The sequence below is a fragment of the Apodemus sylvaticus genome, chromosome 8, assembly GCF_947179515.1.
Source record: "Apodemus sylvaticus chromosome 8, mApoSyl1.1, whole genome shotgun sequence".
NCBI classification, from domain to species: domain Eukaryota; kingdom Metazoa; phylum Chordata; class Mammalia; order Rodentia; family Muridae; genus Apodemus; species Apodemus sylvaticus.
Window position 1 is genome coordinate 60467161 of NC_067479.1, and position 144179 is coordinate 60611339.

The 144179-nt window shown below is 46.3% G+C and overlaps 2 protein-coding genes and 1 pseudogene across 3 annotated transcripts; 1 reads left to right on the forward strand and 2 right to left on the reverse strand.

Annotated features, from left to right (window-relative positions):
• Nucleotides 1-1365: 1365 nt before the first annotated feature.
• Nucleotides 1366-2441, reverse strand: Pnma2 (PNMA family member 2). The gene is given in 2 exon segments (XM_052191130.1): nucleotides 1366-1886; nucleotides 1889-2441. Coding segments are annotated over 2 exon segments (1074 nt in total).
• A 5711-nt stretch (nucleotides 2442-8152) lies between these two features.
• On the forward strand, nucleotides 8153-115314 carry Dpysl2 (dihydropyrimidinase like 2). 2 transcript variants are annotated; one of them, XM_052191125.1, is made up of 14 exons: nucleotides 8153-8494; nucleotides 55283-55371; nucleotides 57788-57972; nucleotides 83876-84040; nucleotides 88273-88334; nucleotides 88811-88891; nucleotides 89406-89474; nucleotides 93823-93943; nucleotides 103000-103156; nucleotides 103449-103590; nucleotides 105043-105213; nucleotides 109817-109996; nucleotides 111163-111328; nucleotides 112845-115314. In XM_052191125.1, the coding sequence occupies exons 1-14, from the start codon at nucleotides 8153-8155 to the stop codon at nucleotides 112934-112936; spliced, it is 2022 nt and encodes a 673-aa protein (XP_052047085.1). In that variant the 3' UTR covers nucleotides 112937-115314. The 2 variants fall into 2 exon arrangements, with proteins under 2 accessions (XP_052047085.1, XP_052047087.1); XM_052191127.1 differs by lacking the exon at nucleotides 8153-8494 and adding an exon at nucleotides 51831-52179.
• LOC127691376 (protein S100-A11-like) lies at nucleotides 35534-35830 on the reverse strand (annotated as a pseudogene).
• Nucleotides 115315-144179: the final 28865 nt, after the last annotated feature.

The following is a 144179-nucleotide window of genomic DNA, read 5'->3' on the forward strand; positions in this document are numbered from 1 at the left end:
AAAAAGAAAGGCGTGCTTCCTTTGAGTAGGTAGAGGGTTAGCATGCAGTCACATGGAGAGAGTGAAACAGTCCAAAGTACTAGGGAGCGCATACTTAGGCCTGGGCCAGTAAAAAGAAAAAGAAAAAATTACATTTCATGGTGGTTCTGTAGTGACTGTATAGATAGCAGGGATTCTGGGAAGGAGAAGAATGACCTCATTAAAGGGATAATTATTCATCCCATCTCATTAGCATAGAGTTAGGTGAATCTGCCTTCCTGATGGGCAGTCCATTAGCCAGGGGATGGACCTGCCCAACTTGATTAACCCCTATGTTTTGGTTATGGTAGGCCTCTGCCTAGGCAAGAGGTAGATTTCATTCTTCTGACCAGAAGGCAATAGTTTTCTCTTAATGAGACTCAGAAAAGCCCTGATCTAGGCTACTGTAAACTCCCCCTATGATGAGGTAACCCTAAAATCATTTAGGAGATGGGCTAAAACTGGGGGACAGATATAAGCCATTTTATCCTGAAAAAATCTATGGACCTAATTCTAAAGCTATCCACAAAAGGATCAGTGTCTAGCTGATGGTCCCACCCTCAAGTATAACCTTCAGGAAGGGGACAATGGGAGATCAGAGCTCCTTGTGGCACTCATGGACCAGAGAACCAGGGACAACTTTTGGAATGCCTGGAAACTGCCTAGCCAGGCTTTTTCTAAAGATTTGTTTTTATTTTACATGTATGGTCTGCATGTATGCATGCGTGCCACATGTGTGAAGTGCCCAAAACGACCAGAAGAAGGTGTTGGATCCCCTGAAACAAGAGTTATAGAGAGTTGTGAACCACTGCATGGGTGCTGGGATCTGAAGTCCTCTGAAAGAATAGTAAGTGTGTTTAACGGACGAGCATCTCTCCAGCCCCTGCCTGGCCAATTTCTATCTCCTGTTCACATTATTAGTCCCTCAGAAGAGATTGGCAAGCAACTTGACCAACTGAGCTGTCTGGCCAACTCTCGTGTACTTAAAGGAAACTAAAGGTCAGGAGTTTAGGTATTGATATGTATTTAGAGTCCATCAAACACCAGGCTTCTTTTTCTCAGAAAGAAAACCATGATGAGGATCTAGTGGTGGTATATTTCTCTAATCCCAGAACTCTGAACTTGGGACACTGAGGCAGAAAGAATGTCAGCTCAAGGCTAACCTGGGCTATAAGGTGAGACCCTATCAAAACACAAAAAAAAAAAAAAAGAAAAAAGAAAAAAAAAATTGAGTCTTAATGTTTGACTTTAGTCCTCCACTTTAAAGAAGAGTCCACTGTAATGGGATTAGCCTTGTCAAGCATTATCCCTATACCCACCAGATCAGGAATGGAATGAGAATATCTGTCAGCTGTTTCTTGAATTATCCTAGCGGCCAGAGCCCTCCCTTTCCCCCTGCTCCTCCCTTCTCTCAGGTTCAAAGTAGGCTTCTTCTTCTTCTTCCTCACGTATCACCTTCATCAGCTGCAAAAAGGTGGGTAGTGGGCCCTGGTTCTTCAACTCCCGTAGCCTGCACCACAGAACATTGTTAAGATTGGCTCCAGCCATGACCTGCTCCAGGCTTACCTGGTCAGCAATGTTCTGGGGGATGGCCCTTTTTCCCACAGCTCTCCAGAGCAGAGTTTCCAGCCGGAGCATGTAGGCTGAGATTTTCTCCCCTTCTTGCTTATAGGTTTTTAGGTATTTCACCTGTGAGGTGCTACGGCTCTCCATGCTCCCAAACACCTGCTTAAAGACCTCCAGACAATCTTCCGCACTGATGGAAGGGTTGTCTGCCTGTACTATGTGCTTGAGGTCCAGGGCAGGGCCACGGAGGCTCTCTGTCACCCACCTTTCCTTTTCTGCCTCAGGAATGGGTCACTGTTTTTGGCCTGTTCCAACCAGACCTCAAAAGGCTCCTCCTCTGGGGTATCTACTGTGCTCCCAGAGAATACTCTCAGCTTATAGTACCTCACAGGCAACAGAGGCCTTTAGGCGTGAACCATTGCCTGCCCCACCAAAAACTCAGGGGGTGTGCAGAGTGTGGTAGCTGGAGACATTCCCTGATGCTTAAGGGCTTCGAACATCCCTGCGACTGTCTGCCCTTCCTTTTCTAGAAAGAGGTTCAGTCTTTGGAGAAACTCAGTGTCCTGATTAGGAGTCTTGAAGATCACTTTCCAGACACCTCCCTTTCCCTGCACCTCTCTGGGGACCACAGACATATCTGTGTCCTCCATAAGGTCTAGTAAGACAACACTGGTGTGGGCTTGCTTCTGGAATATCTTGCCTAGTAGCTGGTAGCTGCTCACACACTTCAGCACCTCCTGGAGGACTGTCCGGATCTCAGGGTCACCACAGTCCACTGGAATGCCAATCACCAGCAGTGACTTCTGGACATCAACACCCATGATCTTACACCACTCCTCCAGCAGGGCCACTGCCATTGTCCCAGGATATGCTTCTGTACTTGGTCTCCAAGCAGCTCGAAGCCCGTGGACCAAATGCCTTGTCCCTTCACCCAGTAGCAAGAACCAGACACTCCCTGTCTGTCTTCAGACCCACAGCAAGGCTGACGGGTCCTGCAGCGTAGGGTAGGCTGTTGCTCTTCCATGGGTGTGCTGTTGTTTCTGAGGGCTGGTTGTAGCTATGCAGTGCTGGCTCTTGTCACCGGGAGGCACCTGGAACAACTGCTTTTCCCACCATCTCCTAGTTGATGTCACTTGGCCTCTCTCTAGTGTGGTGGGGTGGTGGCTTCCACTCTAGCACCCAACACAATGTGGGGAGTCACACAGCAAGATGGGGAGGACTCCTAGGGAAACAGGCTCATTTTGACCACACAGACCTTTACTTCCCAGGACACACCCATGCTCTAGTTTGGGGTGGAACTGGGGGTGGACCAAGGGCTCTGATTCCCCCTGCACCTGTGTCTACCTGACTCTGGTATCCCCTTCTTTGCCGACTATACTTTTCCCCTGTGAGGACCGGCTAAAATCCAGTCTTTCCACCCTGAAAGCCCCACTAGTGAGCAGGATTTGAGACCTTCACCATTCAAAAGATGAAATTAGGGGATGTAGTTAAATACCTGTTTGTGTGTTCCAGAATGTTTTTCAAGAATCAGGAGCCAAGTTTTCAGCTTCTAGATCAGGAAGATGTCACACACCTCTCTATACAATAGGGTGTATGTGTCTTAATTTCAGCCGAGTCAAGCTGTCCCGTTACACACAAACATGAATAACATGTTTTTAGGCCTAAAATCTAGCAGCAAAGATGAATGCACTTATTAAAGGTCTAACAGGGTAGTAAATGGCGAAAGAAATGACAGCCCTCAGAATTTAATGGAACATCCTAAACAGAACAGAGTCACTATAGTTCTTTGAAGAAAAAGCCCACATAGTTTGCGGGATGCTTCTCAGTTTGCAAAGTGCTTGCCTAGAAGAAGCCTTTAGAAAGCCTGGCATTCAATTTGCAGCAGCATACAAACTGGGCATGGTGGTGCAGCCCTGTAATCCCAGCACTTGAAAGCGGGAGACAGGAGTATCAGGAGTTTAAGATCATTCTTAGCCACATAGGGTGTGTGAGGTCAGCCTGGGCTACATGAGAACCATCTTTAAAAACAAATCCAACTGAATTGTGTTTGTTGGCACACGCAGCATTTGTGAAGTTGAGGCAGGAGGACTGCAAGTTTGAAGTCAATCTGGGCTACACAGAGAAATCATGTCTCCAAAGAAGACACAAACAAAACTAAACAGAATCATTCAAACACCTAAGAGTGTTTAGAAATGGGTGCAACAGAGAAAATTCAAATCTCAGGAAAAAAAAAGTACACTTTGGAGTTAGGAGTCAGTCCTCTTTGGTGGTGTCTGGCCAGGCTTTTCAAGGGCCACATGTGGTAAGTTACCGACCCAACTCTTCCTGTGGTGCTCTGAGTGAGAACCGGCCCCATAAGCTCGTGTATTCGAATGCTCGGTCCTTAGATGATGGAACTGTTTGAGAAGGATTTTGGAGGTGTGCCACTGGGGATGGGCTTTGAGATTTCAAAAGCCTGTACCATTCCCACTGTCAATCTCTGTGCCATGCTGTGGATCAGATATGAGCTCTCTTCTCCTGCCTGCTGCCACACTCCTGTTCACAATGGTTATGAACTCATCCTCCGAGACTGTAAGCCCCCGAGACTGTAAGACCCCACAAATGCTTTCTTCTATAAGTTGCCTTGGTCATGGTGCTTTGTCAAAGAAATAGAGAAGTAACTAAGACTTTTAAATTTGACATTGTCACCGGGCGGTGGTGGCGCACGCCTCTAATTCCAGCACTCTGGGAGGCAGAGGCAGGCAGATTTCTGAGTTCGAGGCCAGCCTGGTCTACAGAGTGAGTTCCAGGACATCCAGGGCTACACAGAGAAACCCTGTCTTGAAGAAAACAAATCCAAAAAAAACAAAAAACAAAAAAAATTGACATTGTCATTTAAATTTAACTGGGCCATCGAGAAAAGGGCAGAAGCAGAAAACATATTCATTGCCAAGGGATATGTGCACCAAACATGCTTGCTTTGCAGGGCTGGGGAGACCCGAGAATGTAAAAGGGAGTGCTCCTAGTGACAGTGTGGTCCCTTAGCCATGAGGATGCCTTGAGAGAAGCAGCTTCCTAATTGGCTGAGCGTCACAGAGTGCCATCACTAGACCGTGCATTCTTATAGGGTGGTATGCCAACTGAAATGTTGTAATTTGGTGCTTGACCACGCCTCTCAGAGCAGGTGTGTTAGGATGCTACATTGCTTCCCCCTTGGCCTGAACATTTCCTGTCTCTCTGAAGGAGGCCATATGCCACAGATGCTGGCCTTAACTATAGTGTCAACAGGAGCAGATCCAGTCTTCCTGGAAGGTTCTGAAGGCTGGTCCACTGTGCCAGAACCAGGAGAGCAAGATGCTGCCTCATCCTGTGCCTGGCAGCATGGGAGCCCAGAACTTCAGACCAATCCAGGCCTGGGATGTCCTTGTAAAATGCAGGAGTGAACTTCTTCTGCTTGGAGTTGTTTGGGGGAACAGAGATGTAATGGGCACGGAAAGGACTAAGACTGCAGCTCAGTTGGTAGAGTGCTTGTCACTCTGTACAAAGCCTTGAGTCAGAGCCCAGCACTGCCTAAGCCAGACATTGGGGCACATACCTATTACCCCAGCACGTAAATGGTGAAGGTTGATGAATCAGAAGTTAACTCCCTTGGCTACATAAGGAGTTTGAAGTCAGCCTGGGCTTCATGCAGGACTTTGTCTCAGAAAGAGCAAAAACAAACAATAGAGAGAGGCAGTGGTAGCACATGCCTTTAATCCTAGCACTTGGCAAGTAGAGGCAGGCAGAACTCTGTGAGTTCCAGGCCAGCCTGGTCTACAGCATGAATTCTAGGACAGCCAGAGCAGTTACACAGAGAAACCCTATCTTGAAAAATCAAAACAAACAGAAAATGAACAAACAAAAAAGAAAAACACACCCAACCAAACACAAGGTGCCAAATGTCTAGATCACAGAAAAATTGTTATGCTAAAATCCGCTAGCTTTTGAGACCTTTAACCCAATGGTAATCAGACCTACAAGGGATGCTCTTCAATTAAAAAAAAAAAACACAAAAAAAAAAACAAAAAAGAAAACACACACACACACACACACACACAAAACCCCCCCAAAACCCAAAAAAATCCAACCAACCAAATAAACAAACAACCAAACAAACAAACAAACAAAACAGGCCCCACACGTCTGGAGAGGGTTGCCCAGTGGTTAGAAGCACAGATTTGGTTCCTAGCACCCACAGGTTGGCTTACTCTGTAACTTCAATTCCAGGGGCCTGGCACTTTCCGTCTGGCCTCCAATGGCCCCACACATGAACTTGGTGCATGTACATACATTCAAGCAAAACACCCAGATACCTAAAATGAAAGTTAACCAATAAAGATTTTAAGACTGTAAGTGAAACACCCTTGATGTACAAAGGAGCCACCAGGAAAATGTTCCGGTACGGAAGGAAGACTGCAAGGATTTTGTACTTTTCTCACTAAAGGGGCTACAGGATAACCTGTTGGAGGAACCAGGATCTTGGGGTACAGGCCTGGAATTACTGGGTGCTTCAACTAGACACATGACCTTAGGCATAATGCCTCCTAAGCTGGTGTCCTAACTTGGAAAGCAGGGAGGGTGAAAGACCTCACCTCAGGGCTTTAGTGTAGCATTGACAATTCCAGTGGAAGGTTTATATTAAAATGCCAAGAACATCTGGTGCTAAGGTCCATAGGCGCTGCACACATGGAGACCTTTCTGATCCCACAGGATGGTGTGTGTGTGTGTGTGTGTGTGTGTGTGTGTGTGTGCACATACTGTGACTCCATCGATCAAGCTAGCTCCAGCAACTGGGGGCGTTGGTATCTGCATGCAATCGTTCCTCAAGCAAAGGCTGACAATGGGTCTGATTTCTTGGTCACAACGCCCTGTGAGAACACGCTGCAGTAAACTGCCTCTCCTAGACCAAACCCATCCATCTTAGTGAGCATGCTCAGATCTCCCTCCAGAACCCCTAAAGGATGGGCAACACTTCTGCAGGTCTCTATGCTGAGGCACAATCCGCAGCCTGCATTCTTTACTGTGCCCCCCTGCACCACCAGGTTTCAGCCACTCTGGAAAAACAGGAGGGGCTTAAATGCATCGCAGCCAGGACCAGGAGGTGGGACTAAGCAAGGAAAAGCCTCAAAACCTGGCCGCCGTGGCTGAACCGTGTGCACGCGAACACACTCCAAATCCCTACACTTTGACTGGCCACAATTCACAGCATGCAACCCTCCCCTGAACAGCAATCTACCTCTACCCTCCCTGCAAACTACTGCGACCCTAGAGAAGGAGCATCAGGCAAACTCGCCGGCCTCTGGCACAGCGAGCAACAGGGGCGGGGGAGGTGGGCGGGGCGACTTGAAAGCAAGAAGAGTCCGAGTGTGCTTCAGTCTGCTTAGCCCCCAACCATTATCATTATGGGTGGGAGTGAGGGTAACCAGGGTGTGTGTGTGTGTGTGTGTGTGTGTGTGTGTGTGTGTGTGGAGGTGGGAGATATCAAATCCAGGACTATCCTGAGCCTTTTCTGGAGCAATGGCCTATCTGCAGGGCACGGCCGTTTCAGATAATGTTGAGGGTCCCCAATCTCTATGCTGAGGCGCAATCCGCAGCCTGCATTCTTTCCTATGCCCCGCTGCACCACAGTCTTGCTGCTTTTTCTCGGTCATCGCTGCCATTTGCTACGCCCCTCTGCTTTTTCCGCCCCGGCCATGTTGTGAGCCCCACCTCCCAACAACAGGGGCTGCAAGCAGGGAGAACATTCTCCTTTCCGTCTGCTCCTTGCAGTGCACGCCCTGGCTCCCAGGTCGTGGGTAAACTGAAGCTTTGGTGCCGGATACTTGGATATTCCGGAGTAGATCTCGCTGTTTCCAGGGTAACCCCCCTCCCCGCCCTAGGTTTCCAAGAGTCTGAAGACTTGACCCTTGGCTCCCCCAACCCTCAGCCCTCACCCGCGGCCAGGGGAGCCCCAGGGCCACCTTAGCAATGCAGTGAGGCGCAGGTGGGGGAGAGGGGCTCTGGGTCAGGGTTTGTGCCTTCGGGTCCTTGCCAAGCTGTAGCTATCCGACACTCACCCTGGCGCAGAGAGCGGTCTGCCGCGCGTCCATTAGCCGGTGGAGTGGCCGCTTCACTTCCGGAGCGCGAGCTCCGGGCGCCCCCCACCCCCTCGTACCCTCCCTTCTCCGTCTCCTCCTTCTGGGTCCCCTCCCTCCTTGTCCCCTCCCTCCTGATCCGGCTCTCCGTCCGCCCCGCCCCGCCCCGCCCCACGCTGCCGGGAACTGGCATCCTCTGCAGCAGCGATCGCCCGCTCAGATCCAACTTTGCTCGGAGGTGGCGTGGCGGCGCCGGGGGGCGTGGGCAGGGAGGGAGAAAGCGGGGTCAGGAGGAGGGACCGCGAGGGGTGGGTCGCCGGTTCGCCAGCCCTCCATCCTTTCTGTGCACCTTGCGGTAGGCAGGGAGCGGCAGCCGCGGCTGCAGCAAGAGGCTAGTGCACACCCAACCAGGGAGACTTAGGGAACCACGGACGGTCGGACGAACAGACAGGATCTTCCCCAGAGCCCCCCGAGCCATGGCTGAGAGAAAGCAATCTGGGAAGGCGGCAGAGGACGAAGAGGTCCCTGCCTTTTTTAAAAACCTGGGCTCAGGCAGTCCTAAGCCGCGGCAGAAATTCTGCGGCATGTTCTGCCCTGTGGAAGGGTCCTCGGAGAACAAGACCATTGATTTCGACTCGCTTTCAGTGGGCCGGGGCTCGGGGCAGGTGGTGGCTCAGCAGCGGGATGTCGCCCACTTGGGCCCGGACCCGCACCGGCAGAGCCGGCGTGCCAGCGGGGAGCCATCTGTTGAATCGAGCCGGAAGGTGGAGATTCGGCGGGCCTCGGGCAAGGAAGCCCTGCAGAACATCTACGATCAGGTTGGTATTGGGGGGTGGGGGTGGGGGGGGACAGAGCGCAGGGCTGGCCCCTGGCTTGTCGCGGAGGATCGAGCATCCCCGCGTGGCAGCCAGCACGCGGCGCCAAGAGCTCTGCCTTCCGCATCTGCACGCGCACCGCGCCCTGCCCACCCCTTCACCGCGCAGGGTGCGGCGAGGCACGGGTTCGCCAGTGGGCGTTTGAGTTCCTACAAAGGCTGCCCTAGCCTTCTTGTGCCTGGGAGATGGGAAACCCGCGTCAGGGACCAGCTGATCCCTGGGCTGGAGGCGTCGAGTGGTGATTGGGGTGGACCACTGTGCTGTTCTTAAATCCTCCCGGGCGGCATCCGATTGCAGCTGCGGCTCAGAGCCCCACCCTTTTTTTTTTTTTTTGATGCAGCTCAAAGAGAGCGGTGGAAGGCTGCAGTGAAGGCTAGAAGACTCCCTTTGGATCTGTGGGGACAGGGGCTTACACGTCTACTCAATGTGGCAAGGTCCCCGCCTCGAGTGCGCTCAGCGCGATGGTCCTGAGCTTGGAGGTCAGGACCACGGCCAGCGCCCGGAGCCTCTTACTGTTGCCTGGATGAGTTCCGCTGCCAGTTAAGAGTCCGGGAGGTTGTGATGTCACCAAGGAAAGCTAGATAGCCCATGTGGAGAACAAAGTTCTGCTAAGTGTCTAGGCAAGGGCTTCCCAGAGCGCTTCCCCAGCGCCGTATAGGAGGCACTTTAGGAATGGGGAGAGACTATGTGGGTTATATATATCTAAAGAGCCAAAAGGGAAAGGAAAAATGAGGGTGGAAGGGAAGACTCACATTTGAAGACAAGACTCGCTGATTGTGTTAATAGTGAGACAAAGAAGGCTAGCGTGGTATCCTTCGTCAAGGCAAAGGTTTGGCATGGTCCAGTAATTTCCAGCAGTGCACGTTTCAAGTCCAGGGGTCTTTTCACACACATTTCCCTCCGTTTCAGGGTGACATTTATACTCGTATAATATTTTTTTCACAGCTTTAATGCCTCAACTGATCGTTTACAGTGCACAGTGCTTCATGCGTGGTTGCTGCTTCTCTCTCATGCTCGGGGTGGAGATAAGAAACCAATCTGTGAATGACTTTATATTGAATCCCCTGTGCCTTCCCTTCTAGGGCAAGAGGAAGGCTAGTCCCAAAGGCGCTCCCTTTCAGAAAGCCACTGGAGAAGTTGGGGATGGTCTGCACATGCTCACTGCGGGCTTGCCCAGCTTTCAGAGACCGCCTCAGAGAACAGCTCTGGGGGAAATGATCGGGGCATAGCCGCCTGCTTTCCTGACACATCAGAGCGATCTAGAGCTAGCTTTGGACTTTCCTAGGATCACTTCTCTCCAAAGGAGGTGGCAGGGGTGTCCTTTTATTTCTGAAAGCTGAAGCAAGTACTCATTTATTTTACACCCATCCAGCTTCTGATCTTTATATTTTTATTTCACTAAGAGGCAACTGGAATCTAAATCCAAAACGCTTGTTTTGTTCCAGCTGATTAATTAAAATAGACTTTCCTTCCTTCCTTCCTTCCTTCCTTCCTTCCTTCCTTCCTTCCTTCCTTCCTTCCTTCTTTCTTTCTTTCTTTCTTTCTTTCTTTCTTTCTTTCTTTCTTTCTTTCTTTCTTCTTTCTTTCCTTCTTTCTTTTGAGAAAGTATTGCTTTGTAGTCCAGGCTGGACTTGAATTTATGACAGTCTCAGTACCTCTTGGGTGGTGGCATTATAAATTTGAACCACCATGATTGCCAGCTTGCTCTGTCTTTCTGTCTGTTTGCCTGTCTGCCTGACTATCTATCTATCTATCTATCTATCTATCTATCTATCTATCTTCTTTTCTTTTGTGGTGCTGAGGCTTGAACCCAGGGACTATGTGTGCTAGACAAGTGTTGTACCCCTGAGCTACATCCTTAACCGAATGTTTCAATATTGTACTAAAAGCTGGGTAAGTATAAAATGAGTCTTTATGGAAACATGTTGGTGAAATCAAGATCACAAACCACTGAGGTTGAGTGAGCACTCTAAAGTAGGCAAGGTATGAGGGTCATCCAACAGCCTGGAGAGAACAGAACCACCCCTGGAGGATCTATCTATAAGAGAACATGTAACGGTGGCAAATGATGTGACCTCAGTACAACAAAGGCAGCATATTAATATTCTATGCTGAAAGGCAGCTTTCCTGGCTGGAGAACCAGGAACAGTTATTGGAACACACCCTAAATTTAACAGAAACTCTAAATTGCAAATCTGAGGCACATGAAAGGGAAGGGGCAATTGCAGACAAAAGCACCAGACCAGATCCCTAGGTAGTTTCAACCCTGGAAATCCATCTCTTCCTCAGCTTCCTGGTCATTAGTTCTAGACATTGACTCTGGCTCGGCCTTTGTGCAGCTCTCTCTGGTTCATTTATCACAAAAGGGGCATTCCTGGGCTTTTGTCATTCATAACTAGGGACACTTACCCAGCTTGGTGCTTACATGGTATGAATTTTTCATGTTTCACAAGAGGCTGTGCATATATGTATAATGATGGTGACTTCAGAAAGCTCAGTTGCTTGCTCTTGACAGAATTGGTGATTATTGCTTGTATAAAGCTTGTGAGCAGGGTGCCACCAAGCCTTTGGGGCATTCTTCTATAGGCCCTGGCATAGAGAAGAGTGGAAGGAATGGGACATGCTCCCTTCTCCTCTCTTGAATCTGTGTTTGTAAGGAATCTTAAGGATGGTCAGAGTTGCTGGGCATAATGGTGCACACCTTTAATCCAGCATGGTGGAGGCAGAGGCAGGTGGACCTTGATGAGTGCAAGGGCAGCCTGAGCTAGGCAGCGAGTTCTAGGTCAGCCACGGCTGCATGGCAAGATCTTGTCAAAAGAAAGAAAGAGAGAGAGAGAGAGAGAGAGAGAGAGAGAGAGAGAGAGAGAGAGAGAGAGAGAGAAAGAAAGAAAAAAAAGAACAATTTGCTCACTTACCACACCATGAATCCCACTGTTCTAGAAAGGCTAAGAAAGGGCCAGAACAGGTTCCTTAGCCACGTCACTTACAGGAGAAGAAAGGGGCTAGTGGATATCTTCCTAGGGACTATGAAGCGAGACTCACAGTGTGAACAGGCCACAACCAGAAAGCACTAGGAGTGGTTTGCCCTGACAGAGCCAGTGGAGGGGTTAAGAATAAGGAAAGCTTCTATCTTGTTGCTTCTCTTTCCCATGTATTTCCCAGAGGCCAGTTTGGGATGCAACGAAGTTATATTGATTCCCATCTATGAAGGACCTGAGCCTTTTTGGATAAAGAGCAAAACAACATGTGTTTTGGAGTATTTGTAACCCTCACATCACTATAACAAAAATCCGGACTGGGGGACTTATGAAGTAAAAAAATATAGATTCGTTCAGTCTCTTGGTTCTGGAAGTTCAGGTCCAAGATCAGGTTGCCTTATGGGTTTGGCAATGGGGGTAGACATTGAGAGAGAAGGAGAGGAAGAGGGAGAGGGAGAGAGAGAGGGGGAGAGACAGAGACAGAGACAGAGAGAGATATACACAGAGAGAGACAGAGAGACAGAGACACAGAGTGAGACAGAGTGAGACAGAGATACAGAGACAGACACACACAGAGAGACACAGAGAGACAGAGACACAGAGTGAGACAGTGAGACAGAGATACAGAGACAGACACACACAGAGAGACACAGAGAGACACAGAGAGACACAGAGACAGAGAGACACACACACACACAGGTACACACACACAGACACACACACACACACAGACACACACACAGTGCATAATCCTCCTTTGAGGGCACACCCACATTGACCAATGATGTTGGGACTTCTTATGAAACACTACATCTTAAAGACCTGTAGCACCTCCCCAGGGACCCAGATTTCATACACAAACCTTTGGAGGACATTTAGGGCTTTAACCACTGCAGTTGGCCTGCTCACCAGTGGGCATGGGTCTCTGAGCCCCACCCTTTCTCCTAGCATCCCTATCTTCTACTGAAGTTATGATTAGGTCAGAAAAATCCTCTCATCCTAGGATGCTGTATCCTGAGCCCTTTGCAAGGAACTTTGGGGCTCATTTAACCATGAACAGCCTGTGCAGACGACTACCAAGCCGGGGAAGTAACCATCGCCTGGTCCAGGGAAGGCGCCACCGAATGGGCTCTGTAGAGCTCTGCCGAGTTTGGCAGCATCATGGTGTGGCTCAGAAGTGTCCCATAAGATGTTTATAGGAAACTTAAATCCCAGTGTAGTGCCATCTTGAAAAGTAAGGCCAATGGGAGCACCCTACCCTTACGTTGTCAACACGAGTGATACAGGGGCCCGAGACGCTAGAGTTGTGTGGCGTTTCCTCTTTTGCCCATGTGATGCTTTCTACCATGTCATATGGCAATGATGAAGGCTCATGGTGTAATCTTAGACTTCCCAGCCTCTGGATCCAAGCACCAAGTGTGATTCTCACTTAGGACTGGGGAAATGGTTTAGTCGATAAGGCGCTTGCTGCACAAACATGAGGACCAAGGTGATCCTCAGTGAAGACAGAAAACAACAGGTGTGCGCTGAGCATCCCGCTCCACACCTTTCATCCCAGCACTTGGGAGGCAGAGGCAGAAGGTCATCTCTGTGAGTTCAAGACCAGCCTGATCTTTAAGATGTTCCAGAACAGTTTCAGCTATTCTCTCTCTCTCTTTTTCTAATTCGATATATTTTTTATTTACATTTCAAATGATTTCCCCTTTCCTGGCTCCCCACTCCCCAAAAGTCCCATAAGCCCTCTTCCCTCCCCCTGTTCCCCCATCCACCCCTTCCCACTTCCCTGTTCTGGTACTGCCCTATAGTGCTGCACTGAGTCTTTCCAAACCAGGGGCCACTCCTCCGTTTTTCTTGGACATCATTTGATATGTGGATTATGTCTTGGGTATTCCAAGTTTCTAGGCTAATATCCACTTATCAGTGAGTGCATACCATGATTGATCTTTTGAGACTGGGTTACCTCACTTAGTATGATGTTCCCCAGCTCCATTGTTTGTCTAAAAATTTCATGAATTCATTGTTTCTAATGGCTGAATAGTACTCCATTGTGTATATATACCACATTTTTTATATCCATTCCTCCATTGAGGGACATCTGGGTTCTTTCCAGCTTCTGGCTATTATAAATAGGGCTGCTATGAACATAGTGGAGCATGTGTCCTTATTACATGGTGGGGAATCCTCTGGGTATATGCCCAGGAGTGGTATAGCAGGATCCTCTGGAAGTGATGTGCCCAGTTCTCTGAGGAACCGCCAGACTGATTTCCTGAGTGGTTGTACCAATTTGCAACCCCACCAGCAGTGGAGGAGTGTTCCTCTTTTTCCACATCCTTGCCAGCACCTGTTTTCTCCTGTGTTTTTTGATCTTAGCCATTCTGACTGGTGTGAGGTGAAATCTCAGGGTTGTTTTATTTGCATTTCCCTAATGACTAATGATGTTGAACATTTTTAAAGATGCTTCTCAGCCATCCAAAGTTCTTCAGGTGAAAATTCTTTTTTAGCTCTGTACCCCATTTTTTAAATAGGGTCATTTGGTTTTCTGGGGTTCAGTTACTCTCTTAGTCAGGGCCTCTATTCCTCCACAAACATCATGGCCAAGAAACAAGTGGACAAGAAAGGGCTTATTCAGCTTACACTTCCACATTGCTGGAACTCAAGCAGATCAGGAAGCAGGAGCTGATGCAGAGGCCATGGAGGGGTGCTGCTTACTGGCTTGCTTCTGACTTGCTCAGCTTGCTTTCTTATAGAACCCAGGACTACCAGCCCAGGGATGGTGCCACCCACACTGTGCCACCCTTCATCCCTAGTTGAGAAAATGCCTTAGAGCTGGATCTCATGGAGGCATTTCCTCAAGGGAGGCTCCTTTCTCTGTGATAACTCCAGCTTGTGTCAAGTTGACACACAAAACCAGCCAGTACAGCTACATAGTGAGATGCTGTCTCAAAACAAAGCAATGGTTTATGGTGGTGGTGTGTGTGTTAATCTCAGAGCTGGAAGACACAGCTGGGAAGATGTGTCTCATGGGCAGCCACCCTAGTCAAAGTGGCAATCCCTAGGACTCATGAAGAGACTTTGTCTCAAAAACCAAGATGGATGCCCTCTGGAAGGATACCTGAGATCTACCTCTGGCTTTCACACACATGTACGTACATGTACAACCCCACATATATAATCATGCATGCATATCTGTACATATGCATATAAATAAATACATAATAGAATAAAATAAAGAACAAGGAAAACATCCTTGTCATAAGTTGCCCAACTTAGGTATTCTTTATAGCAGCATCCATTGGATTGCGAGAGTCACCACATCTATACAATGTTTTTTATACAATGTTATACAATGTTTTTTTAATATTCCCTTACATTCTGGGTCCACATTGCTTCTCCCCAAGTTGACTGTTCCTTAGGTCTGGGTCCCCAGTGTTCCATGACAACTCCCTATCCCATTTTCTCTACTCCCTTTTCCTTTGAAGGGCACCACGTTCTAAATTCCTTCTCTTTCCCTTTGTTCTTGACTCTTCCATTCAGCACCCCTAAATAATCATTACAGAGGAATCCTGGTGGTCCACCTCTGTGTCAATGGCTGATACCCAAGATGCCCTTGAGATTCTTGTGTGAGAACAGATGAGTGGTGGAGGTTTGGCTGGGAACCTAGATCCAGGCCAGTAACTTGAAACTTAGTAATCTTCCTTCCTCCCCAGTGCTGTCACTACTTTCAACTTTTTATGTGAGTTCTGGTGGATCTGCTCACAAGGTCAGCACTTAACCAACTGAACCATCTCCCAGTCTTTTTTATTTTTTAATGCTTAACTGCAGTTTTAGAATTTTAACAATTACAACAAATCGTTAGTAAAAGGCTTGTTCAGTCAGTAGATATGCAGTTAACTCATTAATTGTAGGAAGAAGACGTGTAAGATCAAGCTTAGGTGAGATAAGATTCCCTAACCTTGAGCCTGAGGTGAAGGACAGCCTGCTTGTTAAACGGCTGCAGCTATCTTTCCACAGCCACTCAAGAGGAAGGCAACGGCCATTGGCTTACTACCATCGAGACCAGCCCCCAACTGTTTGAAAGTTGCACAGTGTACAGATTCCGTGCCTTAGAAATTAAGGCTGGGCTGTGTCACCGTTGTAGCCCTGACAATGCCAAGGCAACTGCTTTCAGGTGTCCTTTGGCACAAGTTATCTTTCCCTTTCCTTGATAAGGGAAGAAGAGTCAGAACTGACCACCGTCTGAACACTATTGGTGTCTTTACCCTGAATGCCCAGCCCAAATGAGACTCTGTCATTTAAGCGTGAAGAAGGGACTTCACCCCTGGACCCTGGTTGGCAGTTCTGTGACGAGGGTGGAGGCTTCTTCTCTAGGTCACTGTCTAGCCCTAGCCTTGTTACTAGCCAGATGTTCTGGCACACACCTGCAGCCCCAGTACTTGGGAAGGAGGCAGGAGAATGAGGAGTTCAAGGTCTGCCTTGGCCACGTAGTAAGTGTGAGTCTAACATGGAATTTTTCAAGCCGGTGAGATGTCTCACTGGGTACATGCACTTGCCAGAGTTCAATCCCTAGACCCACACACATGGGGAGGAAAAAACCAACTCCTACACGTGGTCTTCTGACTTCCGTGTTGTTGTGGCTTACACACTTGCTCGTACAAAAAGGAAATAAATAAATAAGTGAATAAAGAAATAAGTGAATAAATAGATAAATAAATATGATTTAAAAGTTTTTAAGAGATCTAATCTTTAACAAACCCTAGCTCTATGACTTATGACATTAATATATTTCAAAACTAGGAATGTTCTCTGAATAGGGAAATGTATAAATTCGTATAAGAAAACAAATAAACAGCCTCCCTTGAAACCCACCCATTACTTACAAGTCACATCCCGACTCTCACCTGTGACTTTCCACGGATCTCCATGGATCTCCACTTCATGTTCAGACCTTGCCTTTGATAGATGTGTCCTCACCTTGTAGAAAATCAGGAAGGAGAGAGTCACTGTGTTTACCCATGTGACCTTGGAGACATGGTTAATCTGGGAAGTGCACAGACAAGGCTTGGGCTGGAGCTGTCCTAACCTGCCCTGGGTTTCTTCCAACTCTCTCTCAGAGAGTCCTTACATCCTGCTGAGCATCATAGCTTTATGGTGCAGGTCTTGGGGCAATGCTTTGTCTGTTCTGTTTTATTAATCTTACATTGACTTTATGAATGTCATCCTTGACCCTTGTTTTGCAATGAAAGTGTCTGAAGTTAAAAGCAACTTCCTAATGAAGTGTAAAGGGTAGGATTTGAATCCAGAACCAGACAACTGAGAACTTCGTAATCACTAGGATGTATTGAGTCCCATCTCTAGCTCTTTGAGACAGGTCTCATTATGTAGCCCTTGCTAGCCTGGACTGGGTAGACTAGATTACCCTTGGACTTCTGGTGATCCTCCCATCCCAGCATCCTAAGTGCTGGGGGTAAAGGTGTATACCATCACGCCAGGCTCTGAGCTACTGTTTGTATTCTTCATTTCCTACCCATCTCAAAAATAATAGTTATCGCAAAAATAGTCTGAGTGACTACATTTCTTTTACTAGTCACTCTTCAATGTCATTTATCAAATGGACTATTGATTTGTCTTTATGAATGTGCCCCTAATGGATGATATTCTGTCCATTTATTTTTAAACATAAGAAATATCTTCAACTACCACTGGGACACAGGCCAAGTCAGAACAGCATGAATGACACCCCTTTCTAAGATTAGAGCACTGTGATGACAGTCTGCCCTTCCTAGTTGCTGGCAATAATAGTCTAAGGCAGCTGGGACCGATGTAACAGATTACTAGAGACTAGGCTTCTAGAGCACCAGGCATTTGCTCTCACAGCTGTGCCCTCTTGAAGTCTAAGATTAAGATGCATGCAGACGCCCCACCAGGGGAGAACTGCCCCATATTCCTCATTGGTGGAGCAGGCTCTCTGTTATAAGGACGTTAATCTCACTGGGCAGTTCCACCTTTATGATCTTTCAGAAGTTTCACCTTGTGATGCAATCTTGGAGATTAGGGTTTAACATGGATTGTTGAGGGACACAAACATGTAATCCTCAGCAGTCATGACTGATATGTGAGTGTAGAGAAAATTGTTGCAAAAGTAGTGACAGGGGTGAGGGTGGGTGAGTGGGGATTACCAGGCACTTGAGTTTTTTTCTACCTATGAGAAGTTTGGTGGCATGGGCAGAAAGCCACACCCAGGTGGTTCAGTGGAAGGGCCAAAGCCCTGCAGTTGAGGGGGAGAACCTGAGGGGCCAGTGTGTGGCTTTGAGGGGAGAAAGCCTGGCTTTGAAGAGCCAAAGCCTGGCCTTGAGGAGAGAGAACCATGCCTTAAAGGTGCTTCTGGGTTTGATTTTGAACAGATATACATGAGACCTGTGAGCTTGGATTCCCAGAGACCTGCCCGGTAGTAAGAAGGTTGCACGAAGAGCCCACTGCTATCCTGGCTCTGCAGCCGCAGAGCTGTGTGGTCCACAGTCATGGTCTTGAGCTGCCATTGAGTGGGCCTGTATCTCCAAGGCTTCTTATCCACTAAAGGATCGGAAAGAAAGCTCTGCTGTTCCTATTTGCTTTTTATAGCATAAAAGTTACATTTTTACTGTTCAGTGGATGCCGCCCAAACTGCCTAATTCCAAATGCTTCATTGCCCTAAAATAAAACCTTGTGTCTAGTAAGTAGACACTTCTATTAGACCCTCTGACAATCATGGATTTGTTTGAACGTCTCTGCGTATTTGCCTATTCTGAACATTTTGTGTTCACAGAATCAGCATGTGGCCATTTTTTCTTCCTTCTCTTAATGAGTTCACTATTGGTAAGGTTCATGTTGTAGTGTGCAGAGGACTTTATTCCTTTTACTGGCTCAATAATATGCTTCATTTTGCATGCTTTTTCATTTGTCCCTTAATGGGCATTGGGGACAGTTCTGCCTTTTGGCAGTTCTGAATAAATTGGTGAGTCACATTCTTCTCAAAGTAAAACCATATCCTCGATTTTTGGGGGGATTCTACCTTGGAGCAGAACTCCTGGGCTTTGTGGCAATTCTAGGTGAGCTATTTTAGGAACATCCTCATTCCTTTACATTTTAGGTCTGCCCAAGTTGGAGAGCTCCCATGTCTGTGGAATATCTCCAACACCAGTGATTTCTCTCTTTCTGTGGAACCTTTTGGTGGTTTTATTCCCTTTCCCAGTTACACACTCTTGTGTTTGCTGGGTGTTCATTGCCTGTTTTTAAGTTTGAGTCCTTGTCTAGTTGTTGAGTAACACGAATTCCTTACATACCCCCAGGTCCTGCCTCTTTATTGGATAGAGTGTGGTTGTCGTTCAGTGTTAGTTCTGGCCAACAAACCTAGGACTTGCACATGACAACAAAGCTCTCCATCCCTCAGCTATCCCTTCAAGCCTGGCATATGGTTTCTGATAATATTTTCTTCCTTTTCCTGGGTTATTTTCCACCTTTTCAAAGGTTCATTTCATTTTAATTTATGTGCATGCATGTGCCGATGGGTTTGTGTATCATGTGTGCAGGTGACCTTGGAGGTCAGATCTCCTGGAACTGGGATTACAACTGGTGGTTGTGAGCTGCCCAACATGGTTGCTAGGAGCCAAACTTTGGTCCTCTGGAAGAACATCCGGGCTGTCTTAACTTCTGAGCCATCTCTCCAGCCCCACTTTATAACCTTTTTTTAATAATAGTGCTCTTGGAGGAACACACGTTTTAATTTTAACCAAATCCAACTTGACTCTCTCTTCTTGCTCCTGGTTTTGCTGCATTGTCCCTGGCTGTGTTTAGGTCTACAGATCTACCCTGGAGCTCCGGAAATCCCTCCTGCAATCATGTCAAATCACTAAGTCCTCAGGGAGCTTTGAAATTCATTTACAATAGCTGGATGCCCCAGTGTTGTGTGGTTTTGCTCAGAATAATGAACCTTTTACCTTCTGATCGGCTCATATAAAGAAGACTCCTTCATTATCCCTGCATATATGCACTTCTAATTATATAATATATGAAAATATTTAATACCTACCATAGATTAATAAAACTGAAAATTTAATGTGCGCACATAAGCTATACCCCTATTAATATGGGGGAAAATGCTTTCAAAACAAACAACATTGGGATGCCAGGGGTAGCATGAGGCATGTGGAGATCAACAAGAGGAATTTAAAACTATTAAATTCAGAAAACCGCATTCGTGATTTTTTTCTATTAGAGTAAAACATATATAACACAAAATCCATCATCGTGATGACTTAAGCTGATGGTGACATATACAAGCATACATTTCCTTATTCATCAGAACTCTTTGCAGTTTGCAGATCTAAAGCTTTATCCCTCCTGAGCATCCTCAGGCACAGCCCAGTTCTGGACTTGGCAGCCCTAGGGTACTGCTGGTCTCAGCATCAGGGTATGTCATAGCTGCACTGTCACATTTCTGTAACTGGCTGCTTCTACTCACCATGACAACCTGAGGGTACACTTGTGTTAGGGTATGGATAGAACTTTTGACTGAATACTACCTCACTGCTAAGACTTCATTCTTTTTCTCCTGGTGCTGGGATCCAAGCCAGGGTCTGGTCTGTGCTAGGTGAGCGCCCACCACCAAGCCACACCCCCACCCTCCAACCACATTTTGTTTATCCATTCACCACCTGTGGACATGATGAATAATTTTGTTTTGAATGTAGTATCAAAAATATCTCTTTGTGCTCCTGATTTTAGTTCTGCCTACCCAGACGTGGAATTGCTGGATCATTTGATAACACTGCTGTGTTTAATTTTTTAATTTTTTTTTAATAAGACAGGGTCTTGTGGGGGAGGAGGGATGGGATGGGGGTTTATGGAGGGGAAACTGGAAAGTGGGTAACGTTTGAAATGTAAGTAAATAAAATAACGCATTAAAAGAAAAAAAAAAAGGTCAGGGTCTCCTAAGTCCAAAATGAGCTTTGGACTCACTATGTAGCCAAAAATGGCCTTGAACTTTGGGACCTCCTGCCTTTACATCCTGAGTGCTGAAATTACAGGCACACACCATCACATCCAGTGTGTGCAGCTGGAGATTGAACCCAAGACTTAGTGTGTGCTGGGCAAACACAACTTTGTCATGTCTCTAGCTCTGTTTTCATTTTTAAAAGATTTATTATTATTAAACCTACTTGATCTGTACAGGTATTTTGTTTGTCCATAGGTCTGTGCACTATGTGCATGCCTCGAGCCCTCGGAGGCCAGAAGAGGGTGTCTGACCCTCTGGAATTGGAGTTATAGGTAGTTGTAAGTTACCGTTTGGGTACTGGGAGTTGAATCCAGGTTCCTTGGAAGAGCAGTCAATGCTCTTGATGTCTGAACCATTTCTCCAGGGCTTTCTTATTTTTCAGATATATATTTGTGTGTGTTTCTGTGTGTGGGTATGTTGACATTAATGCACTGCCCAAAGAGACCAGAAACAACAGATCTTTAGATCTAGAGCTTGGGTGGATCCACTCAATATTGGTGCTACGAATCGAATTTAGATCCTCTGCAAGAGGAACAGATGCTCCTAACTGTTGAACCATCTATGTGGCCCTTGTTTTTAGTTTTTTTAAAAGACCACCAAATGGTTTCAGCAGTAGGTATGCTGTTTTATCTTAGTAGCAGAGTAAAGGGTTCCTATTTCCCAACTTATGACTTTTAAAAAAATCTTCTGCCTCCCCTTTCTTCTTCTTTTTCCTCCTGTTCTTCCTTTTCCTCTTCCTCATTTGAAATGAAGTCTCACTGTGTTTTCAACTCTGGCTCCAAACTCTTGGGCTCAAGTGATCCTCCTGCCTCAGCTTCCTTAGGAGGTAAGAGTACAGGTGTGTACATTTATACCCAGCTGTTTTGGCTTTTATTCTGATAGTAGCTATCCCTGTGGGCATGAGGTGGCATCTCATTGTGGGTTTGATCTGCAGTCCCCTAATGATTTGAATGGGTGGGTGGTGTCATAATCTTTTCAACTGCTTCCTGACCATTCACATCTGTTCTCTAGAGAATTATCTGTTCACTCCCTTGACAGGTTTTGAGTTAGATTGAACAATTACTATGTTACAGAAGTGTGTTCACATACAAACTATTAGGGACCGTTTAACAGACACACAATTTGCAAACACCTTTTCTATGGCTTTCTTTCGCACTGTGTTGATTATGGACTTTGGTGAAAGGGAGTTTTAAAGACAACTTTGATTTTGGAAACCACATGACAAGAGGACCTTAGATGATGCTGATCAATGCGATGGTTGGGTTTGAATGCCAACTTTTCACAGCACAGAATCTTCTGGTAGGAGAGCCTTAATGAGGAATTATCTAGATGAGCTTGGCTTGTAAGCATGTCTTTAGGGGAGTGTCCGGATTGTTAATTGATGTTAGAGGACCCAGCCCATTTTAGGTGGGACCATATCCTTTGCAGAGTGGTTCCCTTCTTCTCTTACTCTCCCTCTCCCTCCAAGGTCTCAAGTAGCACAGGCTAGCCTTAAACTAGCTATGTAGTTGAAGATGACCCTCCACATCTGATCTGACTGCTTCCACTTCTCAGGTGCATCACTATGCCTGACGTACAGTTTCTGTCTCAACAGGGTGTTACAATCAGGAAGAACAATCTTTCGTCTTTCATTGTGAGTCATAGTCCATCCTTGCCCCCTTCCCCTTCATGCCCCATCTCCCTTCAAGGCCCACAGGAGACTTCCATGTAGGAAGTGCTTTACTTCCTGACCTTGAGCTTGTCCATCAGCAGAGAACTCCGCCATCACTGCGTGGTCTCCACCAGTGAGGATTCATTGCAGCACACCAGCAAAGATATCTTTACAATGACTTTTCTTTTCTTTTTTTTTTTTTGACTTTTCTTTTTTTAAACAATAACTTCTGTGGTATTTTTAGTATAATTGAGTATAGTTTGAAGTTTTCATGGAACATGTAGTAACTACTCCCTGAATGGAACTATCTAGGTTTAGAAGCTTCTGGAACCATTATAAAGCTTTTCAGGTTGTCTTAGGGTTTCTATTGCTGCAATAAAAAAACAAAAACAAAAACAAAAACAAAAACAAAGCACCATGATGGAAAAGCAAGTTAGAGAGGAAAGGGTTTATTGGGCTTATGTATCCACATTGTATACACTGAAGGAAGCCAGGGGAGGAATGTGGGGGTAGGAGCTGATGCAGAGACCATGGAGGAGTGCTGCTTACTGGCTTGCTCCACATGGCTTGCTCAGCCTGCTTTCTTATAGAACTGGGCCACCTTCCCAGAGGTGGCACCATGTACATGAGCTGGGTTCTCCCTCATTTATTACTAATTAAGAAAATGCTCAGTTGGGCAGTGGTGGTGCATACCTTTAATCCCAGCACTTGGGAGGCAGAGGCAGACAGATTTCTGAGTTCAAGGCCAGCCTGGTCTACAGAGTGAGTTCCAGGACAGCTAGGGCTACACAGAGAAACCCTGTACCAAAAAAGCAAAATAATAATAATAATAATAATAATAATAATAAATGCTCTAAGGGCTGGGCCACAACTGGATCTTATGGAGGCATTTTCTCAATTGAGATTTTTTCCCTCTCTGATGACTATAGTTTGTGTCAAGTTGACATAAATCTAGCCAGCACACAGGACAAATAAGTCTCTGGACACACCCCTCCAACCTTTTAAACTCAGTCTGAAAATAAATGGGTTTCACAATGACACTGTCATCTTGTGTACCATATTGCCTTGCTTATATTTATGTTCTCTCTCCCCTTTCTGGCTTCTGGATGTTTTTAGGATAGTGAAATGAAAAGGTCAGTGGTAAACCCCACAAAAGTACAATTCCCTTACATAATGATTTATGTGCATAGAACCTGCACACAGCATACCTGCTTCACACCAGCTGTAAATGACCTACAATGCTTGTTGCAATGTAAATTGCTGTAATGCACTATTTAGGGGGTCCTGAGAAGAAGGCCACTCCATAGGTGTTCTGTGATGACTTGGCCACCTTAGCTTTACCTACACGGTACACATCAGCAATAATATAACATTGTTTTTCATCTGACGTTGGTTGAATCCATGGGGTGGAGTCTGTAGAGTGAGAAAGCCGTGCTCTGGGTCCCAGGATAAAGACATTTTACATTATCATAGATAGTGTCAGGTGGCCTTCGTACGTGACTGTCCATTTCAAAATTTTAAAATTAGACTTTTGTTTATTTATTCTCTGTGTGTTCCCACATGTATGGTCATCTATACCAAGGCATGTGAGTGTGGGGGTCAGAGGCCAGAGAATTGGTTCTCTCTTTTCCACTATGTGGGTCCTGGGGAACTCAGGTGGTTAGGGTTGGTGGAAGTCATTTTTAACCTGCTGACCATCTGACAGAGCCTTGGACTGTTCATTTTAGATTCCCATGAGCCATTCCCGAGGAGATCCCATCTCCCATGACTTCATACCAATACTTGATAGCAAACTTTAAATACTTGCCAGTAGTTATGGAATAATGAACTCATAATTTTTTTCATAAACAGACTTATTTTAGTGTTTTATTTATGGGTGCATCTCTCTGTGTGTGTGTGCCCACAGAGACTAGCTCCCTCAGAGTTGGAGTTATACATGTTTGTGAGATGGGGTGCTGGGATCTGAATTTGCATCCTCTGATGGAGCAGCAAGCACTTTTAACTGCTGAGCCATCTCCCTGGCATCTCTTGGACATTTTGTTTGCCTTTTCCCTGGAGCCTGTGAGATGAGCATCTTTTCATATGGTGCCTGGTTATTCGTGGCCTTTCTATTGTGAACTGCATATTTATAGTCAGATTCCATTTTTCCATGGAGAAGATAGTTGTCTTTTTTAATGTTGGTTTGTAAGAGCTGCACATATATTTGGGTGCACTTACTCTCCAGCCCACTCCAATGTGGCTAGTGCCCTTCCCCAAACCTCCCAAGGTCACAGTACTCCAAGGTCACCAAGGGGTGAATTCAGCAGCCCTGACCTGCCATTATCTTATTGGATAGCCTAGTATAGTGTGACCATGCTGTAGTAGTTAATTTTCTCATTGCTGTGATGTAATCCCTGACAAAGCGGCACAAGGAAGGGAGGGCTTATTTTGACTCACAGTTTTGAGGGTACAGCCCATCACGGCAGGGCAGCCATGGCAGCAGGAGTTTGAAGTAACTGGTCACAGCACATCTACAGTGAGTAAGCAGAAAGAATCTCCCAGTGCATGGAAAATGGACCCTCTTCCCCACTTAAACCTTTGTGGAGATGCCCTCACAGACAGACCCTCCACCTCTGTCATGAATCTAGGAAACAAAGAATAACGAGCACAAATCAACAGAAACAATGGTGGGATTTATTGGGCGGCTGACATTTTGAGAACCATCCCGAAACAGGAAGTCCTTCACAGCGGGAGACCTGCCAGACAGAAAGGTGGGCTACAACCCCTCCATAAAGGACTGGGGACATCGTCTGGGGTGGGATGAGGACACATGTCCAAGTGAGTTCCTGAGACGGCAAGGTTTGGAAGGTGACAGCATCAGGGCCTTTATGGTGACTCGGCCTGGCTCACCACAGCTCTGGTCAACACTCGCTGGGTGTGGTTTTGTAGAGGGAGAAGCAGGAAGGATTGGAGTGGTTTAAGGTGTTTATTGACATGATGTTAGAAGATTGGAAGTGTGAAGTTTTGAGTTCGGGGTTGGCAAGCTTGGAGCCAGCAGTTCCAGTCAGTATGAAGAGAAGGACCCAGGGAGTAATGTGCAGGCTCACTTTCAGCCATTTTATATCTTCTAGAAACAAGTTCCTGACTTCCACCAAGCCACACAGTCCGCCTTCTGCCAGCTCTGTCTCTTCTGTTTCCCTGCCTGTTAGCCTCTCATACCTTCAGGTGTCAGGGTTCCTTTACATCTTTAAAAGTTATTGAGGGCTTTTGTCTTTGTGGCCTGCGTCCACATTTTACATTAGAAAGTAAGGCTCAGAACTAAGAAAGAGTATTTATTCATTCATTAAAAATAATTGGGGCTGGAGAGATGGCTCAGCTGGTAAGAGCACTGACTGCTCTTTCAAAGGTCCTTAGTTCAAATCCTGGCACCCACATGGTGGCTCACAACCATCTGTCATAGGATCTGATGCTTCTGGCTGCCCTTTTCTGAAGACAGCTATCATGTACTTACACATAATAAATAAATAAATCTTGGAAAAAAAATCCTATAGCCAAACAAGAAGGCCAAATAAGCCAAAGATGTATAAATTCATTAAAATAAGTAATCAATAATATATTGAATTATTTAAATAACAATCATGGAAACTATTTGAACCATTGTGTCGATTTTATCTTCTCTATCATCTCTGCATGCAGGCTTACAGCTGTTTAGAAACTAAGAGACAGATGTTATTGCCACCATGGGAAACAGATCGGAGGGGCCTCAAACATTACCAATAGAACTACCAGAGGGAATAGGGTGTGGCCCAGGAGGCTCCCTCACTGAGAAGGTCTGGGTTGTATGAAGACTTGAAGGAGTTGGCTAGGACACTCCAGAGAGGAGTTCTAGGCAGAAGGAAGATGGCCTCAAGGAAAGAGTCTGCAGAGCGATTAGGCTGCAGAGGGCTGTGTGCCTGCTACTGAGCCAAGGGGAGTGAGCTGTTGGGAATTGCTTGGGGCAGGAGAGCTGACAGAGTTTTGTTGGACATTCTAAAAACCCTGGCTTTGATGCTTCAGGAACTGGGGAGTTGGTGCAGGAGACTGGTGCAATAGACCTGAGGTTCTCAAAGGGCTTCTGTGGACAATGGTGGGAGCAGAAGTCTCTGTAACAGACCACCTAGGAGATGGTGGTGACCTGGGCCTGTGGGAAAGAAGGCATGGGCTCCAGATGCAGGGGATCTGGGAGAGGTGAGAAGGAGCTGGAGGGTGTGGTGGTCCCTCTGTTCCTCATTTGGATAAAGTAAGATTCAGAGCCACAGGATGCAGGGTAGGAGAGGGGTGACCCAAAGAGAGCATATTGACTTCAATATGGACATTTTGAGTGTGAGGTACCTGAGGGACATTTATGTGGGTGTCACATACTGGCTTTGAGTGAGTGAGGGAGCCAAGGATAGCTCCAGAATGAGAGCAGTTAGATATCAAATTTAATGTGTGCATAAAGAAATGAAGACAAAGAAATTTGCTTAGTACACAAATTTAAATGCAGGGCTGGCGAGATGGCTCAGTGTCAAGAGCACTGGCTGCTCTTCCAGAGGTCCTGAGTTCAAATTCCCAGCAACCACATGGTGGCTCACAACCATCGTAATAGGATCTGATGCCTTCTTCTGGTGTGTCTGAAGACAGTGTCAGTGTACTCACATATGTAAAATAAATAAGTTAATTAAAAAAGTTAAATGCCATGGCTCAGCTTAGATAAAGGGGGATGAATATCAGAACTATCTTCCAGGCCTGTCTCAGTCCATATAGTGCTATAGCCGAATAGTTGAAGCTATATAGTCTTTGTTTTATTTTGTCTCTTGAAATGGGGTTTCTCTGTGTACCCCTGGCTGTCCTAGAACCCACTCCATAGACCAGGCTGACCTTAAACTCAGATATCTGCCTGCCTCTGCTTTCTAAGCCTAGGATTAAAGTTGTTGCCAGCACCACTTGGCCTTATATAACATATTTTCAATTCATCTGTTTGCTGGCTTGTATTTTTTTGTTTTTTGTTTTTTTTGTTTTTTTTTTTAGCTATTTGCTTAGTTGGCCAAAGTTATCCTTGAATTTACTGTATACCAGAGGCCTGCCTCAAACGTCTGATCTGTTTCCTCATATCTTCCAAAGTGTTAGAATTACCACATCTGACTTGAGACGCTTATAAAAGAACACCTTCTTACTCTTAGATTTGGAACCTGGAAGTACACGTTCTTGTCAGTATCTGCTAAGGGCGCTCCTGCTGTGTCCTCACAGAAAGGCAAAGTGGCAATGACCTCTATGTAGTTAGCCTTGGTGAACAAAACAAATGACTGTCACCAAGACATCAATGCATTCATGAATGTGGAGTTCTCTCTTGTGGCCCAACTACCTCCCAGTACTGCTGCATTGGGGGCGGTTAACTCTCATCAACTTTGAGGACACATATTCAGGCCACAAGAGAGGGACAGCAAGCAAAAAGGGAAATGCAGGAGAAGTCATGGAAGCTGGCGATGAGGTCTTAGAGAGAACACAGGGCTGGTCCAGGGTAGCTTAGCCGAAGAGGAACTCAAGGGTTTCAAGATGCTTTTAGAGGGACTCCCTTAGGTAGTGCAGGGACTGTCTACTGATCTGCTACAACATGTAGGACATGATCCCAGGAGCCGTTTGGAGACGGAGACGTGGCATAGAAGGGCTGCCAGACGTCCCGGACAGAAAAGATCACCCAGAGATAGCACAGGGTGGATGCATAGAGTGAGGACTGTGGGAAATGTGCCATCCTTAGTCGGAGGGAGGGTCAGACAGTGCTGGAGAAGTGCCGGAGAGATGGAGGAGCATGGCCGTAAGACCCAAAGCAAATTGTTGAAAGCACAGAGTAAGGCAGCTGAGAGTATCTGAGGCAGAGCAGGATGAAGCAGGAGGTAGCCTCAAAAGGCCCCACTGGCTGGCTGCTCCATGTGGGACTTAGTTAGAACTGTCTCCGCAGAGCACCCTGGGCGGTGGCAGCTATCCAGTGCTGTGAGGTGGGATGGATCAGAATAGGAGCAGGCCGGGACTTACGTGGGCATTGGGGAAGGCAGGTAGGTTGTTAGGAAAGGTCCCATGCATTCATATATTCTGTTGCTTGGGGAAAATGGAATTCTTGGTCATGGTTTATAGTGAGGAGAGACTCTGGGCACATTGGATGGCAAGAGAGGTCCCAGCAGTGGTCAGGACATGGGGGATGAGGACGTGACTCCCTGACAAGGAGGAGTCTAGCTTCCAGTGCAGAGGCAGGCACAGCTCTGAGGAGGAGGAAGGCGTGGGGCTGGGGTGGAGGACAGAACACTCAAGGTGTATCTTTTTGGTGCCATCTATGTGTAGGGGAGGAGAGGAGGGTCTCCTTCAAGGGCAATTTAGGGCAGAATGACTTCTGGAGATAGCTAAGTTTTGGCAAAGAGCATATTTTAATTGAGATATAACCCACATACCTTAAAATTATCCTTGAGTGCTAGTTTTTAAAGATTATTTGTTTATTCCTTGAATAAATTTTTTCTCTTAAAATCTATCTATCTATCTATCTATCTATCTATCTATCTATCTATCTATCTATTTATCTACTTATCAAGATAGGGTCTCTTTATGCAGCCATGGCTGTCTGGGAATTCTCTATGTAGACCAGGCTGGCCTCAAACTTGCAGAGATCCACCTGTCCCTGCCTTTTGAGTGCTGGGATTAAACACATGCACCACCATGTCAGGTCTCCCTTTTAGAAATTTAAATTAGCACACAAGGCATGTGTTATTATTATGACATCTTCAAGCAAAGTAAGGCTTACTGATACTCCTTTCATGTCTCTAACCACCCCCCTGCACCCTGTCTGCCCTCATGTCCTCCCCACACTGTCTCTTTCATGTCCTGCATGGGTTTTTCCCACCCCTGACTCTTCTCTATTTTCATCCTCTCTTAGTTTCCTTCCTAGTTTCTTGGCTTTACCCACACTTAGACCTCTCTGTATATTATGGTCTTGGAACCAAATATGAGGGATAACATGTGGTTTTGGGGGTTGGGTCACATCACGTAATATTATGCTTTCAGGATCTATCCATTTTCCTTCAAATTTCAGAATTTTATTTTCTTTATAGAAATAAATATAACGTTATATTCTTTACAGCTGACTGCCATTTCACTGTGTAGATGAATTACAGTTTTAGTCTTCATTCATTAGTAGATAGTCATCAAGGTGGTTTCTAGTTCCTTGCTGTCACAGAGATGTACAAGCAAATATTACTGCAATAAGATATGGAGTCTTTGGTTATCAAACTATAAATTATATATAATTTATAGTACACACACACACACACATACTGTTTTGAGACACACACACACACACACACACACACTGTTTTGAGACAGGGTTTCTATGTGTACCCCTGACTGTCCTGGAGCTCTCAGTAGACCAAACTGGCTATCACAGAGATCCGCCTGTCTCTGCCTCCCCAGTGCTGAAATTAAAGACATACTACTGTCTTAGTTAGGGTTTTACTGCTATAAACAGACATCATGACCAAGGCAAATCTTATAAAGGATAACACTTAATTGGAGCTGGGTTATAGGTTCAGAGGTTCAGTCCATTATCATCAATCCATTATCATGCAGGAGCATGGCAGCATTTAGGCAGACATGGGACTGGAGGAGCCAAGAGTTTCACTTCTTTTTCTGAAAGCAGCTAGGAGAAGACTGGCTTTCAGGCAGCTAGGATGAGGGTCTTAAAGCCCACACCCACAGTGACACACCAACTCCATCAAGGCCACACTAACTCCAAGGCCATACCTACTCCACCAAGGCCACACCTACTCCAACAAGGTCACACCAACTCCAACAAGGCCACACCTATTCCACCAAGGCCACACCCACTCCAACAAAGCTACACCCACTCCAACAAGGATACACCTACTCCAACAAGGCCACACCTACTCCAAAAAGGCCACACCTATTCCAAAAGGCCACACCCACTCCAACAAGGCCACACCTCCTAAGAGTGTCACTCCCTGGATTAAGCATATACAAACCATCAAAACTACCAATACTGAGCCAGCTTTTACTATTTTCATAAGCTGTACACCACTATCAAATACTTACTAAGCATTTCCATCACCTCCCACCCCTACCAAGAGGTCTGTTTAACCCTCTTTCCTCTATTGGTGCCTCAGCCAGGGGCTTCTCTCTCTCTGAGCATAATGTTTCAAAGGCCACCCTGCTGGGGATTTGTTTTGTATTTTTATGGGAATTTGTATGTCTGCTGTGGGTCCCTGTCAACAGTTGTTTTTTTGATGGTCAATAAAGAGCCAGTGGCCAATGGCTGGGCAGGGGACAGAGGCAGGATTTCGAGGATTTCCAGAGAGGAAACACAGGACAGGGAGAAGGAGAATCACCAGGGCAGAAAGAAGGAAGAGGATAAAAACACGAGAGCTATAGAAGACAGAAAACCAACCATGTAAAAATCCTGGAAAAGTGGCCCCAGGGCTCCTCCTCCATTGGGTCTGGGGTATCAGAGATAAAGTATAGATTTTAGAAAGTAATAACTCAAGAATACTGGGGCAGCAGGGTTGGGGAGTGTGTTAGCCACATGGAGGTTCAAGGGTGGCCCAATGATTGAGCTAGCTAATGCATATTAAAAATAATGTTGTGCATTTACATCTTTCCTTTAGGGACTCCAGAGCATTGGGGTGGGTGGACTGTGCTGCCCCAGCTGGGAAGTGAAAAACAGATCAACAAATTACCACTTTACCACCTGTGCAATGTGTGTCAGTTGTCCATTACTTCCTTCAGGGCTGAACTACATTGTGTGAACATACATGGTTGTATTACTATGTGACAGAGTTCAGTCTGAGAACTATGTTGCCAAGTAAATGGTGTTGTGAATAAGAAAGCCCCCATAACCTCATTTATTTGAATTCTGGCACTGTTTGAAAGGATTAGAAGGATTAGGAGGTGTAGCCTTGGTTGGAGTAGGTGTGCTTTGTGGGAGGAAGTATGTCACTGGGGATGGGCTTTGAGGTTATAAAAGTGCACACAATGCCCAGTTAGTGCTTGAGCTCCCTCCCTGATTCTCTTTCTCCCTCCTCCCCTCCCCCATGGCTGTGGACCAGATCTAAGCTCTCAGCTAGTGCTCTAGTGCTGTGCTGGCCTGCCTGCTCCCAAGTTACCTACCATGATGATAAAGTACTGACCCTCTGAAACTCTAAGCAAACCCCCCATTAAATGCTTTTAAAGAAAATAAGAATTGGCTTGGTTGTAGTAGCTCTTCACAGCCATAGAACAATGGCTAAGATACCATGTGAACCTGTGATTTTGCTGTTGTAGGAATATTATAGAGTAGTATTTCTATGAGCAACTTTTCCTCATTACTCAGGATAAGAACAGTGTGAAAGATAGCCTGATTTGGGCTGGTAGAACTAGTTAGCATAGAATACTTAAAAGCTGAGTATTTATTTCTCATGGTTGTGCAGCCTGGATGTCTCAGACTATATACCATCATGACTGGGTTCTGGTGATGCCATTCTTCCTGGTTGCAGGCAGCCAGTTTCTTGTATCCTGACACAGCATTTAGAGTACATGCTAGCTCTGTATTCTCTTTTTAAAATGAGGGTGCTAACTCTGTTCCTGAGGGCTCAATCCTCATGAAATAATGACCTATCAAAGACCCTCCCTCTAAATACCATTTCATGAGAGTTGAATCTTAATAAAATAGGAATCTGAGGGACAAACATTAAGTTCATAATATTAGGGTTTTGGGGGGTATATAATAGTTGAAGCTTTTAGGTAAGGAGCTGAAATACAGTAAAAACTCCTACAATCCCAGTACTGAGGAAACTGAGGCAGGAGAATTATGAGTTTGAGGACAGCCTGGGTGACATTGTGAGACCCTGTGTCAAAAAAAGAAAGCAACAGTAAGGAAAAGTTAGCGTTTACACTTTATTTATTTATTTATTTATTTATTTATTTATTTATTTATTTATTTATTTATTTATTTGCTGTGTATGTGTATTGTATATGGGCACAGGCCTATCACTGTTGTGGAGGTCAGAAGACAACTTGTGGGAGTTAGTTCACTCCTTTTATCATGTGGATGCTGGAAATAAAACTAAGTCATCCAGCTTGGTGGTAAGTGTCTTTACCCACTGACCACAATACTGTGTTTTTGTTCTGTTTGTGCAAAACAGAATGTAAGATTTGGATTTTGGTTTCAGTGTAGAAACACATAGGTCATTTTATGAATTTGGATATGTCAGTTATTTATTTACATGAGCTAGTCAGATGATATTATTAACTTCTGGACATTGCTGTGAAGTGAGCATGCCAGCATCTGCTGCCAGTGCATTATGTCAACAGGAGGAATGTGGCTGGTGCCCGCACTGCATCCCGCAGCACTGGTGAAACATGTTCTCAGTGGTTTCTCCCTGTTTGAATTATACATGCTGTATGGGTTGTATGTTTTGAAAAGTAAATTTTAGGTGGGTTGGGAATGAACAATGGATTTATGGAAGGAAGCAAACTATGTTTGAACAAGGGGGAATTTGGAATTAAGTTTAACAAAAGCAGTAGAGACGCAAAATCTGGTTAACATATACTAGAGAAAAGTGGTAGCTGTCACTCTGAGTGTAGCCGCGTGAATGAAAGATGACAGCTAGAAGGATGTTGTTGCCTCTCGACCTGGGCCACGAATGGGCCTCTAGGGATTGGGGGAAAGTCTGGTAAATTTGATATCTTCCTAACTGAATATGTGAAGGCTGGGATCTGAGATCTGTAATGAATACACTTTTGGTTGGTTCTCTTTCTTTTTTCTTTTTCCTTTCTTTTGTTTGTCTGAGACAGGCTTTCTCTGTGTAGCCCCGGCTGTCCTGGAACTCCAGACTTATAGACCAGGCTGACCTTGAACTCAGAAATCCACCTGCCTCTGCCTCCTGAGTGCTGAGATTAAAGGCTCAGGCCACTACCCAGCTGGTTCTCTTTCTTTAGCCAAGGCAGGGTTTGAACTCACAATCTTCCTGTCACCTCTATCACCAACCTCAGTGTTGACATTACACATAATTACCGTCATACCTGAGATTACATGCATCTTAGTGCTTGCTTACAAAGATTTTGTGGGGCTGGATCTGTGATTCTACCTTAGCAGGTAAAGTTCTTGCTGTATAGGTGTGAGGACCTGAGTTTGATCCGCAGAATTCTTAGTTTTGATTTGTTTGTTTGTTTGTTTTAAAAAGCCAGGAGCGGTGGAGCATGCTTCTAATCCCACGAGGTAAATGAATCTCTGGCCAGGCAGATCATTAAGAGACCCTGTCTCAAGAAGTCAAGGTGGACAGATCCTGAAAAAATGACAGCGAAGGTTGTCTTTTGGCTGCTACACATACATGTACACACATGCACCTGTGCACACATGAACACACACATATAAATAGATAAAAGAGATTTTTTTGTGGGAATCTTTTAAAAAACAAAACAAAACAAGGAGTTTATTTAGGTTTACCGTTCCAGAAGGCAAGAGGTTGGAGTGGTGGAGTGGCAGGCTGGCAGTACCAGGGAGCTGGATGGTTATATTTTCTTTATATATAATTTAAAATACTTTTAAATGTAAGCATATTTTGTTCATATTCTTCCTCTCCTCCAAGCTCATCCAGATCCTCTCGTGCTCCCCACCCATCCATGTTTAAGTTCCTTATCAAAATTCAAACCACAATTCCAATATAACAACAAAATACCTCAAATCTAGAAAGCAAAATACATTATCACCCAAAAAGAACAAAACAAAACAAAACAGCAACAACAACAACAACAGCAGCAACAACAACAACAAACAGGTCAGTAAGAGATCCTATCTCAAAATTCAAAATGGATAGCTCCTGAAAAATGATAGCTAAAGTTGCTTGCTGGCCACTACACACATATGCACACACATGCACTTGTACCTACACACACCAGCACACACACACACACACACACACACACACACACACACACACAGTGGAGTCCATTATGTGCTGGTCAACTTCTTAACATGAGGTCTGCCCTGGACTAGTTGATATTACCCAGTGTCACTCCCGTTGGAGAAAATTGATTTTTCCCTCTCCAACAGGTATAAATGATAGTTTGGTTGTTAATTTTTACCCTAGTTGCTTGGTATGCATTCACTCACTCACTCACTCACTCACTCACTCACTCATTCATTCACTCATTCATTCATTCGCTCATTTTTAAATGTAATGATATAAAATATAAGAAAATAAGACAAAAACTAACAGATCATAATTGTACAAAACAAACCAACAGAAGGACAAGAGCCCAAGAGAAGGCCCAAGAATCAGAGACTCACTCAGGAATCCCATAGAAACACTAACTGGAAGCCGTAATATGAGCACAGAGGACCTGGTGCTGACCTGCACAGACCGTGTGCACACTGCTTCATCTCTGTGAGTTCATACGAACTTTACTCACATTTATTTATAGCGCCCATTTCTTAGTGCCCCCATCCTCTCGGACTCTTACACTCTCTCTGCCATCTCTTTCCCTGAGCGCTAATGGGAAGGATTTGATGGAGACATCTCATTAAGGGCTGCATGTTCTAAGGTATAGTTATGGGTCTCTGCATTTGTTAACATCTGCGGCAGAGGAAGCATCTCTGATGGCAGCTGAATAAAGCACTGATCTATGATTATAGCAGAATATATCATTAGGACTCATTTTATCCCTATATTCTTTTTCCTTCTCCCCCCTTTTTAGACCAGTGCTATTCGGTTTTACCCTAGGTCCTTGGGCCATCTAGTCTGAGGTCCTTGGTCACCCAAGCAGTATTGGGTCTGGGCTCCATCTCATGGAGTGGCCTCAAGTCAGAGCAGTTATTGATTGGTTACTCCGCACTTTGTGCCACTATTGCCCTAGCACATCTTACAGACAGGACATCATTGTACTTAGAGGGTTTGTAGCTGGTTTGGAGCTTACATTTCTCTTTTGACAGCCACGCAGAGTACCGTTCTGTGCCGGACACACTGGAAGACAGTGGTGAAGGTTCTGTGTAGACCCCAGCTTGACATCTCTCCATCTATGACTTGTGTAGGTACAGTCTTCAGTGTCATTTTCTGGAGAGCAACCTATAGTCTTCACAATAGCCTGGCATTTTTGCCGATTTCTATGGGATCTGTAGAAAGATTTTTCTAAGTTGATTTTTTTTTTACCTTTAAAAAAATATCATTGTTTTATTTTTGCTAGCAGGCATGGGTTGCATTTTGTGGTAGGTGTGCTGGGCTCAGTGCAGGTACAGATTGGGGGTGTGTGGAGAAGGTGATGACTTGGTGACTGGAAGAGAATGGAGAGGATTAGATACGCTTCTGGCAAGTTCAGAGGAAGGAGTCACGGCATGCTATAGCTAAGTCGTCAATAAGGTAGAGAAACTCTTAGAAATCTAGCTGTCCATCACTATTGAGGTCCAGCTTCTTCATCCTGTGGTCAAGGACACCGGGGTCCTTCTGGTTCTTCGTGAAGGCGGCCAGCTCTGTGTTCATGAAGGAAAGCAATTCGGTTTTGGAGAGCTGACAACTGTTTCCATCCTTCCCACTGCACTTTCGGAAAACAGCAATCAGGGATTCGATGCATCTCTCCATCTCTGTAGACATTTTTGTCAAGTTGAGGAGAGAGGTCCGGCTGCGATTGCAGCTGACAGTGGCCAGGACAGGAGGCCTAAGTTAATTTTCTAATGCATGACTTAAATTAATTTGGGGTGGGGGGTGAGGTAGGGTTTCTCTGTATAGCCCCTGCTGTCCTGGAACTTGCTCTGTAGACCAGGCAGACTTTGAATTCAGAGATCCATCTGCCTCTGCCTCCCAAGTGCTGGGATTAAGGGCATGTGCCACCACCTCCCGGCTACTTAAATAAATATGTTCATAATTAAATTAAGGGCTATAGAAATTGTAGGTAATTCTTGTTGATCTCATTATTGTTATATAAATATTTAGATAATTAGGGCATTATCTTTAATCTCTCGATCTTTGTCTATTCACTGCCCCACGTTGATGGGTCATCTACTTGGTCTGTTTGTACAAAAGGGAACGTGACATTTAGACTTTAGTCTGAGCATGGGGACACACGCGCACACCAGTTTTCTAAGATGTGGCCTTGGATCTCTGCTTTCCACTGAGGTAGAGCCAGTTCTGGGCCAGCTGCCCCAGAGGCTTCAAGGTCAAGGCAAGTTCAGGATGAGGCAGAAAGGGGCCTCACATGCTAGCATTTGTGAGATTTTTTTGGAGGCAGGGTGGAGATTTTTGGGTCACATTTGTGTGTAACTTTTAGTATTGTTAATGTAAAATTTTGTAAAAATGACTTTGGGCTTTAAAAGTGTTTTAAAGAAGTTTGCGTTTTGAAGACATTTAATGTTAAGAGAGTTTTGGCGGTCATGCTTGGTAACAGTGCACAGCTGAAGTATATGGAAGTGCTGGGGAGTAGAGGCAGAGGATTAAAATAAGTTCAAGGCTATCAGAATCTGCACAGTGAGTTCCGAATCATCTGGGAAACACAGTAAGAAAAAAAGAGAGAGGAAGAATTGTGGTCTGTGTGTTCTTCACTTAGCTTCCCTGATGGTTGACGTTGTAACTACCTCTCACTCTCTGTCCCTCTGCTTTGCCCAACTATATAGTTTTTCTGCATCACTTGAGAAGCTGCCGGTCTGTTGCTCCAGCCTCGTTTAACTCTCCAGTGTGCATTCCCCCAAACACAAGCACGTTCTTCTCATGACCAAACTAAACCATCAAAACTGGAAAGTCACGACTGAGAGGGTCCCACCTTCCACCCGGGGAGACTCTGTTAATAGCACACTGTTGTTTGCTGATGTCCTTTGGTGGATCCACTGGCCAAGACAACATTTGCATTCAGTTCTCATGTCTCCCTGGTATCTTCAAGCTGGAAAAATTCATCTTTGCCTGACCTTTTGACTCCAGTACCTAATGGAGATTACAGGTCACTTAATTTGTAGCCTGCCATTTAGGTGAAATGTATCTGGTGCCTCTTTGTAATCTATGTGCTTATCTTTAAAGCAATTCCAGGTCTCCTCCAAGATCTTCCCATATCATGGGGTACAAGATGTCAGTGTGTCCAATTACTAGCCAGCCTAATTGTGGGCACTGGCTGTAGTGGGGCTGCCAGATACAGCTGTAAAATTAATTAGTAAACATAAGCTTATTGGAAAAGTGTATCACCAGCAAGATACATGCTAGGATGTCCCAGTGATCCATGTCCCAACACGAAAACAATGAGCAGACAACTGAGTGTAGGAAATCTGGAAGAGTTCTGGGCACAGCAGAGGAAGAAGAAGCTGAAGGGCAGGCTGAGGAAGACCACAGAGAAAAGCGGGGCAAACGTGAGAACCTGTGCCACGCCCTCCTGACACACACTCTAGCTGTGTGGCTGCTCAGAACGTCCCTGTGCCCTGGAGATGGCAGTTCGTGTGGCTCGTAACTAAACCTAGAGTGGTCTTGTTGACCTAGACTTTGTCACACAGGCAGAAAGGCCTCTAATGTTTCTATGCCGTGGTGAACATCTTGACTCAAAGAGTTGAGGCCTTCTTAAGCTCTTCTCCAAACCAAAAAACAGGACACTTTGCAATTTATTTTGTGAATCTTGACAGTATGCCTTAATGTCAAAACCAGGCCGACACTTCTAGGAAAAAAATGTCACAGGCCAGCATTCCTGATGAACACAGATACTTACAAGCACCCTCAGCCAAATTCAACCTCGCTTGGTTGTACAGCGCAGCAAGGTGGGATTTGCTTGGGGAATACAGGGAGGTTTTAGCTTAGGCACACCAACCTACAACATGCAGACAAGGCAAAAAGAAAACCATACATAGCCATCTGAGGAAATGTGAAACAGTGTCCAACAGTTGTTCATTAATAAACCATCTCAATCAAGCAGGTATAGAATGTGTCTTAGAGCTGGGCAGCCATGGTACATACTTTTAATTCCAGCTCTCTGGAGGCATAGGCAGGAGGTTTCTGAGTTGGAGGCTAGCCTGGTCTACAGAACAAGTTCCAGGACAACCAGGGCAGGCAGAAAAACCCTATCTGGAAAAACAAACAAAGCAAAAAAGATGTCTTAGTTACTGTTCTACTGCTGTGAAGTGACACCATGGCCAAGGTAACTCTTTTTTTTCATGGTTTTAAAGCTTTATTGTAGAGAAGTAGAGGCCAGCCATGACCACTCAGAGGCCATGGTCACGTGGTGGAAGGGGGGGAAGTGAATGGGGAGAGAGGGGAAGCAAGGGGACAAAAGACAGAACAAGAGAGCAAGAGAGTAAGAGAGAGAGGAGGGGGAAGCAGCCCCTTTTATAGTGGGCCAGCCTACCTGGCTGTTGCCAGGTATCTGTGGGGAGGAACATACCTGGCTGTTGCCAGATGACTGTGGGGGCAGAGCTGACCAAGGCCCCTAGTTTTCTCATAAAAGAAAGCATTTAATTGGGGCTGGCTTATAGCACCCACTGAAACGCTTCCTCCAATGCAGTCATTCCTCCTAATCCTTCCCAAACAGTTCATCTAAATGGTGACTAAGCACTCAAATATATGAGCCTGTGGGGCCATTCTCATTGAAACCGGCACAGAGGATTCTGTTTCGCCACAGTGAAGGCTGTCCATGTTCACTCACATCTGGGGTAGGGACGAAGCTGAGTGATCACAGGACCCTCGCTATGAATGCTTGAGGACCTTAGTCTTAACTCCTAGAACCCATATTACAAAATCCACTCATGCATGGCGGTGTGTCTAATGCCAGCATCGTGGGGAGAGGGTTGGAGACAAGAGGTAAAGACAGTTAGACAAGGAAAAGAAGGAGGAGCTGCCAGTATTACTCTGGGTTTTCCAAAAGAACAGAGCCAATGGATAAATTGTCTCTGTCTGCCTGCCTGCCTTTCTATCTATCTATCTATCTATCTATCTATCTATCTATCTATCTATCTATCTATTATCTATCCATCCCTATATGTTTATCATCTATAGCTATATGACTTTACCCACTGAGCTATTTTATGGTCCATTTACCCTCAATCTCAATTTTTTTTTTAAAAAAAATAACTTCTTTTTTTTTTTAGACAAAGTTTTACTATGTAGTCTAAGTTAGTCTCAAACTTGTGACCCTTCTGCTCAGTCTCTCTAATACTGGACAAGCATGGATCACATGCCTGCCTTCAATCGTGTTCTGGTACACCATAAAGTATCCTTAAAAGGAAATTTAGAAAACAATTCCATTCATATGAGCCATGGAACAATACAATACGTCTGGATATGCATGACCAAAGAAGTGAAAGACACGTACGTTGTGGTGTATTGAAAATTACAAACTATTCCTAAAGGAATCAAGGAAGACAAAGATGGGCTGGAGAGATGACTCAGTGGTTAAGAGCACTGACTGCTCTTCCAGAGGTCCTGAGTTCAATTCCCAGCAACCACATGTTATGGGATCAGATGCCCTCTTCTGGTTTGTCTGAAGAGAGCAAAAATAAATAAATAAAATAAAAAAAAAAGAAGACAAAGATAAATGGAAAGGAATTCCATGCCCATTTTAAAAATTAGTATATTCTTGGCAGGGGAGATGACTTAGTGGTTAAAATGCTTGACCCCCAGGAGGATGAGGACTGGAGTTTAGATCCCCAGAAAACCAGATAAATGTTGAGTGGGTGTGGCTAGCCGAAAACCTCTGAAGGTGAGAATGGGATCTCTGGAAGAAGCTGGATAGGGAGAGTGGCCAGATCAGTGAGCTCTGGGCTTGATTGAGAGACCCTGCCTCAATACATAAGGGAAAGAGCAATGGAGGTGATTCCAATATCCTTGGGCCTTCATGTGCTTGTGCACAAATGTGCGCGTGCACACACACACACACACACACACACACACACACGCGCGCGCGCGCGCAAGAACACACACACACACACACACATGTAAGAACACACACACACACACACACACACACACACACACACACACACACACACACACTCAGGAAAACTTGAAAAAAGAAAAACAAGCTATCCACATCACCAATCTAGTAACAGCCTAGTGTTTCCTTCAGATCCTCTTGGTACTTTTTACAGAAATAGAAACTAATTTAACTAATATGGAACCACCAAAGAACATGACTAATCTAAGTGTTTTTGAGCATGAAGAACAGATCTGGAGGCATCAAAGCTCCTGACTTCAAAATATATCAACCGCTGTGGTGATAAGTACGGGTAGTAATGGCTTAAAGACAGAGGTGCAAACCAACTATATCCCGTGCCCAGAGGTCAAATTGCGTCTTATGGAGGTGAAGGCCAGGGGGTGGAGCACTTGCCCAGAAGCATGAAAGTCAGGGTTCAGTGCCAGCACTGTAAACAAATAAACAAAATCTCCCAAACCAACCACCAACACCAGTAACAACCTTTATTTAAAAAATGGAAAGAGAGCAGTGCAGTGGTGGTGCACGCCTTTAGTCCCAGCACTTGGGACGTAGAGGGAGGTAGATCTCTGATTTCGAGGCCAGCCTGGTTTATAAAGCCAGTTCCAGGACAGCTGGAAGGGAAATCATGTCTCCCAAATGAAAGAAACAACAACAGCAGCAACAAAACAAAACCAAAAGATGAAAAGAGCTAAGGCTCCCCACCCCACGTGTGCAGCTAATCCTTGTGGAAGGTGCTGAGAACTCACCCTGGAGGGAGGTCAGGGGCCAAGAGTATGGGGAACAGCAGCACCGCTCCTTTATTCTCTGGCAGGAATCAAAAGCAGAACAACCAAGTCGCAACCAGTTTAGGCAGGGCTTTTTTTTGTTTTGTTTTGTTTTTTGGTTTTTTTGTTTTTTTTGTTTTTTTACAAAACGTTATACACTCTTGCTAGGTGATCCAGTGAAGTGACCCTACCCCTTGATGGGATGAAACATATGTCCAGACAAATACTCTGAATGGAAATGTTTTCAGTAGCTTTGGTCATGATTGCAAAACCTTGGCAGCCACCAAAATGCCTTTCTTTTCTAAAGATTTGTTTTTTAAATTATCTTAATGTATACGAGTGTTTGCCTGCCTGAGTTTATGTGCATGCAGAGCTCTCAGAGTACAAGAGGCCATGGGATCCCCTGGGCCTGGAGTTACAGGTGGTGGCCAGCCATCGGGTGGATACTGGGAACTGAGCCTGGGCCCTCTTAACTGCTGAGTCCTCTCCAGTCCCAAGATGGATGTCTTTCAATAGAGAAGCAGATTAGCAGTTTATCCTCCCACTAGAATAATTAGTGATAAAAGTGCTATCAGGCTGCAAAAGGGCATGGAGAGCCCTGATCATGTATTGCTGAGTGGAAAAGGCCAACTTTGAAAGGCTACTTGGTGTATGACTCTGATGATATGATGTTCTTGAAGAAACAAAGCAATGGAGTTAGCAAGAGGATTGGCTACCAAGGGTGTGTGTGTGTGTGTGTGTGTGTGTGTGTGTGTGATAATCTGCAGAGTGCAGGGGACTTTTTAGGGTCATGAAACAATTCTATATGATACCAGAATGGTGGATAAATGTCACTGACCTTCATAACTCATAGACTGTAAATTCAGAGTAAACTTGCTGGGCATGGGAATGTATGCCTATAATCCCAGCACTTGAGAGGTGAAGGCAAAGGCTCAAGAGTTCAAATTCTCAGCCACATAGTAAGTTGGAGGCCAACCTATACCATCTACCATCCTGTTTCAAATCCCCGAACCATGGCAATGAGGAGTGAACTCTAATGTGAGCTATACTTTTTAATTAATAATGTGTCCAAGCTGGACATGGTGGCTCATGCCTGTAATTCCAGCACATGGGAGAGTGGAGATAGGAAGATCACCACTGGTTTGAGGCTAGCTTGAGAATAAATTCCAGGTCAGCCTGGTCTTAGAATGAGACCTTGCCTTAAATTATATCTATTTAGGCTCATTGGTGGTAACACGTTTATTACAGGACAGAAGATGCTAATGTGTTTTTTTTTTAAGATTTATTTATTGTTATATGTAAGTAGCTGTCTTCAGACACTCCAGAAGAGGGCATCAGATCTTGTTAGGATGGTTGTGAGCCACCATGTGGTTGCTGGGATTTGAACTCAGGACCTTCGGAAATCCAGTCACTGCTCTTATCCCTGAGCCATCTCACCAGCCCTGCTAATGTGTTAATAAGAAAAGAAACTGTGTATCTTGGGGGAGGACATATGGGACACTTGTTACTTTCTTCTCAGTTTTTCCTGTGAATTTAAATGCTCTTTGAGTTTTAAAACAGGGCATCATAATATATAATAGCACACTGTAACTTACCTTTGTTTATTTAGTGGTGTGCATGGACACTAAAAAGCTAATAGTTGCCAGGTGGTGGTGGTGGTGCATGCCTTTAATCCCAGCACTTGGGAGGCAGAGGCAGAAGGATCTCTGTGAGTTTGAGGCCAGCTGTTCTACAGAGTGAGTTTCAGGACAGCTAGGGCTATACAGGAAAACTCTTTCTTGAAAAAAATAAAAACAAAACCAACCAACCAAGCAAACAAAAAGTTAATTGTTGTTGAAAGAAAGTAGATAAAGTCAACATTTAATTGTCATGGCCATGTCCCTTAGGGTAAAGTCTACAAAGTAGTCCTGAGGTTGACCAGTTGATCACTCTATGTTTGATCTCTTTCAATGGAGCAGGGGAAAAAGCCAGTTGTCATGGCTTGAGAAACTAATAGGAATGGAAACCGAGGATGTGAGGACCGTGGGAATAGACTACACCTTACCAGAGTGGAGCCATGAACAAAGGGCAGTGACAGGGCATTAATAGCCAATGAAGACCCAGAGCCCAGGCTGCTGAGAGAGTGGGAGCATTTCCACAAGTTCAAGGAAATAAAAAGTAGAGAGGAAGAGGCCGAGATCCAGGAGAGAGAAGGAATGGGAACAGATACAAATTCTGGAACAAACCTTGGATGACCAACCTCTTCCTGTCTGACTGTAGGGAAGAAGAGAACTGTATTCTGGAATGGTACACACCTGTAATCCCAGCACTTGAGTGGCTAAGGCAGAAGGACCAAGAGTTCAGGCAAGCTAGCTATAATGGTGAAATCCTGTCTCAGATAGACCAAATGGGGCAAGGGAGGAAGGGTAGGTATGTGATTCCATCCCAGAGACTTGGTATTATCCAGTCCGTATCACTTTCTTGGTGAGCTCTGGCCTTGTTTGGTGGAAAGTGAATTCCCCAAGGCCAAGATTGAGCATGAGCCACAAAGATGGTCAAGTCCCTTTAGCTCCTGAGAGATGGGGGCAGGGTGACAGAATCAAGGACATCTATCAGGCCGAGTAACAAAAGGATGGTGTGCAGACATTAGGCCACGGGGTCCTCTTGGGAATGAAGAAGGGATTCTTTCACTCTTGATAACATAGAGAGGGAATGAGGGCTCAGACAGCTCTGAGAATTGCGAAGCAAAGTCACTGAGGTCATGAGAATGAGGGAGGGAGGGGACGGAGGAGAAGGCATTAAGGAAGAAGGGGAGGAGACAGAATGTGTATGTATGTATTCCATACAGATTTAAAATCTGGACATTGTGATTGTCCTAGGGTCTTACTGCTGTGAACAGACACCATGACCAAGGCAACTCTTCTAAGGACAACATTTAATTGGGGCTGGCTTACAGGTTCGAAGCTTCAGTCCATTATCATCAAGGTGGGAACATGGCAGCATCCAGGCAGGCATGATACAGGAGGAGCTGAGAGTTCTACATCTTTATCTGAAGGCTGCTAGTGGAATACTGGCTTCCAGGCAGCTAGGATGAGGGTCTTAAAGCTCAGCTCCACAGTGACACACCTATTCTAATAGGGCCACACCTTTTTTTAAAATTTTTTTTAAAAATTTATTCGATATATTTTTTATTTACATTTCAAATGATTTCCCCTTTTCTGGTCCCCCACTCCCGGAAAGTCACATAAGCCCCCTTCCCTCCCCCTATCCTCCCACCCACCCCTTCCCACTTCCCTGTTCTGGTTTTGCCTTATACTGCTACACTGAGTCTTTCCAGAACCAGGGGCCACTCCTCCGTTCTTCTTGTACCTCATTTGATGTGTGGATTATGTTTTGGGTATTCCAGTTTTCCAGGCTAATATCCACTTATTAGTGAGTGCATACCATGATTGATCTTTTGAGACTGGATTACCTCACTTAGTATGATGTTCTCCAGCTCCATCCATTTGCCTAAGAATTTCATGAATTGATTGTTTCTAATGGCTGAATAGTACTCCATTGTGTATATATACCACATTTTTTGCATCCATTCTTCTGTTGAGGTATACCTGGGTTCTTTCCAGCTTCTGGCTATTATAAATAGGGCTGCTATGAACATAGTGGAGCATATATCCTTATTACCTGCTGGGGAATCCTCTGGTATATGTCCAGGAGTGGTATATATATCAGGATCTTTCGGAAGTGATGTGCCCAGTTTTCGGAGGAACCATCAGACTGATTTCCAGAGTGGTTGTACCAATTTGCAACCCCACTAGCAGTGGAGGAGTGTTCCTCTTTCTCCACATCCTCGCCAACACTTGCTGTCTCCTGAGTTTTTAATCTTAGCCATTCTGACTGGTGTAAGGTGAAATCTCAGGGTTGTTTTGATTTGCATTTCCCTGATGACTAGTGAAGTTGAGCATTTTTAAAGATGTTTCTCCACCATCCGAAGTTCTTCAGGTGAGAATTCTTTGTTTAACTCTGTACCCCATTTTTTTAATAGGGTTATTTGGTTTTCTGGGGTCTAACTTCTTGAGTTCTTTGTATATATTGGATATTAGCCCTCTATCTGATGTAGGGTTGGTGAAGATCTTTTCCCAATTTGTTGGTTGCCGATTTGTCCTTTTGATGGTGTCCTTTGCTTTACAGAAACTTTGTAATTTTATGAGGTCCCATTTGTCAATTCTTGATCTTAGAGCATAAGCTATTGGTGTTCTGTTCAGGAACTTTCCCTCTGTACCGATGTCCTCAAGGGTCTTCCCCAGTTTCTTTTCTATTAGCTTCAGAGTGTCTGGCTTTATGTGGAGGTCCTTGATCCATTTGGAGTTGAGCTTAGTACAAGGAGACAAGGATGGATCAATTTGCATTCTCCTGCATGCTGACCTCCAGTTGAACCAGCACCATTTGTTGAAAAGGCTATCTTTTTTCCATTGGATGTTTTCAGCCCCTTTATCGAGGATCATGAGGGCCACACCTTCTAAGTGCCACTCCATGGGCTGAGCATATACAAACCATCACAGTGATAGCAGTCAGTGTAGCCAGAATTTTGCTGCTGTAACAAATAGACCTCAGGTTTTATGACTTTAGCATAGGTGTGATTGGTAAGTGCCTCAGGTGGGTACTTGCATGAAAATCAGTTTAATTTGGGTGAAAAAAGTCTAAAAAAATCCCTCTATCACTCTAGCTATGTCATAGGGCTCCCCAGACACATGGGGTGAGAGGTACCTTGGTTGGGCACAGCAAGCATAACATGTCTCCCGTGCTGCAAGATCTCTATTGGCAAAGCGTCACTCCCTGATTAGAAAGGGTGTGAGAGACAGACTGTCTTACTTCAGGAGAGGTTTGCTCTCAGACATAGACACACGCTGTCAGTGTTGCTTTATGAAATGTTGCTGTGGGTCAATCTGGTAAGACTCAAGGTCAGAGGGAACAAGCAGAGGGAACAGCAGAGGCTCTGCTGTCTTGCATGCAAAATGTGGGCCAGATTCTGGTAATTCTATAATTCAGGTGAATAGCGAAGATTGAAGAATGTTGGGGCCAGTGGGGGATTTCTCCATCTGATTTTGTGCATTGTGCCCTGAATGTACAGCTAGACACACCCACTGTGCATTTAGGTCTCCACATGCCTTTGAGGTGAATGTTATTCTTCCAGTGGGAAGAAACACTGAGCACGTTTCCATTTCAACTTTGGTGTCCATCTGTGCTGGTTCTCATGACAGGAAGTCCAGGGCTGCCTGGAGAAACTGGCTTCAGTTGGGGGTGTTTGGGGGAGAGATAAGGCAAGAAAGGGATGGATTTGGGGGATAAGGGAAAGTGTTTTGGAGTTGGGTCAAGGATAGAAATAAGTGAGACACAGATGGTAGGTAGATCAGCCACACCTTCCTCCCATACGAGGCACGGCCCGGGTTCTACAAACAAGTCCTTTATCATGAAGACAACAGGCCTGCTAAACTATGGGGTTCTTGGATTTGAATATTTCTCTTGCTTCAGCAGGAAGCTGTGCTTTACTGAAGGCCATTTTGTGCCTTACTTTCCCCATCTATGTGATAGGATGCAAAAATACACCTGGTAGGGCTTGGGGAAAGATGAAAGATTTGTGGGTTGGTTTTTTTGTTTTTGTTTTTTGTTTTGTTTTTGGTTAATCTGGGTTTTTTTTTAAAGGTATTGAATTTGAACTTTGCCAGTGCTGGGGATCAAATTCAGCTGGGAAAAAATTGCATTTCTTTTGGGCCAACTCCCCCACTAAGCCAGACCTGCACACGGAATATGAGTTCAAGCTCTCAGCACTGTCTATCAGTCTGTGCTCCATAGATGCATTTCCTGCCTCATTAGTTTCTCAGCAACTTTGCAGCGGATTGGATTGAGAGTGGAAATCTGATAAGCTGAAAGCCAACGCTAACACTTAGCCCTGTTTTGTAGAATGAAAGTGCAGGCCACATTGCACTTTGGGGAGAAGAGGGACGCTCTCAGTAGCGGTAAAAGCTTCCTGCTAGCTCATGTTTTCTTGGTTTCCTCCTTCAGAAATAGGTTTGGTTCTGTGACTCAGTGCAAAGAGGAGAATAATTGCTGCACCTGGCTGTGGAAGACTCGGGCCCTGAGGATGGAGGCAGGGTCAAATAATTTTGGTGGCAGACAGGCCCACATCCCTGAGACAAGTAACTTAAAAGGTCTCTTCCCAGTGCAAAGCCCACTCACTGCTACAGGATAAAGGAGTGAACTATATGCATACTCTTTGTTGGCCACCAGAGGGAAGACCTGAGACAGGAAGGTTTGTGTGTCTCCAGCAGGGACAGACACCTCAAGGACAATCTGTTATTTGCACATAACGGGGTACAGCGTGGGTCATTCAGGGACCTTTGGGTGGTATCTGTGCTACCTGGAGGCTGGTTCTGTGGAGTAGCCCAATTTCCTCTGTGCCTAATACCTGTCTGGCCTCATGTAGCTAGGGGATCTTCAGGACCCTTTCAGAGCCCAAAGGGGGCAGTTCATGTGGACACAGTTCTGGTAAAAACAGTGTATAACTGTCCTGAGGATCCTCACTGGGCACCACCCAAAAATGCACCCATGGAAAGTGGTATTCGGGACAGTCTCGTGTATGTCTGCTTCAATGTCCTTTGACAATCTGTGCCCTTTGGTTCCACAATCAAAAAAGCAACCATCGTGGCCGACACCCATCTGCAGCAGAACACCCTGGCCAGAGCTTTTTGATTTTGGCAATGCAGGATCCCTGCTCCTTCTCTTGGCTGCTGTGTCATCCTAACCTCTGCAGACCACATTGGAGTCTGCAGCTCTGGGCAACTGGCCGCAGTGGCGCAGGGGTTTGTGGTTTTTTTCTTGGCCACATCTAGGTTCCGATCTTCCCGTCAGCGTTTTCTTTCGGAGTGTCCCTTCCCTGCGACATTCTCAGTGTTGTGCTTCAAGCAGTGCCTCAGAAGCAGAAATGGTTACTTCAGCTTTCCACATGGGAGGGAGAATGAAACTAAGAACCTTGGGGCGCTGGGCCTGGACAGAAGTCGGACTGGGCAAACTCCTGAGGAACTGAGAGCTGCTGGTTACCCTGGAACATCAGAATCACAGCCTGCAGCGCACCACCCCACTTCCTGGTATAAGCATCTTATAAAGCCCCGGTGTGGTGTGCTTATCTCTACTGCATCCATCTCCACAGCCATCTTGAGTCCTCCTGTTGCACTCTTTATTAGGGTGAACAGTCAGCAAGACTTTGTCACAGGTTCTTAGTTCTGTGCACAAAGAAAGAAAGAAAAGAGAGTTTCTTTCCCCTCAGGCTTGGTGCTGAGTTGTACCACACAGTATAGGTAGCACATAGGACAAAGGTATGGGATAAGGGAGGGAGGACGAAGGATGATGGGGAGGAGGAACAGCTTCAGAGGCTGAGGGCAGGGTTACACAAGAGAGCACTTGCCCAGCAAGCCAAGGCCCTGGGTTACAGCCTTTATTCATCTGCTCTTCTCCAAAATATAATTTCAGAAACATATATTGATGGGAACCTTTTCCTAGGGGCTCCTGGTATGATTCTGATGTTCACTTAAAGATCAATGAGGCTACCCATCATATGGCATGGCAGTTTGCTAGGAAAAAAAAAGCATAAACAACACAGGCAGCTCCCCTGCCCCCATTCCCTCTTCCCACAAGAATAAGCATTTAGAGCAGAATTCCAATGAGGTTCCAAAGACCTGTGGAAAGGGAGCTGTGTGGCTGGCACCAAGGCCCAGCACAGTGACAGTGCCAAAAAAAAAAAAAAAAAAAAGACGGAGTGTGGTATGGGTTTTTTTTTTTTTTTTTTTTTTTTTTTTGGCATGGTGGTAATGTGGAAAAGCCTTTTGGTCTTACTTTAACAACGAAGTGGTAAAGCCTATTTATGTACCAATCATCAACATATCCTATGGGTCAGGCAGCGTGCTGCACGACATCTACTTTGTCTGAAAAAAAAAAAAAGCCCAACCAAACAAAAACCAGAAGTGAAAGAAAAGGAAGCACAATGTGCTTTCCTACCTCTTTTTTATTTTGGTAAGCTGGCCAGACCAGCAGTGACTCTGGGGTTTCTCCTGCCTCAGCTTCCTGAGTAGCTGCAGTTACAAGCCTGTGCCACCAAGCCCAACTGAAGGCCACTGGGCTCTGAGCACACAGGCATCACTGTACTATTGGGGTGTATCTTTTCCTTCTCTGCAAGGAGAGGTTTGCCTTGAAGCTCTGTGTCCCTGCTGAGTGTGCGGACTGTTCGGGAGTCCAGGGGGAGGGGCATGCAACTGCAGTGGAGGCTGCTTAGTCTCAACACACCCTTCAGCTTATCCCCCAAGACCTCACCAGATACCTGAGGTCACCAGGCAGGCACCATCTGGTGTTACCGTCATAAGGACTGTCTCCCAGAGACACCACTGCTGGTCCTCTCCGGGTGTTGGGTGAGGAACTATAGGGAGGTGGGATCTAGAAGAGACTGTGAATGCAGAATAGACAGATTTATCCTTGTTGTCAAACATTTAATTTTTAAACACCCAGAAGTCTGGCTGGAGACTGGCTTCAATATCCTATTCCCAGATAATGATTTCCTAGGAATTTTCCATTGAGTGTCTTCGTTCATCTTAACTGATCGGTCAGTATAGATGCTTCTTTCCCGCCCCTTTTATCTTTCTGCATTGAAATGAGCAGTGAGATTGCTAAGATATGCAAACTACAAGAATTTTCCTCCATTAATTAAAGTTGTGTTTTTTTTTTTTTTCCGGGGCCATCTATGTGCCAAATACTGTCTTAAGCTCCAGCCAGAGCAGATAAATCAGCTTTAACCTTCTGTGTCTGGACATTTATGGGCAGAAATGTCAATTATCATGGGTTAAAAACCTTGTGTGTATGGCTGTAGGAAGGAGCTTGACACTAATGAGATGGATAGATAGGACAAAACAAAATATTCTGTGGCAAATTGGTAAATAACAAGATGTATCTGAATCCATTAAGATCAAGAGCAGGAAAGTGCAGCAAAAACAAACAAAACATAACTAGAGGCTATTTTGTTTAAATTAATGTGAATCTCATTAACCTTGCCTGACAAGTAGTTATTTTCCCCTGTGATTTAATAGGGTCCTTCTTCTCCTTCTGACTTCTAGCTGAACCTTACAGTGGGCTTTCCTGGAAAAGTTTGCTTTATTTTCATCTATTCATCCATCCATCCACACATCCATCCATCCACCCACCCACCCACCCATCCATCCATCCTTCCATCCATCTATCCATCCACCCACCCACCCATCCATCCATCCTTCCTTCCATCCATCCTTCTATCCATCCACTCATCCATCCATCCACCCACCCACCCGCCCACCCATCCATGTATGAATGATACTGCCCAGGTAGATCTTGATCCTCCTTTCTCTGCATCCCGCGTGCTGGGATTATAGCGCCTACCTAGTGACTGACATCAGTACTTAGATATCAGCTTGCCTAGTTAGTGCCTATCATCCAGTTGGAACAGGACATGGGGACTGGCTTCTGTTTTCAAGATGCACAGCTTAAATCGGAACTCGAACTGGTTAAAAGTGAAGACTGCCTCATGATCCTCCCTCAGGGACTGTAGGTTTTTAAGGCAGGATTGAAGGGCGAATTTTACACCTCCTTTGAGACTAGAAAGGCAGAAGACTCCTACCTTGGCCAGGTGCTGAAAAGGCAACAAACAACAAACAGAAAAATCTGGGAAACACAGAGCCTCAGAATAATTCTGTCTTTATCCGGCTAATTCTTGCTTAGCAGGTGTGAGCCAGTTAAACAGATAACTCCCTTCCCAAAAGGGTGCCCGATGACCTAGATTAAGCAGTGTCCACATGCATTCTTTGATCTCAAGGTGAGAAGGTCAAAGCCATGCCTCAGAAGAAGTTCTGTAATCTGTCTGGAGAACCTTCCTCGTGTCTACCGAACCTGCTCTTCCCTTCCCTTTGCATTGTTAGGTTTTTAGCCTGGTTTGACACAGTCAAAGGCCCCCTGGTCTATTTTACCACTAGGGTCATTAAGGGAGGCCTGGAACACCCTTAGTGACTAGAGGTTATGTTTCTCCATGACTCAGTTTCCTCTTTCTGTGGGATGTAACCTCTTCTATCTCTTGGTATTGATCCTTCATAACCCATTTTATTGCTTCTGGCCTCAGGATATCCCAACAGCTTTTCTTCCCTAAATCTACAAGCCCTGTAACCACACAAAGAAGAGTCTTGGCGTGCTAGCCAGGAGGGCGGCCAGGGTGCTAGACTGGGCCCTTTTGCCCCATAGGCGCTGGCCTCCATCTCTTGTTCTTGGTAGCCAGCAGTCACAAAAACAGTTTGGGGGCGGGGCATCTGGTGCCCGGTAGCCCAAGACCTTCCCGGATGCTGCCCAGGTCCCTCCAGCCGGCAGTCTCCTGCCGCAGCAGCCGCTGCAGGGCGGAGGCCTCGCCTGGTGAGCAGGGCGGGGGAAGCCGCGGTGCAGTCGCGCGCTCGCCGCCAGCGAGGCCATTGGTTCTGCGCAGTCACCCCACGCGGGGCTGCAGCGGCGGCCTCCGCGGATTGGCGCGCGGGCAGGCGTGTGCATGCCGCCCGGGCTGTACAGAAACCCCTCCGTCGCGGGCTTGCGCCCCCTCCTCACCCTCCCGGGACGATCACCCCTCCATTGTGCCCTGCATTGCAGATGAAGCATCTGGGGCCGCTGCCAGCCTCACTCCCGGCTCACCCGCCCGGGCACACAGAAAGGGCGCGAAAGGCGCGTTCCCAGCTCGGGCGCACGCACCGCGCCCTGCGCGCACTGCAGCAGTTGCAGCCTGGGCTCTGCGCCCCGCCCCGTCAATCTCATTTGCATACCCCACGATTTTGGCCAATCAGTGAGCGTCTCTCGCGAAGCGGATGGCTTTTGCCTGGGAGGAAAGGGAGTGGCTGGCGGCGCATGCGCGGTGGAGGCCGACTGGAACCAAGGCTTTTATTGCTGTAGTTTATTTCCACCCCCTTCCCTCCTGTTCTCTCTCCCTCTCTTTCTTTTTTCCGCCCTAGCTGGATCTGTGTTGGAGGAGAGGAAAAGAGACAGAGGATTGCATCTGTCTCTTATAGTTTTGAAATCTCTTAATAGCAAGACCAGTTAAGGGATTGTATCTCTTTCCTGCAAATATAAATATAAATATATATTTTAAAACAAATCTTTTTTCCGGCTATTTTTGCTTGTAAGCTGTCCTCTTGAAATTACTTCCCCCGCCCCCCGGAGAGATGTCTTATCAGGGGAAGAAAAATATTCCACGCATCACGGTAAGTTTGGTACTTGGAAAAGGCAAGCAACCTTTTGTGACATAGAATATCTAAGAAATGTATTTTAAAGGAGGAGGAAAGAGACTCAACTTTTCCTTCTTGTTGCCAACGGAGGCGATGGTGGAGATGGTGGGGGTTGGGGTTGGAGATGTAATAACATTTATAAGGCACACAATTTGCAAGGCATTGAAATAGGCGCGAGAAATGCATGGAGGTAGCCTTGGATAGCGCGCCAGATCCGCTGTATCTTTCATTGTCAGCACGAGATGCTGCAGCGCTGCCCGCGGGGTGCAAGCAAATGGATGCCAGATTGAATATGCATGGTCGACTCTCTGATATTGTTCTCCGGCTGAGTCCGGCGAGCCTGGGATCCGGGAGCTTGGTGGTGGGGAGCTGGGAAAACAAATCCTCCCGTGTCTTCCGCCCCCTCCAGAAAGAGCTTTCTGGAGCCTTCCTCCTGCGAGAAAGAGCTAGTTCCAGCCCGGAGGCGTCATGACAGGGAGGGATGCTGGAAAGGGCTGGGTGAACCGGAATGATGCGGAGGGAAGGGAGGATCGGGACTCGATGATGAGCAGAGAAGGGCGGGAGCTTTTTGTGAACGCGGAGGATCCTAGGAACCTTCTGGTTTGAGGCTAGGGTCTTGGCAGGGTTTCCGGCTCGCTTTCTCGTCTTTTCTGCTCCTTCCGCCACCAGGGAGGCGGCCGTGGTGGCGCATACAAAGCGGGCTGGGCGGGTGGGCGCTGGGGACAGCAGCGAGCAAGCTCGCGAAGGTAATGGCGCTGGCTGCGACTCACGCAGATGGCCCGGCCGGTCCCAGACAATGATCGTGGTGGCAGAGGTGCGGTCCTCTTTCAGGGCCTCCATACCCGACAAGCACCTCTGTGAGGAATTCACGATGCTTCGGGGATGCAGAGGGTGGTGCCCTGCCCTCCTCCTCTCTTTGCATCTTTTACTGAAAAAAAAAAATCTCACCGGTCTAATTTTCTACATCCTTGGAGATTCCAGGCAGGGAGAAGCGCCAAGGAAATTCATTGTTATATAATGTTGTGCGATAGCACTGGCCAGTTTGGACCCAGGGATACGCAGATTCGAAGGCATCTCAAATAGGGAAAATGGATTTTAAGGCTGGATTTGAAGATGAGCTTTTGCTCTGCTTGTCTCTGGGACCCTGGGACCCCGGCCTCTTTTTCCTCAGTGCACAAGGACACACCCATCTGCAGGAGTAGGAATTGTTGCCCAGAGGAGGGGGCGTGTGCCTGGGGTTTCTAGCTTGGGCTGAGTTGTTCTTCGAGGGTGGGTGCTAGCCTTTTCTCAAGGTACCCCCAACCCCCAACCCTTGCGCGCAAATCCTCGGTACCAGATCCCAAAGGGCTGACACACCGGACGCAATGTTAAATGTTCATCGCGCTGGGTAGTGGGGGTGGGGAGATTTCCAGCAAACCTCACGATTTGCTGTTTTCGAGCATGATTAAGACAAAATCGTTTTGACAGTATGGAAGGGGGAAACTAGGCAACCAAACAAGACCACTTTTTAAACTAGCATTGCCTCCATCCTTTAAAGTTATCTAGTTCTGTGCCCAAGGACCTATTGGTTCTTCCTCTGTCACTGTGGCCAGCCTCTTATGTAAGAAGCCTTCTAGAAGGCTCTAGATTGAACAGACTATAATTCCGACCCCCTCCTCTGCCTGCTAGCTGGGGACTCTCAGTGATGTTTTTTGACAGGTATTGCTGTGAGGAAGGGAGGTAGTAAAAGGCAGGACTTCTTGCCTCCCACACTACAGACCATCCCCTCAGGGGAGAAAGGAGGAGTTCTTGCAGGCTTAAGCCCACGGTGCCTCTGTTTCCTCACAGTAATAGAATCTTGCTCCATTCACTTCAGAGAGGTTCCAAGGCTCTGGTCGCATGATATGAAGAATAGGTTTAATAAATTTTTGTTTACCCTCTTCATGTTGACTGTTTTCAAGGGCTTTTGCAGTGCCTTCACCTGAATAGATGATCCTACAGTGTAAAACTAAACTGATCTTGTTTTTCAATGTAACAGAAACAATAAATATTTTCCAAACCCAATAATGGCTACATTTATGCACAACTGTATCTTGTTTTCTTTGTTCTGTATATGAATCTTTTAAGGAAACTATAGTTTCCTTTTCTTGGTAGTTGCAAAATGCAAGTAGCCCTTGCTGAGATTGTATTTTGTAACAGAGTTCTGGGTTGACTCTTATCAAGATGAATGCTGCTTTGAAATGTGAATTGTAATAAATGGGCATGGGCTCTGCTTGCAAAGTTTATATCTATTCTGAAATAACAAACCTGTACATCCACCCAGCCCGAGATGGTGACACTGCAATACATCCCACCCACAATATTTTGGATAGCTGTGCATCAGAACAAAGCGCTTCTTTTATATGCTCTTGGCTTTCTCAGTTGGATTATCGTTTAATTTTTTTTTCATAAAAGTGGATCAACCTTCTGTAGTGGTATTAGACTTAAAATCCCCCATGTCTCTAATTTATCCTGAAGCTCTGCTTCTTACCTGTTAAATGGGTGTGTGTTTTTATCGTCCCTCCCTTGGCCACTGCACTGGCTGTGAATCACTGCACAGATAAATGAGCACGGAGTGGACAAGCAGAGCTGAAAGGTTGTTATGGCCAATGTTCCTGTGTTTGTGTAGCATATGCTATGACAACAGACTTTTTGGTCAGTTTTCCCTGACAAAAACTTTGCCAAGACATGACTTTCCTACATGTGGGTGGAATTTTCTTTAATTAATTAATTTTTTTTTTTCTAAAAGATGAGGTTTAGCCAAAAATAATTTCAGAAGCATTGTCTTCTTTTGCTGGAGTGTTTTGTATTGCCCCTTTTTGTTTTGGGGTCTAAGGTGTTCTTTAAAGGATGGTTGTTTAACAAGGGTGAGTGCTGCCAGTGTCTTCTGATGAATCAGGCAATGAAGGACTTGCCTAGCATATGTTCACCTTGGTTAAAGTGCCTTCCATAAATCTGGCTTTGAATGGTAAAAATCATGGCCTCTCCTTCCCTTTCCTCAGGACTGATGCTTCTCCTAGGACAGTTATGTGTCATGACTTTGTTCCCCTGTCTGTTACAGAGCGATCGTCTTCTGATCAAAGGTGGCAAGATTGTGAATGATGACCAGTCCTTCTATGCAGACATATACATGGAAGATGGGTTGATCAAGTAAGTACGATTGATTGCTACATACACACACACACACACACACACACATATGTGCAGGCACATTCATATACACCTACACCTACAGACACACACACACATACACACACACATACACACACACACACAGTGTTCCTAAACTTCCACTTCTTTTATGTAAATAGTCTCAAGCTTAAATAACTCCAAGAGTTACTGAGCTTGGACTGGGAATGTTGTAACATTGGTAGAATGTGCATTTGGAATCAGGCCCTGCCAAAAACCCAAAAGTGACCAATTTAGCATATTTTAAGCTTGTTTTTATTGGTGGTAATTAATAAATTTGGGGATTCAGATTTGGAGAACTCGAAGTCACAGCACACACAAACGCCTGTGTATTACGTAATTTACTATTTTTAACAGAGGTGACACATCCTCTTGTTGCCAGCTTGTATACTCGGTTTGTGATAGGCTACACTCTAGTTATTTGGGATGGAGTACTCAGGCATAGGACATAAATGTGGAATGCAGCCTGTCCTGTTAAGATATGTGTCTGCTTGCTTAATCAGGAAAGACCACAGGACACTGCATTAATTACTAGCAACTCAGAAAAATGATTGCCTAATCCCAGAAAGATTTTAGATTTCATTTCTTTTTAAAAAACTTTTCTTTTAGATTTACTTTATGTATATAAATGTTGCTTCTATGTATGTAAGTGTACCAGGTGTGTGCCTGTTGTGTCCTTGAAAGTCAGAAGAGGGCATTGGATCCTGTGAAACAGGATGGTTGTGAGCTACCTTGTGTGTGCTGGGAATTGAACCTGTGTCCTCTGGAAGAGAAGCAAGTGCTCTTAACCCTTGAGCCATCTCTCCAGTTCCAAGTTTCAATTCTTGAAGTGGTTCCTAATATATATATATAAGGCCACCCTATGTTGCTTGTGCCTTGGGTTCTGTCTGAGTTTGGGTATTCTGGGACTCTGGAGGGTTAACTGAACAGAGTGTACAACAATATCTTCATGTCTTTCCTCTGGGGACAACTCACAGGCTCTGGAGAGAGAGAGAGAGCACATCTGCTCAAAGACAAACATCACAGCGAGTGACATCTTTTCAATAAGCAGTGTTCATCAAACTCCAGCAGCAAGCGAGTCTGGAGAAGGGTGAGCTGGCGCTCTGATTGCTTGGAAGCTCACACCCTGACTTATGAAGCCAAGATGGGTCTGGACGGTTCCATAGCTAATGCGTTCTCCATGTGTGTTTGTCTGCAGCAGTCCCAGCTCTGAGCAGTCCCAGGCTATGACTTTCTTATTCCGTTGGCATCCCAACCATAAGAGAACGTGATGGGTCTGGGTGAAGGACACTGGCTTGGAACGGAGCAGCCTGATGCTATTTTTAGTATAGTTCATTTGTCTAAGAAATTCAGCTCCTCTTTTATTATTATTTTTTTAAATTGGTGGAAAGATGAGGTAAAATTTAAAAAAAATTTTTTTAGTTGGATGATGAGATCTTGTCTTAAAAAAAAAAAACCTATAGTTGGGTGTGGTGGCACACACTTTTAATCCCATGTCTTGGGAGGTTCTCTGTGAGTGTGAGGTTAACTTGGTCTACCTAGTGAGTTCCAGGACAGCCAGAGAGATACTGTCTCAAACACAACGCAACACAACACAGCGTAACACAAAGCAACACAAAAAATCCTCCCAAACAAAATAAGCTGCCACAATCCCCCTCCCCCAGTGGGTATGATGCCCCCAACATCATGGGTATTTGTTTTCCTACCTTTGTCTGAGTCCATGGCACCTGCTTCCACACTGCAGTTGCTGGAATTACAGTGTTTACTTTTTCCTCTTCTCTTTTTCCCTTGTTTTCTCCCACTCTCTCCACTTTTCCACCTCCGTTTTTCCCACATTGAAAAGGAAAATAGGGCGAACAGATGTTGGGGAGAGTCAGCTCTACAGCGAGCTGTTATTGGAAAACGAGGCAAATGGGGGATGTCGGGAGATGGTGGAGTGCATGTTATACAAGTGTTCTAGGGCTTTGTCATTACTCAATCTTAGAGGTTTCTGATAACTCACCATTGAATGGGGAATTTGCTGCCTCGTGTAATTTGGGCACGAATTACAGTTGGGCACAGGGACCTCATTCTTCAGTCTAGGTGGACTAGGAACTCACTCTGTAGCCAAGGCCGACCTTGAACTAGACATAATCCTCATGTTAGCCTTTCAAGCTCGGGGATTATAAGAACCCCTGGGCCTAGTTTCCTAGTTCATTCTGCATCTGCTCATGAGGATGAGGAGTGGGCGGGGCTCCCATGAAAGATTAGAGCGACGACCCAGAAAGCACTCATCGTGTAGGGAAGGTATGTTTCTAGCTTAATGGAAACAGATGTCAGATCCAGTTTGATACCACATTTCCCTGGTACCTCTCTCTTACCAACTCTGCTTTCTTAGGCAAATAGGAGAAAACCTGATTGTGCCAGGAGGGGTGAAGACCATCGAAGCTCACTCCAGAATGGTGATCCCCGGAGGGATTGACGTGCACACTCGCTTCCAGATGCCTGACCAGGGAATGACATCAGCCGATGACTTCTTCCAGGGAACCAAAGCAGCCCTGGCTGGGGGAACCACCATGATCAGTAAGGCCTGGGCATCATCACCTTTAACCTGGACTCGGGACAGTGTAAAAATGAGCCTGTGTCACTAGAGTCTTCCATTGAGTGAACTGAGCAGAGGTTTGATGCACCCAATAAGGGGACCACAGAGAGGGAACTGTCTTTATTTCCTTAGCTTTTATGTCTGCTATACTTTGCTCCTGCAGTTGGACTTGAGGATAAGCTTCTGGGGAATTGTAGAGGATGAGAGGAGGCCTGGTTGCTCGATTTGCCTTGACACTTTCCTCCTCCTTGACCTCAAAATGTGCCTGGGTTATGAAAATACAGCATTTGAAGTCATAAATATTAGATTATAAAAGTTCCAAGGATTCTTCTCAGAATGAAGATAAAATAAGAGAAGTGTTTTCTGTTTTTTTGTTTTTGTTTTTGTTTTTGTTTTTCAGACAAGATCTTAAGTAGCCCAGGCTGGCCTTAATTCCTCTGTACTATACCTGAGGTTAGTTTCTGATCTTCATGTCTCTGCCTCCCAAATACTGGGATGATTGGCATATGCTACCACAGTCACATGCAATGGAGTGTTCGCCTAAGACCTCAGTTTCATGACAGGATGCTCAGTCAAGGGAGCACTTTTCTAGTCTGCACTGGACATGGAATGAGTTGTGCTACTGTGCTTGGAACAAGACCCACTGATGTGCTTTGTCCGTGAGATAGGAAGGCTGTGGGCACCCACAGTGGCGTGCTTTTACGTCATCCCTCTCAGGGGGTTGTGTTCTTGGTTCAACCAAGCCTAAAGTGTGTTCAGCAGATGCAGCAGCTGTGTTCAGAGGTCGCTCATGAGTGGTTTGATTCCAGCACGCCTTTGGACTGTGGGTTGGGGGAGGGGAGGGACGCTGCACAGTGGTCTATCAGAGTCCTTTGTTAGAAGAGGGATTTTATCCAAAGGCAGAAGTCGGTGCTCTGTGTCATGGAGACACAGTTTAGTGGGATCAACACTGAAAGGCCCTCACAGTTGTGCTTTCTGAAGCCTGTCTTCCTGGGTGTTTTTCAGTGATGACTGTGGCTTTGGGGTCTTGTCATTTTCCTGAAACCAGAGAGCAATGCCCTGTGTCTTCTGCATTTTAAATTATACCCAGCTCCCTGGTGTTCCTGCTATCCTGGTTTTCAATGTGAAGTGTTGGGGACAGCCCTCTGTTCCCAGACAGACCCTCCAGTGTGGTCCTTGCTGCTCTGCCTTGCTTTATCTAGCTTTGGGGGTGACATTCTTGGGAGAGCCCTTCATGGACACCCCTGCCTTGGCTTGCTGGTCTTTTTGACTGCTTGGCACTCCACTGCCTCATTGGTTATTTCCTGACCCCTCCCCCCTTTTTTTCTGAGTATTGTGAACCAGAAGAAATCCAGACCATTCAGACATCAGCTAGAAAGGCCAAGTCAGGGTGGTAACCAGCCTCGAGTTTAGGTGGACACCAAGGAGGCCTGTGCTTTGGCCTCTGGGGATTAGCATTCCACAAACAACATTTCCTGAGGGAGTGGTTGGTTACACTAAGCATTGCCATGCCTCTGTGACAGAAAGTACCCCTCACTAGGAATCAGGAGTCTAGGGATCTGGTCTCTTCTCAGCATGCTTGCTGGGCATTAGATCTCATCTGTACCGTAAGCATTTACATAGCTAATGATAAGTTCTTCCCATTCCCACACTGGCAATGCCATATATATATATATAAAATGTGTGTATATGTATGTGTGTGTATTTATATGTATATAAACACACACATATAATTTATATGCAAATATATTTATATATGTTATATTTATATATAAGCTATATATAAATATATATAAACATAAACATAATTATATGTGTATTTCCCTGTAGCCACCTGTACTTCGCTCTGCAGGTGCAGAAGGGCTTGTTTCCGCTCAGATTTATCGGGAAGCCAGAGGAGAACCTGACGAGCACCATCTATCCCTTCCTCCTGTCTCTGCCATTGCTCCTTCACGCCTTGCACTTGACCTGAGCCTCAGTCTGCTGGAACTTGTCTCTTTCCAACCCTCCCCTGCTGCAGGCCATATCCCTTCTTGCTACCCTGACATCTCTTTGGTCTTCTCACTCCCTCACACAGTACTTGTGGGCTTCCTTCCTTCCCTGGGTGGAGGCATCTTCCCGCTCGCTAGGAGGGCAAAACGACTGTCTCTGTCTCTTGGGATGGAATGTGATAACACTAATGCAGGATTAAGACGCAGTCGGTTTGGCTCAATAGCAAGGGGGATTGAGGAACAATCTCATGGGACAAGGACCAAGTATATCTCTCAGCAGTAGAACTTGCATATTCGAGGTCCTGAGTTTGAATCACAGGTTGTAAAACCCGGGTAGAACCACACCTTGTGACAGGTAGAAAGGGAAAGACTGAGGGTAATCAGGTGACACAGTGTGCCCCAAGCTGTCACACCCATCCTCTGTCAAATTCTGTAGTTTGTGAAAAACGCTAGTGACTCTTGCAAAAATTCATCATGGTTGCTAATGAGGACAGGGTTCCCGGCAGCCACTGCTTTTCCCCTGGAGAGAAGCTATAATGATGCAGGAGAGAAATTGGGATTTTTATTTTCTCTGAATTCTGCTTGCTGGATGCACATACATTCTTCCTGGCTTAGGTGTGTGGCTGAAGCTTATTCTGTGGGGCAGGGGCATAGCTTCATGGAACGCAGTGCCCTCTTCTCTAGAGAGCCCCCTAGCTTCTTGAATACATACTGAGCCAGGCTTTGGGTGTTTTCACTTTTAAGTGTGATGAGCTTCTGACTGTGGTGGAAAGGGCAGTTGGGTAAATTGGTACAGAGACTGCCCACCCCTTCTCCCTCTCCTCTTCTCACCTCCTCTAATCCCTGTCAGCTGCACAGGTGGGTGACTTCACCTCTCTCCTTGATGGCTTTGGATTTCTTGTCCCTGGAGGCTCTGTTTCCATCTGGCAAGGCTCTACCTGCTGAGGAAAATGCAGCCAACGTTATGTCGTTCCTGGGTAAAGAAGGTGACACAACGCCAGAGTATTAGCAGAACATGTTATTACCATAAAGCCAAGCGACTGTTGGGCCTTACACAATGGGATCTTTGTGAGGACCCAGTGTGGGGTGGTAGGATGGATGCCCTTTGCCCTTTTTATCCAGGGATGGGTGGGCAGAGGCACCAGACAGCTAGCGGGTGCCATCCAGACTGGCCCCACAGTCGTGGCAATGGCTGGAGGTGGCTGCTTGTTGGGGTGACAGGAATGCTGCTTTAGGAAAATGGGGATTGGTTCCACGACCCCCACAAGGATACTAAAATTTGAGAGCACACAAGTCTGTCACGTAAGAATGGCATAGCATTTACATGTCTTCTACACACAACTTCCTGGAGGCTTTGAATATTATTCCTAACGCCTGATACAATATAAACACTGGGGGAAATTGTTGTCGTGCTGTGTTATTTCAGGGTGTGTTCTAGTTTGCTTTCCTGTGGCTGTGATAAACACAATGACCAAATGCATCTTGTGGAGGAAAGGGATTATGTCAACTTACACTTCCAGGTCACAGTCCATCTTTGAGAGAAGTCAGGACAGGAACTCAAGCAGAAGCTCTGGAGGAATGCTGCTTACTACCCCTTCTGATTAACTGACTTTCTTATACAGCCCAGGCCTGCCTGCTTAGGGATGGTGGTGCCCATAGTGGGCGGGGCCCACTCATGCCAGTCATTGGCCACAGGCCAATCTGATGGAGGCAGTTCTCCAGTTGAGGCTCTGTCTCCCCAGGGGACTCTATGTTTTTAAGTTTGCAACAAAATATCCAGGACAGGACTTGATGACAAGAAAAGTTCACACATGTTCAGTAAAATGAAATAAAAGGCAAAAAAAAAAAAATGGACCTGAGATTAGTTGACTTATCAGATTTACTGTGTGAATGCAGAGCACTGTGCAGCTCTCTGAAGCCTGTGCTGGCTCCTCAGGCCAAGTCTCCAAGGACAGAAGTTGCCGTGCTGACCTAAGTTCAAGGCTTTTCCTGGAGGTGTGGAACCTGGGCACAGTGCACCCCGGTGACTCCTCTGCTGTGTCTCCAGTGCCCAGTTCCAGAGCATTGCCTCCTGGTCGTGCTGGCTTGCTTCCCAGAGTCTCCTCGGATCTTCAGGCATTCTAGTGCATGCTGCCTCCACAGCCGGCCGATTTCCACATTTGTTCTCTGGTCCTGCAGCGTGGCTGGAATCTTGCTCTCCAGGCTCTGCTCTTGCTGTCTCCTTCCTCTGGATCCTTCCGTGGCTCCCTCCTCCTCAGAGAACACAACCCAGGTTGTCTGAAATGCAGTGCTAACCTGCTACCCAGCCTTGACCTCCACTGACTTCTCGATTGTCCTTCCGGCTGCCTGTGAGAATCCTGCCTCTGAGGTTCTCCATAGGTGCCCCTGTCTGCAGTCCAACTTTGTGACTCTTAGTTGCTTGTAGCGTGTCCATTGAGACCCTTTGTTTTGTTTTCAAGTTTCCCACCCAACCAGTGTCAGTGCTAAGAGGGATGGATGATAGCTGGCTGGCTGAATAAATAGAAGAAAACTTGAAGGACACTTGATTTGAGTGATGCTGTGTGGCTGAGCCAGGTATGTTTCAAAGACATTAGTGTATCTTGTGCTCGCTATGATGACAGCGGCTGCTCTAGCCACTCCCTACCCCCCACCAACACCAGTGCCATGGTCAGCTCTGCTGGCAGTTGGAGAGAGCCCAGAACTCCCGCGTGTCAGCCGTGGTTGTGGACTAGGCAGGCTCTTTCCCTGAGCTGTTCTTGTGTAAGTGCTCACGATGGTCTGCACAGGAAAGAGAGCTTGCCCTCTGAGGACAGTAGCTGTGGGCGAAGTCACATGTCCCTAGAGACCCTGAGGGACTCAGAAGCCTTTCCCAGGACCCTTTGGGCTTGTCCTAGGTCTTTCTGTGGATGGAGGAAACGAGAGGACGTGGCTCAGGAGTGCCACTGTGGTGCATCCGTTGTTTGTCATTTGTTCATCCACGTGGCCTTCGGGTTTGCCCCCTGCCTGCGGCAGGCCTATGTGTGAACATAGAGTGTAGGCTGGATGTGTCTGTAATGGATACTTTGATTATTCCCTTTGTGGGGCTCATTCGACTCTGGTTAGAAAGTGTTTATAAAACACCCAACCACATCACACTGAAGTTTCCAAGTCCAGAACTGAAGTTGTCACCACAAATTCTGCTTGTGGCCTGGTGATTAGAAAGCCACGTTATCCAGTGGACTGTCTGAGTGGGCACACCCCATCCCCCTAGGCTTCTTACCTCTCCCAAGCCTTATGTGGATTAAAGTCACATGATTCACCTAAGGACCTGAAGGCCTTTTCTAGACCTGCTCGGGTGTCGTTGGGTGGCTGAATTGGAAGGTTTTGTCCATGGTTGGGCCAATTGCTTGATTCCTGTTGCTGAGGACAATAGGGAGAAGCATCCTGGAGGAGAGCAGTGTTCTTCCCAAAGGTCCAGAAATCCTGTCTGCAATGGACTCTCTCTTGAAGGAGCCCAGGGTGTCTTTCTTGTATCCTCTTTTGAGCTGGCAGACATAGCCTTAAAGATCAATCTGGTTTAGAAAGGATGATCTCCATCTCCTGAAACCTCTCTCCTCTGGGTCTGAGTCTCTACTCTGTTCCTGGGGTTTGTACACAGACCTGGGAGAGTCCCAGTTTTTAGATGCTTCTAGAACTCCCCAGTTTTCCCTAGAGTTTTCAGACTGTTGGGAACTTTCCATCAGGCCCATTAGTGAGAATGACAAATGGCGCCAGGAGTTAGTGGTGGGGCTGCAGGGAACACGTTGGGGCTACAACCAGGTCTCTCAACCCTTCAAATGTGAACAAGTGACAGGCTTCCATGGCTCGGTGTCCCAGTCTCAGGGGTCCTGTTGGTAGATAAGAGCCTCCATGACCCAAGATCCCCTGTTCTATATCCTGGCTGAGTAAATGGGGCAGAAGCTTCTGGAGAAATCACATGTAGGAGAATCACATTTTTTGCCCATCACATTTTGGGAGTTGGCGACCCCAGCATGGCTGCCTGGCAGGTTGTGTTACTGTGGTCCTGGACAGCCCGTTGTTGCCCGCCTGACAGGACTGATCAGAGCAGCTGTAGTGGGCATGGTGTGTGTTGGTGGGATGTGGAAGACCTGGCTCTTTGCCCCCATTTTCTTGTCTTTCTCCTAGTGGTAGCTGCCCCTGTCTGTAGATTCTGGACCATCCTAGAGTTTGGGGAAGGGCAGCAGGGGAACTGCCCACTTCCCCAGTTTCCTGCCTTCATCACTGACCTACCTTCCACAGTGCGGTGATGCAGCTGGCCTGCTAGCTTCCATATTGAGTCATAGGGTAGAGGGGGCGTAGTGAATGGATGAGGAATGCTTAGTCACGTCAGAACTTCACTCTGCTTAGTGGTTAACAAATACCTTCCCTTCCGCTCAACACAGGGTCTAAGGTAGAACACTTATTAAACTATTTAAAGTGCTTACCGTGCAAGCGGGAGGACCTGTGTTTATTCTCCAGAACTTGTACAGAACTTGTACAAATAAAATAAAATTAAACAAACAAAGAAAGAAAACAAAAGGAAGCTGGGTGTGGTAGGAAGGTTCTTACTCATGATCTCAGTAAGGGGAGGCTGGACAGTTCCTGGGGCTTGCTGGTCAGTCAGCCTAATCTGCTTGGCCTGTCCCAGGCCAGTGAGAGACTCCATCTCAAAAACCAACACGCACACACACACACACACACACACACACACACACACACACCACGCACACTATGCACACACACACACACACACACACACACACACACACACACACACACACCATACCTCACACCCCACCACACATACACACACCACTCCCTCACGGCTCTTTGAGTAGCCGGTTTTTTCCATTTCTCCCCAAGCAACGATACAATCCCTTATTTCTTTGGGCTTTGAGGGCTCTGCCTCAGATTTGCTGCACATTGCTGGGTGAAGCCAGCCATTCAGATTCCTTGCCTTCAGTCAGCCTCAGTGCTGTGGTTAATGATAAAGGGGGATTCTGGTGAGTAGACATTAGGGTTCTTTCTGGTTAACCCATTTGGGAGGCAGCCCTTTTAGAATGTGACTGAATGTTCCCCTAATGATAGAGCAGAGGCTGTCTGAAGTTGGGTCGCGGTGGCCCAGGCCTCTCCAGCAAAGAGAATTTTGCAGTGATCTCTGGCCAAAATTAAAGAGTATAACTGCACATTCAGACCCCCTGGAGAGTTTTTTTTTTTTTTAAACACACTTTATGCACAGAATCTTCTGACCTATTTCTAGGTGGGTTTAGCATTTTGAGTTTGGAAGCTTCCAGCATCTAAGATCTTGTCTCCTCAGTTGGGCTTCTGGTGAAACGGACTGAATGAATGTTCACACAGGTCTCTAGAAGGCAGAGGTGCCCTCTGGGCTCTGTTTGCGGCTTTGCTTTACCTTCCCCTCTTTGCAAGAGGAGGGGCTTCACTGCTAAGGCCTGGTTGGGGGCGTGGCTTGCAAAGCCAGTGTCTCAAGAATCTTAGGAAACCTCTGGGACTGAGCCTCGGGATTCAGCTGCTGTCCTTGGTGTCTAAAAGGTTTCACTTGGCTCCTTCCCCAGCACCGGTTAGGACAGGGAGTGAGTGGGAAAAGGGGTAGGAACTGGGACAAGAGGAGCACATGGCAGAAGTACCTTAGTGACTGCGCTCTCCAGCCCCACGGGCCACCCGCTGTGCTGTGTTTCTGCCAGCAGCACTGTCTTAGATTGACTCAGTCCTGTTTATGACCTCGTCTCCCTCTAATGATAGGTCAGAACTGGAGTCCTTGCTTGTGGGGAGCCTGCGTGCAAGGAATCAAACGATCTTGGTAATGACATAGAATCAGGGTACTCCGGGCGGCCATTGAGAGCCATCCTAGCTCCGCTCTTGTGGCCACTTCAGAGGATGAGCTTCTCATGACAGGCAGTATCAGGAGAGCACCAAGAACCAGAGCTGAGCTCGTTTTCCCTTGTAGTACTTACTCGACATTTGGAAGCCTCCATCCTAGTGTCTTTCTGGGTATCAATTTTACATCTGTGAGAATGGCTGCTCTCTTTTATGCTTGTGTACAGAATAAGTGAGATTTGTGCATTTTTAAAAAACATGGCATTTACAAATGGTGGCTGTGATGTTTCTGGTGTGTGTGAAACTCATATAGCTTATTTGTCTTCATCTGTTGGTCTACCCAGTGTCTCTCAGCTATGTATTCAAAGTTATCTGTGTCTACCTGTCACCTGTCTATATTTATCATCTATCTTTTTCTCTATCATCTATAAGTTGTCTATAAGATGTCTTATAGATGCCTTATATATGTATCTGCCACCTATTTTAATCACTTTATCTTCTATCTATCTGTCTATCTATCTATCTATCTATCTATCTATCTATCTATCTATCTATCTATCTATCTACCTATCTATCTACCTATCTACCTACCTTGGGCTACTATGACAAAATATCATATAGGGCAGTTTACAAACCACAGAAATCTTCTCACAGTTGTGGATACTGGGGAGTCCAGCATCAAAACACTGGCAGATTTGGTGTCTTGTGAGGGTTAGGAGTTACAGACACTGTATCCTCACTTGGTGGAAATATTGGAGGACAGTTCATGGACCCTTTTAGTAAGAACCCTAAGTTCATTCATGGAGTCAGTGCCATGATCACCTCCCAAAGCCCTGCCTCCTAATGCTATCCTCCTAGGGGTTGGGGTGTCAACATAAGAATATTTTGGGGGACACTACTGTTCTTCAAGGCATAGCTCTCTCTGTGACCCATTCGTCTACCTCCTGTCTGCCTGTCATCTATTCTTCTCTCTTAATTAATCTGTCACATATGCATCAATCTAATGTGTATATTGTAATTTACTGCAGTATTAAATGTGTCTATACCTATTCATAATCTATTGAATTACCCATCTGTGTGTTTTGTCTGTCATTCATCTAGCAGTCTCTCCCATCAGTCATCTGTCTGATTCTTCTGAATGGAGGATGCAGTCACCTAAGCCTGAATGTGCACTGAGACACAGTATTTGATAAGATCAGGAAGAGTTCAACGTCTGTTTTGTGTTTAAGCCTATGTAAAGCAGTTCTCCTTTTGAACACAGCAAAGGAAAAAAATGATTACAAGCTAAAGTAAAAAAAATGTAACTTACTTTTCTCCTGTCTGGGGTCTAGATTTTCTTGGCACCACATCTGGCCTTGTAGATGTAAATTTGTGCCCCTAGGACATTGCTCTCAGCTCTTGGTTGTCTTTGTGATCTCAAGGGGAGGCCAGTGCTGTGCCTCTTCTGAGTTGCTGTGCCCACTAAGCCCTGTGGTTTTCACGGGGGACATGTTACCCTGTCTGTATCTTAGTGTCCATTCTGCCCTGAGTTGTCACCAGCATCCTCTGCTCCACCCTCCTGTCCTGTAGCTTGGTGAGGATCCTAGGGTACAACCCGGAGTCTTTCCTCTGCCAGCCTTAGTGACAGATCCTTTCCAGTGGGTATTTTGGCTAAGGAACCATTTAGTCATATAGCGCCTACAACTCAGGGAAGTGGGCTTGGGAAGGGCCTGACAGAGAGTAGAGCTCTGTCTCCTCTGGGTGGACACCGCGAGTTGTGTCTTCCTGTCTCATAGCATCAGACCAGTAGATGACATCATGAATCCCGTGGCTCCACAATGTCGCTCGGGGAGATGCATAGGCAGACACCGCTCCTGTTCTCCTTTAGCTGCTAGTTGTTACAATCATTATTTATTTTGCACCTTAATTCATTATCAATACAAATAATAATAGATAAAAGGGAGGCTGAAGACAGCCACAGTTAAACCCGGGAGAGTATTCAGGGCTAATGAATACTCTTACTGTATACGCCTACTGTATACGCCTACTGTATACGCCTACAGCATATACCTACTGTGTCAGGGAATGGGGTGTGGGCATTTAATAGTTTGGAGGAAAAGAAAGTTTTGCTTCTGGGTTTGAACTGGGAACCTGAGAGAAAGTCCCAGCTTGAGTTGTCTTGGTTGTGTGTTGGGTCATTTTGTGTGACTCTGTGGAACTCCTCTGAGGATAAGCGTTTAAGGTCCTGTCTGATGGATGCACTTCAGCCTGCATCCAATTGATGTGACATCGGGGCAATGGTGCAAGCCAAACTGAACCAAGGGAGGGAAGGCCTATGTCGACTATTAAGGTGCCCTCGAGTTTTGTTCCCTTGTCCTCTGACGAGCTCTGCCAATGACCTCACAAATGCTTTCTGGACCCCTCCACAGACATCCAGCAGGAGATAAGGACAGGATTCTGTCCCTGTCACAAGACCTGGGAAGAAAGTTTATTTGCATCTTCAGATTATTGATTCAGTGCTCTGGGAATCTGCAAACCCTGGGCCCTCATTTCCGGTCTTGCCCTCCCTTTGACCTCGAAGGTCAAGAGCTAATTATCCAGCTAGGACTGAAGGGAGAGGAGGAAGCCCAGAGCTGATGCTGGACTTGCTTCATTACTCTGAGCCCAGCAAAGGTTCTAAGCCAAGCTCTGACATTGTGCAGACAGGACTTAGAGTCCTGCGGCAGGGAAGTGAGGCAGCCAGCCCTAGAGGTCTGAATATCTCCACATGGCCAGTGCTGGGATCGTCAATGAACACCACCATGTCCAAATTTTCTACATTTACTCTGGGGATTGATCTCAAATCTTCATATATGTCAGGCAAGCACTTAGTCAACGAAGCTGTTTCCTCAGCCCAAAGGGTTCGCTTTTTTGTTTGTTTGCTTTTTAACAATTAGGATGTGAGTGAACCCTGGGCACATCCCCTACCTACTTTGAATTGGCCCACAGGATCAGGTTTCTAAGATTCTAGTATTCAGGCTTTATCCTGCATTTACAACCAACCATCACTTCAAAGTGCCTTTCCCTTCTGTAATACAGAGGGAGAAAATAATCAGTTATCGGACATCTCCCACTAAGAGGGAGGCTGCACCCGAGGGGAGAGCCTTGCCATCATGGTGGTCTACTGACTGCCTCTGGTCTCTCCACAGAAGCCCTGCCTCCATGACCTAGATTTCTCCTGCATTCCCAAGGGCTATTTGGACAGCCTTCACCAGCCTAAGCGAATCCCCCTTGGGAGAGGCCCCAGCCCCTGTTCAATGTCAGGTGGAGCCCTCAGGGGCTCCTTGACCTTGTCTGGGGCTCCCTTTTCCCAAGTCTCTGTGAGATTTATCAGCTCAACCCTGCCCATACCTGGCCATGAAACAAACAATCCAGGACTGCATGTTCTGCTGATGAGGGAGGGGGTGGGGAGTCTGGGGACAGGAAGGAGAATCCACCGCTGTCTGGGCTTGGGGCTGTTGCTCCCAGCATTGTTTTTCCTTTGTGTAGCTATCCCAGGGATTCACTCAGGAAACATGAGGTGCAGTGGAAAGAATTTGAAGCCTCCATCTCTCAAGGACGCATCTTCTTGGAGGGAATCAGGAGACCTTAGTTCTGGGATAGAATGCTGCTTATTAGCTCCAGAAAGAAGTTCCCCACACCTGCCTAGCTTTTCCTTGCTTATTGGAGGCCTTTCATGCCTCCTGGTATTTAGGAAAGGGCTCAGGGTGTGGTACATTAGACAGAACTGGGCACAAGGCGGAGGTGGGTTAGAGAGGTGGAGGGAGGCAGCCCATCAGCTTCCCTTCTGGTAGCCCAACTGGTTTCTATGAAGTCTGACTCCAGGGAGATTTGGGGGCTAAATTTGTTTTGTGAACTGACCTCTGTGCTGTCGAGAATTGTTTTACCACCCACTGTTCATGCTTACAGTGCTCCTCACTTCCCTGAAGTGGCTTTTGTTCTGTTTGTTCCAGAGACACATTTTTATTGTCACCTGATTGCCCTCTCTTTTTAAGAGCATTCAGCCATGGGTACTGGAGACTTCTTGTGTTCCGCCACTTTCTATGGTGCTAACTAACTAGCACAGAGTAGGTACTTTATAAAGAGCAGAGGGTTTGGGGCTCATTGGTGAGAGTCTAGGAAGTCCAGGAACATGGTGGTGACATTTGGAGAAGGTAGTGGGGCTAAGGCAAAGCGACAGGTCGGAGGCGCTGTGTGGTGTGACGTGGTCAGACTTGGCCTCTCTTCGTCTTCTCATAAGATGACTAATGCCATCATGGGGCCCATCCTTATAACCTCTAGTCTAACCGCTTCCTGAAATCCCTGCCTCTGACGCACCATCGACATAAGAATCTAGGAGGAAAATGTGAACACATTCACTTTGGGGAGCTCAGTGAACTTTGGGGTTCAAATCATCGCAGCACTCTCATTCCCACCATGTATAGAAGCAGCTTTCCGCTGAAGACGGGGTTTGCTCTGCTGAGCTCTGAGCTTCCCAAGGCAGGGCAGCCCGAGTGCCACCTCCTTTACCACCCTGGTGGGACATCTCTCCTGTGAGACACGGCTTCCAGCTCAGGAGAGAGTCAACTATCCTATTCGTGTGTGTGTGTGTGTGTGTGTGTGTGTGTGTGCATGTCACAGCATGTATATGGAGACCAGAGGAAAAGTTGAAGGGTTGGTTCTCTCTTTCTACCGTGTAGACCTGGGCATTGAATAGCTATTAGACTTGACAGCAAGTGTCTTTCCCTGCTGAGTCATCTTACCAGCCTTAATCAGCTAATTTTTATCGTATTTGTTTGCTATCAGATCTCTTCCTGTTGCCTAGAATGGTCTTAAACACTCATAGGCTCAAGAGAGCTTCTGCTTCACTTTCTGAATTCTAGGACTAATAGGCAAACTGCATTGTGTCTAATGGGCTCCCTCCCCCTTTATTTTAAAGAGAAAGCTTTAGTGATGAATAATTTACGTACTATACTATTTTAACAGTGCACGTAAATGATATTTATGTGTATGGATGGGGAAGAAGAATGATTTAGACCTTCATAAAAATTAAAGACCATTGAGTATTTTTTTTCGGCTGCTTGGGTGAATTGCGTTCATGGTTCCCCACGTTTTCAGTTTTCAGGAGCTTTTGCATTGGGAGCTGGGCTTCCCATCTGGGTTGCCCTGTTCTTCCTGAAAACTGGGAGACCATATTGTGAGCATGTATTACTGTGAGTGTGCACTTGTGTTTGTGTGTGATGGGGTGCTGGTGGGTGTCCCCTGGATGCTAAGCCCTGTCCAGATGGACTCCTATTCACTCTTTCTAACCAGCTGGGGGACAAAGCACGCCCATTGAGCCGTCATCCCCTGTGGAAAAGGGAGACACTGGCCAGTGCAGTGGCTGTGTCAGGCTCCAGTGAGGCTGTGATATGGTTTGTGCTGTACTTTTGAATTCAGTCCAGGTTCCTAGGAAGAAAACACCCGCCCCTCCCCGCCTCCTTTTGGCTTTAAATTGAGCCCAGTCAACAGATGACCTCACCGAGTCTTCCTTCCCTGCTGGACTTCGTTTGGAGGGGATGTTAGAGGCATTGTGCAATGTTGGAACAAACAGTGGAGGCCAGCTTTTTTGTTTTTGTTTCTTAGTTTAGCTCCAAGCCCAGAAAACCGATCTATTCCTGACTGTACAGGGAGCCAGCCCTTCGGCAGCTTTTGTATCTGGGTGGGTCATTGGTCCGTGTATTGCTGGGCTCTTATGTACGCCCTGGTTGGTAATTGAACTAGTGCTCCTTTCTTTATGGTAATCATGCGTTGTCTACAAACCATGTCCTCACATACAGGTGTGAGCACAGTACTGTTGGTTTTGATCCATGTCTTCACAGACGAGTCACTGTCATCAGGCCGTTGTGCTTCTGTGCGGACATTGAGGGATGTGTAAACATGACCCTTCTCGCTGATTGGCACATTGTTCTTTCCTGTTATTGTCTGTGGCCTTTGGGCTTCTGGGAGCATTCCCACTCAGCTTTGCATAAGCAAATGCGCGTGTGTTACCGTTAGTCCCTGTAAGGGGAAGTCTGCATCCTCAAGTCTATATTGTCTTCTGGACAAGGAACCTCTGCAATGGAAACTGAGGCAATCCCATTCGTTGTACAGACAAGCCTTGTAGCATATGACTGGCTTTTCTCCCTCTCTTCCTTCCTTCCTTCCTTCCTTCCTTCCTTCCTTCCTTCCTTCCTTCCTTCCTCCCTCCCTTTCCTTTCCTTTCCTTTCCTTTCCTTTCCTTTCCTTTCCTTTCCTTTCCTTTCCTTTCCTTTCCTTTCTTCCTTCCTCCCTTCTTTTCTTCTTTTCCTTCCTTCCTTCCTTCCTCCCTTCCTTTCTTCTTTCTTTCCTTCTTTCTTCTTTCTTTCTTCTTTCTTTTCTCCCCTTCATTCTTCTTTCTCCTATGATGTTCCACCCTGCCCCATAATCTCTTATTTCTTCCATGCCAGCACCAACTCTGTGGTTCTGTAGCCCAGGGCAACTGAAAACTGAGACAAACAGAGGAAGTGTCATGAATGACATATTTCTCCAGCCACCTCATCTGGCCAGCCCGACAGTGGCCCACCCCTTGTCACGGCGCTCAGGGTTAGTGCTCACAGCTCAAGCCAGCCAAGGGAGGGTTGACCTAACCTCATGTGGAAAATCTTTAGGTTGTCCCCCTTCCCCAGACTTATCGCGCCTCTTGATTCTTTCTGTAATTTGCTCATCGTCTGGAATTTATTTCTGGCAGACTGTGGTGAAAATTGGGAAGTGTCTTCTATTTCCCTTAAGCAGCCCAAAAGGCTTCTTTGTCGCTCAAACACAGGCCTTACGTGCATGCACGAACTTCCATATGCATGCACGTACATTCACTCATGGGAGTGTGAGAATACACACACACACACACACACACACACACACACACACACACACACACACACACACACACACGTGCATGTGTACACATGGGAAAGAACCAGGTATTCAGCCAGCCTGGGCTTCCTGTGTCCCTAGGGATTCTGAAAGTAGGCCCTGCTCCAGCGCTGTCAGCCTGCTGTGGATGGGACTGATGTTTGCGGAGATCTCTAGGAAGCTCTGAGATCAGGTTGCTTTGTTTTTTATTGGGATGACAGAGAGCCCTGCTAATGAGGCCAGTTTGTTATCTGCTGTGATGGGCAGCTTTCCCCACATCTGAGTCCTCTTAACAATGGGAAGCGAGTTTACCTGATTGCAACACTTTCCATAGAGGGATGTGTTTTGTTTTGTTTTGCTTTTTTTATTTTGTTTTGTTTTGTTTTCTTTTTGTATCCTGGTGTCCCTGAGCAGATTGGTATATGCGGTGGGGGGGGGGGCAGTGCAGGGAATTTCCGCAGGAAGTGAGAAGTCTCCTTTCCCCGACAGCCCTCAGAGGATCTCTCAGACTTACCCACTTGCCCATAAATAGGACAGCTTCGTCTAGTTCCTTGGGTTTTGGTCTGTTTCTGCAGAAGCCTGTTCCTTTGAGAGGATGATTCATAGCTCCAAGCCTTTCTTGTGGTGCTGTGGCCTTGGCCTTCCCTCCGCACAGCCTTTATCCAGTTCCTCCCCACACCCTGTTCTTCCTCGACAAAACTCCCTGCTTGAGGCCACCCTCATTTCCATCCCTTCCCCTGCTGCTGGGTGTGTATGGCTTCTCTCCCCAAAAGGAGCTTTATGCTTTAGAGACCACAGCACTGGCTGGGAATCTCATGAAACAGCTTCCTGTTCTCCCGAGTTACATGCTATTTCACAACAGCCCTATGTGCAGTAATTAGAATAATGTCTATTTTACAGATAAGAAAACTGAGGCTCAGAGAGGGTCAAGGATCCTGAGATTCAACAACCAATGAGAGAAGTGGTACTAGGCTACAAACCCAGGCACTGTGCTTTCAGTTTCCCACCTAGACGCTCTTGCTGTGCCTCTTTTGCAGATGGGGAAGTTGAGGCACTGAGGAGCTAAGTTAATTTGTCCTGTGTTCTGGACCTCATTAGTAGTAGTGCCGGGCCTCAAGGCCAGACCTGTAACATGTCATGTCCCTGTTTCCTGCAAGCTTGAAGTGGACAGTTAGAGCCCTGGTCTCCAGACATTTGAATGAGCAAATATTTCACTCCGTCTATTCAGATGAGCGAGTCCCTGTGTTCTGAGGATGTGAGACTGGTGAGCTTGACGGCTTGCAGTGTCTCTGAGAGCAGGGTGCTGGCGGGGCTGGGCTGTCACTTCTCAAAAGCTAGAGGAATTCCAGGCTTGACACACCCTTCGGAATCAGAGTGTGTCTCTCCCTCTGGGGAGGGGCCGTAAGTTGCTGTCAATGTGGCTTTTGTTCTGAGTCTGACCCAGAGAGCTTGTCTAATGACAGGATACAGGAACCTCAACCCTCCCTCAGCCAGTGACTCCAACATTTCTTCAAGAAATCCTGTGCAGCCCGGAGCCTGCAACATTGCAGGTGAACAGGCTTGGCTGTTTGTCTTTGGCTCTCCTTGCTTTCTCCTGTAGGCCACGCTTGTGTCATCCTGCTGCAGGCACGGTGTTTTCTATGGATTGTCTGTGCTGTGACATGAACGTGGAGCAGAGAACTGGCTGGGAACTAGGGGGCCTGGGCTGCCCTACAGTGTGGTCTCCGATGACGTCCTTGCCTAATTTCAGGGTTAGCTGGGAATTGTCCTGGATGCAGGTCGGTAGCTGAAGGAGGGCTGAGCAAGAATTAAAATGGCGAAAGTGGCTACCAGTCCAGGCTTCATGAGATTGGGAGTCTGCCTGTACAACATGGTCTACTAGACCCTCCATGGGTTCCTCTGTCCTCCTAGATGGGTCTTGGAACGTGGCCAGTTTTCTAAAACAAAGGCAGTCGGGAAGGGTGGAGGGGGTGTTGTGTTTGCCTCTTTAAATAGCAAACATGTTAACTGAACACCGACATTATCTGGAGTCACGTTTCCATAAGTTGCTGGTGGCAGAGTGAGGCCGTTGATCAGAAGAGAGCTTCAGTCTGTCTGCCCACGCCATGCCAACCTCAGCATTCTCTCCAGGGAGGACTTTGAAGTAGGGGCCCCGTTAGGAACGCAAGTGTGTTCCTAAGAACATTATGCTTCATTAGAGGGATGTGAGAACAGCCACAGGCTGGTTCTCAGGGAGACAGTGAAATTGATGGACACCCCCAAGGATGACATTCATTAGAGGATGGACCAAGAAGATGGTCGTCCAACATGCTCTTAAGATAAAGCGAAGCTCCACACAAGCAGCAAGGAACAAGGCCTGTGATTGCACCCTCATTAAATATATGTATCTGCATGGCAGATTATGACGAATAGTTATTAAATAAGGTGGTAGGGTTATGGGTAATCTTTGCCTCTATTTTAGTGAAAAAGAAAAAAGAGAGATTTAGGGTTCAGACCTGAGTTAAATTCCAAAGCTGTTCCATCTGGTTATTTGTGTGTGTGTGTGTGTATGTGTGTGTGTGTGTGTGTATGTGTGTGTGAGATTACACACATATATTTATTTAGTGTTTGGGTGTGTGTGCATGCACCCTGAGGGTGTGTCACAGTGTGGAGGTCGGAGGATAACATGCTGGGGCCTCTTTTTTCTCTCCTTCTACCATGTGGTTCTGTATATCATTAGACTTGGGGGACAGGTGCTTCCACCCATTGGGCCATCCTGATAGCCCTAATTATGTAACTTTGAAAACTTATCTAGAACCTGGATTCTTTGTCAGGAAAGTGGTAGGTGGTCCTAGCCAACTTTTGACATCCTGATTTTAGTTGCAAAATCTCTCCAGGTAGAGTCTGCCTGGCTTGCTTATGTCAGTTGGCTTCTTGGTCATGTGGTAACAGTCTTGTGTATGAAGTCTTGGTCTTTGAAGGCCCTTCTGTGGTTAACCCAGGCTTCTGTAGATGCCTTGTCAGGGCTCAAGGTTTTTGGTGTGTGTGTGTGTATGTGTGTGTGTGTGTGTGTTCACTTGTGTATGTGCATGGAGACCAGGGGTTGACCTCAAATGACTTCCTGATTGCTTTCCACTTTGTTTTATGAAGTGGTCTCTCACTGAACCTGGAATTCACTGTTTTAACTAGACAAGCTGGTCAGCAAGTCACAGAGACATGTTTGTTGCTGTACTGGGGTTATACTGTACTGGGGTTACAGGCTTGCATTTTTGTGGGTACCGTAAGCTGGGCTCCAGTCCTCATGGTTGTACAGTAAGCATTTTGCCCACTTTGCCCATTGATCCTTCTCCTGGCCATGTGCTTTGTCATAGTCACCGATCTGTTGCTGTGAAGAGAGAGGGTGGCCAAGGTGTCTTATAAAAGAAAGCATTTAATGGAAGGCTTGCTACAGTGTCAGTGGGTTGGTCATTCATCATCACGGCAGGGATGGGAGCAGGCAGTCACTGGAGCAGTGCCGGAGAGCTTACATCTGATTCACAACCATGAGGCAGTGAGTGAGAGAGGGGAGGGAGGGGAAGGGAAGGCGCTCAAGTACTAACCGGGGATGGTGTGATTTCTGAAACCTTGCAGCCCACCCCTATGGTGACACACTTCCTCCAACAGGCCACACCAATCCTTCCCAAACAGTTCCACCAACTGCAGATCAAGCACTCAAAATAAATATATGAGCCTACTGGGGCATTGTCGTTCAAACTGCCACATGGCTCGTGGTTTGATAAAACTTTCAGATATTGCCCATACTATGTTCAACTTTTATGAGTGAATGAGCTCAAACCACCAACCAAGCCCTAGAAAGCCAGGAAAGCTGTCAGAGTGGAGAGGGTCATTCTGGACCTTCTCTTCCCATTATTGGCCCTTGCCTAGTAGTTGAGTCTAGGGGACCTGCTGCTCCTTGGACCCTGACCTCCTGCTGTCTACAGATGTCCTGAGGGCTCTCACCCCCTAGTGTCTTCCCTCACCCCCTCTGGATCTTTAAGGGATTTGCATGTTATAAACGACCCTTCCTTACAGCCCACCGATTTCATTAGCTTGGCCTTTGATCTAGGTTACCAGGAGCATGGGCAAGCTGCACAGAGGAAAGGTACGAGGGGCTGGCATTTGATGCTCTTATCATGATGCCCCTGGATGCAGGTATTTGCCTTTTGACCCTGGGGTTCTATTTACAGCTGTGTGCTTCAGTGAACCCGTGTGTGCTTGGAAGGCACACAAGGGGGTGGGACTGGGCAAGCAGTCCAGAAGATGTTTGTTGCTGGGGCGGGAGAGAGGCCAGCTGCTTCCCATTCCCAGCTTGCATGGATTGCCATCCCACTGTATGATAAACCCCATGACCAAAGTAAATGATGGAAGAAAGAATTTTATTTTGACTTAGAGTTCAGAAATAGAGTCCTTAATAGTGGGAGAGGGGGAAAGGCATGGCAGCAGGCTGCTGGGGCAGGAGGCAGAGGGAGATACCACATCTCCACCCACATGCAGGAAGCAGAGAGGGTGTAGAAATGGGGTGAAGCTAAGAACTGTCCAAGTGATCTACATCCCTCCGTGAGGCCATGTCTCTTAGTTCCTAACCTCTCCAAGCAGTGACACCTACTAAAGACCAAGTGTACAAATACCTGGGCTTCTACAGGGCATTTCTCATTCAAATTACTATAGCAGATAGGCAACGGGGGAGGGGGCTGTGTGTCCCCCAGCTGTGACTGGAGGGTCATATATCCACCCTGCCTGGCTACATTGAGTATCAATCAAGGGAAGGTACATGACATCACTTAGTGCTGTGCTCAGACAGGAGGATGCCCATGAGTTGATAGGATTGCTGTGAAATAAATACAAGCTGAGGTGTCACACTGTTCATTGTCCCCTCCTCACCGTTGGTGACTGCTGGAGAGGACAGCGGGTGTTTCTTGAACCAGGTGGTGAATGTGATTTTGTTCACATCCCGAAAGTATGGGATAGCAGAGCCACTGCAGGTCCCGAAGAGGAATAAGTGCTGACTATGCTGCAGTGGCTGCTCTTGGAAGCTTCAGGATGAGCGGAAGCGGCAGAGGGGACACAGAAGACCACGCATTGTACACTTCCGCTTTATGAGAAGTGACAGCGATCAGATTAGTGGTTGCTTTGGGCCGGGGCTGATGAGTAGGAAGGGATGGGGAGGGACTGCTAATGCTCCTTTTGCTTTTCTTCTTTTTCTTTTTCTTTTTTCTTTCTTTCTTTTTTCTTTTTTTGTGGGCAGGTGTTTTAAAATTAGATGTGACAATGCTTGTTTAGAAATGTGAATGTTCTAACGATATCGAGTTGTGCCTTTAACTGGGTGAGTTTTGTGTTGTATCTCAGTTATGCTCCTAGAAAGAAGTAGGATCCTTTGATGGTTTTTATACAAATAGTACAAGCAAGACTATGGGTCCAGCATCCTTTATCTGAAGTGCTTGGGACCAGAGGAGTTTCACATTCCAGAGTAAGGTATTTGGATATTCGTGATGAGTTATCTTGTAGATGGGGCCGGGGTCTAAACTTGAAATTCCTATGTATTGTTTATTATTGACCTTATATACTGTCCAAGGGCAATTTTTCTTTTGAGACACAGTCTCATGTATCCTGTATCCCAGGCTGGCTTCCAACTTGCTTTGATCCATCAGCTTCTGCTACCTCCTAAATGCTGGGTGTACAGACCTAGTTTTTTTCAGTTCTGGGCATGGGCACGTTGGGAAAGCCTTCTACCCACCAAGCTCCTTCCCTCTCTGTCCCCTGAAAGCAGTTCTGTACAATTCGGTCCCATGCCTGCAGTATGAGCTCAGTGTGGAACTTTCCATACGTGTCTTGATGTGTCAGATTCTGGAGCATTTTGGATTTAAGACTTTCAGAATTAAAAACTGACAACTTGTAGTCAGTCATTCTCTGGAAATCCCAGGGTTATCATTGAAAGCCTGCCCAGATTCAGGCCATGGTTCTAGGGCCTGCTCTTAGCTCCCATCCAGCAGGTGAATGGGCGCCTGTGGACTCTGTGGCAGTGCTCTAAGGAGGGAAGAAAAGCCAGCGCATGCACTTTCCCCACGCCCTATATGTTCCCTCCGCGGCTCCACATGGAGGGGAGCTTAGTGCTGTTTAATAGTCGAAGCCAGGAAATTCTGACAAAACAACAGCAAGAAAGGCCACCAGAGAAAGTAGGCCTGTGTCTTGGGGTGCTTTGACCCTACTGTTCACCCCCTTGCCATTGCTGGCTGCTGGTGGGTGGCTGTGCCTTTCTCACAGGGCCAGCTAGCCCAGGAAGGTCACCATACAGATGATCTGTGAGCGATTTTTTTTCCGGATTGCATCCTCAGCGAGAACCCTCGGTCCCTCCGGAAATGATCCCGACCTTCTGCCCTGTTCCTGAGGAACAGCTCTTCCCTGGAGACCTTCCATGGAAGGAGAACAGTGGGAAAGCTCACGAAGGCCTTTCAGGGACATGTTTGCAAGTGTCATTGGCTTAGAGAAAACATGTTTGTCTCTCAGAAGCGCTGGGCATCACGTGGTTCCCTAATCAGATATTAGCTTCGGATGTGGACAGTCGGCCTAGCCTCGTAGCCAGGGAAGCTGGTTGTGTTTTGAAGGTGGCATTACCATTGTGTGGTGAACAGGCCCCTCACAGGCCTGAGTGGGTGGAAGTGGAAGGAGAGGCGAATGGAAAAACAGTCTACACTCGGCCAGATTTAGAATGGCTGCTTATCAGAAACTCCCTTCCCCAGGTCACCACCTGGACTCATGATCCCAGAACAGGGGCAAGGGGTGAGGCCATGGGCGGGTGTGTACACCCAAGGCGCTTCTCGTGTTCCTTGAGGATGGAGAAGCATGGCGTCACATTGTCTGAGTCCCTTTGTGGATCCTGTTACTGGGCTGAAGGTGTCTCTGGCCACTGTCCCTACTGCCTTGAGGGGGCAGGCAGAGCCACAGCCTGCTCCTTGCTTGAGCTACCCTGAGGGCAAGCACCCTGCCTAGAGCACCCCACCCAGGACCCTCAGCTTCCCTAGGCAAAGAAAGAAATCAGACAGGTCTCATGGAAAGAAGGACGCTGTTGAAAGAAACGTTTTTCTCTCAAAAAAATTAGAAGTCAACCATGTAGTTCAATCGTTCATAGAGGTCTTGCCTATCTGCACGAGACAGTAGGTTTGCTGTCCAGCACTGGGGAATATGTGTGTGTGTGTGTGTTTAATGGCCAGGAACTTTTACTACCAGATCTTAAAACAAAGGATCTTAAAGGGAGTCTTGCGGGTTGGAGAGATGGCTCAGTGGTTAGCAAGCACTTGCTATTCTTCTAGAGAACTTAGGTTTGGTTCTCAGCCCCCACAAGATGACCCACAGCCACGTGTAACTCCCGTTCCAGGGGGTCCAGTGCTCTCCTGGCCTCTGTGGGCACTAGGCACATGCGTTATGCAGACTTCCGTGGAAGGCAAAACAGCATACATGTAAACTGAAAGTAAATCTTAAAGAAGAGTACCTCAAAGCAGCTGTTTGCTACTGACAGGATAAGTGGGACAAAGGGAACCAGTCTAGGGACAGAGCTTAGTTTTTATTCTCTGGGCTGGGCAAATCAAAATGTTCAGTGTGTAGGTGTAAATTATTTTATCCAATCCAATATTAAGATATTTAAAATAAACATTCTACTCCGTGAGACGAGCATTATTATCCCCAGACTGAGCATAGCTGCGCTCAGTGTCCTTTTGAGAAGTGATTCGGCTTGTTGGTCCCTAAGGACGGAGAGCAGCTCGATGTCAAGCTTCCTGGGTGTGGCCCTGACATGAAGTCTAGCTGATGCATAAGGCTTTCAAGATATTACCTACAGATACATACACACATAGAACCAAACATGCATGCATGCATACGATACTAACAGAGCATGTATATAGGTCTGCACCTGTGTATATATGACTACACATGCATTTATATATGTCTTCACATATATAAACACGTAACATACAGCCTTGTTCGTGGTTTCATTTTGTGGTCCACCATTTTTTCTCTTCCTTCTAGTCCTCCATTTCTCTTGTTTCCGTTTGATGAGATCTTCTTATGTTTTAAGGTTCCATTGTTGTTCACTTGTATTGTTTTAGGCAGGGTGTCCCTGTGTGTCTCTGGTTGACTTACTCACTATGTAGCCCAGGCTGGCCTCAAACTTGCCAAGCTCATCCTAACTCTAATGCCTGAATGCTGGGATCACAGATGTGTCAGCCAGGACTGGCTTAGGTATTTTTTTTAAAGCCACCTAATCTAAGCTTTTGGGAAGGAGATGGACTGTAAATAAGGAAATAGAATAAAATACAATAGAAAAAAAGATGTGAAGAAAATGTACCAGATTGAGTTGATTGATTGATTTGGGGGAGACTCCTGGTGGTAATTGAGTAGATGTGATATTAACTTAAAATATTTCTATTTTAGGAAAGTCAGCTTTGCAGAAGGCAGTTTTCCTTTGTGCCCCATGCTGTCTGGTGGAAGGACCCTTCCTTGACCAGCGGGGTGGGGCGGGAGGGTCTCTAGGTTTCATAGCTGCTCTTTGGGGTGCATGGGAAAGCTGTCCCTGTTACCAGGAGAGCATAGTTGACTCATCTGATCCAAAGATTCTGCATCTCTGAATTTAGTTAATTCTGGGTTTAGCCAGATCACAAATAAAAACTTGTGGAAAACTTTTCTGGAAAGTTGAAATTGAAATTGAAATTTGCCTTAATGTTGGTACTAATAGCAGGTCCACTCAGGTGGAGTGCTATGTGGCACTGCAGCGGGTGCTGCAAGCAAACAAGACAGAGAAGGCACAAGGCATAGGGAGAGAGTCTGGAGTGGAGCCCAGGTGTAGCCTGCTGGGATCCTGGGGTCAATTCTCAGCCTCCCTACACAAGTACACAGATGGGTGCAGTGGGATGCTCACGCTATGCCAAAATGTATACAAGGAACTTGGGGATCTACGGATTTTGGTATCCTAGGAGTGTCAAAGAATGTTGCTCACAGATACTGAGGGTGTTCCTGAACCACGTTTACATTTTCAACTTGATGAGGTTTGAGTGCCAAGGAATGATTACACAGGGCATGCACTCAGCTTCTTCTGTATCTGGGCACTGTCCCTGCTCTGAGGAGCTTACATCTGTACTGTGTGTGTGTGTGTGTGTGTTTCTCAGAAACTTTCGCAGATGGTAGTGAGACCCAAGATGGTGAGTCTCATGAGCTTGCTGGGGAGGTGGTGCCAGGTAAAAAGTGAGGTGCATGGATTTGAGTGAGGGCACTGCCTGAGCCAGGATCGAGGGGTGGGCAGGAACAGGGTGAGTCAAAGGAGTAAGACAGCTGGGGAAAGAGTACAGTGGAGACTGGAGACATCTGCTGGGGTCGCATCTAGCTGGGCTCAGGGGAGATGCTTGAGTCTGCCCTTCCTGGCAGATGTGCATGGAGGCTGCAGCTGCAGATCAAGGGTATTACGAGGTCTGTGTGGCCGCCTGGGAGTGGGGGTTGGAGGAAAGTGAGGGGTGAGGTTGGCTGTAGCCGCAGACAGTCTCGAATGTTTGCTGCTAACAAAGTGATGTTTTTGTTGTTGGGGAGTGGGGTGGAATAGAGAACTCAGTTTAGGGAGGGAAATTGGAATTGTCTTGGCAGAGTTTCTAGGGAAACATTTTGCTATAGCCATTATCAGCTGACACCTTGTTCTAGATACTAGGTAGCTGTGGATCCCTTTCATTGCACAGACAGGTCTTTATGTCTGGTCTGAGAAGACCCCAGTGAGTGAGTGGTGCAAAAAGAATTCTCTCCAAAGAACTTAGAAGCATGTTTTAAAATACATTTATTTTAATTGCCACCTCGTAATGATGTGGGCTTATCGGGTGCAGTGTGGCATTCAATACATGTATGTAATTTATAATGACAAGGCAAGGGTAGCTGCTGTGTCTCATGACTGTTTCTCTAATGTGTATGAAGACAAGTTAAGCCAATTACAACTAAGTTGCATCTGTAAGTTTTGATTCTGAGTGTAGGAAATTCTGAATGTGATTCATTTGGAGGAATAGCTTCTGGCTTTAGGTGTCCAGAGACCTGAGTTCTTTTTCCTTATTATATGAATTTGATTGAACCTTGAACAACTAATTTTTGTGCTTTCCTGTGTGTGTATGTGTGTGTGTGCCACAAAACCTCATGTCATCAAGGAAGCTGACAAGAACCCTCCAGGGAACCTATGAGAGATAATAGCATGTACAAAGGCCCTGGGGTAAGAGGAACTAACCTGACATAATGCCAGAAAGATGGGCTGCAGATAGAGTACATGGCATAGGGTCGTGTTGTGGAGGTCAGCCTTGTTGGGAACTTTAATCAGTATCTGCAATGTGGGAGGAAGGCACTGGAGGATTTATATTGAGGAGCAATGTAAGGTTGATAGACTTTCTGACTATGTGTGATCTTCATAACAAAGTCTGTAGGAAATACAATCCCCTTTAAATGTGGCACTGAGACTTGGGGCAGCAGGGTAATGTACCCAAGGGCACCTGTGGGTGACCACTGGAGCCCGGGAACAAACTGTGCAGCCTGAGTTTGTGCTTGACTGTCCAAAAGTATCAGCCTACCTTAGTCATAATATTACAGCAAGCTCAGCTTCAAAATGCTTTGAAATCTTAAGATGAAAGATTGTCCTTCAATTATGGAGTGGAATTACACGGGAGAAACCTGAGTGGCCAGGAGTGAGTGGGTCCGCTGGGTGTTTCAGAAAGGCCTATCGTGCATGGCTCCACTCCAGCCTGGCCGAGGCCCCGCTGTCTACTGGGGTGTCTCACAGCAGCTAGCAGCACAAAGAAGGGTTTGGCTCCTCTAGCTGGCCCTCTGACACTGCCATTGTCCATAAGGACTTATTGTCCTCGGAATGTGCCCCAGGTCTCAGATAAATCGAATCTGAGTAGTTCATGCGTGGTTTCACTTGCCGGCTGTCCAGTGCCAAGTTTCTCCCAGTTGGGTACTCAGTTGGCTTAAGTGCATTCCTAGACATTGTTGGAGAGATCACTGTCTCCAGTGGGAACCCAGGCGGCTCAGTTCAGGGTTCAAATGGGTAAGCACCTGCTCACGAGTTTCTTACGATGATGGATGGCAAATGTCTGTTTCTTCCTAGTTGACCATGTTGTTCCTGAGCCCGGGACAAGCCTGTTGGCTGCTTTTGATCAGTGGAGGGAGTGGGCTGACAGCAAGTCCTGCTGTGACTATTCGCTGCATGTGGACATCACTGAGTGGCACAAGGGCATCCAGGAGGAGATGGAAGCTCTGGTGAAGGACCACGGTAGGTCACGCTGTGTTCTAACCCAACGCCTTCCTCGAGTAAGCCAAGGGGTGGGCACCTGGGGCTACAGCTAAGGCTGATGGTAGGGGCCCTAGCTCAGCATGGGGAGCATAAACCTTTAAGAACAAGACAGTGTGGCTTTCCCCTGGGGTGCCTTCTTAATTAACAGTATCCTAGAGATCACTGGTTTGAGGGACTGTATCAAGGAGTAATTGGTCCTCCAAAGCCCAGTGAAACAGTAGGGGTTGTCTTTGGAGTTTTGAGGCAAAAATACCACATAAATCTGTAAGAATGAGGCTACCTGAGAAGGTGCTGAGTCTTCAAACCTGAGACAATGTGAAGGACCTCTTTTGCTTCAAAGAATCTCAGGAATTGGGGGAAAGGGTCACAGGGAGGCCAGAGGGTTCTTCACTTACCTTGGGGTGCCCCAGGACTCCCACACACAGGAGTCTTTGGGGGGCAGTTAGGGAGTGGAACTGAAGCACCTGGTTTTCCTGGCCCCCCTTCCTTTAACTATGGATTAGGTCCTGGGAATCACTTTTTGAGATCACAGGTTCTTTATTATTATTATTATTATTATTATTATTATTATTACTATTATTTTATTTTATTTTTTTGAGATCACAGGTTCTTGATTTGTGGTGAAGTTTCACTAACTTTTTGTTCTTAGAAGGTCAGAGTCAGAAATAATATATATTGTGAGTTTAAAGTCAAATCTCTAGGCATGGGAACCAATAGGGGAAACCTCATAGAGGTGCTACAGAAAGCTCTAGAATGGGAAGCCAGCTTGTCACAGACTAACTGTGACCTTGGGCAATTCATGTAGACTTTGAATTCTAATATTTTGAAAATATGTCCTGTGAATATTGAACCAAGATGCCCTCTTAACGTGGAGACCACCTTCCTAACACTCTTGACCCCCCAAATTCTTACTTTTTGTTTTGAAGCTCAAGGACCATTTTAATAGAGTTTAAAAGAAAAACCCCAATGGCAGGCACATTACCTGGAGGAGAGAGGGAGAAAGACAAGAGAAAGCGAAAAGGCTGTGTTATTTGAGTTCAGCATGCACGAGGTCAGCCACATACAGACAAGCAGCCACCAGGCAGGGATGGAGCTGGGGAAGCAGCAAAGGCCAGAGTCTTAGAGAAAGCTCAGTTTGAAAGGGGGAAGGGAGGAGGAGGAGGAAGAAGAGGAGGAGGAAGAGGAGGAAGAGGAAGAAGAGGAGGAGGAGGAAGAGAAAGAGAAAGAGGAGGAGGAGGAAGAAGAAGAAGAAGAAGAAGAAGAAGAAGAAGAAGAAGAAGAAGAAGAAGAAGAAGAAGAAGAAGAAGAAGAAGAAGAAGAATTACGTTTCCCTGAGTAATTCAGAAAATCAGGCAGAAGTCCTCCGTTCCATGAGCCTGGAGCCTGCTACATTAGGGAGTGGAGATTTAGGACAGAAACCATTTAAAGTCTAGTTATTCCTCCCATCCTTTTAGCATGGCCCAAGGTGAACCTGTGTTCCAAAGGGGTGGTCCCTTGGCCAGGTGATTAATTCTCAAGAGAAGCGACAACTATTCATCTCCAGCCAGACATTGATTTCATTTTTCTGGAGAGGAGGCAACAGCTTTTCCTTAATAGCCATTCAGTGTTACTGTAAACTCCCCCCTGCCCCCTAGAGCTAACTTTAAAATCATTTAAGAACCAGACCAGGGCCTACAGCTTCCAGACACACGTCTGACCTTTTTTAGCCTCCAGCTAGAACCATTCTCACATCTTGAGAATCCTCAGATGCTGGTGGATTTTTAACTTTCAATTCTTTGGGCCAGTCTATCCCAAATCAGGCCAGGCCGGTTACCATGGCAACTGTTGCCTGGCATGAAGTGAAGAACCGGGATGCCCAGAGGCCTTTATCTCGGGCAGCGTCCAGCATCCCCAGGTGGCTTGAATTAAGCTCCAGCGCTCTGAGGTTGTCAAGACAATTGTTTAGAATTGGGATGGATCTTGGAGAGGATATTTGGTCTGCTGCCTTGGGAAGCAGGAACTCCAAGATGCTAGGATGGACAGCTGCTTGCCAAAGTAATGAATTTTTTTCTTATTAAAAAAAAAAGTGTTTCTTAAAAACCAGCATGGCTTGCCAAAGAAAAGGCAGTTTACATAGCCAGAAGTTTATAATTCATTGTCTTGTCAAAGTCAGAATAAAGAGTTGTTTTGAAAACGTTTTTTTTTTTGAAGAAAAAAAACCCATGTGATAAACGATATACATATAACATTAGACTGTTTAAAAACTACTTAAAAGGAGCCTTTTCGTTTCTTGTATGTGTATGAGTGTCTTGCCTGTTTGTGTGTCTGTGCACCATGTGGGTGCCTGGGGCCTGCGGAAGCCAGAAGAGCCTATTAGACCCCCTGGGACTGGAGGGACAGACAGTTGTGAGCCACTGTGGGTGCTGGGAACCAAACCTGGATCCTCTGAAAGTGCAGCCAGTGCTCTTAACCTCTGAGCTGCCCTTCCAGCCAAAGAAACACAATTTGAGTCACTCGTAAGTGTGCAGTTTAGGGGATTCACTCAGCCTTCACCTTATTTTTAATCCATCAGTATCTGACACGGAGCGACAGGTAACGCTGCCAGGCTTGATGACCTGAATTGATTCTGAGTCCACATGGTGGAAGCAGAGAATGGACTCCCTACAAGTTGTCTTCTGATCTCTATGTGCATGCTGTGGCACACACATACACCCATACAATTATACACACACCCATACAATCATACACACACACCCATACAACCATACACACACACCCATACAACCATACACACACACCCATACAATCATACACACACACACATACAACCATACACACAAACCCATACAATCACACACACACACACACAAACACGCACACACACACATACACATACAACTATACACACCCCGCATAAAACATATACACACACCCACACAATCATACACACACACTCATACAATCATACATACAGACACATACAACCACACACACACACACACACACACTCTAAAACCATACTCACATACACCTCTACACACACACACACATATACACACACACTCCACAACCATATACACACATACCCATACATCCATACACACACACTCTAAAACCATACTCACACATACCCCTACACACACATACAACTGTACACACACACACACACACACATACACACTCTACACCCATACACACACACACACACACACACACACACACACTCTACAACCATATACACACACACCCATACAACCATACACACACATACAATCACACATGCACACACACACACACCCATTACCACTCTAGGGTGCTTCATCTTGCTAACATGCAGATCCATCTCCATAATTGCTCCTTCCCCTTCCTCCAGCCCAGGTACCCCCACCCTACCCTCTCTCCGTGACACTGACCACTCTGTGAGACACTGACCCCGCTTCGTGTCCATCCCGCACATGGGGTTTTTCAGCACCTGTCTTTCGGGGCTGATGTTTTTGCTCAGCAGGATGGCTTCTGTGTTCGTCTCCATTGTCCCACACAGCCTTTCCTTCATAAGGCCGAATGGTGTTCCAGCTACACAGAGACTGTTTGGTGTGCCTGCTCATCCACTGATGCTCACCGGCTGGTGGGGGTGGGGGTTCCACCTTCTCATTGTTGTGAGCTACGTTACTGCAGACAGGAGTCTGTGCTGTTATGTAGCTATAGACTGCAAGCCTTTAATTTTGATAGATCCGTAAAGTTCCCCAACAGGAAAATCATAAGAACTGTAAAAACTATTTCCAGAAACCCTGGTCCTAGCTTCCCATTTGCTTTGTCTGTCTGTAGTCTGTCTGTCTGTCTCTGCCATGCTTTTCCTCTTTCATTCTGTGCTGTTGAAGATTAAATCCAGGGCTTCATCATGTCAGGAAGCACTCTATGCTGAGCTTCCTAGTTTGTGTTTCCTGAGACAGGGTCTCTCTAAGCATTACATGGCCTTGAACTCACCCTGTAGCTCAGATGGGCCTTGAACATGTGATCCTCCCATTTCAGTAGCTGGGATGACGGGCATGTGGCTGTGCTGTTGTCCTCATGGTGTCCATCTCCTTCTCTCTTACACCTGCTTCTCTGCACAGATGTGCACAGATGCACACACTTGTATGAAAAGCATTATCACTGTCTTCCTTCTAGATTGTTTGCTTTGGGTTTGTGTACTAGAAGTCATGTGTCTGTTTCTCTTCTCTGTCTGTCACCAGGGGTAAACTCCTTCCTCGTGTACATGGCTTTCAAAGATCGATTCCAGCTGACGGATTCCCAGGTAAGAAGTCAGCCTTTCTGAGTAGGCTCCTGACCTTCTGTTTGGTCTGGTCACAGCTGCCATCTGGAGGAACATCCTTCTATGTCTGTATAGCTCACTCATAGCTTAATGGGACCTAGATAGCAGGTTTGGGGTTTGATGAAATTGGCCTTTGATGGGGTCTTGCCCCTCCAGCCTCTGGCGTTAAACCGTAACCTCTAATCAGGACACTGTGTGGCTTAGTGGTAGTGCTGAGAGCCTTGGTCACACCTGGTGCAGAGCTGGGTGTCATCCCCCGCATTTCACACCTCACTCCTGTCTTTTTGGTTTGTCTGCCTCTATGAGTCTCTAGAGTGGCCAGAAGCAGTCCCCTTGGACATATTGCCAAGCCCAGCCTGCCCGAGCAGTCTGGGTGCCATTTCTCCCCTACCTGGAGGATTTCCTTTGACCAGGAAGATGCAGATTCGGGTCTCTGAGCTTGTTTCCGTCTTCCTCAGATCTATGAAGTGCTGAGCGTGATCCGGGATATTGGTGCCATAGCTCAAGTCCACGCAGAGAACGGTGACATCATCGCAGAGGTAAGGGACCCTTCCTTTCGCATTTTCTTCATCTCCCTGGAAAGCAAGCTCAAGAATGTAGGATGTCTTTGGAAGCTGAACACCAGTGTGGAAATCCAGAGGGCCTTCTGGTCTGGTACTAGGGCTCTTTCAGGGAGCTTCTGCTAGTGTTTGGTAAGGCATACTGCTGGTCCCTATTATAGAAGAGCCCCTGCTCTTGGCACTGCAGTGTAGCTGCTCTGGATGGAGTCAAGGAACACCTTAGTCACGCCTGGATATCATCATATACTGTGCTGTGGGCCAGGAGTGGCTTGGCTTCTGCTGACCATGTTGAGGGGCTCTAGAGAATCTGTCCTGCTCAAATGGGATTGGGATTAGTACAGTGACCCCTTCTCTTTCTGAGGTCTGGCACGACACTGGGTATCCAGCAGGGCCCACTGAACTCCTTGCTAGTGAGCTTTTTGCCCAGGTCTCTTGGCATCAGCCACCTGAAACCCACCTTCTCTGACCACTTGGCTTTCTATACACATTGCAGGAACAGCAGAGGATCCTGGATCTGGGCATCACGGGCCCCGAGGGACATGTGCTGAGCCGGCCAGAGGAGGTAAGCATCTGGGACTGGGATGTGTGACTTGATGTCTCTTAGATTCCGTGTAGGACCCCCTCTCCTCCACCCCCCCATACCTGTTGAAAGTGGAGCTTTTTGGAGGCACACTGGTCCTTCAAAGAAATGCGTGTGCACGTGTATGCCCACCAGAATACTGTCAGGTCCCAAAACATAGGATGGAACCACAGAGTTCTTTTGTATCTCTAAAACGCATATGATGAGCCGTTGCTGAGTGCCGCACATTTAGCAGGGCCTAGTGGACAGCACCATTGCAAACAGTAAGAGGATTAGTCCGGGCTGAGAAGCTCAAGGTTAGCACACTGGACTGTGGAGCCTGTAGGTCAGAAGGCTGCAGGTATCGTATATTGGGAGTCAGAGTTTCCACCACAAGAATGTTAACCTTACGTGCTTTTCAGAGGCTGGTCCTTCAGGAAAGGTAAAGGTCTGTTGAACGGCAGTCTTACAACTCTGAGGGGAGACGATGATAGAGAAATTCTGCGAGGAACATTCTAGACTGTAATGATGTATTTCAGGCAAGGGGAGACCCTCAGGGATCTGGGCGGATGGAGGTTCAGCATTGAAGGTGTCCCTTCCAAAAACAGGCCAGAGGGGGATGTTTGGTAAGTGGTCTGTGAAGGAGGTGGGGCCACCAGGTCCCAGAGCTTGGCAGAACAAAACATGCAAACAGGAAGGGTGCCCATGTGTCTACCAGGAGATGGCTGCCAGGGAGCCACTGTTCTGATTGACCCGCTAAGCAGAAAAGTTACACCCATCTGTATGTGGCTCAGCCCAGGGGCCTTCTCTTTGGCCATTGTCTCACAGAATCAGAATGCTGAGTGACCAGTTATGGACATCCCCAAGCTCAGCAGGGCTCAGGAGGAGGCTTTTCGGGTGATTTGGAGGAGCCTAACTTACGTCGGGCACTGAGTTTGATAAAGTTCTGAGTAATTTAACCCTATGTCAGTCCAGTGGGTGAGAGGGATGGAGGGAGAGAGAAAGGGTGGGAGAAGGGAAGGGAGGAAGGAAGGAAGAATACTTAGGACACCGGGCCCTTCACCTTCACTGTTCTTCCTGGTGATGGTTGTTTCATCTGTGAAGCTGAGTCTTTTGTGTGTTAAACTCTTGGGGGGGGGGGTGACACAGAGGATCAAACATGGACCCATTCTGAATGGACTTGGCTGTTCAGCCCACTTAGGAAGAAACCACCAGCACACAGGCGACAACACTAAATAAGGATTTCAGTTTGTGTAGTGTCAGGGTCTCATCCATCTGTAGCGCCTCAATGGCCGGCTTGTGTTTGAACTTTGTCGGCAGCTTTTCTGCACACAGTGTGCATCTCTTTGCAGCCTACCACGTGGGCCTCGCAGTAGGATTTCCTCAGCTTCTTAACTAAGAAGCTGGGAAAAGGGAGCCGGGTAAGGATGTCGGGTTCTCGGGATCACCCGTCCGAGGTGGCACAGGGTGAGAAGCACATGTTTTGGTCACAGCAGTACCTGGTCACATGTGGCAGTGGGACAAGCGGGGGATGGTGCTCTCTGAAGCTTTCACTGAGCTGGTGACAAAGTGGCAGACAGGAAGTATATATGGAGGCCAGAATGTGACTGCCCCAGGGCAGCTGTTAGCGCCTGGGGCCATAGAAGAAAGTGGACTTTCAGTTCTGTACAGCCAAGCCATCGTGGACAGAAGACCTGCCCAGCTGGGCCTCACAGGATATATGACCGAGGAGTGTAGGTTGCCAAGGTGGGAGGGGCTTGTCCAGAGATTGTCTGGACTCTGCTACGGGTCCTTGAATAGGTCATTTCCCTGTGATGTTTGCTCTTCTGCTCCATCTACAAAATCACATTGACAACCTCCCAGATGTTCAAGATTTCCCTAATGAGAAGAGGTTTCATTTTTAAACGATTACACCCCTTCTAGAAGACTTAAAGAGATTTTTGTCATGGCTCAGCGAGTATCTGTTGAGTATCAGGGGCTGGACTGTTCTGCTGGAGAGTGGAGAGTGAGGTTTAAATGCTCTCCTCTTCCAGAGCGCTGGTGTTTTAGTTTGGCCTCTGTCCAATTCAGGCCACTCTGTGGGGCCAGATGGAGCCTGAATTCCATTCTCAGTGTATGCAAATCCAGACAGACCCCTGGGATGGGGATCCTTCCTCAGGAGTCTCAGTGGCAGCAAGTCCCATTTGGCTTCTTAATTGGAGGCACTGCACACTCCGCTCTACTGAGGACAGGCCTGTAGCTCCCAGACTTTATTTATAGTGTGTCTGTCCTTTTGTGAAGGGTCTGTGCTGGGACATCAGTAGGGCTGTTTCTGGCATCCCTGTGAGGTGGTGAGCATCTTGGAGTCCTTTTCATTCACACTTCAGAGACTTCTGAGCTGACAGCCCAGCAGGAGGCCCCAGGGAGGAGAAGGAGGGCAGGGAGCAGAGGGGAGGCTCCCCTCAGCTATCCCTGGAATGGGAAACATTTGAGTGTTTGCTGAGTGTTTTCGGAGAGCCGGTTGCTTTCCTGTAGATTTGTAGACTCTCTTCCTGTAGTTGATGCCCAGAAGCTGGGTGTGAATGAAGGCTCGTCTCCCTCACTGGGATGGGCGTTGAGCGCGGTGGCAGACCCCAGCCCTGCCAGGCTCCAGTGGAAACTGGACTAGCCAAGGCAAGTGTAGGAGTGCAGCTGTCTCCTGAAAAGTCACAGCCTGGCTTTTAAAGTTACAGTAACAAGATGTTTATGTGTACAGCAATGAGCTTTGCGTCTCTGCTTAGGGATGTTGGGAGCGGGGTAATATGGTAGGTCGAGGAAGAGTAAGACTATCTCCCTTCTTACTTTTAAGAGTTTACACCACAATGTTTTTTTTAGGACTTGGCAGTGGCCTTTTGGGAATCTCGTTTGAATCAGTTTCTTCTGTTACGGTGAACACTCGCTGCTGTACATACGATGTACCGGCTTTCCTGGTTGTGTATTCAGTAGACCTGGCGTGGGATCTGAGATTCCATCCCTGAGGCTCAGATGTGAAGAGCCAGATGTCCGATTTGGATAGTTCTTCATCTGTGCTGGACTTCATGTCGTGCCAGGCTGTGGCTGGCCAGACACACTCTTGGGGGAACGTGGTGCAGCCCTGCTCCGTCCCCGAGCCCTGTGAAGCTTGTTTTGTTTTTGTGGGTGATGCTGGCTCATGAGTATCCGTCTCACTCGGCTCCAGAGTCACGAACCATGAATGTCTTCACTCAGGATCATGAGAGCAGAATGAATGAATATCCACATTGAGATCAGCCAGGGTCTGGGTCTTCTCAAATGTGAGCAAGTGAAATTGTTACCAGAGTGAGGGCTTACCAGAGTCGTTGCCCCTAACAAGACTGGACCTTGGCAGCCTTAACAAGGTTGGCTTGACCGTTCCCAGGCTAATTAGAAAACCAAGCAGCGGCCAACAGTGGAAAAAGGAGATTGGTTCAGTGTAGTTAGAGTAGGAAGAGGAACAGAGATCCAGCGGCTTCCTAAGCCCAGCCTCAGAGTCCCGACATAAGGTTTAGGTTTAACTAGTGGGCTGCTGGTCACGGTGGTGCACTGGTGCGCTGTGGTGAAGAGATGAAGAAACGTGATCAGGAGTCCCCGGCCAGCCTGGAGTTTTAATGGCTTGGAGATGTAGCTCAGTGGCTAAGAGTGCACCAGGAGCACTCACATTTTGCTCGTGCAAAGGACCCAGGTTTGGTTCTTAGCATTATGTCAGGCTGCTCACAGCCGCCTGCAACTCCATCTCTGGGAATAGCCAATGCCTCTGATCTCCAAGGGCACCAGCATGCATGTGAACAGACCCACCCACAGACAGACGCGTAGTTAAAAAGAACGAACTAATACAAGATTTTTAGATAGGAGGCACAAAGCATGCTTAGCCAAACAGTCCATGTCATGGTGTGGCTCCTCCCACCCACCGCTGCCTTGGCCTCGGCCATCCTGGAAGGTGTTCTGTGTACTCAGAACTGTGTGAACCGTCTTTCCTGGAGACACGTTTCTCCTCTGGCAGGTGCCCAGCTTCAGAAATTTCTGTGAAATTTCTCCTCAGAAAACCTTAATTTCTTAGAGCCCATTGTTTTAGTACTTTGATAACTAAAGGGAGTGACATAAGTTATCTTCAGAATATCTTGTTTCCTGCCAGTATGCACCCAGGGTGGTTACAAACCACTTGGCTAGGTTCTAGTGCAGAGTTACTAGACTCTGGGACTAGGTGGAGCCTGCGGATCTCTGTCCGGGCTGCCACTTAGGAAAGAGCCTTGGGAACCCATTTGTCTCTGTTGGTGAAAAAGGACAAAGATGGGCATGAGGGTGGGCGGGGCTTTCATGCTTCTCTGCCCTCCCATAGGTCGAGGCTGAAGCTGTGAACCGGTCCATCACCATTGCCAATCAGACCAACTGCCCCCTGTATGTCACCAAAGTGATGAGCAAGAGTGCGGCTGAAGTCATCGCCCAGGCGCGGAAGAAGGGTGAGCCTCGTGGGCCTTTCCGACATGAGGAGGGCAGGTGGAGGGAAGGCGGCCGCTCCCGGAGGAGGCTCTTTTTCCGACCCTCATGCCAACTGGGCCACTTTGATCATGTTCCAGCATTAACCTAATTGCAGCCCAGCAGAGCGGGCAGCTCTGGTTTCCTCCCTTTGTTCCGTGGCCGTGGCCTTGTTCGTATCTATTTAAAGCCAAGGCCACGTGGCCAGGTATCCTCCTCTCTCTATAAGTTGATTTTACAAACTAGTTACAATGCATGCGTTGCATCACTTTTCTCTGGCGGCAGAGCCCCCTGGGGAATGCTATTGTGCAAAGTGTGTCTTCCTTTCACCTTGGGCGGGGATTTCTTCCGGGAATCAGTGAGAGGCTTGTGTGGGACACATGTGTTTATTCACCTCAAATTACTAGTTGCTGGTATACTGTGGATGTACACCGAAGCTGGTTCTCCCTGGAAACTAATTTGCTAAGTGTAGCTTCCAGCACTTTCCCTCAGGGATGTTCTGTGGAACACCTTATTCATTATGCACAAGAAGCTCCATTGCCACCTGCTGCACTGTACCAGTTGGCTAATCACACTGCTTGCTTTATGCTTAGGCACAGTCTGTAGAGCTGGAAACCATAGCATTGACCCTTATGGGGACCTTAGCCTGATCTGAAGTGAGCAGTGCATAGGCATCTCTATCTTCCTTCTTGTCTCCACGACCTGCGTGTATCTTTCCATCGAGAGTGCCTCCATTTACCTGCTTGTCCCCCATGTTCACTCTGCCTCCTCTGCCTCTGCCTCAGCCTCTGCCTCTGCCTCCTCTGCCTCTGCCTCCTCTGCCTCTGCCTCTGCCTCCTCTGCCTCTGCCTCAGCCTCTGCCTCAGCCTCTGCCTCTGCCTCCTCTGCCTCTGCCTCCTCTGCCTCTGCCTCTGCCTCTGCTATTTGGCCGGTATAGCTGTTTCTACTTTGCTACATGATTTATGTGAATCAGTAAGGGCCGTGGGGTGCTTCCCCTGATGGGTGACTTGGTACAAACTCCAGAAGGAATTGTTCAATGACTACTCTATCAGCCTGTCCCAAGAGGCAATGGTTTCCAGACCGATCCCATGATTCCTGGCCCTTGCTTTTTGGAGCTTTCTGGAGCTCAATTTGATCACTTGCTAATAATTTTTGAGAGCCTGCCCTCTCCTGGATGCTTGAAGAAACTGCCTTTTATTTAGTAATCGTAGTAGCAACAGCATTTTGATATTTTGAGACATGGTCTTATGTAGCCCAGGCTGGCCTGGAACTCACTGTGTGGCTCACCATGGGGCTTTTGAACCCCCTGCCTCCACCTCCTGGGTACTGGGAGCACAGGTGTGTACCACCAAGCCCTTTTGAGAAAGGCATCCAGAATTTGCTTCGTGTTATTTTCTGAGGAGAGACCCTGTAGGTGGTGACTGAAGTCTGTGGTCCTTTCTCACCCAGGCACACTTTTAAGGTGGCTGTGTGCTCAGCTTCAGCACTGAACGCCTTTCCTGGTACTACTGTTTCCATGTAGCATGGGCATGGTGGCTCAGTGTCTGAAGATGGGGACCATGGTGGGCAGCTAGTTTTGTGTATTTTGCTGGTCATTCAGCACCCACGTGATATTAAGGAGTTAGTTAAGGTAGACAGTCACATGGCTTTGGATTCCCATGGCCTTCCTGTCCAAAGTGTGAACTATCCTAGGCTCACCTTGGCAGAGGGAGGGTGTCAGCCCCTTGATAGACCACACCGGGGTGCTCTCAGCAACTCCCGTGCTCTCTCCCAAGCCTCTGGTCATCCCTGAAGGGTGGGGCTAACCCGTGCTTGTGTGGCATACATTTTCACTCGGGCGTGCTGCCTCAGGAACTGGAGCTAACTTTTGAGTCTGCCCAGAAAGCGAAGCAGTTCAGGCAGTTCTGTTCCAGAACCTTCCGTGCGTGAATCCAGCTGTGCCCACACCATGCTTCCCAATGTTGCTCTGTCATCCTTCAAAGTTATTGGGGAATTCCACTGCCTTCCAGTGCTAACAAGAGCAGCAGCAGATGGCTCTAGCCCTCTAGAGAGCTGGGGAGGCTCTTGCCGACGGCTGGGATTTCCAAACATCCTCAGGATGCAGCCTGGGCAAGCAGCCTTCATCTTTTGTTTTCCTCTGTAGCTCAAGAGCTTGGGAAGAGTAGAGCTAAGCTTGACGACTGGATATCTAACTTCAGGCTCCAAAGCTCTGGGTTAACATTTGACCAACTCACCTTTCCTCTTGGAGGTTATTTTAGTAGAGGAAGTTCTTGTTCTTCTGTACGGGTTGGGACTTAGTTCAGGTAGAACTGGAGCCTGACCCTCCAGCATAGGCGCAGGTAATAAGAAACAGGTATTCTCAAACAATCAAGAAGCAAACAGTAACAAGCTGTATTAGGGTTTGTTCCCTGGGATTGGTAACACAGTTTAGGACCAGACCCTGTTTATGAAGGTTTGGTCTCGTGACTTACAGTCACTAATCTGTTTCCTGCTTACAAAGGGAAGGTAGTGGTAGTTACTCTTCTCATGGGGTGTGTGTGTGTGTGTGTGTGTGTATTTAAATGAGATGATGTGCCCAGTAGCCAGTCATCCTTGCCACTGAGGGATGAAGAGTGGTGGTTTAACCCAGAGTGTGTTCGGTATGCCAAGCCAAGGCAAGGATATCCATGTGTTTTTTCCAGTGTGATGCTTCAGACCTCAGTGCCAGGAGCAAAAAGTGGTCTTGACTCCAGCATCTGCCCTTGGAAGGAGGATGAGGTGGGAGCAGAGGGTCCGAGAGGAGTGGTCAGTGCTATTGTGGTCCTAGAGTTCAGAATAGAGAGCCCGTGAGGCTCAGGCTGTGGGAAGGACTCAGAACAACAGTTATACTCTTAGTAAACACTGGCCAACCCTTCTCTCCATGTGCATTAACTCTCCTTACCCACCCACGGATCCTTTGGTCCTTTGTCCAAGGTGGGAGACATTAGGGTAAATAGAGAAATGGGATGGACATAAAACTATGGCTGAGCTGCCTGTGAGGACTATAGCTGCGTGCCAGCTAGACCCAGCACAGTGGCAGCCTGGCTTTTCCGAGTGACCCATGTCTACCTGGATCTGTGCCATGCAACAGCACACCACTTTACCAACCTCACTGTGCAGAGAGAGAGAGAAATGAAACACAGCCAAGACTGGAATACATTAGCCTTATTTTATTTTTTTTTCTGGACTTTCTTATTTTCTCTTTTATTTTTAATACATTACTAGGATTTGAACCCAGGGCCTTATACATGCTAGGCCATTGTTCTTTCTCTGTACTCTATCCTGTTATTTCATCTTACTTTGTATTTTGGGACAAGGTCTCTATGTTGCCCAGGCTGGCTATGAACTTGTAATTCTCCCGTCTCAGTATCCCAAATAGCAAGAATTACAGGCCTGCGCCATCCAGTCCTGTCTTGTTGGGTTTTATTCTTAAGAAAAATTTAGACAGTGGTTGATTTGCTAAGCTCATGCTACAGAAGAGAAATTAAAATGCAGAAACTGAACATGTTGTTCCCAATCATCCAGCTTGTGGGAAGAAACAGGCATGGTTCCAGACACCTACCATCTGTTTGTCCTGTGTGTCCAGGGAGGGGACTTCTTCCTCCACCCTTCCCTAGGCTGCGGTTTGTTCAAGCAAGGAGCCCTGTGTGGCTATGAATGCTTTCCTGAGGGAATGCTAACCTATGGGCAGTACTTGTTGATATCACCCATGGACTCTCTCTTCCCTACCCTTAAAACCAAGGGACAGCCACATTCAAACAGCCATTGGTTGCTGAGGGATACTAAATCCAAATCCAGGATAAGACTTCTGTTGACCTACACGTCAATGGGATGTTGACCATCATGAAAATCCCATGGTCATGTCGTATATGAAGATTACTTCACCTTGGGGATGAGGTTGTAGGGTTAAACTAATTGAACACAGTAATCTTGAACCAGACTTGAGATTGAGGGTGGCATGGGTTGGGCTGTGAATGTCATAAACTCCCAGCAGAGCCCATTAGACAGAGAAACAGCCCATTGAAGAATGGGGAGGGGACGGTCAGACAGAGGTGGATTTATTTCAAGGCATTGGCTCATGCGGTATCGCAGCTGGAGTATGAACTCTTTAGGGAGGGCCAGTAGCCTGGAGACTAGGTGACAGATGATGGTGCCCCTCACATCTGAAGGCTGTGTGGAGACAGAAGCACTTCTTAGTTTCCCCTATTTGAACAGCATGTGTCTCAGAGGTTGAGAATTCAGATTGCATTGTAATTCAGCCTGGTAGGATAAGATCCTGGGTTTTATTTTCAGTCACCTGTACTCTGTGTCTGTACTTCATACACCACTCTTTCAGGACAGACAGAAAACTGGTGCCCGACCTGGGAGTGTGAATCCCTAAATTAATTCTTTCCAGCCAGTTTTGTCTGGCACCACTAAAGGCAACCAACCAGTGTCATTCTTCTGTCTGTTAATTTGATTTTTAGGAATGGTCTATGGCATCAAATACAACACTCAGAGCCTTGTCTCATAGAAATATCTGACTTTGGGCCCCCAGTGGCATTTTGTGTATTTCATTACATCATTGTGGTGTAGACGACATGTTTTCTTTACTATAAGAAGAAGCAGCAGGGCAGTGGTGGCGCACTCCTGTAATCCCAGCATTTGGCAGGCAGAGGCAGGCGAATTTCTGAGTTCCAGGCCAGGCTGGTCTACAAAGTGAGTTCCAGGACAGCCAGGGCTACACAGAGAAACCCGGTCTCGAAAAAAACCAAAAAGAGAGAGAGAGAGAGAGAGAGAGAGAGAGAGAGAGAGAGAGAGAGAGAGAGAGAGAGAGAGAGAGAGAGAGAGAGAAGAGAATCAAGTCTAGAAACTTCAGAAAAACATATCCTGAATATTTTGTTTCTTATTCCATGAGATGGTATATGCCTGTGATGCCAGCCCAGGGGTAGGGATTCGTAGCAGGAGAAATATGATCAGGAGACTGTGAAGGATAACTCTAAGGTAAGTTAAAAGAGGTGTAAAGGTAGGGTTGTTAGTTTAAGGTCAGGCTGGGCTATAGAGTAGCATGATCCTAACTCAACAAACAAATAAAGAAACAAAATAAAAACCAAACAAAAACAGGGCTAGGGAGATAGAGTTGGCAAACAAGCACAGGGACCTGAATTTGTTTCTCAGAATCCACGTAAAGGAAGTTGTGTGTGGTGGTGCATGCCTCTAATCCAAGTGTTGACATGGCGGTCTCTGGGCTCACTGGCCAGCCAGTCTAGCCTACTTAGAGAGATCCAGGCTAATGAGATACACTGTCTTCTATATGTGCAACTCCCTATGCCATGCATTGTGTGCACATACATGGACACCTGCACGCTTATCCATGCATGCATGCATACACACACACACACACACACACACACACAGGTTGTTGCTATAGAATGGAACCATCCTTGCTATCAAAGCCTCACTGCATAGATCTTAGGCAGTTGGGGTTGTGGCCCAAGCACTTTAAGAGAAAGACCCGGTGATGTGGGTCTGTCTGTCTGTCATTTCCCTGGGCTTCAGTGGCTGTGTATTGAGTTCCCTTCACCTGATTTTTCATTGTTCTTGCTTGGGATTTGTCTTGCTTCTCGTTCATGGGAAATGGCAGACTGTCGGAGCCTGAAGCTGTCAAACATTTCCAAACCCCAGCTTGCAGTTATTCTGCATGAATGTGCTCGGCCCCGGGGCTGGTTGTGAGTAAACACCATCCTCCCATTCCCGCCCAGCCCCTGCATTCCTGGCCTGACTGCTGCGCCTGCCAGAGTCTGGCTTGGGGTCACATCCTTCAGTTTAGATTTCCCTGGAGAAGAGACTCATGAAACTACAACAGCCGCCAAGAAAGCATCAGCACTGTGTTTAGAGAAGGATAAAAGGCCAATTAAGCCGTTCGTGGTTTATTATTATTAGTGGTAATGATTGCTGGCACACGGCAGCTCACTGGTGTCTGTGGTCTCCCTGAGCTCTGCAAGCCAGTCCGAGGCTCCCTCCAGCATGGGGTTTATAGGAAGAGGAGCCTCTGGCAAGGCACTGAACCACTGCTCACGTGTGTGTGAATGTGCATATGTGTGTGTGAATGTGTGTGTGTGTGAATGTGCGCGCGCGCGCGGTGTGTGTGTGTGTGTGTTGGGGGGTACAGAGACCAGTGTCTGAACCACACTCTCCTGAAAGTGGAGGCCTTGGATACAATGGGTCCTTTCCTAATTTGTGGAACTAAAAAATTAGAAATAAAAGCATGTAAGGACCTCTGACTCCCTCAGGAGGTTTAATTGGAGCAGAGCAGGAGCTGGAGACATTGCTCAGCAGATAAAAATTCTTGCTTTTGCAGAAGACCAGACAGAGTTCAGTTCCTAGCACCCACATTGGATTCCTCACAACCACATGTAACTCCATGGGGATCTTACATTCTCTTGTAGCCTCTGCTAGCTATCCACACTCATGTCTCCATATTCACACACACACACACACACAGACACACACACACACACACACACACACACACACTCACACTCACACACACAAATAAAAATTTTAAAAATTCTGTGACTAGAGAAAAGTGAGAAGGAATCCACAGTTGGGGCTCACTCTTTCCAGGTCTCTGCGTGACTCCAGCTTGGGCTGGCGAGGAGTTCTTACTTTCTTACTCTGCGATGGTCTAAGGAAGGTCTGCAGTGATCTTGGAAGCTCTGACCCATCCTGGGGTCTCCTGAGGCTGAAGGCTTTTGCTACAGTAGCAGAGGGCAGGGAACCCAGCCCTTGTCAAGCAGTCTGGTCTTAGATGAAGCCCATCTGTTTCTAGAACAAGCCTCCTTCAGTCAGATTCCCAAAGCCAGGATGGAGCTGCAGATTCAGTGACAGGATGAAGGATGGCAAATTCCAGGGCATTCTGGGAATGCAGATTTCCCAGGTAGCTGAGCTGTTAATTTCTCCTTCGAGCACCATTGCTCTTCTGAATTTTTTTTATGGTAACAAAGTTTGTATACCCTGGGGGCTGCAGGTGCCATATGCCCAGGTGGGCAGTGGGCAGCAGGATTCTCAGGCCGGGCTGGATCAGGGGTCAGATTTCACCAGATTTGTTGGAAGTTTCTACAAGAGCCACTGCTGGCCCAGCTCTGCCGCTGCATCTCAGATGGGCCTGAGGAGCTGCTAACAGCTGGCCTTAGCTTTATGAGGTCTTTTTCCATTTGGAGGTACATGCCCAGTGAGCTTGTATAAGCTTTTACTGGGAGAGCTTCCAATAGGTCAGGAAGGCTGCGTTCCTCTCCTGGCACTTTCTTTTAGGGGTTCCCTTCTGGGCATGCTTGCCCCCCAGTTCTAGCAGCCTTCCTCCTGCTTGGAGACTGTTATGGAGTCTGGATGGGAGGCAGCTGTGGCTGTGGCTTCCCAACACCCTCTCACCGAACAGCCACTTCTTTGTGACATTCCTGAGGCAGGAGGGGGCAGCTCCCTGGAGCCAGTCTTGAGTGTCTGGGCAAAGAGGGTGTTGTGGAATAGTATCCAGTGATAAGCCTTTGCGAGGACTGTGGAGAGGAAGGGAGACACATTCCTGACTGAGAAGGGTTTGGCCTTGAGGGCCGTGTGCTTGGAGAAGAGAGAAGCTTGACTGGGTGATGACGGGAGGAGAGGCAGATGGATTTGGATAACTTGAGAGAAAGCTCCAGCTCTCTGCTCTTTAATTAGTTGAATGTTAAGGGCACTGAGTGGTCTTTGCACACGTTTGTTAAGTGCCTACTGTGTGCAGGCAGAAAAATGATTATTGTGTCGGCATCAAGAGTCAAAAAGTTCAAAAGTGGATGATTGTTTAGGTGTAGAATGCAGTGCCCAGAGATGCTGTGATGTCTAGACCATTAAAGGGGAGGCTGAAAAGTCAGGCCTTGTGGCACACTTCTGTAATCTCAGCTCTCTGGCGTCTGGGGAGGAGGACAAGAAGTTCAAGGTCATCCTCTGCAATACACACACACACACACACACACACACACACACACACACACACACACACACAGTGGGTTCAAGGCCAGTCTCAGCTAGGACAAAAGAAGAGCTTGGCTGTGAATCATGAGAGATATAGGTGTTTAGGGACTAGATAGTTTTTTGTTTGTTTTTAGACATGAAAGACATGACATAAGAGGTTCTCAGATGTGGGGGTGTGGAGGAGGATGGGATGTGGAGGGTGTTCTGGGAAGAAAGTTTCACCATGTCACTGAGCGTGGCTGGGGGCTGAGGAAGCAAGCACAAATCTAAAATCTGCTGGAATGAGCTGGGAGGAGGGAGGAGGCCTGGTCAGGGGAAGAAGGCGCTTAAGGCACACAAGGCACGCTTCCACCAGCGGAAGTGGGCGCAGCTGTCTGGCTCACTCTGAATGGACAGAGAAGACACCATTTGGACTTCACGGGGGCTGACATTTTCTCTTGGGCATTGTATAGACTTATCCTGAGCTTCTAGAGATTCTGAAACTCCAGTGGCCTAACCGCAGATTCCCGTGAGTCAGCTGTCACTCTGACGGACGCCACTGAGGACGACTTAGGCATCTGGGCATCTCCAGAAGATCCTGGCACTGCTCTCTGATACCTCGGCTCTGTGATTTTATTTGTGGTTTCTGTTCCATATCTGAATTAGACATGGTAAAGGGCAGGGCTTCAGGTATGAGCAGGGAGGCCAACTTCTGCATAAGAAGGTTAAATCTACTCATCATCCAAAGCAGAAGATTCTGGATGGTTCTGAGGCTTGTGTGTTGGAGGAAACTACCTGAGTTGCAGATCATGGCATGTAACGTGTAGTGTGTTTAGGATTGTCTCAGGAGAGAGAGTGGAGCTCACAGAGCAGACGTCTTTGTATACAGACTGGGTACCTTGGCTGCCTAGGGTTCCGGACTTTGGTCCTCAGTGTTGTCACCTGTGGGGTGAGGCTGTATCCCCAAGAAGGGAGTGCTGAGTGCATTTTACAGTGCCTGGAATGACTGGTCTCTTGTTCTTAGAGTGTCAGACTGAGCCACCTGTGTTCCGTTTCTCAGGGACTGTGGTGTATGGTGAGCCCATCACTGCCAGCCTGGGGACTGATGGCTCTCATTATTGGAGCAAGAACTGGGCCAAGGCTGCGGCCTTCGTCACCTCCCCACCCTTGAGCCCTGACCCAACCACTCCAGACTTTCTCAACTCGTTGCTGTCCTGGTAAGTACTGTTGACTCGCTCACATCCACACTCTAGGTCTTCTCAGAGCAAAATGAGTCCGTAGGTGACAACACTGTGGTGGCTGGGAGCAGGCTTAGAAACAGAAGCCTTATGGATCAAAGTTAGGGTCACTAAGTAAGAACAAGGAGTCATTCTGTCGCCATCTTGGGTCTGAAGCCAGCTGAAGGGTCTGAGGGAGTGCCAGTATAGTTGGTGAGACATCACCTGTGAAATATCTCGCCAGACAGATGGAGTGTGTGGCTCTGCACTCATGTCATGTCTTTCCTTCCAGTGGAGACCTCCAGGTCACTGGCAGTGCCCACTGTACCTTCAATACTGCCCAGAAGGCTGTGGGGAAGGACAACTTCACCTTGATTCCCGAGGGCACCAACGGCACTGAGGAGCGGATGTCTGTCATTTGGGATAAAGCTGTGGTAAGGACTAATGGCCTCCCTCGTGGCTGGCCCTGGCATGTCTTTGTCTCTGTGGGTGTGGGGCTAATGCTGGTCAGTTGAGAACATTCTAGAAACTAGAACTTGGAAGATGGTCTTTCTCCTGTATGGACATCCAAGTGGATTCCTAAAGCACATTTCCTTCTAAATATTACACATAAGTCCTGCAACAAGGAGGAAATGGCTTCCTCAGTCCCCTGCTGGCCTTCCCAGGCAACAGTCCTCAACTCCCATTTCCTTGAGAAATGGAGTCTGAGGGCTTCTAGGTTTGGTATTTTTACCTACCATGGGCTTCTGCTCGACCTGTTTTGGACAGATACTGACCTTGAGGCTTTTCCCCTTTAATGGTTGAATGAAAATACAGTAACAGATTTTTCTGATTCTTAATGAATTCTGACATTTTGTGAGTGAAAATCTCCTTGTGTCAGAGGAAAGCTACAGCGAATGGGGGATGTCTTCTGGCTTTGCCAGCACTTGTGTGCACAGCATGTCAGCATGCAGGTGACATTAGCATCACACACGGCGTCACAGCCTGTCAAAGCAATTTCTAATGTATAGTGCATCATTCTTAAATCCACAGGAGAAACAAGAAACTTATTTTTATCTTCTTCCTTCCCCACCTCCTCCTGACAGGGTCTCACTCTGTCAGTGTAGCCTGGGTTGGCCTGAACCTAGCAATGTAGACTAGGCTGGCCTCGAACTCACAGAGATCCATCTGCCTCTGTCTTCCCAGTGCTGGGATTAAAGGCGTGTCCACCACACCCATGGAAAAGCTTGTTTTCTCCTAACACCAACAGTCATCTGTCTATAATTCTTTGGCTGGACATTTGTGATATTCCTAATTTTTCTTTTAACTGAGATGAGTATCCGTATAGACATGTCCTTGGGTACATCTTTAATTATGCAGGAGAAGGTTCTGGAGGTAACATTGTCAGGCTGAGGGGAGTCTGTTAAAGATGGTGAATACATATTATTAACATTTCTAATGCAAAGATTTCAACATCTGATACAGTGTGTGGCCCTTCTCGGTGAGTTTTAGGAGCAGAAGCCCAAAACATTACTGAGTTGGTGAATTTTGTCTTTGTTATTCAACATTCAATTCCTTTGGTTGCTGATTGGAATGAATTTTTAAATACGGTTTTTGGCCATTAAATTTTTTTTCTTCTTCTTAGTGCACACTCATTTCCTTGGTCTCTTATGTTTAGAACGGAAGGATTTCAGGAAATGATTGGCCCTAACCTTGGAAAGCCAGATGCTGGGCTGAGAATTACTGATTAGAAGCCCAGACCTGTTGGGAACTTTGTTGAAAGGGAAATCCCAGGGTGCATTGCATGTCAACATGTAATCCTTTATATGCTGGACCTGTTCTACCTTCAGCTTTCTGACCCTACCCTGTGTGTGTGTGTGTGTGTGTGTGCATGCTCTGCCCCTCAGGTCACTGGGAAGATGGATGAGAACCAGTTTGTGGCTGTAACCAGCACCAACGCAGCCAAAGTCTTCAATCTTTACCCACGGAAAGGTCGCATCTCGGTGGGATCTGATGCAGACCTGGTCATCTGGGACCCTGACAGTGTGAAGACCATCTCTGCCAAGACGCACAACAGTGTAAGGCTTGCCTGTCATGAGTAGACCTATGTGCTGCAGGCACCAAGAGACAGGGCCAGTCCAGGGATTCAGGAAATCTCAGTTGGGTAGGAGTGAAGTTTCCCCAGGATTTATTGTTAACTTGCAGTGTCCCAAGGGCCAGACAGACTCGTTCACTTTCTTTATTGAGATAACAAGACTAAGACCCTTGGGCATGTTTCAGAGGTAATAGCCACTGTCCTTACACCTTCAGGTCCCTAGAGCAGAGGTTTTTAACCCTTGGATTGTGACTCCTTTGGGGACTGAATGGCCCTTTGACAGGAGTCACATATCAGAGATAGATCCTGCATATCATATATTTAATTATGATTCATAACAGTAGCAAACTAGAGTTATAAAGTAGCAATGAAAATAATTTTATGGTTGGGGGTCACCACAACATATTAAAGGGTCACAGTATTAAGAAGGTTGAGAGCCACTGGCCCAGAGTGATTTTAGATCCTCAGAAGGTTCTAGAAGTCAGGCACCACTCCATTGTCATGATTTGAGCAACACCTTGTGTGCTGTGCTTACTGCAAGGGACCAAGCTAGAGCAGCCAAGCTTCTGCTCCCAAGGCGGCCATTGGGCACTGTCATCTTCTGTCAGTCCTCTCTCAGGAGTGATTGAGAGCTATACTTCTTGTCCTAAAGGAAGAAGAAATAGTCCAGGCAGTGGGTCACAGTTTAGGAACTACAGAATTTGGGGAAGCTCTTGGTCACAGAGTTTGGGGATATTAGTATCTGCTAGTCAGTTAGCATGCTGGCATTTCACCTGAGAATCGGGGATTCAGGTGTTCTTCGAGTTTGTGGATTCAGGGCTATCAGACACCAGTAGCTCCTCACAATCCAAAATCCTGACAATCTAAAGTCCTCTCTCTTGGACAGAAGGTTTGGGGCGGGGCGTGCTGGGCTCTGTGTCAGCTTCTTTGGTACCTGTGGGTGCCTTGATGGTGGGTACTTTGTGGGGAGACTGCTAGACTCCATGTTTATAACTGGTTTTGCCCTGCTGGGTCAGCACAGCCTTTGTGCCAAGCCTGCTTAGACTTGTATCATCCATCTTGGGCTCCTCAGTGACGTCCTCAGGGCTGACCCTTCTGTGCGCATGCATATCATTTCATAATCCCATTCTTCATCTGACCTTGTCACTAAAGGATCTGGTGTGATTATCCCAAGTGGGAAGATAAATAACGGAGATGTGCAGAGAGCTTAAGTGGTCAGTCTAACATTACATAGTGATCTTGCGGTCGAGCCAGAATTAGAAGCCTTAATTTTTCAACATTCTTCCCCACCAGACTGCGTATGCATGTGCAGGGTGGGGTGGGGAAAGCACTGTCCCTTTTCTGTAGTGTCCCTTACCCAAAGGGTTGCCAAGGCTCATCAAAGATGCAGGTGACCAGGCTGCCGTGTGGCATCGGGACCTCTCTGCCTGGATGGAGAAGAGAGCAGGGAGGAGTGAAGGTTTGGGAAGCCAGCTGCTGCTCACCCTGTTGTGGGCAGTATCCCATGCGGCCCTGCCAGGCCCCTCATTGTCTCCCCCTGCTGTCGGGGCTGGCATTAAGCATGCCCGTGTGACACTGCCCATCTAGTGAAGTACAAACAAGAGATTCTAGTGTGGGAAATCTAACTTATCCACAACCCTATTGCTAATGCTCCCTTCGGATTTTCCAGGATTCCAACTTGCTCCGTAATTTTTGGAAACTCATGTGGGTGAAGTGAACATGTCCTTGCTTAGTGGTGGTGCAGCCTCCCACCTCAGCAAGCCACAGGAGCGCTGAGATCCCATCTTCCAGCATCTTTACATCACTTAGAGCAGAGGTTCTCAACCCCTGGATTGTGATCCCTTTGTGGAGGGGTCAAATGATCCCTTCACAGGGGTTGCATATCTGGTATATTTACATTACAATTCATAACTAGCAAAATTACAGTTAAGATGTGGCAATGAAAATAATTTTATGGTTGTGGGTCAGCACAACGTGAGGAACTGTCTTAGTGTCACAGCCTTAGGAAGGTTGAGAACCATCGAGTTAGAGTCACGGTGCTGCTTCCTTCTTTATTCTAAAGGGGGAGGGGATATGGGTCCAAAACCTTACCATCAGCTCCTTCTTAGGTCATTAGCCCCAGTTTGTGGGTTATCCAAGGCCTCGGGTACCAGGGGCCAGTGCTCATGCAAAGTGCAGGGATCAGCTAGCAGTGGACAAGGGACTGGGTGCTTTTGTGACCCGTGTCCTTTCATAGGTTAGGCACATCGGAGAAGTATCTAAGGTCACTCCACTGATGGATGACAGGCCTGGGATGAAAGGACCCCAAGGTCAAGGCTGTGTCTGGAGATGGATTATTAATTAGCAAGTGATAGGGAAGAGGTAGGCTTCACCTTGATCTTAGAGGAAGCTCAGCCTTTCCCAAGGTCATTTCAGAGGAGACGGAATCCTCTCACCAAAGGTCTATGCACACACACAGGTTCTTTTTGCGTCGTGGCTGCTTGTGTCTTGGGAGGTCAGCACTGAGGAAACGGAAGTTCTCAGGCAGGCTTTAAGTGACACGGTCCACTGTTATTCAGTGCCCATCTTTTGCCATCTCCAAGACAAATCTGATCGTGAGATAGGAGATGAAGGACAGCACCCGGAATGAGGTCTCTAGTTGGGGACTGAGTTAAAAAAAAATGCAGTGCTGGCATGGTCTTCATGTGGAATCAGGGAGATGGCGATCTGTCCTTGGGGAGGTCATGTGAAAGATCCCACTATGCCTCTGCTTTAGCATGAAAGATGGCAGTGGGGGAGAAGGTCCCTCCTGAGACTGAACTGGAAACTGGTGCCCAGACAGTCTTGAGGTTTAAATTCCCACTGCCTGGGCAGGTCCGACAGCCTTGAGCTGAGAATGCTGTGTGGGATACCTCAGGGGTGGTGCATCCCAGGTACCCCAGGTTCTTGGGGACCCCCTGGAGGATCTGGCTCCCCCTGGCTATTACCCTCACACAGTCAGCTCTGGTCAGTGGCAGACGGGAGACGGGATGGCTCCCAGAGTCTTGGGACCCTCGTGAGGAGCCACTTGTCTGCAGTCACGTTTCTCCACTTTTGTTCATGGCAACCCCCGTGTTTCTCTGAAGTCTCTGAACCATGCTGGCCGCAGTCCTGGCACTACCTGGGCAGAGCTACTTTTCCACATGGGACACAATCTGCTCAGCCACTGTATCCTTTCTCTGTTCCCCCCCTCCCCGCAGCTGCTGCACAGAGCAGAGATGACCTGTGACAAGGGTGTTGGTGTGGCTCTGCCCTCTCACAGAACCTCTAGGGCAGTGATTCTCAATATTCCTAATTCGGGGGACTCTGATACAATTCCTCATGTTGTGGTGATTCCCCCAACCATAAAATTATGTTGGTTGCTGCTTCACAGCTGTAATTTTGCTACTGTTAGGTGTCGTCATTTAAACATCTGTGACTTCTGATAGTCTTAGGTTACCTTGTGAAAGGGTCATCTTATCCCCAAAGGGGTCTTGACCCACAGCTTGAGAATCACTGCTCTAGTTCCCCCCCTCCCTTGGCCTGTGTTTTCCCAGAAGCCCATGCTCTGTGCCACATGTTACCTTCCAGCTGTAGCCATTTGTGCCTGCAGACAGTCATGTGGAAAGAGCTGTAGGCGTTCAGCCTGAGCGTAGCCAGAATTAGGGACACCACTCTGACTTATGGAGCTTTCTGTGTCATAAAACCTCTTGTGTTCTGTTGCTTCCGACTGACAGACAAACGTCCAGGCAGGCAAACCACCTGTTTCCCGAGAGGGCGTGCCAAATTGCCTGTTTTCACTCTCAGTGACATGAGCCTCCAAACAAGGGTGGGCCGTTTAGGAAACTAAACCTCAACCCTGTCATGGGCTTGTTGTCTTCAATGTATCACTGGTCCACACAGTTGGGCACGTTTGGTTTAATTACAGGATGCTTAAGTCCATGAGAAAACTGCCTGATTTCACAATTATGTTTGGACCCTGTTCAGAGGCGAGCCTTGGGAATTCAGTCTGCACAGGGGAGAGTTGGTGGAAACGGGAAGACACCCCACCCCACCCCATTAATGTTTCTCTTTTCCCTTCTTTTTATAGTATTGTGGATCCAATCCAGGGCCCTGTGCATTCTAAGGGTTCAATCACTAAATTCTACTACTAGGGTTCACATCTCCACTCTGAGCTCCATCATCACTCCACTAAATCACCCAGGCTGGCCTTGAACACACTCTGTAGCTCAGGCAGGGCCTTGACCTTTGATCTTACTGCCCCAGAATCCTGAGTAGCTAGGTTTATAGATCTGCCCCACAAGACCCACCTGGGATGATTTTCTTTATATTTGTAAAGTATTTACAGACACACACACACACACACACACACACACACAATTATTATTATTATCTTCAGCTATTTCCCCCTCAGATTTGGAGATGTGGGTGAGATGAGTCCATTTTCGAGGCAGAGAAAGCAAGTTTCCCTGGGGTGGCCAGCGATGGCCAGCGAGGACAGTCTTCTTCTCTGGGGTTTGTCGGTAAACTCCGTTCAGTTGAGTCCAGGACTGCGGATTGCTCTCACGATGGCCTGTCTTCTCCCTCAGGCTCTTGAGTACAACATCTTTGAAGGCATGGAGTGTCGTGGCTCACCACTGGTGGTCATCAGCCAGGGCAAGATTGTCCTGGAGGACGGCACACTGCATGTTACCGAAGGCTCAGGACGCTACATTCCCCGGAAGCCCTTCCCTGACTTTGTGTACAAACGCATCAAGGCAAGGAGCAGGGTGAGTGGCTTCGCAAACTTTTAAACATCACGGGTTGATTCCAGCTCCGCAGATCCTCGTTAAGCACCGTGAGTCAGAATACTGAGATGGGCGGGGAGGCATAAGGATAAAGAGAACCTGACATCTTCACCCCAAAGCTTAGCCTGCTGCTGCATGAGTGAGTCAAGGCTGAGCAGAGCTTTGATGCTGAGTGCGGGGTAAGGACCCAGATGAGGGGAGCACCGCTCTAGAATCCTGGAGGAAGAGGATATGGACGATGACAGCTGGCCTTTGAAGGCTGAGTAGGAGTTTCTCAAGCCAAAGGATGGAGATAAAGTTACAAGGAGATGGAATATGATCTGTTGAAGATGTACATTGTGTTCAGGGCGTGGCGGATAGTGCATGGCTGGTGGTCAGGAACTGCGAGGGGGAGACGGGGTGGGGCTTTAAGGGAATTAAGAGAGGAGTGTGTCTCAAGTCAGGGTTTCTGTTCCTGCACAAACAGCATGACCAAGAAGCAAGTTGGGGAGAAAAGGTATCATTACCAAAGAAGTCAGAACTGGAACTCAAGCAGGTCAGGAAGCAGGAGCTGATGCAGAGGCCATGGAGGGATGTTACTTACTGGCTTGCTTCCCCTGGCTTGCTCAGCCTGCTTTCTTATAGAAACCTAGACTACCAGCCCAGGGATGGCACCACCCACAAGGGGCCCTCCCACCCTTGATCACTAATTGAGAAAATGCTGTACAGCTGGATCTCATGGAGGCATTTCTTCAGGGGAGTCTCCTTTATCTGGAATAACTCCAGCCCGTGTCAAGTTGGCACACAAAACCAGTCAGTACAAGTGGTATTGGGAAGACAGTTTCATCTTGAAAATGACATGAGACCCTCTTCACAGTATGATTGGTGGTGGTGGTGGGGAGCTTCTTGGAGGGTTCAAAAGTGATGTTGATGTGGTGGGAAAAGTTATAAGAAACCAGTTGAATAAGTCATAGGGGGGTTACCTTGGGAGAGCTTTTGGCCTGGGACTTTGGGGGCTGGTAGCACATCTGTTGTACCTGTCCATAATGGGGGCTGTATCCCCATGTAGCATAGGCCTGTCTTGGATACCTTTCCATCACACTAAGAAGATGCAGGGAAGATGTCCTCTGTAGATGTGATATAGGCTGTGGGGTGATTGTGTGTTTCAGCTGGCTGAGCTGAGAGGGGTCCCTCGTGGCCTGTATGACGGACCCGTATGTGAGGTGTCTGTGACACCCAAGACGGTCACTCCAGCCTCGTCAGCTAAGACATCCCCTGCCAAGCAGCAGGCGCCACCTGTTCGGAACCTGCACCAGTCTGGGTTCAGCTTGTCTGGTAAGGCCGCGGGTGGGGGTGGGGCTAAGGTTGGGGGTGGGGCTAGGTTTGGGGGTGGGGCGGGCCATTCCGGGTAGGTTCAGCAGGCCCTGTGGAGCCAGCCCAAGGCTTTCGGCTCTATTACTGCAGAAACTGAAAGACTGTAAATGACAACCGGGTTTCAGAATGTTCAGATAGGTTTTTGTGCTATGATGTGCCAAGACACCCACCCTGTGAGTGACCCCTTTTAGACGGAAGGGTCATTTCCTCATCTGTCACGTCCATTCTTAGAGTGGGGAGCCTGGAGTTTCAGCAGCCTCACCTCACTCAGGCCATCTGTGCACTGAGGCACAGCAGGGTTCCCTGTGACATCCACCGCAACACCCTCTCAGTGGAGAAAAGTAGATTTCTATCTTGGAAACATCCTGCCCCTCTTTCTCTTGGCCCACAACAGGGCCTTTCCACTCTCCCAGCTTCCTAAGCTTAGATAGATATCCAAAGTCCTGTGGCCCGTGAACAGCAAAGTTCGTTACACAGACTTTCCTTTTGTTGTCCCATCTGCTGGGCTTTAGATAATACCGTCTGTGCCCCTGATGAATGAGGAACACTTCAGGATGTTTTGGTTTGGGAGACAGGCCCTTAAGCCCTATCGTCCTAAAGTATGCGATCAGTCACAATGTGCATTACTGTATCATTCACACAGACAGCACAGGTCACCAGCCCATTGCGTAAAAAAAAGGATTGGGACTGGAAGCTGGTTTGCCTCTTTAAAAGCTGGAAAAATATGGAAATAATGAACTATGTTGTGACTAAGAGACCCAAGCACAAGCACAAAGTGTGGGCAGGGACAGATGGCTCAGCAGTTAAGAATGAAAACTCTGATCTTGTTGGGGACCCAAGTTTGTTCCCAGCACCCATGTCAGCTGCCTTACAACCGTTTAGAACTCTATCTCCAGGGGATCCAGCGCCCTCTTCTGGTATCCCCACGCACTGCACTTATGCTTATAGCCCCCCCATACACATAATTAAAAATAAAAATAAAATCTTAAAGAGTGGGCATGCAATGCATCTGTGTTTCATTATGCATATGACACAGTCTTCAAGGAGATTTGAGACAGTATTTTTAGTGCATCAAGTCTGACATCAAGTCAAGTGTGGAATCTTCCACTGGTCACATCCTGTCAACCCTCAGATAGTTTAGAGCATTTGGGGTTTGGGAGCTTCACATCCAGATTCGTTACCTGAACCACCCGTACTCCTTCCGAGTGAGAGGCATGGATCAGAAAAAACATATTCACTATTACTCGCATCGACCCTATACTTCCCCAGGGAGAGATTGCATGCAGGCCACAGGCAGGCCCTCCTACTTCCGGTAGTTTGAACTTCCTGTAGTTAGTGAGGTTTGGCTAAAGGGCTGGGGATATGTGTGCGGGGTTCAGCTTTTGCCCGAGGACTGTTCCTGGGCATACCGCAGGAGTCTGATTTTATTCTGAAGGCCCTCACCCTTGCTCTTTTTTGTCTCTTCCCCCTTTTTTAGGTGCTCAGATCGACGACAACATTCCCCGCCGCACTACCCAGCGCATTGTGGCGCCCCCTGGTGGCCGTGCCAACATCACCAGCCTGGGCTAAAGCCCCTAGGCCTGCAGGCCACGTGGGGACGGGGGAATGGGACACCTGAGGACATTCTGAGACTTCCTTCCTTCCATTTTTTTTTTTAAAGAGCCTGTGATAGTTGCTGTGGGCAGCCAGTTCCTGGGGCTTCCTCTTGGGCCCCCTGCACTGGGTCTCCCCTGGAGTTTCTGAATTCGCTCACCCAAGTCCCTACACAGTCATGAACACCACACCCAAGCTTAGCCACCCACCCCACACGGAGCTGCATCCAACATACAGACACGCGCCAAGCAGATGCCAGCAAGGGTGCCCCCGTCACATCCTTGGCCGTGCAGTCAGCACCTTCCTGTCATTGGGGAAGATTTAGTGAATTGCCCTGAGCTGCCTTCTTTTCTTTTTAAAAATTTTTAAATAAGGTTTTCTTTGTGGGACTAGGGAGGGGTGGGGAGGGTGGGAGTGTTTTTGTTTTTGTTTTTTTAAATACTAAATTGAAAGCCTGATTCAATATTAATCCTCGGGTCTTGAACTGGACATCCTAATGATGCAATTATGTAACCATTAAGCTGATTCCGAGGCTGGCAGGCTATGGCCGCCGCCCCTCTGGAAAGGTTCCATGTGTCTTCATTCCCCCATCCCTTACTCTTCCGGGTCAGCTGTTGAGAAGAGGCGGGTTTTCTTCATTGGCCTAGATTTTACGGCAGACTAGACCTTTTGAAGGTTCTCTACCATTTTCCTCCATCTCCCGTCTGTTCTGGCTTTTTCTTCTGCACTCTTGGAGAGATGTGGATGTTGGTCTCCTGGTTTGTGTTTCTTCGAGACAATGTTCTTTTTTTCTTGGCTTTCTGTCGGCTCTGAAAGCCACGCATCCCAATTTGGCCTCAGGCATAGCCTGAGCGGCCCCCAGTTTTGCCCCACACCCCAACCACAGTTTGTGTTGTCCGGGTTTCTGTAAGGATTGGTGCTATCTGATTCCCATCACTAGGAGGTGGCTGAGCTTGAAGCTTGCTGGACACAGGGATGGCCCAGATTATGTCACCAATATTGTCACATGTGGGCCCAGAATAGAGTCACATGTGGTGGAAAGATGAGGAGGAATTAAGTTGTAGAAGTGACAGTTTCCAGTCAAATCTGTAAACCCAGCCCTTAAGCTGGGACCAGTCTCCCTGTGGCGGAGCCAGCCAAGATGGGGCCATTCTCTCTGTGGAGGAGCCCTCCCAGCCTTCGCCAGGAAGTGTCTTTGGGGATTCTAGAACGTTGGGACTTATTGTGTGTGTGTGTGGGGGGGGGGGGGGTGGGGAACATTTTTTTTTTCTGTACAGTTATTTCAAAAGGTCTAAAATGATGAGGGAAGGTAGAAATCTGTGGGATAATTAGACTTCAAGTCTTTCACAAGAGGAACAACCCTGTTTTAGGAAACAGTATCTCATGGGAAGAAAACTATACAGTTGAATGCATGGCCCACTTAGAGATCTTGTGGCCTCTTAGAGACCATGTCACCTCGTATCTGTCACCCTTCCTCTTCCTGTCGTAGTGATAGGTTTTCAGTAGCTGGCTTCTTTCTGTGTTAGCTGACTTCTGTCATATTTCTTTCCAGATGTGTTTACAGGTCCCTGTAAGCAGCGTTAGGTCCGTAGCTGCTTGTGTGCAGCAGAGCATCAAAAATTAGTGATACTTTGGAGTGTCCACACGTTTTGTCTTTGGGGTTAAGGGTCGGGATTTGGGGTTTGTTGTTAATTTTTGTTTTAAAGGTAAATTGCACTTTTAAAAATTGGTTGACTTAATATATTTGCTTTTTTTTTTTCCTTATCTGCACTTAGAAAAGAAATTTGAACATCAGAAAACACTTTTTTTTTTTTTTTTGGTTTGGATTCTGAGAAACTTGCAGCTCTTCAGTATTCAGTCCCGATGTTGCTTGTAGGGGCGTGGCCCTTTCGGTTGTTCTCCATCATTTTCTTAAAAAACAAGACAAATGCAACAGTTTTAAACCTGAAGATTTCCGCAGTCCGTGTAAGCATGTTGGCCTGTTGGCTTGCTTTCTGTGTCTATTGAATGAATGTCATATGTAAATGCTAAACTAAGTCAACAGTGTCTCAGAACTGAATAACTGCAGTGACTTGATGCTCTAAATCATTGTAGGATTTACTGCTAGATGGTTTTTAACCCTTGAACCTGTGATTGTGACCCATGAGGGGGGGGACCTTTCAGTGCTAAAGCTGATCATGTGTGTAGCCAGAAAGGTACTTTTTTTTTTTTAATTTTTTGTTTTATTTTTTTGTAACCACTGTCTTAATGGCAAAATAATTATGGTAAAATACAAGTCTCGTGTTTATTATTCCTTAAGAAGTCTGTGTTATATTACCACGGAACACCCAATAAAGCAGAACGTGGTTGCTTCAGAGCTGTGTCTGTCTTGAGATTCCCATAGCTTGTCGGCTTCTCTCCTGAAGTGATGCATGGGGAAGCCCTGGATTGGCTTAGCCTTGGGCTTGGACCAGTCCAGGAGTGCTCGCCCCCATGCCACAGGTTCCCATGGCTACCCTGACTACGGGATGAAGTCTCAACCCATGCAATGCTGTACCTGGGGGAGGAGGACCACGGAGGCTGACCATCAGTGTCTTAACCCCATCCTGGAGAGGCAGCGAGCCTCCTGGAGTGCCAAGGCAAATCTGCACCTGGGGCTCGTGTGGGGCTGCAGGAGGCGAGGTGGGGTTTCAGTGCAGGTGCTGGGCTTACTTCTCGTTTCTTTACCCTGGGAAACACACCTTCTCACCACATGGGTGCAGGGGGGAAGAGATTGCCCAGAGTGTCCTGACAGCTCAGGGGAGGTGCTGTCAAACCAGGACCTCCGCTCAGGGTGGAGGATGGCGGTGTGCGTGAGGGCCATGCTGGGCTTCTGGCTATCGGTTTGCACTGTTTCTTGCTTTGGGTGGAATTGGTTCTGAATGAAGAAGGTGTGTGCTCTGGGCACTCTGTGTCTATCATACGTTAGGGCTGGTTTATCCCCCCCCCCCACCTCACAACATCTTATCATTGTCGTCACTATTTATTATTGTCCAAACTGTATATGAGGTAATGTGCAAAATTACACAAGCCCAGCAAACACCAAGCACTCAGGTACCTGAGGCAAGACTGGGTGACATAATGAGATCATTCCTTAAAAAAGCAAAAAACAAAACAAAATAAAACAAAGACAAAACAAAATAAAACAAGCCAACCAAAAAAAAAAGTGGAAAGAAAAAAAAAAGACAATGTTATCATTACAGCAAGGAGCTGGGAAACAAAAAGCAGGAGGCCCCAGGTGGCTTAGACCAAGAGAGAGCTGCTTGGATCCTTCACACACTTGGCATGACTTACTCTGGCCAGTTACAACACTGACCCTGGTTAAAGGTGAAATAAAAGAGACTCTGGATCCACAAGGAAAGGCCTGGCTTCTTTTGGGAGCTAAAATGTAGAGTGTAGGGGTGACTTTGTGATCAAGAAAGTCAAATACATGTGGGAAAGGGGAGCGTGAACTCTTCTTCAACCATGAGGAACCTGTGCAAGAACAATGAAGACCTTGGATCCACCCCATCTTCCCCTAGACTCCATCCAAACCGAGAAGGGCCTGTGCACCCTGTACCTTATGAGTCCACAGTCCTCTCAAGCCCTTGGAGGTCAGTTTTTGCAGGATAGACCCCAGAGAGGCCCATGCAGACACTGGAAGGTGAATCTACTTGAGCAGGGACTTAAAGTGATCTAGGCACCCTAGCTTGAAGTCCATACTCTGGCTGGTGGTGTCTTATCAACTGTCGGCCACGCCTCTTGATGGCAAGAGGTAAGCCAGAGGAGGCAGAGTCTGAAGGAGGACCAGGCAGCTGGTGGCATGGTTAGGTCCAGCCAGCTGTGTCACTCTTGGTGTGTTTTAGTCAAGACACATGCATGAAAGCCCAAGGGAGCCAGAGGGAAAGCTAAGAGGTATCTGGGGCATGCCTAGCTCCGAGGATGTGCTCAAGCCTCACACTGCTTTGAGCAGAAGGCTCCATCCTCAGGCACGGTTCTGTTGCATGCATTCTGTTAGAAGAGCAAAGCTGTCTCTTCTCCCATCAGCTGTGATGGGGATTTGCTCCATGATGCTACTGAGTGAGCAGGAGTGTATTGAGAAAACCCAGCTCTCTGCATGGGAGGCAGGGACCGGGCAATGGTCTCCCGATTCACTCCTCAGCTTCCCTTGTCCTTTGGTGAATCACAAGCCAGGAAAGAAGTATGGATGGAGCAGAGCAGTGCAAAGGGACACCAGGAGACTGCCAGCAACAGGGTCCCCATGTCTTTCCTAAGAACTAAGCATCAAGAAATGATTGGTAATCACCCAAGGTCTTTTTGGTGGATTGCAGAGACTGTTGGAGATGGCATCCATTGTTTTCAAACAATCTGTTGGTTAACGTCATAAGGCTGACAGCTAACATTCACTATGACACACCAGGCACTGTGCTACATAAGGCCTCTGTGTCCATCAACTGAGCTAATCTTTACAAAAAGTTATGAAGAAGGTGTCATTGTGCTGGCAAATAGATAAGGAGTCAAGTCAGTATATACATACATACATATATATATATATATATATATATATATATATATATATATATATATAAAATATACGCATATATTGATATAATGTATAGCTATAAATAATATATACAATGTATTATAATGTAAAATAATTAATAATATACGTTTATGATTTAATATTGCAAAAATGCTCAAGAAGGACAGAAGAAGGTAACAGATCCCCTGGAGTGTAGTTACAGTTGATTGTGAGCCACCATGCAGGAGGTGCTGGGAACTGAACCCGGGTCCTCTGCAAGAGCAGCAAGTTCTCTTAACCACTTACCCACTTAGCCAACCATCTCTCCATTCTTCAAATATGTTTGCTTTTTGGAAGCACTGTTTCCCTAGGTATCTCAGCCTGGACTTGAACCCATGATTCTCCTTCCTCAGTTTCCTGATTTCTGAAATTACAGGCACATGTCATTCCACCCAACCCAGAAACTCTATGGAGAAAAGAAAAATGAAAAAGGCAAACTGGATTTTCTAGCCGTAAAGCCTTATAAACGACCAATTAAGAGAGACAGCATATAAATCAATGGAAAGGAAAGAAGAATCTAGAATGGGTCCATAATTGATACAGAAAACACATCCCTCTCTGCCTAACTGAGAAGCACTTAAGGAGGGAAAGGCTGCATTGCTTAGTGCGTGAAGCAAGCCACAGCTGTATCTCCAATCGCCATTACTCACCATCTCTTATGAGAATGTTCCTGCTCGGAAGGGTGGGAGCAAGAGGGGGGAGAGCTCCAGGAAAACAGACTGTGCAGGTCATCCAGCGTGAGGAAAACAGGGGCAAGTATATAGTGTGTAGGATGGCAATACCATCCATATTCACACATACATAGATGCTAGTCAAGAGACCAGACTGTGTACTACACATTATATATATATTATATATAATATATACACACACATATATATACATATTTACATATATTATATACACATATATACACATATTATATACACATAATATATTATATGCATATACATATAATATAATATACCAATACACACACACACACACACACACACACACATATATATATATACAAAAATCCAGGACAATGGTCTAGGAGATGGTGAGAGTCATCAGGAAACTAGTATTCTATATTCAGTTTTATAAAGAAGCTTTGAGAAAGGCATGTTGGGATGATAGAAAAGAACCGATGTGTATATATAGACAAATAACACGTGACTGATTCTTACAAGGACTGTAGGTAAAATAATGTCTATGAGAATCCTTTGCAAATACAATCTTTTGAAAAGGACAAAGCGACCTAGATACTAAATGCATTTGGTTGATGAAGCTTTTGTACCAGGAGAGGGCTGGTGCCCACAGGGTGACAGACGAGGAGCACTCTGAGCACCAGGAGAGGGCTGGTGCCCACAGGAGATGGCAGATGACAGCAGCCCTGAGCTGCAGGGCTCTGCTGAAGCTGGAGGAAGCCCCGTTTTGTCAAGGCTGCACGTAGTGTGAGGGCTCATGGGAAGAACACTGCAAGGGCTGGGGAAGACCAAGTGCCAGGGTTTATAAAATCTTATGATTGAATAATTCATGACAGATTCATGTGATGAGCTTTGACTGCTAAGCCTCATTGCTGTTACAGATACAGAAACTAGCTTTGTCCCAACAAACTCATCGTTCCGTGCAGGGCCTTCAGTCATCTTGGCTTGTTCAATAGGAAGAGCTAGAGGGCAGAGAAAACGGCTTATAGTGCATCATCAGCCATGACCTTGTCCATGCCCTGTTAGGGTTTGGTCCATTGCTATGTAGTCAAATGCTAAAGTTTATATCCCAGGATCTGGTGGCCTCAAGATGAGCAGATTCTCAAGTGCACAGCCTTTGTTGTGTGAAGCATACACCCAATCATCCCCAGTTGGTTAATAAAAGTTGCCGACAGCCTGTAGCTGGGCAGATTGGGCAAAGGTTCTCAGGCTTGGGGTCTCATGTAGGGACCACACAGGGAGAGAAGTGGGGGGGAAGAGGGAAGTCGCCATGGGGTAGTATGGACCGTGAGCATCTGACTGTGAGGACTGGCCTGACGAAGCAGGAGCAGCGCAAACTGAATGGATGCAAGTATTTATGGGGATTTTGTCAGGGAAGCAGATGAGATCGCTTAGAGGGTTACTATCTGCCTGGCTGTAATGCTATAAGGCCTGTTATATAGCTAAAGGTCTCTGAGCCTTTTATTGGAAAATAGCTGGTTAAGAAATAACTGCTACCATAGTGATTTCCTGATTTATTTTATATGTGTGAGTACACTGTCACTGTCTTCAGACACACCAGAAGAAGGCATTGGATCCCATGACAGATGGTTGTGAGTTACCATGGGGTCACTGGGAATTGAACTCAGGACCTTTGGAAGAATATCCAGTGCTCTTAACTGCTGAGCCATCTCTTCAGCCCATGATTTCCTGCATTAATTAATATATACAGACAATATATTAGTCACTATTTTACAAGGATCATAACACACACACACACACACACATACACACACACACACACACACACGTGTATATATATAATTAAATGTGCTCTGGACAAAATCTTTGTTTCCCTTTACACTTCTTCTAAGTGTGGACCCCAAATGTAGTGTCTGGTATTCTGTCTCTCTGTCTCTCTGTCTTTCTGTCTGTCTGTCTCTCTCTCTCTCTCTCTCTCTCTCTCTCTCTCTCTCTCTCTCTGTGTGTGTGTGTGTGTGTGTGTGTGTGCAGAAGCCAACCTTGGATATCATTCCTCAGAATGTCATCTACTCCTTTTCCTCCCCTTTTGAGAGAGAATCTCCCATTAGCTGGGAGTCCTCTGATTAAGCTATGTTTGCTGGTTGACCAGCCAGCCCTGAGGAGCCTCCTGTCTTTGTCACCAGAATCACAAGGCTTTTTACACAGGTTCTGGGTACTGAACTCAAGCCTGTATGCTTAGACAACAAATGCTTTAGTGACTGAGCCATCTCCCAAGCCATCTCCCATTTCTCAGGGTCATCTTGTTTGGGTTTCCTTGTCGCTCCATGGATGTATTTATTTCCCCTTCTGGAGAGGTCTAGGGGAGAAAGGGCTGCTCCCCCTCACTACTCTGTGATGCTGTGCATCCTCTGCTGGGAGGAGATGCAACTTTCCTCTTACTTATTGAAAGCAGTAATGAGGAGGCTGGGAATGGAGTCCTCGATGGATTCATCAAAAGTTGGAACAGGAAGGAACATGGAGGTCAAGCCCTCCATGCAGCACAGTGCTCCATCTCACTGGAGGAAAGGAAGACGAACACACAGCCTCATCTTTCCCAACTGCCTTTTCCCTCGCTCCCTCCCTCCCTCCCTCCCTCCATCCCTCCCTCCATCCCTCCCTCTCTCTGTCCCTCCCTCCCTCCCTCCATCCCTCCCTCCCTCCCTTCCTCCCTCCTACTCATACCTTCCATCCTATGATCCCCAGCTGTACTAGCCACCCCATAGCTTTCCCTGGACCCACAGGATCAAGTGATAGGCACTTCAACTTTCTGCACAGGTCTTATAATTTTCTCCAACCTAAGCCTTCCCCTTGGACCCGAAGAACCAGCGTCTGTGCTGGTTGAATAGGTTGGGACCCCATAGATTCATGTGTTTGGATGCTTGGCTCATAGGGAGTGGCACTATTAGGAAGTGTGGCCTTGTTGGAGTAGGGGTGCTCTTGTTGGAGCAAGTGTGTCACTTTGGGGGTGGGCTTTGAGGTTTCCTGTGCTCAAGCTCCACCCATCGTGGAATCCAGTCTCCTCATGGCTCCCTTCAGAACTAGGGGTAGAACTCTCTGCTCTTCCAGCACCATGTCTGCCTATAAGCTGCCATGCTTCCCACCAGGATGATAATGGACTAAATCTCCGAAACTATAAGCCAACCCCAATTAAATGTTTGACTTTCTAAGAGTTGCCTTGGTCATGGTGTCTTTTCACAGTAGTAAAACCCTAAGACCGCATTCCTGCTAACAAGCAGTCCTGCTTCACAGTCTGAATCCAGAGGCCAACTCCACAGGGTGACAGTTGACTTGTCCTTGCTAGTTGACTAATCCATGCTAGTGCAAGACCCGAAATATCGCGTGGGAATCATGGCCCAGGCATAGCTTCCTAGCTTCTCTCCGGACAATGCTGAATTACTTCCTACCTGAGTGCCACTGTGCAAAGGTGCTGTGACAACCCAGTGGGTCACACTTATCTTCCTTTCCTGTCCATTTGAATCCACACTGCCCTGTGCAAGTAGACTTCTCAGATCCTAGCCCTGTAGACGTGTTTATGATCCATTCACTATTCAATATCCTCCTTTCTCCACTGCAGTGTCTACCTTCTCCAGGGAGGTCCTGCCTCATCTCAGCCTTTGCAGTCTTTATGATGGGGAGCAGGGGATAGGGGGTGGTGGTGTGGGGGGGGGGGGAGATTTTGTATCAGCATTGCAGTACTGCAACCAAACACTGGAGGCAGACACCTCATAAAGAGAAAGGGTCTATTTAAATGAGAGGTTTGAAGGTTTTAAAGTTCATAGTCGAGCAACTGTGTTTGTCTGATGAGTAGGCAGCACAGATACATCTTTTCTCAATTGCCCTTAGTCTAAATGTATCTACTTTTTCTCAATTGCTGTTAGTCTAAATGTATTCATTTTTTCTCTGTTGCTTTCGCCAGGTTATTTTATCACAGACAAAGAAAACAACACACTATCTTCTGCCCAGGTAAAAGATATCTTTTGGCAACTTAATGATTTGGTTTTTGCCTTGAGGAGTGGCCCACCCAGGAGTTTATACATATATCATCTCCCTATTTTGTAGGTGTTTTGCTTTAATGAATAGATTGATCCACCTTAAATGATGGGCAAAGGTCATGAGAGACTCGGGTTAGAGACTTCAGGAGAAAAACAAAAAAGTCTCCACTGACGGAAGCACAGCTGAGGGAAAGATGGAGGGTGAGATCAAAGGGGGTGTGGTTTGCTGACTCGGGAGGTGAGGTATTCCTTGCAGTAGGCTGAGAGCTCTGAGACCCTTGAGCCAGTTACACATCTCTGTGGACTTCAACCCAGAGTGTCTGCTCGAAACACCCTCCTTTATTCCTGTTTGTCTCAGGGGCTAATGATCACTTTCTCTTATATGCTGCACCCCTCCCTCCTCTCCTCCCAGCCTCCTCTGACCTCCCCTCTTCCCTGCTCCACTCCTCTTTCTTTCTTTCTTTCTTTCTTTCTTTCTTTCTTTCTTTCTTTCTTTCTTTCTTTCTTTCTTTCTTTCTTTCTTCTCTTCTCTTCCTTCCTTCCTTCCTTCCTTCCTTCTTCCTTCCCTTCCTTCCTTCTTCCTTCCTTCCTTTCCTTCCTTCCTTCCTTCCTTCCTTCCTTCCTTCCTTCCTTCTTCCTTCCTTCCTTTCCTTCCTTCCTTCCTTCCTTCCTTCCTTCCTTCCTTCCTTCCTTCCTTTCCTTCCTCCCTCCCCTCCCTCCTTCCTTCCTTCCTTCCTTCTTCCTTCCTTCCTTCCTTCCTTTCCTTCCTCCCTCCCTCCCTCCCTCCCCCTCTCTCCCTCCCTCCCTCTTTCTTTCTTTCTTTCTTTCTTTCTTTCTTTCTTTCTTTCTTTCTTTCTTTCTTTCTTTCTTTCTTTCTTTCTTTCTTTCTTTCTTTCTTTCTTTCAAAAGCTGGCCTCCTTGGGATATCAACCGAACATGCTGTAACAAGTTACAATAAGCACAGACACAAACCCTCATACCAGGGCTGGGCAAGGTAAAGCAATAGGAGAGGAAAAGGATCCCCAAGCCAGGCCATAGTCAGAGGCACCCTGCTCCCATTGTTAGCAGGAGTCCTACAAGCACAGCAAACTACACATGCATGCAGAGGGCCCAGGCAGGCCCCGTGACTGTGGCTTCTGTCTCCGTGAGCCCCTATGAGTCCTGCTTAGTTGACTCTGTGAACCGTGCTCTCCCAGTGTCCTTGACTTCTCTGGCCTCTACAGTCCTTCCTCCCCTGCCCTTCTGCAGGGTTCCCTTGGCTCTGCCTGGCGTTTGGCTGTGGGTCTCTGCGTCTGCTGTCACCATCTGTAGCTAACGATTACTTGGGAACTAATAATATCAGCACTCTAAGGAAGGCAGGCAGTGTGATCTCTAAGCATGGATCTGGAAACAGCCTAAATAAGAGTCAAGTTTCCAAAAACTTTTTGGGGTGTCTTTTTTTTCCTGAGACAGGGTTTCGCTTCAGCTGTCCTGGAACTCACTCTGTAGACCAGGCTGTCCTCGAACTCAGAAATCCTCCTGCCTCTGCTTCCCAAGTGCTGGGATTACAGGTGTGCACCACCATGCCCGGCTTCCAAAAACTTTTTAAAAAATATTTTTATTTTATGTGTATGTGTGAGTGCCTGTATGTATGTATGTGTATGTGTGAGTGCCTGCATGTATGTATGTGTATGTGTGAGCACCTGCATGAATGCATGTGTATGTGTGAGTGCCTGCATGTATGTATGTGTATGAGTGCCTGCATGTATGTATGTGTATGAGTGCCTGCATGTATGTATGTGTATGTGTGAGTGCCTGCATGTATGTTTGTGTATGTGTGAGTGCCTGAATGTATGTATGTGTATGTGTGAGTACCTGCATGTATATGTGTATGTGTGAGTGCCTGCATGTATGTTTGTGTATGTGTGAGTGCCTGCATGTATGTATGTGTATGTGTGAGTACCTGCATGTATATGTGTATGTGTGAGTGCCTGCATGTATGTATGTGTATGTGTGAGTACCTGCATGTATATGTATATGTGTGAGTGCCTGCATGTATGTATGTGTATGTGTGAGTACCTGCATGTATGTGTATGTGTGAGTGCCTGCATGTATATGTGTATGTGTGAGTGCCTGCATGTATATGTGTATGTGTAAGTGCCTGCATGTATGTAGGTGTATGTGTGAGTACCTGATTGTATGTGTATGTGTGAGTGCCTGCATGTATGTATGTGTATGTGTGAGTACCTGCATGTATGTGTATGTGTGAGTGCCTGCATGTATATGTGTATGTGTGAGTGCCTGCATGTATATGTGTATGTGTAAATGCCTGCATGTATGTATGTGTATGTGTGAGTGCCTGCATGTATGTATGAACACTCCATGCATGCTGGTGCCCAGAGAGGCCAAAATGATGTCAGAACTAGAATCACAAGTTGCTAAGAAGCCACTCAGCGTGGGTGATGGCCGCCGAATCCAGGCTCTCTGTAAAGGCAGGGAAGGCTGCTAACTGCTGAGCCATCTCTCCAACTCACGTCTTATGTTCCCAGTAAATGACAAAGTTTGAAATGCATAGGTTCTGCCTTGGACTTTTTTGCTAGCCATGAGATGATAAAGTCAGTGTCTGTGGTGGTTTGAGTGGTACTATTAGGAGGTGTGGCCTTGATGGAGCAGGTGTGGCCTTGTTGGACAAAGTGTCACTGTGGGGGTGGGCTCTGAGACCTTTCTAGCTGCTAGTCTTCCCCTAGCAGCCTTCAGATGAAGATGTAGAACTCTCAGCTCCTCCTTCCCCATGCCTACCTGGATGCTGCCATGTTCCTGTCTTGATACTGGACTGAACCTCTGAACCTCTAAGCCAGCCCCAGTTAAATGTTATCCTTTATAAGAGTTGCCTTGGTCGTGGTATCTTGTCACTCTCTCTAACGGAGACAGTGCAGATGAGTGTGGACTCTGTGGCCATGCATGGATGTGTATTTGTAACTGGAGTTTTTGGATAAAGGCTGGTCCTCAGCAACTCCAAGAGGCTAGAGTGGGCCACTTGCTATAATATGCCAATTAAAAAGATGTGTGATGGTAGAAACCAGGGTGGGAGATCTATTTCTGTGGTCATTGTTGGAAGAACACACCTAGGAGCTCAGTGCTACCCCAACCCTCTCTTCAAGGTTCTGACGTAGGTTTAAACCTAGAAGAATCGGGGCGGGGGGGGGGGGGGCAAGAGGTGTGCGTGGCTGCTGTCACGGCATTGTCTGGCTGGCCACTGTTCCAGGTCAGGTGCTGCAGAATGGTTGAACGGAGTCCTCATATTTATTCATCACTTCGGGGGATAAGTTTGGCTCTTAGGAGATGTTTATTTCAGGATGCAGGCTTGCTGTACTGGATGGCTGTCCTCTGGGAAGTTTGTAAGGGGCAGTCTGTCTTGAGAGCTTCACGGTGACTGAAGGTTTAGGATAATAACTGATCTCTGTGTTTTCAGCCTCGAAGGAGGATGAAGTGGGGCTAGATAGATACTCCTTAAGTGATTGACATATCCATATGCAGGGCTAAAAAGCAGGTAGCCCAAAAGTAAAGGAGTCAGACACTGGCTTGCATCCTGCATTTGGTTACCTGGTGAGGAGTCAATGCTTTATTGGAAAACAAAACAAAACAATTCAAAAAGAAGCAAACACACAGGTCAATGTCCCTGCTCACCGCTAGCCTAGCTCTGAGCTGAATGTGGAGGCTGTTGGTGGAAGCTCTCAGCTTTTCCTTCTGAAGGGCGGCAGCCATGTGAGGTCCAGATGAGTTGGCTTATAAAATGTACCAGGATTCGTGCCAGGCACAGGGAGTTTCCAGGAGGTACCATTAGCCTTTGTTCTCCAGGTCTAGTGGGTGTTAGCAGTAGCATGATCTCATTTTATTTTATATGTGATTATCAGATCCTCGAGGGACAGAAACATGTTTTATTCCTTGCCCATAGCACTTAACAGTTTCTTCCACTAACAGGTGCTAAGTGTCCATGGGTCTGCCTTATAAAACATAGTGTGCTATCGAGAAACAGAAATACTGGCACTTCCCGCATTTCCAGAATGAACATCTTAGCCCTCAAGGTCATCCTGAGAACAACTCTTTGCCTGGTGTCCTTATCTTCACTTTCACAGAGACCTGGTGAACAGAAGTGACAGGGTTGATTAGGGAATTCAGAACAAATGGCCCTTGGCTGTGCAGTGTGTGCAGTTTGCCTGTAGATGGCGGCATTGCCTGAGAAGAAGACAGCCAGTACGCTCGAGGTGTGCATGAGCTCTAGCTGCCCTGGAGCCAGCAGCGCCCAGCTGTGGAATCAAAAACCCCGGGTGCTTGGGATGCTGAATGATGCAGAAGTGGGTTGCTCAGCTGAGAAGTCACGAGTACATCAAGCCGTTTGGCTCAGGGTCTCAGCTTACTCTCTAACAGGATGCATGCAATGTTACTAAGAACTTAAATGTAGGCGGGTCGACCCGGGAGGAAAGGAGCTGAGGGAGGGGGAACATGATCAAAAAATATATGGATAAAAATATTGTTAATGCCAAAAAAGGTTAAGAACTGGTGGCGTCCTGTGGTGAGATATTCTCTCTCCCCTCCCTCCTTCCCTCTCTCCCTCCTTCCATCAGTTCATCTCCCCCCCTTTGCCCTTAGTCCCCTCCCCCTCTCCGTTCCCAATCTCCCCCCTCCTCCTTTCTCAGTCTTCCTCCCTAGAATCCCTCCCTGTCCTCTTCCTCCCTCTTCTCGCTTCCTTTCTTCCTTCCTCAGTCTTTTCCCCACCCCTCCCCTTCCTCCTCTTCCTTCTCAGCATATTCCCCGTTCTGTTGATCTGAACTGGGTCCTCACGCTTGTGTGGCAAAAGAAGTCTCTTTTGTCTTGAAATGTACTTCATTTGTTTATCTTATCACCTAGCTGAGGAAGTGGTTTTCAGATTCTTTTTTAAAGCAAATTACGGTGTCTCATTTCTTTGAACAGTATGCTTTTGAAATGAGGATAGGTAGGGTTTTATGTCTTAAGAGAGTGGAGCATGTACATTTTAATGCACTGATAGTAAATGTCCTTTCAGATGTATTCTTGTCTCATATTTTAATGTTATTCTAAGTTCCATTGTATAAATAATCTTATGGCTTAACGTTTAGTATATACTGCTATTTAATTTTTAATTTTGTTTAAATTTTATGTTTTGAAGAGTTATTTTATGTGTATGAATGGTTTTTTGCCTGCGTTTTTTTGTTTTGTTTTGTTTTTGTTTTGTATGTGCAGTACATGCATGTAATGCCCGTGGCGGCCAGCAGAGGGAGGCAGCTCCCCTGAACTGAAGGTAAGGCAGTTGCGAGCTGCCATTTTGATGCTGGGAACCAAACTGGGGTCCATGAAAGAAGAAGCAAATTTTTTGTTTGCTTGCTTTTTATGAGACAGGATTTCTCTGTGTTGTTCTGGCTGGCCTGAAATTCTCCCTGTAGACCAGACTGGGCTTGAATTCACAGTGATTCACTGAAGCAAATGTTCTTAAACCATTGAGCTAGCCACTCAGCACCCTTATTTATTTGTGGTGTGTTTGTGTGTGTGTGTGTGTGTGTGTGCACATGTAGAGGTCAGAAGACAACCCTCAAAGCTGGTCCTCTCCTTCCACCATGTAGTTTCTGGGAATGGAATTTAAGCCATCAGGCCTGAGGGTAGCATCTTTACCTGCTGAACCATCTCTCTAGCTCTATGTATTATTTCTGTATACTGATCTTATAGCCCTGCTAATCTTGCATTACTTTATTCCAAGCCCCCATGGAATTACATGTAGACCATCAGGTTGTCTGCAAATGAAGACATTTTTGCTTCTTTCTTTTTGGAGACGGTGCTGTTTCAGCCCTATTACACTGACTGCATTTCCTAGAACAGCATTATGGTCAGAGAGCTGATGCACAAAGCAACCAGGCAGCGTGGATTCCCAGTGTAGACTGTGCTTTACGCCGTGCTGATTCATCACAGCTTTTGTAGACTCCACGGAACAGTGTGGATCACTGTATCCTTTTTTTATTTTGTATGAGTACACTATAGCTGTCTTCAGACACACCGGAAGAGGACATCAGGCAACCAACCATGTGGTTGCTGGGAATTGAACTCAGGATCTTTGGAAGAGCAGCAGTCAGTGTTCTTAATCTCTGAGTCGTCTCTCCAGCCCCTCACTGTGTCTTTTGTAGACTACATGTTTACAGTGTAGAGTCACTGTGTCTTTTGTAGAGTGCACGTAGTTTACAAAGAGGAAGATTTCCCTCTGCTCATTGCTTTCTGAGAGTTTTTTAAAAATTGGTGGTAGACTTTGGCTTCTATCAAACACATTTTTCTTTGTCTATTGAGAAGATTTTTTTAAAAAAATTGTTAACACAGTGATTCTACAGATTTTATTTCCAAATGCTAAACCAACTTTGCACTACTGGATAAAGCAGTCTTGGTTGTGGTGTAGTCTTCTTCTCTTACGTTATTGGTTCAGTTCGCTAACCTCTCCAGAACTTTTTGCATCTATTTGTGAAGATCAGTGAGCTCAGTGGTGATGTCTTTGGCATCGTGTCCATGTCGTATTGAGTTCATAGCATAGCTGGTTAGTAGATTTTCCTTCCCATTTTCAGAAGAGTGTGTGCAGACTTGGCGTGATTTCTTCTTTACCTGTGGTTAATTCAGGCTTGTCAGACCTGGAGTTCAGTTTGTGGGAAGGCCTTTTAGGAAGTATCATCTTTCAAAAAAACTCAAATTTTTACAAATAAAACTCCTGTTCTTTTCACCCCCAAGGCTATAGGAAGTATGCGTCTTAGTTCCCCGTGAGGGGAAGTCCATGGATCTTTCCAGTGTGGTTTCTGTAGGGCTAGGGAACACTTACTATGACTTAACCTCCATCGATCGAGGCTTGTTTTATGGGCCTAAAGATGGTCCGTCTTGGACTGTGTTCCCAGCACAGTGGAGAAGAGATGTCTGTGTTGGCAGATGGAATGTTGTATGAGTGACGCCAGGTCAAGCTGTCACAATTCAAACCCCCTCAGTCCACTCTTCCACTGTGTTAGGTGAGGATGAGTTTGAATGTCAGGACAGTGTCATAAAGGAGCCAGCAGCAAACTCACTCCCCGTTGTTAGGAGTCAATTGCTACAACATTCCCTAAAGTAGATTTCCATAAAGTGCTCTCTGGTGGGCCGCCTTATAGAAGCATTGTCCTATATGTCAGACGGACAGGGAGCAAGGGGGTTACGATGTGTGACTGAGCATACAGTTATCTCATTTGATTAATCATGTCTCACATTTATTCAAATTTTAAGAGTTTGAACCTTATATGGTCTTTACTAATAAAATCTTACTAATTAAAATCAGAAGGAAACTATTTAGAATACGTTTTTAGAAATACAAAGTAGATATAATATTGACTCTTGGGTTCACAAAGATATTTTTTATTATTTTAAGACAGCATAATTTTGGCTGCTGAGATGTCGCAGTGTGTAAAGTCACTTGTTGCCAAGCCTGACAGACAACTGAGTTTGATCCCCACAATCCACACTGTGGAAGGAGAGAACAGCTCTTGTAAGTTGTCCTCTGACCTCCACACTTGCTGTGGCATGCATGCCCACCTCCAGATAAATAGATTTTAGTTAACCTAAAAGTGTTAGTTTTTTTTCCTTTTAAAGAAGAGAAGCTTAATTTCAACAAATCTTACTGGAACAACTATCTAGCAATTTTACCAATGAAAGAGACAAACTCTAACTGCATGTGCTGTTTGGTTGTGTGAATTTGAAACAAATGTAGTCACCTGGGAAGAGGTGCCCAGTTGAGGAGTTGGCTCTATCAATTTGGTCTATAAACAGGCTGGGGGTACATTTTCTTAATTAATGATTGATGTGGGAGGGCTCAGCTCCTGTGGGCAATGCCACCCTGGGGAATGTGGTCCTGGATTGAATAAGAAAAGCATGATACGGATCTCTAACAACTGGAGTTACTATTGGAGTCTAACAACTGGGAGGGGGCGGTCCCCAATCTGTTGCCTGCCTGTGGATCCTGTTTCCCTAACTGAGACACCTTGCCCGGCCTCAGCGGGAGAAGATGCACCTAGTTCTGCAGAGACTTGATGTCCCAGGGTGGGGTGATACCCAGGGAGGGCCTCCCCCATTTCAGAGAGGAAGGGGATGAGAGAAGGACTGTGTGAGGTTGGATTGGGAGGATATGAGTCAGTGATTGGGATGTAAAGTGAATAAATAAATAAATAAATAAATAAATAAATAAATAAATAAATGAAAAAAGCAAAGCAAAGCAGACTGAGCAAGCCACAAGCAGCAAGGCAGCAAGCAGTGTTCCTCCATGGTCTCTGCTTATGTTCCTGCCTTGGCTTTCCTGGATGATGCAATGTGTGTAACCTGTAAGCCCAGTAAATTTGTTCCTCCCCTGTGTTGGTTTTTGTCAATGTTGGTTACAGTAACAGAAAGGCAAACCAGATCACTGCGGTCAACATTATTTGCAAGACAAAGTTGATACCTTGTTTCGATTTTCATTTTGAGCAGTCTTCTGACATATATGTTAGTTTTGTGTCTACTCAGCAGCCTGTTAAATCAGGGGGGGGCCTGTGTCCATATGCTCTGTGCTGCAGAGTGATTTACTTACACAGCAGAAGAATTGTCTATTTGAACGTCTAAATGGGCTCACTCATAAAACTGCCAGAGTCTGGAGCTGTTACTGGTTATAAATGTGCCCAATTAAAGGAGCGTTTGATTTATTTCATAAAGAGTGAAAAAAAAAAGAGTTAAAACTTGGGCATGTTGAAGAGGTCTCCTTAAGATAATAAAGCCCCCTGATAATTATAAGACAACATAGATATCCTTTGTTCTCTGGTTTGGGGTTGTCACACACCCCTTAACTCAGCTTCTGTTTGGGAAATGGAGGGTGGATTTGGTTGCATAAAATTGTGAACGCACACAATGACACTGAACTGGACACTTAGAAATGGTTAAAGGAAACTCAGACCATGGGGATGGATTCTCCTGTGGTGAAGAGCAGCCCGGAACCATGTCTACAAAGGCACTGAGAGGAGTAGTGATGGGTGGCTCAGGGGAGGGGGAGGGAAGGAGAAGCGGGACAAAGGAACTCTAAGGAGGTCTTCTAGATAGGGTTTCTGTTGCTTCGATGAAACACCATGACCAAAAGGCAAGATGGGGAGAAAAGGGTCCATATGCCCTTCACTATTGAAGGAAGTCAACAGGGTAGGACCTGGGAGGCAGGAGCTGATGCAGAGGCCATGGAGGAGTAGGCGCTCCTTAAGGGCTTGTTCCCCATGGCTTGCTCAGCCTGCTTTCTTACAGAACCCAGAACCACAGTCCAGGGATGGCACCACTGGCTGAGAAAATGTCCTACAGCTGGATCTCATGGAGGCATTTCTTCAGCTGAAACTTTTTCCTCTTTGATACCTCTAGCTTGTGTCAAGTTGACACAAAACCAGCCAGTACAGGCGGTAAAATGTCATGGGGTATAAATGACATCCAATGTTTGTTTAAACCTCAGAACTATACGGCTTGGACTGAAGAGGGCTTTACATGGGCTTTAGTGATAATAATACATTAAAACTAATTCATCCACTGCAACAAATACAGCACAGCACTGCAGGATGCAAACAATGGGAAGCAGAGAAGAAGGGAGAAGATGCTCTCTACATGCCTTGCTTATTTTTTTCTGCTAACTTAAAATTTCTTGAAAAGAAAGTCTTTTAATTTTTATTTTAAAAGCCACCAGAACAAGGAAGTAGAGAAAGAGGAACACTCCTCCATTGCTGGTGGGATTGCAAGCTGGTACAACCACTCTGGAAATCAGTCTGGTGGTTCCTCAGAAAACTGGAAATAGTACTGTTTTCATAGTACATAGTGGTATAACTGAGAACCCAGCTATACCACTCCTGGGTATATACCCAGAAGTTGTTCCAACATGTAATAAGGATGCATGCTCCACTATGTTCATATCAGTCATATTTATAATAGCCAGAAGCTGGAAACTTAACAGATGTCCCTTAACAGAGCAATGGATGCAGAAAATGTGGTACATTTACACAAAGGATTACTACTCAGCTCTTAAATACGATGAATTCATGAAATTTGCAGGCAAATGAATGGAACTTGAGAATACCATATTGAGTGAAGGTGACTCAGTCACAAAGGAACAAACACGGCATGTACTCACTGATAAGTGGATATTATCCCAAAAGTTCTGAATACCCAAGATTCAATTCATAGACCATATGAAGACCAAGAAGAAGGAAGACCAACATGTGGATGCTTCAGTGCTTTTTAGAAGGATGAACAAAATGCTCACAGGAGGAAATACGGAGACAAAGTGTGGAGCAAAGACTGAAGGAAAAGTCATCCAGAGACTGCCCCACCTGGAGATCCATCCCATATACAGCCACCAAACCCCGATGTTATGGTAGATGCTGGGAAGTGCTTGCTGCTGGAAACCTGATGTGGCTGCCTCCTGGGAGGCTCTGCCAGAGCCTGGCAAATACAGAGCCAGATGCTCACAGCCAACCATTGGACTGAGCTTAGGGTCCCCTATGGAGGAGTTGGAGAAGGGACTGAAGGAGCTGAGGGGGTTTGCAGTCCTATGAAGGGAGCAACAGTGTCAACAGGCCATACCCCTGGAGCTCCCAGGGACTGGGTCACCAACCAAAGAGTACACACGGAGGGACCCATGATGCTGGCCACATATGCGGCAGAGGATGGCCTTGTTGGACATCAGTGGGAGGAGAGGTCCTTGGGCCTGAGGGTGTTCGATGTCTCATTGTAGAGGAATGCCGGGGCAGAGGACAGGAGTGGGTGGGTGGGGGAGCACCCTCATAGAGGCAGAGGGAGGAGGGATGGGATACAGGGTTTCCGAAGGGGAGACATGGAAAGGGGGAAAACATTAGAAATGTTAATAAAGAAAATATCAAAAAAGAGAGAAAGCCACCAGAAGAAGAAACACAAGCAAAGAACAAATGTATGAATTTTGGCTCAAGAGACCAGTGGAGGGAGGCCCAAAGGAAAACATTCTAGGTAAAGGTTTACTGTTATTAATTATTATTTTTATTTTCCAAGTGCAGATGTTTTTGAAAATAAAAATGAAAATATATACACAGAATTCTTCAGACATGAAATGCTGAGAGAATGTATTGACAGCACTTTTGTGCTGCAGAAGTGTCAAAGCAAATCTCTTAGCTGGGAAGAAAATGATACCAGATGGAAATGTGAAAGCAGAGAAATGGAGATCGTTTAGAGGGGTGCCTCAAAATAAAAGACTAGTGAGTGTTCCAAAGGCTCACACTAGGCCAGATTCAGGGATGTATGGGATAGGCCAAGCAGAACTAACCGAGTTGGTTTAGATCAAGGTTCTTGGCCTTCCTAATGCCGCGGCCCGTTAATACAGCTCCTCATGTTGTAGTGACCCCCAACCATAAAATTATTCCATTGTTACTTTATAGCTGTAATTTTGCTACTGTTATGAATCATAATGTAAATAGTTTGGGAGATAGAAGCTTGCCAAAGTGTTGTGACACACAGGTTGAGAATTGCTGGTTTAGATGTTAGCTTCTTGCAAGGTACGGCATCTCTCTGGGTGTGTTGGTCAGCCTGGGTTAGCATAACAATCTTGTGGATTGGTTCTAAGGCTGTCTGTGTTAATTCAGCAACCAAAATTACATGGGAACCTGCACATCTGCCTGTAAGATTCTGAAGGTCCCTGCCCCAAGTTGCTTTGACTGGTGAAATAAAGTTGTCTGTGGCCAACGGTTGGGCAGGGAGATAGAGGCAGGACTTTTGATTTCCTGGGTAAGGGAGGAGGAGACAGAAGGAGTTTTTAGAATGGTCATGTGGGGAAGCACAGAGATTAGACTCAAGGGAGCAGGAGAGAAAGCATCTACCCATGAGAGAGTCAGGGAAGAGGCTCCAGGGTTCATTTCCCTGATTGGGTCTGGGATAGTAGAGATGAAATATAGATTTTAGAAAGTAATAATTCAGGAGTATCAGAGGGGAGAGTGTGCCAACCATGGGGAAGGTTGGAAGCGTCCAACCATTGAGCTGTTTAAGGTATTTAAGATACAAGGCTATGTATGTGTGTCTTTCTTTTGGGAATTCAGAGCATTGGCTGGCAGTAACAGGAAGTGCACACCCCTGTTGCAGAGTTCAGAACGGATTAGCAACTTACCATTTCATAACAATATTTTGACTCGGTAGCCTCACATTCAGTTATTTTCTTAGTGTCTGCAGGCTAAATATTCAATTTCTGGTGAGGACTTCCCACCTGGTGTGAATTTGGCTGATTCCTATCCATGCACTCCTTTTTTTTTTTAATATTTTTATTTTCTATATTCTTTGTTTACATTCCAAATGATTTCCCCTTTCCCAGATCCCCCCTCCCCATATGTCCCATAAACCCTCTTCTCTCCACCCATTCTCTAATCACCTCCCTCCTTTTTCTCTGTCCTTATATTCCCCTCCAACGCTAGATCAATCCTTTCCAGGATCAGGACCCTCTCCATACTTCTTCATGGGAGTTATTTGTTATGGGATTTGTGCCTTGGGTATTCAGAGCTTCTGGGCTAATTAATATCCACTTATCAGACATTGCATCCCATGTGTATTCTTTTGTGATTGGGTTACCTCACTTAGGATATTTTCCAGATCAAACCATTTGCCTAAAAATTTTGTGAATTCATTGTTTCTAATTGTTGAGTAGTATTCCATTGTGTAAATATACCACATTTTCTGTATCCATTCCTCCTTTGAGGGACATCTGGGTTCTTTCCAGCTTCTGGCTATTATAAATAAGGCTGCTATGAACATAATGGAGCATGTGTCTTTATTGCATGCCGGGGAATCCTTTGGGTATATGCCCAGGAGAGGTATAGCAGGGTCCTCCGGAAGTGTCATGTCCAGTTTTCTGAGGAACCGCCAGACTGATTTCCAAAGTGGTTGTATCTTACAGCCTCACCAGCAGTGGAGGAGTGTTCCTCTTTCTCCACATCCTCACCAACACCTGCTGTCTCCTGAGTTTTTGACCTTAGCCATTCTGACTGGTGTAAGGTGAAATCTCAGGGTTGTTTTAATTTGCATTTCCCTAATGACTAATGCTGTTGAGCATTTTTTAAGGTGCCTCTCAGCCATCCAAATTTCTTCAGGTGAAAATTCTTTGTTTAGATCTGTACCCCATTTTTAATAGGGTTATTTCGTTCCCTGGGGTCTAACTTCTTGAGTTCTTTATATATATTGGATATTATCCCTCTATCAGATATAGGGTTGGTGAATATCCTTTCCCAATTGCCATTTTGTCCTTTTAACAGTGTCCTTTGCCTTACTGAAACTTTGTAATTTTATGAGGCCCCATTTGTCAATTCTTGATCTTAGAGCATAAGCTATTGGTGTTCTGTTCAGAAACTTTTCCCCTGTGCCCATATCCTCAAGGGTTTTCCCCAATTTCTTTTCTATTAGTTTCAGTGTGTCTGGTTTTATGTGGAGGTCCTTGATCCACTTGGAGTGGAGTTATATACATGGAGATAAGAATAGATCAATTCACATTCTTCTGCGTGCTGACCTCCAATTGAACCAGCACCATTTGTTGAAAAGGCTATCTTTTTTCCACTGGATGTTTTCGGCTCCTTTGTTGAAGATCAAGTGGCCATAGGTGTGTGGATTTATTTCTGGATCTTCAATTCTATTCCATTGGTCCACTTGTCTGTCACTGTGCCAATACCATGCAGTTTTTAACACTATTGCTCTGTAGTATTGCTTGAAGTCAGGGATACTGATTCCCCCAGAATTTCTTTTGTTGTTGAGAATAGTTTTAGCTATCCTGGGTTTTTGTTATTCCAGATGAATTTGAGAATTGTTTTTTCTAACTCTGTGAAGAATTGAGTTGGGATTTTGATGGGGATTGCGTTGAATCTGTAGATTGCTTTTGGCAAGATGGCCATTTTAACTATATTAATCCTGCCAATCCACGAGCATGGCAGATTTTTCCATTTTCTGAGGTCTTCTTCGATTTCCTTCTTCAGAGACCTGAAGTTCTTGTCGTATAGATCTTCTTTCACTTGTTTGGTTAGAGTCACACCAAGATACTTTATATTGTTTGTGGCTATTGTGAAGGGTGTCATTTCCCTAATTTCTTTCTCAGCATGCTTATCCTTTGAGTATAGGAAGGCAACTGATTTGCTTGAGTTGATTTTATAACCAGCCACTTTGCTGAAGTTGTTTATCAGCTGTAGGAGTTCTCTGGTGGAGGTTTTCGGATCACTTAAGTAGACTATCATGTCATCTGCAAATAGTGATAATTTGACTTCTTTCTTTCCAATTTGTATCCCCTTGACCTCCTTATGTTGTCTAATTGCTCTAGCTAGAACTTCAAGTACTATATTGAAAAGATATGGAGACAGAGGACAGCCTTGTCTAGTCCCTGATTTTAGTGGGATTGCTTCAAGTTTCTCTCCGTTTTTAGCATGAAAGGATGCTGAATTTTGTCAATGCTTTTTCTGCATCTAATGAGATGATCATATGGTTTTTTTCTTTGAGTTTGTTTATGTAGAGGATTGCATTGATGGATTTCCTTATATTGAACCATCCCTGCATCCCTGGGATGAAGCCTACTTGATCATGGTGGATGATCATTTTGATGTGTTCTTGGATTCGGTTGGCAATAATTTTATTAAGTATTTTTGCATCAATATTAATAAGGGAAATTGGCCTGAAGTTCTCTTTCTTTGTTGGATCTTTGTGTGGTTTTGGTATCAGCGTAACTGTGGTTTCATAGAACAAGTTGGGTAGAGTTCCTTCTGTTTCTATTTTGTGGAATAGTTTGAAGAGTATTGGTGTTAGGTCTTCTATGAAGGTCTGATATAATTCTGCACTGAAGCCATCTGGTCCCGTGCTTTTTTTGGTTGGGAGACTTTCTATGACCCTTTTTATTTCTTCAGGTGTTATGGGACTATTTAGTTGATCTATCTGATCCTGATTTAATTTTGGTGTCGGATATCTGTCTAGGAAACTGTCCATTTCCTCCAGATTCTCCAGTTGCATTGAGTATAGGCTTTTGTAGTAGGATCTTCTAGCTTTCATAGTCTCAGGTGAGAAGTCTGGTGTGATTCTGATAGTCTTCCTTTATATGTTACTTGGCCTTTTTCTCTTACTGCCTTTAATATTCTTTGTTTGTTTAGTACATTTGGGGTTTTGATTATTATGTGACAGGAGGTATTTTTGTTCTGGTCCAGTCTGTTTGGAGTTCTGTAGGCTTCTTGTATATTCATGGGCATCTCTCTCTTTAGGTTAGGGAAGTTTTCTTCCATATTTTTATTGAAGATATTTGCTGGCCCTTTCAGCTGTAAATCTTCACTCTCATCTATACCTATAATCCTTAGGTTTGGTCTTCTCATTGTGTCCTGGATTTCCTGGATGTTTTGGGTTACAAGCTTTTTGCATTTTGCATTTTCTTTAACTGTTGAGTCCATGGTTTCTATGGTATCGTCAGCATCTGAGATTCTTTTTTGTATCTCTTGTATTCTGTTGTTGATATTTGCATCTATGTCCCCTAATTTCTTCCCAAGGTTTTCTATCTCCAAAGTTGTCTCCCTTTGAGTTTTCTTAGTTGTTTCTACTTCTGATTTTAGATCCTGGATGGTTTTGCTTAGCTCCTTCACTTGCTTGTTTGTGTTTTCCTGTAATTCTTTCTTTTTTTTTCTTATGAATATTTTTTTAATTTTTTATTCGATATAATTTTTTATTTACATTTCAAATGATGTCCCCTTTTCTAGCCCCCCACTCCCCGAAAGTCCCGTAAGCCCCCTTCTCTTCCCCTGTCCTCCCACCCACCCCTTCCCACTTCCCCGTTCTGGTTTTGTCGAATACTGTTTCACTGAGTCTTTCCAGAACAAGGGGCCACTCCTCCTTTCTTCTTGTACCTCATTTGATGTGTGAATTATGTTTTGGATATTCCAGTTTTCTAGGTTAATATCCATTTATTAGTGAGTACATACCATGATTCAGCTTTTGAGTCTGGGTTACCTCACTTAGTATGATGTTCTCTAGCTCCATCCATTTGCCTAAGAATTTCATGAATTCATTGTTTCTAATGGCTGAATAGTACTCCATTGTGTAGATATACCACATTTTTTGCATCCACTCTTCTGTTGAGGGATACCTGGGTTCTTTCCAGCATCTGGCAATTATAAATAGGGCTGCTATGAACATAGTAGAACATGTATCCTTATTACATGGTGGGGAATCCTCTGGGTATATGCCCAGGAGTGGTATAGCAGGATCTTCTAGAAGTGAGGTGCCCAGTTTTCGGAGGAACCACCAGACTGATTTCCAGAGTGGTTGTACCAATTTGCAACCCCACCAGCAGTGGAGGAGTGTTCCTCTTTCTCCACACCTTCTCCAACACCTGCTGTCTCCTGAATTTTTAATCTTAGCCATTCTGACTGGTGTAAGATGAAATCTCAGGGTTGTTTTGATTTGCATTTCCCTAATGACTAATGAAGTTGAGCATTTTTAAAGATGCTTCTCCGCCATCCGAAGTTCTTCAGGTGAGAATTCTTTGTTTAACTCTGTACCCCATTTTTTAATAGGGTTGTTTGGTTTTCTGGAGTCTAACTTCTTGAGTTCTTTATATATATTGGATATTAGCCCTCTGTCTGATGTAGGATTGGTGAAGATCTTTTCCCAATTTGTTGGTTGCTGATTTGTCCTCTTGATGGTGTCCTTTGCCTTACAGAAACTTTGTAATTTTATGAGGTCCCATTTGTCAATTCTTGCTCTTAGAGCATACGCTATTGGTGTTCTGTTCAGAAACTTTCTCCCTGTACCGATGTCCTCAGGGGTCTTCCCCAGTTTCTTTTCTATTAGCTTCAGAGTATCTGGCTTTATGTGGATGTCCTTGATCCATTTGGATTTGAGCTTAGTACAAGGAGACAAGGATGGATCAATTCGCATTCTTCTGCATGCTGACCTCCAGTTGAACCAGCACCATTTGTTGAAAAGGCTATCTTTTTTCCATTGGATGTTTTCAGCCCCTTTGTCGAGGATCAAGTGGCCATAGGTGTGTGGGTTCATTTCTGGATCTTCAATCCTGTTCCATTGATCTGCCTGCCTGTCACTGTACCAATACCATGCAGTTTTTAACACTATTGCTCTGTAGTATTGCTTGAGGTCAGGGATACTGATTCCCCCAGAATTTCCTTTGTTGCTGAGAATAGTTTTAGCTATCCTGGGTTTTTTTTGTTATTCCAGATGAATTTGATAATTGCTCTTTCTAACTCTGTGAAGAATTGAGTTGGGATTTTGATGGGTATTGCATTGAATCTGTATATTGCTTTTGGCAAAATGGCCATTTTAACTATATTGATTCTACCGATCCATGAGCATGGGAGGTTTTCCCATTTTTTGAGGTCTTCTTCCATTTCCTTCTTCAGGGTCTTGAAGTTCTTGTCATATAGATCTTTCACATGTTTCGTAAGAGTCACCCCAAGATACTTTATACTGTTTGTGGCTATTGTGAAGGGGGTCATTTCCCTAATTTCTTTCTCAGCCTGCTTATCCTTTGAGTATATGAAGGCCACTGATTTGCTTGAGTTGATTTTATAACCTGCCACGTTGCTGAAGTTGTTTATCAGCTGTAGGAGTTCTCTAGTGGAGTTTTTTGGGTCACTTAGGTAGACTATCATGTCATCTGAAAGTAATGATAGTTAGACTTCTTCCTTTCCAGTTTGTATCCCTTTGACCTCCTTATGTTGTCGAATTGCCCGAGCTAGTACCTCAAGTACAATATTGAAAAGATAAGGAGAAAGGGGGCAGCCCTGTCTAGTCCCTAATTTTAGTGGGATTGCTTCAAGTTTCTCTCCATTTAGTTTGATGCTGGCTACCGGTTTGCTGTATATTGCTTTAACGATGTTTAGATATGGGCCTTGAATCCCTGTTCTTTCCAAGACTTTAAGCATGAAAGGATGCTGAATTTTGTCAAATGCTTTTTCAGCATCCAATGAAATGACCATGTGGTTTTTTTCTTTGAGTTTTTTTATGTAGTGGATTGCATTGATGTATTTTCGTATATTGAACCAACCCTGCATCCCTGGGATAAAGCCTACTTGATCATGGTGGATGATCGGTTTGATGTGTTCTTGGATTCGGTTGGCAAGAATTTTATTGAGTATTTTTGCATCTATGTTCATAAGGGAGATTGCTCTGAAGTTTTCTTTCTTTGTTGGATCTTTGTGTGGTTTTGGTATCAGCGTAATTGTGGCTTCGTAGAAGGAATTGGGTAGGGTTCCTTCCGTTTCTATTTTGTGGAATAGTTTGAAGAGTATTGGTGTTAGGTCTTCTTTGAAGGTCTGATAGAATTCTGCACTGAAACAATCTGGTCCTGTGCTTTTTTTGGTTGGAAGACTTTCTATGACCCCTTCTATTTCTTTAGGGGTTATGGGACTGTTTAGATGATCTATTTGGTCCTTATTTAATTTTGGTATTTGGTATCTGTCTAGGAAATTGTCCATTTCCTCCAGATTCTCCAGTTGTGTTGAGTACAGTCTCTTGTAGTAGGATCTGATGATTTTTTGGATTTCCTCAGTTTCTGTTGTAATATCTCTCTTTTCATTTCTAATTTTGTTAATTTGGATACTTTCTCTGTGCCCTTTGGTCAGTCTGGCTAAGGGTTGATCTATCTTGTTGATTTTCTCAAAGAACCAGCTCCTGGACTCGTTGATTCTTTGTATGGTTCTCTTTGTTTCCACTTGATTGATTTCAGCCCTGAGTTTGATGATTTCCTGTCTTCTACTCCTCCTGGGTGAAATAGCTTCTTTTTGTTCCAGGGCTTTCAGGTGTGTCATTAAGCTGCTAATATATGCTCTCACCATTTTCTTTTTGGAGGCACTCAGGGCTATGAGTTTTCCTCTTAGCACTGCTTTCATTGTGTCCCAAAGATTTGGGTATGTTGTGCCTTCATTTTCATTAAATTCTAAAAAGTCTCTGATTTCTTTCTTTATTTCTTCTTTGGCCAAGGTGTCATTGAGTAGAGTATTGTTCAGCCTCCACGTGTATGTGGACTTTCTGTTGTTTTTGTTGCTATTGAAAACCACTCTTACACCATAGTGATCTGATAGGAGGCATGGGATTAGTTTGATCTTCTTGTATTTGTTGAGGTCTTTCTTGTGACCAATTATATGGTCGATTTTGGAGAAGGTACCATGAGGTGCTGAGAAAAAGGTATATTCTTTTGCTTTAGGGTGAAATGTTCTATAAATATCAGTCAAATCCAATTGGTCCAAAGCTTCAATTAGTTTTACTGTGTCTCTGTTTAGTTTCTGTTTTCCTGACCGGTCCGTTGAAGAGAGTGGAGTGTTGAAGTCACCCACAATTAACGTGTTAGGTGCAATATGTGCTTTGAGCTTTAGTAAAGTTTCTTTTACGAATGAGAGTGCCCTAGTATTTGGAGCATAGATGTTCAGAATTGAAAGTTCTTCTTGGTGGGTTTTTCCTTTGACCAGCAAGAAGTGTCCCTCAGTGTCTCTTTTGATGACTTTAGGTTGAAAGTTGATTTTATCTGATATTAGAATGGCTACTCCGGCTTGTTTCCCGAGACCATTGACTTGTAAAATTGTCTTCCAGCCTTTTACTCTAAGGTAGTTTTTGTCTTTGACATTTAGGTGTGTTTCCTGTATGCAGCAAAATGTAGGGTCCTGTTTCTTTATCCAGTCTGTTAGTCTATGTCTTTTTATTGGGGAATTGAGTCCATTGATGTTAAGAGATATTAAGGAATAGAGATTATTACTTCCTGTCATTTTTGATGTAATTTTTATATTTGAGTGATTATCTTCTTTTGGGTTTGATGAAGGAAGGTTACTATCTTACTTTTTCCGGGGTGTAGTTTCCCTCCTTGTATTGGAGTTTTCCTCCTATTATTCTTTGTAGAGCTGGGTTTGTGGAAAGATATTGTGTAAATTTGGTTTTGTCATGGAATGTCTTGGTTTCTCCATCTATTGTGATTGAGAGTTTTGCTGGGTATAGTAGTCTTGGCTGACATTTGTGTTCTCTTAGAGTCTGCATGAGATCTGCCCAGGATCTTCTAGCTTTCATGGTCTCTGGTGAGAAGTCTGGTGTGATTCTGATAGGTCTTCCTTTATATATTACTTGGCCTTTTTCTCTTACTGCCTTTAATATTCTTTCTTTGTTTAGTGCATTTGGGGCTTTAATTATTATGTGGCGAGAGGTATTTCTGCTCAGATCCAGTCTGTTTGGAGTTCTGTAGGCTTCTTGTATATTCATAGGTATCTCTCTCTTTAAGTTGGGAAAGTTTTCTTCCACAATTTTGTTAAAGATATTTGCTGGCCCTTTCAGTTGTAAATCTTCACTCTCATCTATACCTATAATCCTTAGGTTTGGTCTTCTCATTGTATCCTGGATTTCCTGGATGTTCTGGGATACAAGCTTTTTGCATTTTGCATTTTCTTTGACTGTCGAGTCAATGGTTTCTATGGTATCTTCGGCATCTGAAATTCTTTCTTCCATCTCTTGTATTCTGTTGTTTATATTTGCATCTATGGACCCTGATTTCTTCTCAAGGTTTTCTATCTCCAAAGTTGTCTCCCTTTGTGATTTCTTAGTTGTTTCTACTTCTGTTTTTAGATCCAGGATGGTTTTGTTCAGTTCCATCATTTGTTTGTTTGTGTTTTTCTGTAATTCTTTAAGAGATTTTTGTGTTTCCTCTTTCATGACCTCAGCCTGGTGACCAAAGTTCTCCTGTATTTCTTTAAGTGATATTTGCGTTTCCTCCTTATTGGCTTTTGTATTCTCCTGAATTTCTTTCAATGATTTTTGTGTTTCCCTTGTAAGGGCTTCTAACTTTTGATCCATTTTTTCCTGAATTTCTTTAAGTATGTCCTTCATGTGTTCCTGTACCAGCATCATGACCAGTGATTTAAAATCCAAATTTTGTTTTTCTGGTGTGATGGGGTATCCAGGACATGCTGTTAAAGGAGAATTGGGTTCAGATGCTGCTATATTGCCTTGATTTCTGTTAGTGACGTTCCTGCGTTTGCCCTTTGCCATCTAGTTCTCACTGGTGTTAGTTGGTCTTGTTGTCAATGCTGGACTCACCAGTGCAAGATGCCTCTTCCCAGCTGGCCTCTGGTGCACAGCTGACCTCCTGCACTGCCTGGAGACAGGGTGCTGTGGCCCAGGCTGTTCAGATCCCGAAGCAGAGACCTGAAGGCTCCCGCCTGGGGCCTGCTGGAATCACCAGAGCACACTGACTCCACCCAGCCGGCCTCCGGGGTGCCCCTCTGGCCTCTTGCAGGGCCTGGAGATGTGGTGTTGTAGCCCAGGTTGTTTTGGATCCCGAAGCAGAGATCTGAAGGCTCCTGCCAGAGGCCGCAGGACTGGAACCTAAGCTCTGTGGGGCTGGACCCACCGGAACACGGAGCATGCTGTGTCTTCCCAGCCTGCCTCCAGGTGCACAGCAGGCCTCTTGCACTTTCTGGAGACCGAGTGCTGTGGCCCAGGCTGTTCAGATCCTGGAAAGCAGACACCTGAAGGCTCCTGCCTGGGGCCTGCTGGACTCACCAGAGCAGACTGACTCCTCCCAGCCAGCCTCCCGGGTGCCCCTCTGGCCTCTTTCAGGACCTGGAGATGTGGTGTTGTAGCCCAGGCTTTTCTGGATCTGGAAGAGGAGATCTGAAGGCTCCCGCCAGAGGCCTCAGGACTGGAACCTAAGCTCTGTGGGGCCGGACCCACTGGAGCATACTGTGTCCTCCCAGCCTGCCTCCGGGTGCACCTGTCCATGCACTCCTATCGACTTTTCTGGGCACACATCTTTGGTGTCTCTTCTTTAAATACTTGACTTAGGTTTTTGCTCATTATTATATTTATTAATTAGTTTATATGTGTACATGCATGTGTATGTTTGTGTACAGTGTACACGTGGAAGTCAGAGGACAACTTGATTAAGCCAGTGCTTCCTT

What these genes read in the sequence shown, in the direction of transcription:
- Dpysl2 (XM_052191125.1), top strand. Translation starts at nt 8,153, where the DNA reads ATGGCTGAGAGAAAGCAATCTGGGAAGGCGGCAGAGGACGAAGAGGTC. An exon ending in ACGGTGACATCATCGCAGAG is followed by an intron (nt 88,892 to 89,405) that starts GTAAGGGACCCT and finishes TACACATTGCAG; the next exon opens with GAACAGCAGAGGATCCTGGA. An exon ending in TCATTTGGGATAAAGCTGTG is followed by an intron (nt 103,591 to 105,042) that starts GTAAGGACTAAT and finishes TCTGCCCCTCAG; the next exon opens with GTCACTGGGAAGATGGATGA.